Raw genomic sequence first — 141,219 nt, forward strand, 5'->3', positions numbered from 1 at the left:
ATGGGGGGAGGGGAAATCTCTTTAGGGGCTAACACCCTCCCAACAGTCCCAGAGGCAACCCCTGGAGCAAGCAGTGAGGGCACCCTCAGGTGATGCGGGTTACAGGTACAGTGTTGCACCAACCTCACTGGGCCTCACCTGCCATTCCAACTTGGGGCTCTAACACAGGTTGAGGGCCCAGTGGATCTGAACAAACATTTCAGCAAGAAAATGAGTTTGGGGATAGCAGACGCATTTGGGCAGAGGCCGGAGGGAGGGCTAGGTGTCACAGTCTAGGGCGTCAGACAAGGGCTCAGGGCCGGGTCCCAGGGCAGCCCCCCCCCACCCCGAAATTTAGGACATCCATTTCAGTGAGCCTAAGGAAGCTGACGAGAGAGCAGAGGAGGACAGGGGAGGTCCTGAATCCCAGCGCAAAGGGTTTTGTAGAAGCGGGTGTGGTGGTCCTCCGTGCCAAAGTAGGGCCCATCTTTTTCCATCTCCCTTTTTCCATCTTCAGCAGGAGGGCCCGGCGGGGGCGAGTCAGTGCTCCCAAAGGCCTTAGAGGAGCAATCGTGCGTCAGGGAGGTGCGGGAAGGGGTGACCTTGGGAAGTCCCGGGGCGCGGCCCACAGGAGTGTGTCCTCCGCCCCCCTCCCCCATCCCCAACACCCCGGGGCCGGGGCAGACGCGGCCTTAGCCCGGCGTGGAGCAGGGCTGGCGGCGGCCGGCGGAGGCTGGGCCGGGTGGGAGCGGGACCGCCCACTGCGGCGTCCGGACCTCTGGGGCGCGCGGAGGCGGCGCGCGGGGCTCCTCCCCCGGGGCGGGGGTCGCGGCGCCGGCAGCTGGCGGGCCCGCAGCTGCAGCCTCAGCACCTGCCGCGGCCAGACGGCGCGGGCGGGCCGGGCCTGCGCCCCCTCCGGCGGCCGCCGCGGCGCGGGAGGCGGAGCCCGAGCCCGAGCCCGAGCCCGAGCCGTGCCCGCGTCGGTGCGGGGCGCGTCAGCCCGCCAGGTCCGCGTCGGCGCGGGCGGCGCCTCCTCTGCAGGTAAGGGCGAGGTCCCGGCGCCGCGAAGTTTCGGGGGACCCCCCCCCCGGGCGCCCACACCGGGGTACCTGCCCGCACCCCGGGCATCCCCCGCCGCGGCCGACGCCGCCTGCTGGTGCTCCGGGGTGGGGTGGGGGAACCCGGGGTCCCGGAGGTGGCGGCGCAGGGGGCGCGCCCGCCGCCCGTGTCGTCTCTGCACCTGGGCGAGGTGTTGCTCAAGTTTGGCGCCGGGGGCGGGTGTGGCGCGCGCGGAGCGGCGGATTGGGGACGCGCGACACCTCGGCTCCCAACTTTCCCAAGGACCCGCGCCCCGCGCTCCCCGCCCGTCCCCACCGCCACTGCGGGTCCCCGGAGTCGGGAGGGTGCCACGCCGCGCAGCTCCGCTCCAGGACCCCCGGGCTGGAGGAATCCCCGGAGTCCCAGCCTCGGGGGTCACGTCGCTGGTGTGCAGCGGCTGAGCTGTAGGAGTGTTGAGTCAGCCTTTGGGAACCGGGGTGCGCCCGGAGCGGGGGGGTAGGGGGTCCTTCCTGGCACCGCCTGTCACATACCCGCCGACTCTGTGACCTTGGGCAAGTGCCCCCCTGAGGTTTTGACTCCCGTAAAAGTGTGTGGGTGTGGCGGGGGAAGGTGGTGCGGGTGGCAGGGGAGTGTGCGTTAGGTGATGGCTTTCAAACCCTGGAAGAGTGGCATCCCCAAGTCTCTGTTTAGGGCTAGTTTCAGTGGAGGCCGTTTTCCCACCAAGAATCCACCCGGCATTTGCTCTCCCTCGCCCCCCTCCCCCCAGCGTCTAGAAAAGAGCCTTTTTGCAGCTCGCACCGGGAGTCCTGAAATAGACATGGCAAGGCTTGGTAAGCACTCGCCTTCCCTCCTTCAGTGCTTTGGACCGTCATGAAATATTCAATGGCATAATGATTTGTTTTCAAAGTGGCTTATAGATCAAGAAGTGTTTCTGTTTGTGAGTCGGTTATTTTTGTAAAAAGCCCCGAAATAAGTTTTTTTTTTTTTGGGGGGGTGGATAATGCTCTGTTCCAGGGATGCCCCTGATGGAGACCATCACACACTTGCTTCTAGTCTGTAGCAATAGTTGAGATAGTTTCCAGTCTGGAGGATAGGAAATCACTCCCCAGGGGGCTCTCTTTGGGGGGCACCATTGAATTCAGGGAGCCTCCTGATTCAAAGGTGAATTCTAGTGTCCTCGCTGCAGACAAGCCTCCCGGAGAAGGTACTTTGTTCTTTAGCCCAATCTCTTCCCCCTTGTGATGCATTTAGTATCTCCCCAGGTAGGGGTGAAATCCATTACTATGAAAGGATTCGTATGCAAGTGATTTTATTCTCCTATTTCCTTCCTAGGCTTCCTGGGTTACAGTTTCAGGCCCTAAGGAAATCACAGAACTTGCAATCCTGTGCTTTGCCACAGCTGGAACACATAGGGCAGCAGTCCCTAAGTTCGCCTTTCTCAGTGATGCTGTGGCTGGAGTGAATTTGTGCAGTCTGTCTCTCCCTGTCTTGGCGTACTTCCACTCTCTCCTGACTCCGTTCTTCAGGGCTCCAGGACTCAGGAGAAAACAAACAGGAAAGATACAGACAGTCTATAGGAAGGATGCCCTCTTCCCCCGGAGTTAGGAGTCTAGGGAGGAAGGATGGAGGGAATGGTGTCTTGGGGTGTCTTTGGATCTGTCCCCTGGGACTCAGGGTGATGTCTCACTGGGGAGGAGAGGGGAGTCCTGAACCATGGGAGGTGAAAGAGGAAGGAGGATGTTGGCAGAACGTGAAAGGAACTGTTGAGAGCAAAGACACAGAGGCAGGAAGAGCAGAGCAAGCAGGGTCCAGGACGGGAGTCTGGGGAGATGAGTCAGAGCAGAGAGGATAGGGGAAAGAAATTTGGTAGCTCTGAGCCTGACCTTGAAGCCACACTGGCCTTGGGGTATTTGGCCTGGCCTTGGGGTATTTGGCCTGGCCTTGGGGTATTTGGCCTCTGAGCTTTCCTTTTCTCACTTGTACCAGGGGAACTGGCCATAATTCAGACTTGCAGGGTTCCATGAGGTCCTGGGTAAAATAAAGTGCCTGATAAAGTGTTGGCATACAATAGGTCATGAGAATAGCCCCTTTTTTGAGCATGTTCGTGGTTGAGTTTCATGGCTGTTGCTCTTTCTGTTGGAGTACATGAACAGTGCCTTTTGTTGTAGCTGGTGCTTTGCCTCCCTACCTAGATGCAGTTCTTTGGACGATGCGTTTTTGAGTTTAGGGAGCCTCCTGATTCAAAGGGCGGGGGCTTCTCAGTTGTGTGACTGGGAGGGTGCTCCGATCAGACATGACATCATGGGCAGTTGGTGTCTTGTAAATAAGGTTCTCTGGTGGGAAGCCACAGAGGGGTTAACTGGAAGCTGCAAGCAGTACTTGCTTCCCACAAGCTTATCGCCACCGTGCTCAAGGACCCAGGTGGGGAGATTTAGCAGGCAGCCGCCGTGATACAAATACCCACATTGTCCATAGAGATGGGGAGCTGGGGTCTGGCTCTCATCTGCCTCCCTGTAGGTTGCCAGGGACTTGCAGTCGCCCAGGAAAGAGAATCCAGAAGGCAGCTGGAGGACCATGTTGCTGGACCTTGTGAGGCCGGGCATGATACTGTCTTTTGTTCATGTCAAGCCAAGAACCTCAGTGTGTGCCAGAGAATCATTCTAGATGTCCCAGGAATACACTGGGCCAAAAGACAACCCCCACCCTCCCACCCCCCCATCCCCCGTCTTCCAGGAGTTAGTAGGAAACAAGTAAATATGCCAAGAGGGAACGGAGACATGGAACCAGCTGGTGGTGGTGGCCTGAGTCGGAAGGAGCAGGGCAGCTCTGAAGGGGCTCAGCTGTGGCTGAGAATGTGGGCACTGTGGCCACACGATCCGAGCTGGAACCCTGGCCCCTGTGCCAACGGAACACATTCTACGGTCAGGCCGTGTCATCTTTGTGCTTCCCATTCTTCATCTGGAGCCTGGGCTGAAGAGCAGCACCCACCTGACTGGGTTGCTCAGAGGCTTATGTCGGTTGGTTGATAAACATAAAGTACTTAGAATAGTGCTGGGAATAGAGCCAGCCCCCGATAAGAGCTAGATCAAGGGGGCCCTGTCTGGGGTGGAAGTGGGGGAGAGAGAGTCCTTTTCATTAGGAGAACCAGTCAAAGTCCGGATATTCAGAAGTCTGGACACCTGAAAGGTGCCTTCTAGGACCAGACGGACTATTTGCGTGGGAACTACACCCCCAGTTACTGGGGAGACGCCCAGCAGACTCTCTGCACCTTCAACACAAAGCTCTGATAGAGGAGATTTGAAAAGAGAAGCATCGGCTGTGGTGTCTGCAGGCCCTGGGGGTGAGCTGTGCTGCTGCTCTCTCACCTCTTGGACCTCCCTTCCTGACCCTTTGTCTCTCCGCCTGACCCTCCCTTGCCCCCCCCCCCCCCCATTCAGGCTCTGAGAAGAGGTGCCCCTGGGCTGCTCATTTGTGTTAAAAGTTTGGCCATATGCAAGGCAAATACCTTAATCCCTGTTACCATAAGTGAGTTTGGGCCCCAAGTACCAGCAAAGCTAGGCTTGCCCACTGGCCCAGGGGTTCCAGTGGCCAGTTGCGCCCTCCTCGCCCCAGAGCAGGGGTGCAGAGCTCACGCTGACTGCTCCACCGTTGCCTCCTTGCCTAGTTACTGCTTCCCCCCCATCATTTCTTTTTTTTTTTTTAACCTCCAGAAGCTCCTTCCACCCTGGCCCCATCTTTCCACTCACTGAATGTCTGGCTTCTATTTTCTCTGCCCTAAAGCATGGCTTGGAGACCTTTAGCGGGTCTCTTATGGACGAGCACTGAAGTCTAGAGACCTGCAACTTGGGGACACTTTCCATGCCTCTCCCAGATTCCCTCCTCTTTGTCCCTTTTCCACTGTCTCCCCTCCCACCTGCCGAGGCCTCCAGGCCTCGGTCCCTGCACGAGGCCCCTCTGCTTAGCTCGTGCCCACCTGGAGACTCTGTTCTGTTCTTTCCACTGCCCCTGGCCTGAGGTTTTCATCCTCCCCTGATCTCCCATTGCTCTCCGTATCCTGCATGGAGAAACCACCATCCACCTCTGAGGATTTTATACAGGGTCACTTGTGACTGTGGTCTGGGGAGAAGGCAGCCAGTGTGTCCCTCTGACCTCCACCCAGCTCAGAGCCTGCCGTAGCGCACATTTGACCTACACTCGCTCTATAGCATCGGCAAAGCCCATGATGCTCCCAACAGCTGAAATGGTTTGAGACAAGCCAGAAGCGGATGCTAGACGCTGGTGCTGAGCACCGGGTTCCTCGGCAGAGCTTCCCTACATGTCCCCAGGCCTCCCCCTGCCGTTCCTTCCTTTAGGGAGACTGAGTGCAACCTCATGTGAATCTGAATTTTGTGCTTTGCTTTTTTTTTTTTTTAGGGGTGAGGCACGATTGGCAGTGCTCATGGTTGGGGGGGGGCACTTCCAGATCTATAGGGGTCTCTACTCCCCTGTTCTTAGGGATAGCTCCTGGTGCTGCTCGAGGGTGCTGCCCTGTGGTCTCAGGGACCGAACCCTGGCCTTGGGCATGCAAAGCATGTACTGAGCTGTTTCTTCAGCCAGAACCTGAAATTTTTGTTGTTGTTCTGCTTTGTTTTGGGAGGATTTTTTGTTTAAAGTTTTGGTTTGTTTTTGGTATCATACCCTACAGTGCTTGATGGTTGCTTGCAGCACTCCAGGGGTGGGGGAGTATGGTGCTGGGATGAAACCAGAGTTGGCCATATGCAAGGCAAATACCTTAATCCCTGTACTATATATCTTTGACCCTGAATCTGAATTTAGTTGTTTCATGCAGCAATAAAAGTAATTTTCTTAAAGATAATCTGTAAAAAATTGAAACTTTGAGCTGGATGTATTTTGCAGCAATTGTTGATTTTTTGTGTGTGTGTGTGGGGGGGGGCGGGTCACAGCGTGGTGATGCACAGGGCTTACTCCTGGCTCTGCACTCAGGAATTACTCCTGAAAGTGCTCAGGGGACCATATGGGATGCTGGGAATCAAACCCAGGTCAGCTGCGTGCAAGGCAAACGCCCTACCCTCTGTACTACCGCTCCAGCCCCAGCAATTGTTGATTTATATAAGGATTCTTCATCTTCCCCAAAGATCTGACAAGCAAAGATTTTCCAGTACCACACAAGCCTGTGTACCTGTATATAAAACTTTCCAGTCACACACAGGTCTGTGAACTAGTATACACCATACAGTAAATAAAAAATTGATTTATGCACACACAGCTATTGTAGCTATGCTTCTGCTCTTTACATATACCAAAGTTAATTCATGGAAACAGATAACAAAATCTCAAATTTGTTTCGGCAACAATGAATTACTTTCTGCAAATACGAGGGTTGTCTTTTGGTTTGCTTATTTGATTGATTAACTCTCTGCCTGAAGTATGACCAAAAGCCCTCATTTATTTACTCATTTTGGTGGCCACACCTGGTGATGCTCAGGGATTAACTCCTGGTGGTGCGGGGAGGATCATATGGGGGTGCCGTGGATTGAACCTGGGTCCACTGCATGCAAGGCAAACATCTTGCCCACTGTGCTAGCTCTCTGACCCTGACCAGAAGGCCTTTTTAGTGCTTGGCCAGTCAATGAGAGGCCAGAGCCGTGATTTTAACTGACACTATATTGTCAGGGGCACCCCTGAGTTTGGAGGTCTTTTCACCAGTGGTTAGCAATGCCTTAGACTTAAGTCATTTACAAAGCTGGCTACTAAATGTGTGACCTTAACATGGATTCTTTTAGGAGAAATTCTTTTAGGGAGGGCAGGCACTAATGACAAGTTAGAGAAGATTCAGTGGTAAACTCAAAAGTATGAATATATATATTCTTTTGACCTCTCTTGAGGAATGATCTCAGAAGCTCCGCTATTTCAGTAAAAAAGGGGAACCTGGCAAAATTTCAAACTCCTAAATGGAGAGAGCTTCATAGGAATTCATCCAGATGCAGCAGAGCTTAGTTCTCGGAGGTTTTGACTTAAGAGAAGACAGATGTGCGGGCAGATGAGAAATGTGTCCTGCTCTGATGATCCAGAATGGGGGTGGAGGGGAGAGCTTGTTACCACCAGTGATATGCCCCCACCCCCAACAAAACAGATCAAAACCCCTCTCCGGAGCTAAACTTGTGTGCATGGTCATAATTTACTTCTGAGTTACTACCGGTATTATTTCTTTGCTCCAAATGTAGGCTTCAGAAGGATGCTAAAGAGAAGCAGTTGCTCAGATACAGAAGAGGATGCCATTTATTTGTTCTTATGGAAGTAATTCGGTTGATTACTGGAGTCTCTGTCCTCTGATTTTCCCTAGAGAAGGAGCTTGAGCCAGACTGTCCAGGGCTCCTCCGGGACTGGGGGTGTGCTGGGGGCTGCTGGTCAGGTTAGATGATGATGTTTCTGTGGAGCTCTATGTTTTGACTTTTTCCATTCTCAGGGGACAGGGGATATTGTATACATATGGACAGGAAGAATTGATTATTCCTTTCCTGGCTTATTCTTGGGTAGTTGTAGTACTCAGTTCCTCTCATAAGCTGTGTGATGAAGTCCTTAGTGAGAGCATGCCCTGTGTAAATGCTGAAAATTTAGATTCACACGGGGTATGTCACAGGATATTTAGCCAATAGTCATAGAGATTCAAACAGGGCCGCCAGCTCCAGAGACGATCAAGTACAGCCTTTGTCTGTCACAGGAATTCCCCTAGAACAGTGGGACCTGCCAGTCCCCAAGGTGCTTCTGTTCCTACTCTGATTTTTATAAAGTTCTTCCTGAACCAGACTCTTTTTTTCCCCCAGCTAATGGCTAGCCACCATTGGCCTTAATTCTGCCCTATTGCTGCCTCCCTCCCCACACCCAAATCTATTTCTTCTTCCCTATGATAACCACCTAAGACATTTGATCATTTGAAGTTAGAAATCAGGGCCCCAAATTTTACTTCTTTTGTCAGATCACCCCAGTTTATCGAGGGTCTGGGAAAGACAGAGGTGAGAACTGGACACGGTTGTAGGTGGTGAGGTTTGATGTGTCTAGAGGAAGGAAGATCAGGCAGCCTCACTGTAGAGCCTCTCCCTGGATTAGCACAACCAAAGACCCAGTTAGACTCCCAGAAAACTCTTCCCCTAGAGTTTTCCTCTTCTGGTTCCACACAGGGCTCAGGGAAGTGCATCCCGCTGGTCAGAGACTTCTGGTGGGCTATTGCGGGGAGGGCTTTGGACCAGTGGCTGTATGCATTGGCCTCTTTCGGGCAACTGAGATCCCTCATCTGATTCCTTCTAAGGCGTTATATAGGTGTCCAGTGGCTGCCGTAATGAATCATCTCCGTGGTTTAAAACAATAGCAATTGATTCTTTCACAGCACCAGCAGGCGACTCTCCAAGGTTGAGGTGTTGGCAGGACCGTGCTCTCTGGGAAGGTTGGTGGTGGTGGTGGGGGGGGGGGGGGCGGGGTAAGAAGTCCTTCTCTGCCTTTCCCAGCTCTCTCTGTCTTGGGACTCCATCCCTCCAGTCTTTTCCTTCTCCGCGTCCTTGGGTACCTCTCCTCCTTTGCTTCTGCCTGGTTCTGTTCTCCCTCTGACTCATTTTGTCATGGTTGAAGCCACCTTACTTGCTACCAGGTTCTAAGGTTCCAGTGAGCATCACTGAAAGTTCACACGTGAAGTTCTGGCCAGTCAGGCTCACTCATAAAAGGACATTTGGCTTCCGCTTTAGGGCCCACCTGCGTATTCCAGAATGAGCCCCCACATCTGAAGAGCTTCAATTGAATTACCTCTGCAAAGACCATTTCCCCAAGTCAGGTCACACTGACCTGCCCTGGGGTTGGGCTCTGTCCCTGTTGGTCTGGCCTGGGTTGGGAGGATGAGAGTCTCTATTTTCTCTGCTTCTATGACTGACTGGCTTTTCTCTGGAGCCACTCTTACTGGCCCCAGGCTTTCATTCTGCAAGTTTCACTTCTCCTTCTCCTCCTGACTCCTCTTGCCGTTAATCAGCCCTCATCAGCCCTGTTCCATGAGTGGGGTGGAGTGGGCTGGGCCTCTGGGACTAGGCTGCCCAGGACCACGCAGGCATGTCTTTCGGACCCCTTCCCTCCTGTTCACCAGCAAGCTCAAGCTGGTCGGGGGAGTTTTTATCAATGGGAAGTAGGAACTGTGCTCGTAAAATATTCATGAGCAGTACTTAGACCTCAGGGCCATCCTTCAGGGAAGGAACCTGCTCTGGAGAGGATGGAGAGGGGTGTGCGCAGGAGACTTCCTGCCCCAGCCTTGCCCCTCTCGTGGGCTCTCAAGTCTCTTTGCTCCTTCATGCCCACTCACAGGGCCCTTCCTGTGCAATGCTGGGGAATGCTATTTGCAGCCCGGAAAGCACATTGTGGTATGATCTTTTTGGCCTGTTGTCTGGCCAGCTTTGTTCTAAGATCATTTGTTTTATTTTTATTTATTTATTTGAGACTCCCAACTGTGCTCTGGGACTTGGAGGTCTGGGTTCTGGGGCACACTCTGAGAAATACTGTTCTGTTTGGGACTGGTGATCTGGGGGCGACTAGCCGTACTCCCAACCTACACACACAGATGCTGTGGGCTGGGATGTGTGTGTGTGTGTGTGTGTGTGTGTGTGTGTGTGTGTGTGTGTGTGTTATGGTGTGGGGAATCTAACTTAGGGCCTTGAGCAAGGCTCTAGTCCTTTTGCTCTTTCCTGGCCCCGTGGTACTCTCATTGGCATCTTCAGTCTGCTGTTAGCTCCTGGATTATTCAGCTGCATGAGAAAACTTTACTCAGAGTGTGCTGATGGCTGACACTGCTGTGTACCCAGAAGATCCAGGGTGAGTGCAGGAGTCGGTTGGTTTATTTTGTTTTGGGGCCACACCTGGTGATGCTCAGGGGTTAGTCCTGGCTCTGCACTCAGAAATTATTCCTGGCGGTGCTCAGGCGACCATATGGGGTGCCGGAGATCCAACCATGGCCAGCCACTTGCAAGGCAATCGCCCTACCCACTGGCCTGTGTATGAGAGTTGGGTCCAGGGAAGCCAGGGATGAGAGCTGAGGACAAGTAAAAGAGGACAGTGGCGGCGGGGGGGGGGGGTGCATGGACACTCTCAGCTCCTGATTGCCGTCCCACTCCTGCCCAGATTGTCACACCCCTCCCTCCCCCTCCTTCGCCCCCATACCAAGTCCGCAGAGGAGGCTGATCTGGGTTCACGCTGCTTTGCTAAGAAACGCCTGTGGTGCAGCAACGAGGGGAGCAGGAAGGGCTGAGGAGGAGGGGGATTTGCTGAATCAGAGTCCCTGCGGCTGGAGCAAGTTCGCGCAGGGCCGGGTGCTGCATACTCTGGAGACCCGTGGGAGCCCACAGAGAGGCGTGGCCGTGCCTTGGGTGACATCCAGGAAGGCTTCCAAGAGGGATCGGCATAGCACTGAACCTGAACAATGAGTAAGAGAGAGAAGGGGGGAGCACGATAGGTAGAGCAGCACCCACCAAGATGCCATACGCTGTGTCCCCTCCAGGCCCCAGAGTGTCCCCTTCCTGGTCATCCAACATGACCTGACCGGTGAGAGATGCAGGTTAGAACCTTCAGGAGTCTCTAGCGTTAGAGCAGCTGTTCCAGGCACGAAGCCCGGAGGGCGGGGAGGGCCGGCCCTTCTGCAGCTCTGGTGCTGAGTTTCAAGATCGCCGATCTCACATTTTGACTAGGCTTGTTGGATGGCAATATTCCTGTGTCGAAATGCCTTGCTTGATCTGAGAAGTCTTTTCCAGGCTGCAGGAGCCCCCATCCTTCCCCATCGCCCCTCTAGGGCAGCACAGTCATGGTCACAGGGTGTCTCCCTAGAAGCTCCCTGGAGCAGGGGCCTAGTTCAGCTGCCAAGAGAATCCCCTGGGCAGAGGCTGGGCCCATGGAACTCACTGAGGAATGAGGCGTGAACGCCCACGATGGCTTCCCCTGCTGCCCGTGTGGCTCATGGCCATCATGTCAACGGCGAACACCAACTCAGAGTTTCTCCTGCTTGTATCTGTCCTGCTGTGGATCTGCCCGTCGCCTTGCACAGGGGCAGCGGGTAGGGAGGCGGCCGACCTCACATCTGGTCCCTGGAGCTGCTGCCGGGTCCCGCACTGCAGCCAGGCCCACCTGAAAGTTGTTCACTTAGCCACGCTGCCTTTTCCCAGCTGCCTGAAGCTTCCGGACCGAGATCCAAGAGGGTACAGGAGAATGTGCCTGGGCTCGGAAGCCAGACTCAGTGTTCTTGCCTTAGTCTCATCACTTATTTCCTTTGGGGGTAGAGGGAGCATCTTTGGAACCACACTCAGCAGTGTTTGGAGGTTTCTCTCAGCTCTGTGCTCAAGTCTTCTCTCCCAGAGGTGCTCTGGGGACCATGCGGTTCTGGGAAAGGAAAAGCAAACAGCCTCCTTGATCTCTCCAGCTCCAACATTTGTGTATTTGGTGGATCATCTTTTAAATTTACAGGAAAGAAGACATGGGAGGGATAAAGGGTAAGGTGGGTTCCCCCACCCCTTCCCACCATCAGGCAGACTCAATAAGGGCCTTGGTCTTTTTTTTTTTCTTTTTGGGTCACACCCGCCGATGCTCAGGGGTTACTCCTGGCTCATACACTCAGGAATTACTCCTGGCGGTGCTCGGGGGACCATATGGGATGCTGGGAATCAAACCTGTGTTGGCCATGTTGGCTGCGTGCAAGGCAGATGCCCTACCGCTATGCTATCGCTCCAGCCCCTGGGGCCTCGTTCCTTTTTCTTCATTGTCATGAAGAGAATGAAGACTTCCTCCTGTGGGAGAGGACAGCCCCAATCCATTGCAACTTCCCGAGTCATCCTTCCCTTCCAGTCTCATCAGGCCCTCCAGCATGGCGGCTGACTTCATGTCCAGCCCTGTGGAGGGCTACTTTGCCTGCATGATTTTGGATCTTCTCCCTGTGGGCTGAATTCTTCCTAAGGTCTTTTATAACTCAGACATGCTGTTGAATTTCACAGTATAGATTGATCATCTGTCCACGTGCAGTGGGAAATGCTCTAGACCTTAGGGGACAGAGGTAGAACAATGGCCTGCAGCCTGGAAAGGTCACAGCTCATTGCTGGGACAGGCCTAGCAAAAACCATGTGCAGGACTCTGCCAAAGGGGTTGAACTTCCAGCGGAGGGGAATGGGAAAGGGTTGGCCCTTGCAATTTTTTTTTCCCTAAAAAGGAAGCTGTCTAGAGATGTTTGTGACTAGTCTGGAGGTTCAAGAGGGAGGTTCCTCACTGGTGGTGGTACTAGCATGTTTGCTTAGAATGAGCAGGCAAGGTGAAATTCTCATCTGGCAGGGTATGGGGTAGGATACTTCTTTCCTCTTTTATCTTTCCTGCCCTTCTGCACTGAGCAACAACAACAAAAAGACAACCCAGATCTCTAGAATATGTTGTCCTTTATGCCTAGAAGCACCGTTTTTACAAGTACCCTGCGTGCCAAACTGAAAAATGTCGTGGTAGGTGCATCAAGAGACAGTCCATCTCTCTTTTGCCACAGTTGTCTTCTGAAGCTAATTTTCAAAGACATTTTCAATTTTCCCAGCTGTCTGGATGACACCGAGTTGCATACATTCAGTGCCCTCTCAGCCCATCTCTTGTACTTATCCTGCCTGATTTAATTTGGCTAAATTCTCTAAGGTTCTGTTGATGGCCAATCATAAGTTACAGCCAGTGAGAGAGGATATATATCACTATCCAGAGGCTTCTTTCCTGGCCAAGCTCATAAGCCTCAGACCCAGGAATGCATGAGCAGAGCCATTCATTCATCAAGAGTTCCTGAACTGTCCACGTGCCAGGGTACCTGCCCCAGGAAGAGCCGTGTGGAGAGCTGGGGGTGGAAATGGTTTTCCAGAGTAGTCTCTGGAGGAATCTGCCTCGGAGATGGGCCAGAGATTGCGAGCCAGAGTTAAGCAGCCCGGGGACTGGAGCAGTTCTGCAGGTGAATTCAGACTGAGGTCATTTTTTCCGTCTCATTCCCAGCTCTCACTCTCATGCCTTAATGATGGAACTATTCCTTCAATACTTCATCCTTGTAGTAGACTTCAGGGGCTTGGCTTGGGATGCTCCCTGTGCTGCTTCTTCCCTTTCATCCATCAGTAAAACCCTCATTCTCTTTCAATCCAAGTGTGCCTTTTTTTTTTAAACTGGGACCTCATTGGCTCACCCTCTCTTCCATTCTCATTGGCTCCCCCTGTCTAGCTTCTCTTAGTGTAGTATGGTGTCTGGAGTGCGCCAAACTCCCACCCTTTAACAGCCAATCTGTGAAGAAATGACCATTGTGTGTATTTGTGTGTGTGTGTGTGTGTGTGTGTGTGTGTGTGTGTTCTGTGTCTAAGTTATGGACTGGAACTGTGAAATATTTGCTGAGAAAAGAATAACAGGCAGCCAAGTAGAAATGGGAGTGTTGGGATACTAAGCCAGGAGACCACCAGGCAGCCTTGAAGGCGAAATGGTGGGGCAGTGCCTTTTGGAGAAGGAACAGAATGTCAAATTTCTGATGAATAGAAGTACACAATTTTTAAAAAGTGCTCAGAAAAAAAAAACAATTTTCTGCACTGAACATTTAAAGAACAATCTGTCACTGGAGTAGTGAAAGGGCTGCACATAAAAGCCCTTACGCCCCCTTTATAAATCTACTGAGAGTTCAGTGAGCAATTAGGCGAAGTTGCTCTCTTACTGCGGGAGGAAGTTGAGACTAGGAGAACCTTTTGGAGGGCAATTTGGCTCTATCTGAAGCTTTAAAAATGTGCATAGTCTCAGGTCTGGGTGTATAGCTCAACAGTAGAACATATGTCTCACAGCTATGAGACCCCGACTTTGATCCTGGCATCGCAAACAAACAAACAAAAAAAGTGCATAATTTTTCAGTCCTTCTGTACTACTCCTAAGAACTTAGAATAACCAAAGATGTGTTATGCAAGAATGCTTATATCAACCTGTTCTGTAATATAGTCACTGATAAAATTAGCCAATTGTCCAGAATTAGGGGTAGACTTTTAAAATGGACTTTCTTGGCGGTGGGAAATGTACACTGGTAAACGGATGGGTGTTGGAAACCCAAATTGTGTGACTGAAACCCAATCATGAATAACTTGGTAACCATGTATCTCCCGGTGATTCAATTAAAAAGGAGAAGACAAACATCCAAAAATAAATAAGTAAAATGGACTTCCTATCCATAGGACATAAAAAAAAATAATGCTGTCAGGCCAGAGCAATAGTACAGCCAGCAGGTAGGACATATGCCTTCCTTGCATTTGGCCATTCCAAGTTTTGTCCCTGGCACTTGATATGGTCCCTGAACCCTCCAGGGGTGATCCCTGAGTACAGAGCCAGGAGTATGCCCTGAGGTGTACCCAGATGTGACCCCAAAACCAATAAATAAAGTAAAATAATTTTAAAAATTAGAAATAATGCTGTAGAATAACAAAGAAATAGGATATGTTTACCTCATGGGGTTCTAAGGAAAAAAAAATCAGGCTGTCAACCACTATATACAGTGAGTTTCCTATTAGTTTAGAAATGTGTCTTTACCACTGATAACCTCTCAGTGTCTGTATTGCAAACCATAATGCCCAAAAGTAGAGAGAGATTATGGGGAATATTATCTGCCATGGAGGCAGGGGGAGGGTGGGAAAGGGGGGTATACCGGGGATATTGGTGGTGAGGAATGTGCACTGGTGGAGGGATGGGTGTTTGATCATTGTGTGATTGTCACCCAAACATGAAAGCGTGTAACTATCCCATGGTGATTCAATAAAAATTAAAAAAAGAAAAAAGAAACATGTCTTTTCATCCAAATAGACTGGAGAGTACATAGTAATTTGTAGATTAGAGTGGATAGCTTTTCTTTTTCTTTTTTTTCCCCCCAAAGAGGAAAAAAATTTCAAAATTTCTGTAGGGCACATGCATTACTACTATAATCAGAGAGGAAAGTGACTGTTACTTAAGAAGCACTGAGCGGCTGGAGAGTACTATTTGAGCCACAGAGGGTTGAAAGTAAGATGGGCACATCATTTATCTCCCCAGTCCCAGCCAGGTAGTGTTTTCATAAGCAAGAGTGGTCTTCAGTCCATTTGTGTGAGTGTATTTATAGACGTGAAAGCTTTAGGGGAAGGAAATAGATTGATTTTTTTTCCCCTTGAACTTTTGAAATTATTTTTTCCACTCCATTTGTAATTGAACCCAGGGAGCTATTCTTATTTCTTCCTTTCTCGGGCACGGCGTTAGACCGAAAAAGGTTAAATGGCCTCGGATGTGGGTTTTGCTGAAATGAGTCCCCTTGACGTTATCACTGGACTCTCTTTCCTGCTGACAAAAATGGCGGGGCCAGGGAAAACTACTCTTGGAAATCAGCGTTTGCTTCCTCCCAGGTGCATTTTGCCCCTGCAATCCTGGGATAATCCTGGGATCACCCTGGATAATCACGTTGGAAACCTTCCCTGCCTTGTGGCTGTCTTGGGCGCCCTCGCCACATGTAAGGGACCCAGAGGATTACCTGCCCTGGTTCTGTCTGTCGGGAAGGTTTATTTAGAGGCCAATCCGGCATCACCTTATCCTGCAGACGTAACATTAGTCTGCAGAAAAAGAGATCAGAGCCGGGTAGAGTCTCTTTAAATATTAATTATAGTGATGCCTTTTGCCACACATCTCCAAAGAGCCCAGAGCATTTCACAGACGTTACCTCATCACTAATTTGCACCGTTCTCTTGGGTGAGAAACCGATGGCAAATGGTGTGGTCTCCATTTGGGATGGAACGTAGAAAATATTTGAGATGGTTGGAATAAACATGGGCAGTATCCTGACTAGATGCCAATTGATTCAGAGGTTTGGGGGCAGGGGAAGAGAGAGAAAGAGAGAGAGCGAGAATAAGAGAAAGTATAAGGGAGAATGTAGAGTATAAGAGAGATGTTTGCAGGTCCTGTATCTCCTGCACTAAATTGCCTTCCTGCATTTTACTCTACTTACCTTTACTGAGTATCTCTGCTCAGCAAGGCTTTGTGCTGAGCACTGTGGTGAAGAGTGAAATTTAACTTTCTTCACTCTATACTTAAGGCCTTTGGTGATATGGTTTCTACCAGTCATTCTTACCCCAAATCCCTCAACCCTATTTCATATATGCATAGTTCCCCACTCTCTTCTTTCTGAACTGGCCTTCAGCTGACCCTGAGCTGTCTCCCTACTAAGTTACCTTCTGTATCCTTCCCTGCTCTGCAGGCCCACCTCTCCTAGTCCTTCCAAGCTTGATCACCTCCTCGACCAAAACTGCCCTTCTGGGACCACCTCCCAACCCCCTGCTTCCCACCTCCCAATATTCACAACTGAATATGCTCTCACATCAGCCACTTCAGGCTTCTCTGCTTCTGCTAAGGACCATCCTAATTTGCACTTGTATTTTAGTGATTTATGTTTACTCCTGGATATCATTTCGAACTTCTTTTTTGTCTGTTGTTTTTTGTTTGTTTGTTTGTTTGTTTGTTTTTTGGGTCACACCCGGCAATGCAGAAATTACTCCTGGCTCTGAACTCAGGAATTACTCCTGGTGGTTCTCAGGGGACCATATGGGATGCTGAGAATTGAACCCAGGTCAGCTGCGTGCAAGGCAAATGACTTACCCGCTGTGCTGTCGCTGCAGCCCTTCTCCCTCCCTTATTTCTTTTTTATTTTTAATTTTTTCATGCAGTTGTTCACAATAATTGATTACATTAGATATTTCAACATCAATCTCACTGCCATTACACCTTCCCGCCACCATTATTATTTTGTATTGCTAGTTATGAGTAGTATGAGATGTCTTATAAGGGTCTATCTCACAGTGACTTAACAAAAAGTAAGAAAAAATAGTATACTCCTGGAATTCTAAAATTTTAATTAGTCGCCTCCCTTCTAGCTTGCTTTCTTGCTTTCTTTCGTCAGGGACTGAACACAGTGTCTCCCTTAGCCAGAGCTCCAGGACCTACCAAGAGTGGTTTTAAGGTTACCTCCATGTTGATTTCCTTTTCCATCTGTGTAGTACCAAGTCTCCTGCACTGCCCAGGACTCTAGAATGCGAAGGACTTTGTCTAGAGTCTTCTCTGCTCATCACGGGCTCGGGGCCTGGCCTGGTCTCGGGCTCCACCTGGGGCAGGCTCTCAAGGCTGGGCAGGTCATTTAATCTCCCTGTGCGTCATTTCCCCATCTGTTAAGGGGGGATAATGTGCTGGAGGGTGACCTACCTTCCTGGGATGCTGTCAGGCGGATCGACTTAATGCTGTTGCTTTGACCAAGAGGGCTGGACTCGACCAGCCGGAGAGGAGGTGCAGCCTAAACTCTACAGTTGAGAAATGGAGGGTTCTTTGTGAGAGACCTTGGGTCATGTCTTTAGGGTTACCCTGGAAGAAGCCAGTTTTCTAAGCGAAAGACAGACCTTAGAGTGGCTGAGGTCTCGAAGATGAGATTGGTACCAGGAGGGCTTCAGGGCTGAGCAGAGATTGGCCAAACTCACTCCCAGGGGGTTTGGGGCAGGGGGAGGTCCCTCTGCCTCACAGAGATGTGTGGTTTGTGTGCAGGGACTGTTTGGACCAAACCACATGGACGGGCCTTCATTGATGCACAAGGCAGGGTTCATTTGATATTTGCATTCTTGTGGCTACATTCTTGGGAATGTGGTGATTTATCTTTTCAAATAGCCACGTGTAGGGAGAGAGACTGGAAGAAGTATTCTGGGATGGAGGAGAGGTGGCCCCTTGAGGGAGGAAGACCTGGTTTTTGGTTCTTGGGATTACAGTCTTCACTTCAGCTTGACTGGTGAGTAGTTGCTTTTTCTGGTCTTTCTAACTTGCCCAACTTTCTCGACTCTCCTCAGGAAGGGATGATGCTTTTTGCTTTAGTTTTCACTGCAGAGGCTCTGCTGTGTTATCTGTCCTTGTGCACTTATCACTGTGAAACCTGTTCAAGAAAAGGCCCTTTGTCTTCGTAGTTGTGATTAGTTCTGCGTTCTTCTGAAATTGAACAGATCATTCTTTTTCACACTTGTGTTTTCCGACTGCATTAGCTTTAAAAATTTTGTTTATGGATGGGTTCATCCTTATTTAAGAAGATTTCGTTTGTTTTTGGAGCTTCACTTGCCAGCAGGCTTTCAAAATCATAGGATGTTAAGCTGGGGCTTTCGGGTGGAATGTCTCTGCATGTCTGGTGGTGTAGTGATGTAGTGGGGTAGTAATGAGTGGGACCTCTGGGTCTGCCCCAAACTGGGGACAGAATGAGGACTTGAACCCACATCTCCTGACTCCCTCATCTGTAACTCTCTGGTCCTTTCTATTGAGTTTAGTTTCTGAATTACTAGTGAAGAAGGGAAAAGACCTATTTTCTCATTTACGTTTCTAGTGTACCAGGATCTAATTAAAAAAGAAATCTTCAGCTTTTAAAAGGTCTGAAACACATCCTACAGTGATCCCTTCTTCCTGGAATGCTTGATTTTCATTTGCTTTTGGAAGATTGCTGAAGTATTCGAGAGCTGTTTAGAAATGCAAAATATCAGCCCCACCTAGACCTACAGAAGTAGAAATTCTGGGGGTGGGGCCCCCAGCTCTGTTGGAACAAGCCCTCTAGGTGATCTCTGCTGGGGACTGTGGGCACCGCACTGTCTGGCAGGTCCCAACTCGTACCCTCCCTATTTTGGCATCCAAAACAGAGGGGACATCTTGGCCCTTTTGTGCATTTTGAGTTTTCTTCCCTGAAGGAGCATCTTTGCTGCCAGCTTAATAATCTCTGTCATCCACTCTGCTTCTTCCCAACGCTCGCATGCACACACAGATACACAGACACACACACACCAACTGTATACTCATACGTTTCCATCTAGTGGGAATGAACTATCTGTGAGCAATTGGTGAGCATAAGTAAAAGAGTCCCATAGAAACGGGTGTGTCCATAGACGATAAAATGGCCCAACCCCTGAAATCCCTGATGTTTTGAGACTTGCTATCTCTCTAAGGGCCAATTACATTCGACAGTTGTCACTGTGTGCTACTATGTTTTCTAAGATCACTTACTTTATTCCTGCATTCAGGAAATATTTTAGTACCTTCCATTTGCATAACATATGTTAAAAGGGGGCGGGGTGGAAATGTTTTCAAGTTGGTAACTTCTCAGGAGATAGAAAACATGAGCAGAAAAGCAGTGGGAGAAGCCATCAGATGACGAATGCCCCAGACTCCTCTCTTACCAGAGGTTTATGGAAGTGAGAGCTGGGACAGGGTGAGTATTGTGTAGGAGGACATCACCGAAGGCTTCCCAGAGAAGGTAGCAATTGAGTGAGGCTTGAAAAAAAATTGGAGTTTGATTTGGGGCAGGGGGTGGATAAAGAACACGGTGTGGCAAAGCTGGGAAAAGATACAGGAATGGCAGGGTATCTTAAGCACGACTTGTTTGGACCAATGGTTATTTGGAAGTGATTAGAAGAGAAGGAGATTCCACAAGTAGGTCAGTTCCCTGAATAAGACAGTTTCGAAACACCCATTGAGGAGGTTATTTGCCATCCTGAAGGCCATGGGGAACCATGGAAGGGTTTGAAGGAGGGTGGGCATGGCCAGAGATGTGCTTTTATTAAGATGAATCTGTCATCAGTGAATGGAATAGATTGCTGTGTGTGAAAGGGAGTACAGAGATACTGCATTTGTTTGGTAACTGTTTCGCAGCCACATTGCTGGTCATATTGGAAAGAAACCTTAGTGTTTAATTAGGAAGTAATTGCTTTTCCTTGGATGGCCTTTGGAGTTTTGAACTAAGCATCTGGGTCATGGATCATTGTCTGTGGGGGCAGAGATCTCATTTTATGAGGGACCTGCAAGTGAGTAGAAATTGTTTGGCAGAATGGTCTTAAAAGAAACATCCAGAGTATTTCTTCCTTTATTTCTAACAATTTATTTTAAGCAAATAAACGGAAGTGTATTCATTTTGATTATAAATGACCTGGCAATACCAGCTCACATAAAATCTACAAATATCCAACACCTAAAGTATGGCTCTTTCTTGCTTGCTTTCTACTTAACCTTCCTCATTTAAGAGCTTTTTTAAAAATCAAACTGATTTTACCATGATGTGTCTTATTTAAAGGGTGGTTCCAGTGGAAATCATTGTGGGAAATTTGAACGTCATCCATTTTTAACATGCTGTTATTTCTAGTCTTTGTAGTACAAAGAAAAGACCCTATTCCTTTCTTTTCTGGTTTTTGTGGCCACACCCAGTGATACACAGTGGTTACTTTTGACTCTGTCTCTGGAATGAATACTGGTGGTGCTCGGGGGACCATATGGGAGGCTAGGATCAAACCCAGGTCAGCTCCAGGCAAGGCAAGCACCTGACCTGCTGTACTAACGCTCTGGCCCTTGAAATTTTTTTTTCAGTAGGGTAATCATTGTATGGCCTGAGCTTTGCCTAATTGTCCTTGTTGGCTCAGTAATCCAGTCAATATTTACTGAGCACTGATACATCCTACAACTGAAGACTTGGTGACAGGTCAAACATGAGATTTGTGTTCTAGCAAGAGACACATCTAACTGAACAGTCCCATTCAGTCCCTAGAGAGGAACTAGGGACTTGATGAAACCAGCTCACCCTGAGATCAAAGCCAGAGAAATATCATCAATGCACTAGAAACTGAGACCTAAACATCAGCTGGGATGGACTGATGGAGCTGGGGAGGGGTTGTTGAAAGAACAGACCAGGGAGAGACAGCTAGCGGGTATAGGGTTTCTTCGGAGTGGGGGATGAAATGCTTTAAAATTGATTATGATGGTGGTGGTTGTGCTGCTCTGTGAATATACTAAACACCAGATGGATGAACAACATGACACAGGGATTATATCTCAGTAAAAATGAGCAAAAAAAAAAAAAAAACACCAACTGGCCAAGCCAGGAGTGGGAAGTACATGATTGTCAGAGAAGGGTGTGTGCCAGGAGTGGAAAAGCAGGGGTTCCACAGGGCTGGAACTCACAAGGAGGTACAATCTCGATACAGGGGAAGCAGAGAGGCTGGAGGGATGAGTGGGGCCTGGAAGGTCTATACAGGTAAGAAATCTGGGGACTGGAGATATAGTACAGGGGTCAAGGCAATTGCCTTGCATGTGATTGACCCCTGTTCAACCCCAGGCCCTTCATATGGTCCCCTGAGCACAGACGAACCCAGGAGTAAAACCTGAGCACTGCTGCATGTGGCCCAAACTGTCTTTTTCCTCACCCCCAAATTAGAAATCTTTTAAATGAAAAAAGATAAAACAATGTTATAGAGGCCTGAACTAGGTGCCATTCTAAGCAGGCGATGGATGATACCTCACAGATTCTCCAACCACCTGTGAGGACACGGAAGAACCAAGTAGTTCAGGAACTTTCTCACGGACCCATCCCATGTGACAGGTTGTGATGGGCTCCCAGCAGGTCTGACTCTGAAGCTTACACTAGAGACCTTCATAAGGGATCCAAAGTTATCAGGGAGCATCATGGAGTTGTGGGCGGGGCACAGTGAACCCAGATTTACCTCTTGGGGACAGACAGGGAGTGGGCGGGAAGGGGAGCAGGACTCTCGCAGGGAGACCAGGGGCCACGTGGTCCGTGTCAACGGTGGTGCCAGCCTGAACATGTGCAGAGGTGGGGTGGAGACAAGTGGGCGCCTGAGCGATGGCAGGGAGGTCACATTCCCAGGCACCGGAGCGTGGCTGTGTCTGGAGGGTGGGGTACCACGACTCTCAGATGGATGCCAGCACTCCAAGGAGGGGTGATGAGTAGCTCCTCACGCTCCTGACGTCTGTGCCACAAATGTGCCTGGTGTGGGAACTCGTGTCTGTCACGTGAGTAATTAGACCTCTGACATCTTTGCTGGCCAGAATCATGGAGCCCGAGGTCCGAGGGGCCACAGAAGCCTTCTAGATAGAGAGGCAGAAAGGGAGATGTTGGAAGCAGAAAGGGCTTGGGTGGAGGTCCCTGGAGGCAAATGTGGGGTATCCCTGGCATGCTCAGCCTGGGGTGCCTATGCCAGAGACCTTTCTTGCATCACACATAGCTTTTTTTTTTTTACAGTTGTAGATTTACAATTTTTTGTGCTTGGGTTTTGATTATACAATGATCAAATACCCATCCCTCCACCAGTGCCCATTTTCCACCACCATGGATAATATCCCTCCCACCCCCATCCCCCCATCCCACCCTGCCTCTGTGGCAGGGCATTCCCTTTTGTTCTCTCTCTCCTTTTGGGTGTTGTGGTCTGCAAAAGAGGCATTGAGTGGCAAACATGTTCAGTTCATAGTCTACTTTCAACATGCATCTCCCCTCCTGGGAGGATCCTCCAAACACCCTTTATTTGGTGCTCCCTTCTCTATCTGAGCTGCCCTTTCCCCTAGAATGCCCGGCTGGCCTCTAAGCTATGGAGTAATCCTCCTGGTGATGATCACAGCTATTCTTGGGTATTAATCTCATATTTTGTTGCTTTATATCCCCCAGATGAATGCAGTCTTTCTATGTCTATCCCTCTCTTTCTGACTCATTTCGCTTAGCATGATACTTTCCATGTTGTACCACTTGTATGTAAATTTCATGACTTCATCTTTTCTAACAGCAACATAGTACTCCATTGTGTAGATGTACCAAAGTTTCTTTAACCAGTCATCTGTTCTTGGGCACTCAGGGCATCACTCATAGCTTTGGTTGTCCTCTCCAACATCATCTTGCTGATCCTTAAAGGCAGTACCATCCGTGCAACAAGCAAATGCGTGGGGATTCACAAGCTCTTGCTTGTCCGCCATCAGACCCTGCTCATTTGCTTTGTGCCCACTGCCCGCTGCCCTTCTGCCCAGCAACACTTTTATGGTTATAGCCAGAACACAGGCTGGGCTGGTTAGCCTTGGGTCCACTCCTGGCAGAATTAAATCCTGGGATGTTCAATAGATTCTGGGGGTGGTGGTGGTAGGAATAAAAGAGATGGTTCTGACTTCGTGTGACTATTCTGTTTTTCTTCCTAGAGTCCCTGCCTTCATAATCGTCTTGTGAGCCTCTTACTTCTTTCTTGAGGCAAAATATCCAGGCAGGACAGTCTCTGTCCTTGGGATTCGGGATGACCCAAACTGGCTACTGGCTGAGGTCAGGGACAGAAGGCAGCGTGCTTCCTGGGGGCAGCTGCACGGGGATTCTGAGCCCTGTGGTTTCCAGCCCCCTCTGACCAGCCTGAGCTCTCATTCACAGTTAGCCTCTGCCAGCTCAGCACAGCTGACCCATTTCCTGCGTCACTTGCTGTAAAGCGGCTGATCTACAGGGGCCGGGGGAGAAGAGGGATTCCGGGCAGAATGCTTAATTAGGGCTTAATGAAGACAGCCCGAGTGTCCCATTGGCCTGAACCCTGGCACAGGGTCCTGACTGACAGGCAGCACCTGGCATCCTTGGCTGGGTGGCAGCCGTCAGCTGTTCCCCAACCCCCGCCCCCCTCCCCCTCCAGCAGAGGGTAATCCTGCTGTCCTGCTGGCTGGTAGGACAGGCTTCCAGACTCCCCCACCCCAGCATTTTAGACACCCCTTTCACAGAGGCCCGCAAGCTATTGGCTGGGCGTTTCTTATCTCTGGAGTGCCTTATCTTCTCTGTACCTCAGTCAGCTCCCAAGGGCAGGGTTGCATCTGGTTAACCTCAGCCTCTCCACACCCCGCAAGGAGCCTGGTGGAAAGAGGACACACGACATGAGTTGAACAAAAGGCGCTGGTTTTTTTTTATGCTTTTTTCTTGCTCGAGCGGGCCCAGTAACGTCTCCATTGGAGACTTTGTTGTTACTGTGTCTGGCATATCGAACACGTCACGGGGAGCTTGCCAGGCTCTGCCGTGCGGGCGAGATACTCTCGGTAGCTTGCCGGGCTCTCCGAGAGGGGCGGAGGAATCGAACTCGGGTCGGCCATGTTGGCTGCGTGCAAGGCAAAAGCCCTACCGCTGTGCTATCGCTCCAGCCCTTTTTTTTAAATTTGCTCGAGCAGGCCCAGTAACGTCTCCTTCGTGAGATTTATTTTTTTATTAGTGAAACACCATGAGGTACAGTTATAGACTTACAAATTTTTGTTCTTGGGTTTCAGTTATACAATGATTGAGTACCCATCTCTCTACCAGGGAGCTAGGTTTTGAACCAAATCCCTGGAATGGGGTTGGCTGCAGACCCTTGAGGCTGGACTTGCTGGATCCAGAGATAAAGCTGGACCTTGGAGAGGCTGGGGGCCCACAAGTCCGTGGTCAGGATGGGTGAGGACTTGCTGTGAGCTCCAGAGCTCCCTGGCCAGGACAGAACCTTGGTGTCCTAGGGTCCTAGGGCCGGAGTTCTGGGAAACATATCTGGGATCCAGGCTGGAAGCCATTCACCATGGCTCTGGCAGCTGTGCTGCTGCTTTTTTTTTAGCCCGCTGAATTTGGATCTGGGCCATCCTTCCCCAGACTCTGACACATCCAGAGAGGCACAGCCCGGCGTGTCCTTGGTGTCTGAGTCCCAGCACCATGCTTGCTGTGGGTTTTGCTAGGGCTGTCTGTGATCCCCAGCATGTCCAGAGGTGTGTGGAAATTAATCGGTGTGTAATGGCATGTAATGAATCACTTAATCACTTAACTTCCCATTAGTTGTCGATTTGCTCGAGCGGGCGCCAGTAATGTCTCCATTTGTCCCTGTTGCCTGCTAGTGTAGCCCAATGGCATCTGTTCGCTCTGGGAAAATGAAGAGCCTCAAACCGATCATTCATGATCTTGATGAAGAGGTCTGACCATCTGGTAGGTGGGCGGCCACGCGGTCTTTTGACATCCTGTGGAATCCAGTCGGTAACAGCTCTAGTCCAGCGGTCGTCTTTAAATCTCATTACGTGACCAGCCCATCTGATTTTTGATACCTTGGCAAATGAGACAGCGTCCCTGATTCTTGATCATCGACGGATGTCGGAACTCCGGATTCTTTCTCTCATTTGAGTGAAACGTGATATTCCAAGCATAGCTCTTTCAATTCTTCTTTGGGAGACCTGAATAGCGTTCTCATCCTGTTTGCGTAGGGCCCAGGTCTCTGAGGCATATGTTAATGCAGGAAGAACAGTGGAATCAAAGAGATGTGCCCGGAGCTGGAGGCTCTTTGTCCTCTTAGCTATTTCTTCGACATTCTTGAAGGCGTTCCAAGCCGCTCTCTTCCTCCTGCGCAGCTCGGGTGCCAGGTCATTTGTCATGTTGACTTCTCGACCTAGGTACACATAGCTGTTGCATTCGGAGATGGTCGTTCCATTGAGAGCAAATGGGGCATCAGGAACGAGGCTGTTTCTCATAAACATTGTCTTCGTAAGATTCAGCTGTAGTCCTACCTTTCCACACTCACGGTCAAAGTTGGCCAGCATTTGTGCCGCTTGGCTAATGTTTGGTGTTATTAAAACAATGTCATCAGCAAAGCGGAGGTGGTGTGCCGACCATCTATCTTCACTCCCATTCCTTCCCATTCCAGTTGTCGCATGATGTTCTCAAGGGTGGCACTGAAGAGTTTCGGTGAAATGGTATCACCCTGCAGTACCCCTCTCTTGACATCAATGATTACTTCTTTGTAGAATGGTGAGATCCTGGTAGTGAATCCGCAATACAGCTCACGGAGGATCTTGATGTATTGGGCTTGAATGCCCTGATTGGCTAGGGCTTCAATGACTGCTTCCGTCTCAACAGAATCAAAGGCCTTCTTTAAATCAATGAACGTTAAACAGAGCGGCATCTTGAACTCCCGAGAAACCTCAATGAGCTTGGTTATCGTGTGGATATGGTCGATGGTGCTGAATCCTTTGCGGAACCCGGCTTGCTTGCATGGTTGTCCTTCGTCTAGTGTTCTGCCAATCCTATTTAGGATGACTCGAGTGAACAACTTGTAGATGACAGACAATAGGCAGATTGGGCGATAGTTGCCAATGTCATGGATGTCTCCCTTCTTGAACAGTAGTACGGTCCTGCTGGTTTTCCATTGGAACGGAACCTTGCATTCAGACAGGTAGCGTGTGAAGAGCCGAGCCAGTGTATTGATGAGTACTGACGGCAGGTTCTTCAGGTGTTCAGGTCTGAGTTTGTCTGGGCCGGGTGCTGTTTGTTTCTTTACCGATGAAATGGCGTGTCGGATTTCGGAAGGGAGGACGTTGGGAACGACATATCCATCCTGTGGAATTTGGTATGTCGGCAAGTGGACATGGCTATCGAAGAGATTTGAGTAGAAGTCATGGATAATCTTCTCCATTGCCGTTCTGGAGGATGTGATGGATCCATCAGGACGTCGGAGGGCAGTCATCTTGGTCTTGTAGTTGGCAAAGGACAGGCGGGCGTTATGAATACTTTTCCCGGCTTCTGCCGCATCTACCAGTACTTCTGCTCTTCTCTCTTTGAGGTCTTCCTTGATCGCATCTCTGCACTGCTTTGCGAGCTCGGAAGTTAGCTTGCGGTTGCCTGAGGCATGCTCCAAACCTCTCTGGCGAATAAGCTCAAGAGTTTTCGAAGACAGGCGTTTTTTTGTGGCTATCTCTCTCTTGGCGTTCCTCGCACATTCATGGAGGTGCTGTACCAGTCGATCGTATTCCTCATCAATGTTGTCAACAATGGCATCTTCCCATGTTGCCACAATAGTGCCAAAGAGCTCCCAGTTGGTGGTCGTTCTGGGAATCATTTGGTATTAAAACAAACAAGCAAACAAACCTAGCTGCTGAATTTATCTCCTGCAATTTTTAGTTATGCCCAGATGGTTGTCAACAGAAGTTTTAGTAACAGGTTCAGGACATTTGTAATAGCAAGTCTGAGGGATGTCATGGTGGGTGAGGCACTTGCCTTGCTCGTGGCCTCTGAAACTGTTTTTAAAGTGTCATTTAGCAGCATTAAGTATGTTCACAAGGTAGTGCAGCCACTATCACTATCTAGTGCCTGAACTTTTCATCACCCTAAAAGGAAACCTTATACCCACTAAACAGACTCCCGTCCCTTTCTGCTCCAAGTCCCTGGCAGCCACTAATCTGTTTCCTGTCTCAAGAGACTTACCTCTTATGAATACTTCAGATGAAATGGACTTGCACTAGATGTGGCATTTTTGTTTTTTGCTTCTTTCACTTAATGTGATGTTTTTGTTGAGCTGACTGGAGTTTATAAGACTTAAAGGTGTTGGTGTAGGGCGTTTGCCTTGCACACAGCTAACATGGCCGACCTGAGTTTGATTCCTCCGCCCCTCTCGGAGAACCCGGCAAGCTACCGAGAGTGTCTTGCCTGCAAGGCAGAGCCTGGCAAACTCCCTGTGACGTATTCGATATGCCAAACACAGTAACAACAAGTCTCATGATGGAGACGTTACTGGGCCTGCTCGAGCAAATCGATGATCAACGGAGGGCCTTTACTTTATTCCTAGCTCTGTGTTTTGGAATCACTTCTGGGGGTGCTTAGGGGTCCGTATGGTGTGCTGGGGGGAATTAAACCTGGGTTGGCAGCATGCAAGACAAATGATCTACCTGTTATACTCTCTCTGGCCTATTTCAGCACAAGTTCTTATTTAGATGATGCTTTCAACATTCTGGGATAGATACCCAGGAGTGGCATTGCTGGGCCAATGGTAATTCTAAGTTTAATTTATCAAAGAAAGAGCCACCACACTTCCTTGTAAACTTTCCTTTCCCCTGCGTTGCCCTGATTGCTCATAGATCCCTCTGACTATTTCTTCTGTGTTACCTTCTAGGTCCCCGGGAGTCTTCAGCCGTATAAGTGATTGTCTCATTGAGGGCTGGCTTGTGCCTTCCTTAGCTCTGCTCATTCTTCCCTCGTGGTGCTCAGTCCTCACTGCAGTCCAGGGTCTCAGTTACCAAACCCGGCGCCCCACTGGAGATTAGGAATTCAGCATTATTAGGCAGATGGGATCAGGATGATGGTGTTGTACAGAAGACCTCAGTGATTTGGGTATTCTTCTTTTCTCAGAATCACCACTCATTCTCTGATTTGTACCCAAGGAGTATCTATTTTGCCATTTCCAACTCCAACTTTCTACAGGATTTTTCTAGGAATGTCCCTCAGGCTCAGCTATTCCCAGCCAAACTCATCCTTCCTGACAAACTCTCTCTTCTTCCAGCGTTGGGGGGAAAGGGGCTGCCATTTCCAGCCTTTCTAATCAGAAATCTGAGCGTTATCTGTGATTTTTCCCTTTTTCTCATGTGATTATTGATTGATTCTCTAATTGCCTGGTAGTTGGGACCAAAATCATTTAGAGATAAATGAAATCTAAAAAATAATCAGAAGACGCACACCAAGAAAGTCAAATGAAACAGTTAAGTAACAGTATAGAGTTGGGGAGATGGTTCAGCATTGTCAGCGTTATGGTTGCCCTCTTCTCTCCCTCAGAAGGCCCTGATTCCGGTTTTCATTGATTCACCTATTCTGCAACTTTCACAGGAATGAGGGCTCCCATACAACAATAGCAGAGTGCTGCAGTATATGTTTTGCATATGGGTTCCCGGGTTCCATCCCTAGCACCACCTGCTACTTCAAGCATCACTGGGAGTGATCCCTGATATATGTGTATCAAGAAAAAAGAAAATATCAACACGTATAGGAATATAGTCATAAATCAATAACGTTATGATACTTTCCATCATTGAGGGCTTCCTTCTTTGAGTTCCTTGCATTCTGTTTGTATTTATTTACTCTGACTCCACAGAGGACAACAGCAGGTCATGGAGGTTAAAGTTCTTGTCCAAGGAGGTGTGGTTGGTACCCAGGTAGTGAGAAGTGCGACTGGAACCCAGGGCGGGTCTGTGCTTCTGACATGAAAGGTCCCTGTCAAAGGGCCTTGAGCCCTGCAGCACCGTCCAAGCTAGAAGGAAGTGCCCATGAAAATGAGGTCATTCATGCTCACGAAAGCGCTTTGAAAGCTGCAGAGCCGCTGCAGAACCTTGGTGACCCTCTGCTTATGCTGCTAGCAGATCGCCTCTTCCGTTCTGCCGTGAATTGCAATTAGAGATTTGTTTCTCCAGTTCCCCTAGTGATTTGTAGGCTCCTTCAGGGGGTTAACTGTGCTTGCTCGCCTCTGTGTTCCCCGCAGCCCTGTGCCTGGTATGCTGTGACTGATTGACAAGCATTTCTTAAATAGCTGCACAGAGGTTGGAGTTGACTTGGAGAGGAGGCCAGGGAAGCGGAAACCATGGTGATGTTTGCCCATGTGTGTCGTGGCAAGTGCTTAGCTGGAGACAAGACTCAGGGAACTGGAAGAATGGAGAGGAAGTCTGTGGCCCTCTGGAGAAATGAGTGGGAGAACCCATAACCCAGTTTCACAGTGAATGAACTCGAACCTCTCCCCTGCCTCCTGATCCAAGGTGTGACTGAGCTGGTTCTCTTTCCTTGATTATGTGTGTTGATTCTTCTGTGACTCGATTCACCACTGCAGTGTTCGTCCATGAGGGGTGTCAGCATTATCCGTATGGTTGCCCTCTTCTCTCCCTCAGTAGGCCCTGATTCCAGTTTCCATCGATTCACCTATTCTGCAACTTTCATAGGAATCTCCCCTGTGATGATGAATCCTGCATTCTCACATCATAGGGCATCTCGGGTGACAGGCTCCTTTCACTTTACGTCATTTTCTTTTCTTTTTTTCTCCCCCATTTTTTCTGTTTTTGTTTGTTGGGTTTCGGTTCACACACCTTGCCATGCTCAGAGCTTGCTCCTGGCTCTGTGTTCAAGGGTTGCTCCTGGAAGCGCTCAGGGAACTGTGCCAGACATTGAAGTTCCGTGGTCTTGCAAGACAAGCTCCTTAACTTCCATTCCGTGGCTCTGCTGCCCTTGCACCATTCTTGAGGTTCATTTATGTTCATAGGTGGGAGAACTCAGACTCAAGAGAGGAATGTGCTATGACTTGGACCGTGTATCCTGCAGTGTTTGGGTTATTGGCCTCCTCTGTAGGGCTCTGTGTCTGCCCAGGGTGCAGAGAAGAAGCTCTGCAGCTGTAGCTGAGTTAGTGTCATATTTCCTCTTCCTGAGAGGCTGATGCTGGTCCTTTAAACACAGCCAGGGTAAGTCCTCGAGGGCAGTGTCACTGTCAGTCCCAGCACTCTCCCAAAACCTTTGCAAGGCTCCCGGGTCTTCTGAAAAATGACGAACAATCTCTAATCTTCTATTGGATCCTCAAATCACTAGCATTAGAAATTTAGGGCCTACGCCCCTTCCCTGCCCCCCCCTCCCATGACTCTCTGTGGACCCTGCAAAGACCTGGACTGATCATAGTGTGAGAACGAGCCCTTCCTAGGAGAGGTCAAATCCTGTTTGACAGACGTGCAATCTGAGTGCATGACGACTCTCTGAACCTGTGTTTCCCAAGAGCTGGTCTGGATACTATTGGAACCCAACATGCTTTTAGGCAGGTACGTGAACGAGTGTGTTTTGTTTAAAAAGTTGTATATTTATTTCAATCAAAATATCCAGCACGGAGGCTGGAGTGATAGTACGGTGGGTAGGGCATTTGCCTTGTACGCGGCTGACCCGGGCTCGATTCCCAGCGTCCCATATGGTCCCCCGAGCACTGCCAAGAGTAATTCCTGAGTGTGAAGCCAGGAGTAACCCCTGTGCATCACCAGTTGTGACCCAAAAAGAAAAAAAAATCCAGCATGGTCCTAACCAGTGATAAGTGATCTCACGACAGAAGGAAGCTAAGGTGGAAGCCCCTGTACCTAAAATCCTTCTTATGCAGACTCAACTATGTAGGGTGGGGGGCAGATATCATTTGGGGACTGCCACTCTGGGATGATGATGATGAGCTTAAGTGTTTTCTCAGGTGCTACCTCCAGCATCTCCTTTACAACTGGCTCAGGGGTGAGAGGGCAGAGGATGCCCATGGCCAGAGCTCCTTTACAGTATTGAGGGTTTAGAAACCCAGGACAACCAGCTGTGAGACACTGGATTTTCTCTGGCTTGAGGTCAGTCAGTCTGCAGTAAGGCATCCAAGAGGACATTCAATTAAAAAGAGATTCTCATTGGAGTCAGAGCTAAAAAGAAAATGGTGAAGAAATGGCTGGTGCTATGCTAGAGTAAAAGAGAACAATTTCACTTAGGACAGTGGTAAAGATGTATGTCATTTTTAAAAAATTTTTATTAGTGAAACACCATGAGGTACAGTTGTCACGGTCATGGTCCTCCCGTTGTTCATTGATTTGCTCGAGCGGGCCCAGTAACGTCTCCATCATGAGACTTGTTACTGTGTTTGGCATATCAAGTATGTCACGGGTAGCTTGCCAGGCTCTGCCGTGTAGGTGAGATACTCTCAGTAGCTTGCCAGGCTCTCCGAGAGGGGCGGAGGAATTGAACTCGAGTCAGCCATGTTGGCTGCATGCAAGGCAAATGCCCTACCGCTGTGCTATCGCTCCAGCCCAAGGTACAGTTGTAGACTACAAATTTTTGTGCTTGGGTTTCAGTTATACAGTATTCAAGTACCCATCCCTCCACCAGTGCCCATTCTCCACCCCCACCAATCCCAGTATCCCTCCCACCTACCCATCCCCCCATCCCACCCTGCCTCTATGGCAGGGCATTCCCTTTTGTTCTCTCTCTCTCCTTTTGGGTGCTGTGGTTTGCAAAAGAGGCATTGAGTGGCAATCATGTTTGGTCTATAGTCTACTTTCAGCATGCTTCTCCCATCCTGGGAGGATCCTCCCAACACCCTTTATTTGGTGCTGCCTTCTCTATCTGAGCTCCCTTTTCCCCTAGCATGTGTGGCTGGCCTCCAAGCCATGAAGCAAAATTCCTGGTACTAATAACGGCCACTCTTGGGTGTTAGTCTCCTATTTTGTTACTTTATGTTCCCCAGATGAATTCAATCTTTCTATGTCTATCCCTCTCTTTCTGACTCATTTTGCTTAACATGATACTTTCCATGTAGTACCACTTGTATGTAAATTTCATGACTTCATCTTTTCTACAGCTAGTTGTGACGTGATAACATAGACTTTGAAGAGATGTGATATTTTACCTCTAAAACAGATACAGCCGTCTAAACTAATGCCTGGACTTCAAAAAAAGGCAAGGTAAAGGCCTAAGGTAAAGGCTCTCCCATTGATCGTCGATTTGCTCGAGCGGGCCCAGTAACGTCTCCATTGGAGACTTTGTTGTTACTGTGTCTGGCATATCGAATACTCTCGGTAGCTTGCCGGGCTCTCCGAGAGGGGCGGAGGAATCGAACTTGGGTCGGCCATGTTGGCCGCTTGTAAGGCGAACGCCCTACCCGCTGTGCTATTGCTCCAGCAAATAAAATAGGAAAAACTAGGGGGGAAAATCCATCCTATTGAGTTTTTCTGAGTCTTTTTTATATCTATGAATGAAGTCAAGATAAGGATACAGGGCTGGTGTGCAAGGTGAGACTTGCCAGGGATCCCAGTGCAGGGAAGAGAGATTTGAAACTCCTTGACGAGGTCCCAATTATCATTTCACTCAAGTGTAATTAGGTGGTGTTATAGGTAGGTCCCCTTCCTTTCCCAGTACTGTCAATATTCTTTCTAATTAAAGCATCATCACAAACTGAATTTCTTTTGGAATATTAATGCAGATATGTGACCCTGGCCTGTTATCTCTCAAGAAGCCCTGACCATGGTCATGAACCAAGGCAACCTCAAAATAATGGGCATTAGAAACATAAATATGAGTGTCTGAGGTTTTTGTTTAGGACATTCAAGACGTAAGGCCATTATTGCGTGTTTTAATCTTACCAGGGCATTCCAGACATGGATAAATTCATCATTGTTAATTCAACCCAAATTGACTGAGCTCAAACATTTTGCGAAGCTCTGCAGAGATTGTAAAGGAATAGAGCACCTTTATCCTGCCTTCAAGAAGTTGTCTGTTGAAGGAGTTGAAAATGAGATCACGTTATGTTTGGAAACATAAGATGAGGACATAGGTGGGGAGGTTACAGGTGAGTTGAGGGAGTAAGGGCTCGATCCTGCAGCATTAATGTTGGGGATCTGTGAGGATCTGGTGGAGATGGTATACCATCAGGCAGGAACCCATCCTGGGTCAGGTGAGACTTGAAGGGAGATAGAATTTGAAAAGTTTCAGAGTTGGGCGACCTTGAGCTGATACACAAGGAGGGCCTGTGGAGAAGTGTTTTGAGGATCAGAGAATCATTAAAACAAATAATTGTATGATGAGAGGTGAGAGCTTTGAGTTTCCCTTAACTGCTTTGGGGAAATTCGTCTGTGTTTTTGTTTTGTATTTTGGGGGCCATATTTGGCAGTGCTCAGGGGTTACTCCTGGGTCTGCACTCAGAAATTACTCCTGACAGTGCTTTGGGGACCACATGGGATGCTGAGAATCGAACCCGGATCAGTTGCGGGCAAGGCAAATGCTCTACCCACTGAACTTGCCCCTGTCTTGCTTGGTTTTGTTTTGTTTGTGCTCCGGGGCTGCTCTTGGCTCTGTGACCAGGAGACCATGTGCTGCCAGGGATTGAACCCAGGCCTTCTTCATGCAAAGCATCAGTTTCCTGTGGTGAGTTCTTTGAGCAGTTGCCCTGGCCCCACTTTGAGGGAGTTCTTTAACTTCTCCAGTCTCAGCTATTTTGCCTTCAGAATGGAGTTACCGATCCCATCCCTTGGGGGGGGGGGGGGGTGTTGTATGTGTGCAGTACTCTCCCCATAAGGTCAGGAGAGCAGCCTTAGGCGAACAAGTTGAACATCTGGGAAGAGCTTGGACCTTTGGGACAGGAGCTCTGGATGACTGGAGGAGGGAAGTGATGAGATAATGCAATTTTAGAATTGGTAGTTACTGAAGAGAAATTCAATATTTAGATAAAAGAGATCATTGGATATTTGGGGATTTGTGCGATTCTAGGCTTTAATGAGTAGTGAAGCCAAGAAGAGAATCTAGATCTCCTGATTCATGTTTTTCACAGAATTCCCTAGGTTTTTCTAGAGGGATGTTAGAAATGAAAATATCTGGGTCTGACTCTAGACTCGTGGAACCCCATAAACTCTAGGGCCCCAGAAATTTGTGTCTCAGCAATCCTTCAGATGTTTACTATGTTGTCTGAGAATCAGTGTTCTGAGTTTTACTAAGAAATAGTGAGGGTAGGACAGAGGAAAATGAAGTCTTACAGTATAATCAACAACAGTTTGTATAACAATTTTATCTCCATTTCTTTTTTTGGGGGGGGGTCACACCCAGCGATGCACAGGGGTTACTCCTGGCTCGTGCACTCAGGAATTACTCCTGATGGTGCTTGGGGGACCGTATGGGATGCTGGGAATCAAACCTGGGTCAGCTGTGTGCAAGGCAAACGCCCTACCCGCTGTGTTATCACTCCAGCCCCTTATCTCCACTTCTTGATTGATATATTATTCACGTACCATAAAGTCACTCTCTTGAAGTGTACACTTCAATTGCCTTTTCTATAGTAGCCATCACTGCTGTTTAATTCCAGGACATTTTTAATACCTCCAAAGAATATTCCTTTACCCATCAGTGGCTAGTTCTCATTTCTGCATGCCAAACCACATATCAGCTTTCTATCTGCATGAATTTGTCTACTCTGGACATTCTGGATAAATGCAATCATGCATCATGTGATCTTCAGTGTCTGGCTTCTTTCAAATAACAAAGTTTTCAAGATTCACCCATACTATGGGATGAATTGTCACTTTATTCCTTTTTATAGCTGAGAATAACTTCTCACTTTATCTCAGACAAATTTGGTCAAACAATTGAGCACACACCATCTCAGGAAAAAGGGTTCCTCTTAGGCCTATTGGCTTAGAACTTTATAGTTTCCAAGAGTTGTCACAACATAATAAAATGTAAGCTGTAGGCAATGGGGCAGGGTGTCATGGAGTTGCTTTCAAAGATGAGAAATCTTGTTGCATAAAATATCTTTTTTGCTGGCCTATTGTGCTGTTTCCATGGTGCCTGTTCATTGAAATGGGAGTAAGGATTTGAGGGGTGACATGTAGCAAGTATGGACTAGACAGAGGATACAATATCGGCTAAGGGACAAAAGTAGGAAAAACTAGGGTTTGTTTGGAAAGTAGTGGGAGAATTCTGTTCTGAGGGAGTGTATAGGGTTGAGGTGATGATACAGACAGGCACGTAAACACCAGATCCCAGAAGACATTGTGGGATTTTTCCTTTGTCCTACCCTCGCTATGTCCTACTGCTATGCCATAGATGGGAGGGACCAATGAGATGGGATGGTTGAGTCCCACTCCGGAGACAAGTATGTGAAAGATTCTGAATTCCAGTTCCACCACTTCCTTGCTATGTGCTCCTAGCCAAATGATTTAACTTCTTTGTGCCTCGTTGTCTGTTTTTTTGTAAGTGAGAATTATTGTAAGCTTGAATCAAGGCCATGCAAACTGGTTAGCCCAGCACCATGGCACATGGTAAATTGCTCATGTAAATCTGTTATTAATTTTGTAATCCTTAAACTCAGACTTCATGCTCAACATGAGGTGGAACCACTGAAAGCCTTTGAAAATAAAAGTGAAAACACGATGGAATGACATGGTATATATCACTTTGGCAGCCATGAGGGGATGGAGAAAAAAAAAAGTAGCATAGTGAGACTGGGTGGGGGATTATTATAGTATTTCAGGCAGAATCGAAGTTTGAACTATGACTGTACTAAAGAAAGGAGATGAATTGACAGATTAAGATAAGAGGATTGGTCCATGGTTGGAAGCCTGCCTCAAAGGTTGGGGGCGAGTGCAGCTGATACAGAGAAGGGACCAATATGATAATGATGGTTGGCTCTGGATGGAAGATGTGTGCTGAAAGTGGGTAAAGGACCAAACATGATGGCGTCTTAGTATCAGTATTGCACACCATAATGCCCCAAAAGTGGTGGGGGGGGTGGGAGGAGAGAGAGAGAGAGAGAGAGAGAGAGAGAGAGAGAGAGAGAGAGAGAGAGAGAGAGAGAAGTGCCATAGAGGCATGTTGGGAGAGGGGAGAGAGATATAGGGGATATTGGTGTGGGAAATGTACACTGAAGGTGGGTGTTGGAACATAGTATGACTGAAACCTCATCAGGAAAATTTTGTAACTGTATCTCAGTGATTCAATAAACACATTTTTTTTTTTTTAAGAAAAGAGATCATTGGAAACAGAGTCAGCAAAACTTGGCGACCAGCTCAATTTAGAGCAGAAAATGTGGGGGCTGGGCTGGGTGTGGCAGTAGGGAGAGTTGAGAATAATTCCCATTTGTTAAACTTGGGCAGTTTGAGAGTGAAATGTTCCTTCCCTTCAACAAGAGAAGAATTGAGTAGAACTAGGAGAGATGGCCCATTCTGTTTTAGATATTAACTGGCTCAAGTGCTTATGGGACTTCCTGGTAGACATCCTAAAGAGGCAGTTGGTTCTCAGCTGCGGAAACTGTGGGAGTAAATGGCATTGCCCATAGAGAATATTTCCAGCAGGGAGACTCAAACTTGGCTGTACTTTGGAATCATGGGGGTGAGGGGTGGGGGGCTGGCAGGGGAGGCTTTAAAAACGGCCTGTGTCTCACTGGTCCTGTCAGACATTCTGATTTAATTGGTCTAGGGTGCGACCTGGGATAGTGGAAAGCTCCCCTTGTGATTTTACATGCATTGAAGTTCGGGAACTACTGGCTCAAAAATAATGAGTACTATTTATTTAGATGAGAAGAAATCTGAGTTCCAGACCCAAATGAGAGGATAGAGGAAAGAAATTGCAAAGTAAACTCAGGGGCTGGAGAGAAAGAAGGAGGCAGGTCATGGGAGCCAAGAGAGAAGGGGAGGGGATTTTTGACACTTTCGCTTATGCTAATTTTAGGAAAAGATGCTAGTGTGGCCATTCATTTCTCTCGTTATTGGATATTTGCCATGTATTTTGGCTTCTTGTATTCTTCTCCCCATTGTGCCAACAGTTTGGACTTGTGTCTATTGAAGATTAAATGTGAAAGAAATTTTCTATTTTATGATTCTATCCTGCTTGTTACTGGTGTGTATAAATTCTCTGATTTCACTTTGTTTATATCCACTCAATTATTGGTTATTTCTTTAACAAATGTACTGAATTTATTGACTTGTCGGCTGGTTAGGAACTGGAGAGAACTAAGGGGGGAATAAATCTGTTTTCAGATTGTTTATTTGAAAAGTTAGCTCACTGAAACCAGTTTAGGACTAGCTTAAAAATCTGTTGTTTGTTTGTGTTTTTTGTTTTTTCCTTTGGTTTTTGGGTCACTCCCGGCAATGCTTAGGAATTACTCCAGGCTCTGCATTCAGGAATTATTCCTGGAGGTGTTCAGGAGACCATATGGATGCTGGGATTGAACCCGGTCGGGCTACATGCGAGGTGGGCGCCCTGCCCACTGTACTATTACTCTGGCTCTCAGGACTAACTCACAATCTGGAATCATCTTCCCTCCAAAGTCACACACACACACTTTTTCTTTTCTAAAATAATTTATTTAAAAACAAACTGCATATTCAGTTACATGAACTCATTTGAGATCAAAGCCCATGGTTTAAGACGCTAGGGCTTGTTAAACTGTGTGTAAAGTCACACACTCACTCTTGTGTGGAAGACACAGATCAGATTAGTTTCCCTCCAGTGTTGACTTTGACCCCTAAGATCCTCCACATAGATGGTGTCTTTCCACTATGTCCAGGGAATTGATTTAAGAAAATCCTTTGATGACGAGAACATACCTATACACCAGAGATTGATGTGGAAAGCCTGAGATATACCCCAGGCAGTCCTTGTTCCCTAGGAAGTGTTCCTTAGGATTATTGAAGGATTTGGCAGGAAGATTCTAGGAACATTCCTAACGTATCCTACAAAGTCGCCAAAATTACTTAGCTCATTGGAAGTATGAGTGTACAGCTTGCAAAACACACTGTGACATGCATGGTACTCTAATGTTTTACCCCTAATGTTTGTCAGCCTTTCCTCACTTCACTTGTTGTTAATAACTTGTAACAGTGGTGAATAGTATTTGTCAATCTTTTAAAACTCATATCAGATTTTTCTTTATTAAGTGAAATTTCATTTTAATTTACCAATTGACTGTTGGTTTTATTCTAATTTTGTTCATCTGTTCGTACTTTCGACATTTGTTGAGCCTTCTTATGAGATGAGACCTGAGAGAAAGTAAATAGGGATAAGATCGACTCTCTATGCTCAAGTTCCTGACAGTCACATAATAGGAAAGAAGAAATAGTGAAAGGAAAAATTAAGTTGATAGAAGACTTTCACTAGTAGGTTGATAAATCACAGATTGGATCCCAGGGATATCTTTCAAGAAAAGTCTCAGGAATCAGTGTAGAGCTTTTATATTTCCCAGAGAGAAAAATAAAGTACTTGAGCCTAAATAATTTACTGAACAACACAAGGAACCTGATCTTCCCTTTTTAAAATCACCATTCTCTTTTTCTCTTTTCAAACACGATTTAAGAGTTTCTTTAGTCTTTCAAGAAGTTGAGTAAATTTTTAAGGAAACTTTCTTAAAAAGAAGAGTTGCTTTTTATGCCTATTTGAGAGTTTCTGTGCATTTGGAGAATTGCTTTTATTGTGTTCTGAATATTTGAAATTGATTTTGCAGTTCAGAAAATTTACCTTTATTCTTTGATTACAATGTTATGCATTTTTCCCTGCTAACTCTTCTTACATGATAAATTGAATTACCCCAATTTGATTCATGGTCTGATGGTTTCACTTAAATTGCTATTCTGTTTTATTTTAACGTTTCAAGTGTCTTTAGTTTTTTAAAAAGTAATCTTTAGTTTTGCCTCCATTGATATTTCTCATTTCTCCATGTATATCTAGTTTCTTAAAATCCTTATCACCTTTTATGCCACTTTTGATGAGTTTATGTCCTTAATAGGCTAGTTGTTTTTTGTATGTATGTGGGTAGAGGGAGGTCACACTCAGATGTGCTCAGGACTTACTCTTGGCTCTGCACCCAGGGATCATTCCTGGCAGGATTCTTGGAACTACATGGGGTGCCAGGGACCAAGCCCAAATAGCTGTGTGCAAGGCAGGTGCCCTTCCACTGTACTATCACTCCAGCCCCAGGCTGTTTTTAAAATCGCTATCATCTTGATATATTTAGTTTTCTTTTCCACTTGCAAAATATTTTGAGAGATTTGCCTTTTTCGTATTTGTTCCAGACAACCAAAAGTGTTTATTTTGGAGATTCATCCTCTTTCAGGGATTTTTCCAGATGATGTGACCAGTGGAGGGTGATTTCAAGTGATCCTGTTATTGGAAGAACTGTCAAAAGAAATGAGAATATTTAGACTGAACAGAGGAGACATAAACGACAGGATTGCTACATTCAAGTTCACAGAGGCTGTTGTCTTAGAATAAGGTGCCAGTTTATTTTGGGTGGTGATTGGGATGAGGAGCAGCGAGGGACTGAAGCTGCCAAGTGTCTTAATGTAAGGACACTTTCTAGCAATGAGGGGTCCAAGAGTAAACAATTAAAGGCCAGATGGCTTCTTGGCAGTGAATTGTAGAGAAGATTCAACTGTTTGGGGGTTATTTGGCCTTTTATTTCCTTCCATTAGCTTGGCAATCTAGAGGCTAATATTAAAACCATTAGCAGGTCATTTTCTAGATTTTAAACTTTCCTGTGCAGACCTTGCTGAGTCAGGGAGCACTTTTAATGGTCTGGTTGATGTAATCATCTATTTGGTCTTTGGGGATCCCTGAAAGAAGGCTCATGCTTACCCACAGTTCAGATATATAATGCAAATTAATTCTTCTAATTAGAGCTATATATTTAAATCAATTAGCTAAATTGTATTTGGCAGCAGATTCCTAAGCAGCCCCTATAAGTAACCACTTATACCAAAGTAAGCACTTTCATCATCTTCAAAAGGAATGAGAAGGCCTGAGAATCTTCCTTCCTTATGTCTCCAGTGGAGATCCCTGATAAGCCAGATAGGTAGGGGAGGCCAGAGAGATTGTACAGTGGGGAGGGCAATTGCTTTGCATGCACTCAACCTCAATTCTATTCCCACAGCACTACATATGGTCCCCCAAGCCCAGTCAGGAGGGATCACTAAGCCCAGTCAGGTGTAGTCTCCAAACCTAAGTAGCTCTGTAGCACTGTCCTCCCATATTCATCGATTTGCGCAAGCGGGCACCAGTGACATCTCCATTGTGAGACTTGTTGTTACTGTTTTTGGCATATCGAATACCTAACCTAAGTAAATAAATAAATTAAATAAGACAGTGTGGGGTCAGATAGTTTTTATTTTCCAGTGCTCTAATTGCTTCAGGTTTTTCAGAAACTGCAGGTGATATGGGTCTTGGATTTCAAGACAGGGCACAGCAAATACCATCTTCTCTGGTTCCTAGAACTGGTTGAAACCCCTGGCTGTGTGACTGGCAGGAAGGGTTGATATCCTCCGAGTGCAGCAGCCTTCCACTTCCATTCAGAGTTACCCAGCCTCTGCCTCGATCACCTTCAGTAACCAGGAGCTTGCTCACTCTCGAGGAAACTCATTTCATTGTTGGGAAACTAAGCCGTGAGCCTGAGCTGGGGTCTCCCTCGCTGTGCATTGCTCCTTGCATTCCTAACTCTGTACCCCAGCGTCACACAAAATGTGTGTTATTCACCTTTTTGTGAAGTTTGACTGACTGTGTGAGTGTATAAGTCTGTGTTCTTCAACCCTTTGCCCACTGTGCACCCGTCAGACTTTGTTTCCTTCCTGTGATTCCCCCTGTCCTACTGGTTCACCCCCAGGCTCATGCTTTTGTCTCCCCGTCCCACACACACTTGATTTTAGTCTGTGGCCGCTTAAAAATATTCTGGGAACCCATAGTGATCCATATAGCTCTTGGTTGAGAAATGCTGACATAGGCCTTTCCAAATCTGAGTATGTTAATAGGCCTTCACATACTCTGATTTTTCAGCGAGTCTTCATTTGTCTTGGATTTAACATATCTTCCATACTAGACCCCTAGAGGAAGATGATGAAACTATGAGATTCAGACATGAAGACAAACCAAATTAATGTTCCTATTCAAGAATTGCCAGCTGATTCATTCCTATTGAAGTCCTTCCCAAGGCCATTGATATTTGCAAACACTGTCCTTGGGGCTTGCTGGACATTCATTCTTCTGTCCTTTGTGAATAACTTGTATTGTCAGAACATGAGAATGAAAATTCTTGATCCTCCATAATATATTTTATAGAAATGTCATGTGATTTTTATATCCTTGGTAAAGAGACATTAACTAATCACTGCTATAAAAGAGCTTTCACGGGGTCGGAATGATATAACAGTAGTTTGAACACCTGCCTTGCACAAAGCCAACCTGTTTTCAATCTCTGGCACCCCATAGGGTCCCCTGAGCCCCACCTTGAGTGGTCAGTCTGTGAGCACAGAGCCAGGAGTGAGCCCTGAGCACTGCCAGGTGTGGCCCAAAAGCAAAAAAAAAAAAAAACAACAAAAAAAAAAACCCAAAAACCATAAATAAATAAAAGCGTTTAACAATCAATAACAAAAAGGCTAAGATTCCAGTATTAAAATAAGAGAAAGTCAGAACCATGAAATTAGAGGGAGCATATATGTTATTAAGAAAAGTCATCCACCATGGACTGACATGCTTACAAAAATCCTGTGATATGTAAAACAAATTACTGAAGAATATGAAATTATACAAGTAGGTGAAAAGCTTAGGCAGTACTGACGCAGAAAGAAATATGCTCCTGACCTGTGTCCATTCTGCTGTTGGCCCTTGTGTAGTCAGGATACCCATTTCCTCCAGGAATCCACTGAGGACACTGTTGTTGGGAGGTTAGATCTTATGTCAGTCTGTTTCATTTTCCCCTGAACTTCCCTGGGGATTTTGAATTACTGATCAATTGTGTCCTCCACCTTTTTATGTAATTGTCTTTTTTATAAAAAAAAATCAGTTCTTCCTCAAATTTTTTTCTTTATTTTTTAGATTTTATTTTAGACATTGTGGTTCACATTACTGTTAATGACAGAGTTTTATGCATAACACAGTCCCTCATAACACCCTCCCCGAGAGTGTCCACTTCCCTCTGCCATTGCCCCAGTGTCCTCCTCTCAGCATAACCCCCCATTACTCTCCTGTAGTAAGTTTCCCGCTGAAGGCCAGTTCTATTTTGTTGCCTTTGGGCCTTTGTTTATTGCCTTACTATGTTTCATCATAGCTTATATGGGGGAGAAGCCTCAGTGGAAGAGGGTGGAGTTATTGGCGGGAGTGGGGAAGTAGGATTGCCAGTACAAAATGATAGAATGGGAACGGCTGTAAGCCACGTTATCTCAATTAAAATGGGGGGAGGATTCTATCTCTATAATTTGTGTTCTAAAAGTAAAAAAAGTATTTACTCTGTTAGTGTATTCAGATGTTGATTTATAATGATACATGCATGAAACTTATATGCTATAGTTCAATGTTATTTTAATTAAATGTTTTTAAAAATCAGAAACATGAAAGGAGCAAAAATAGTGATAATACATGAAAAAATATTCAGATATCCTACATCAAATAATTTGATATTAAAACTATAAAGAGCTCTGATATGAAAGAAAATATGTCAATGACATATTCACAGGCTAAAATACTTGAAGTACAGGACTGAGCGATAGTTCAGGGGTTAAGGTGCTTGGCACTGCATATAGTCCCCTGAACATAGAGCCGGGAGTAAGCCATGAGCACAATAAGGTGTGGTCTACTCCCTCCCATCACTAAATGCAACATACTGAGTAATTCTATTTTTGTGGACTGTATATTTTAGTATATGTATTATGGGTCTATAAATTTATGGTAAAGTTGATGTGAATACCTACCAAATAGTTAATGGTGATAAATTCTGGAAGGTTAAATTGAATTCTTGAAATAATGCATACACTGTATATGACTTTCTTTTTCTGGATGGAATTATGTGATATAATGCTTTTTTAGTAGCAAAAATTAGTCTGGGCACCTCGTAGTGAACCATTACCCAGCCCCTCACATGCAGGCTTGTGCAGTTGAAAACAATAGTGAAGAATTAGAAACAGAACAAATATTCAATCATAGATTTTATTGAATAAATTATGATATAGCCATATAAAAAAGTTACAGAGCCATTTAAAATAATTATGTAAATATTAAAACATTTATACAGAATAATGTTCATGAAATATTAAATGCCAAAGTATATTTTATTTTAATACAAATAGTATGTATAAACATAGAAAAAGAAAAATTACATTGGTAACTCTGGGAAGTAGGATTATAGTTTATTACACTTCCATTATATTTTTCTGTGTATTTTACTAAAAACATATTTAGTTTTAAAAGTTAAATTAAAATAAGTTAAAATAGTTAAATATGCATAATACTAAGGTCTCTTGATAGATGGTTCCTGCCCTAGTCATCGTCAAAATATTTCATTTCATTTCTTAGAGGCAATTTCTTTCAAATCTCCTAGTTGTTTCCTTTTCTTTCTTTGTACTTCTGAGAAATATGCTTGTATTACTGTTTCATGAATTATTAATGTTGACATATAATTACTCTGGTAGGTGAGGATTTTACTTTTATTTGTCATAGCTGCTTCTTTCACCATCTCCTTCCATCATTCTGTCGCCTGTGTTGAAGAAATCATTTTTCAGTGTTTACATTATTATCACAATATAAATATCCTTTCTTGTTAAACCAAGAAATAAACTATAACTTTGTTGCTTTTCTTGAAGAACTTGCGGGTTCCTGGGGGCTAGTGGGGGATTTGGGCCACGCCCAGCGGTGCTCAGGGGCTCTGTATTTAGCGGCTGCTCCCAGAGGTATTCCGGGTGGTTCATGAGGTTCTGGGAATCTGGCCAATCAGGTTGACCGCATACAAGGCAAGTGCCTTAGCTCCTGGACTATTTCTCTGACCCTTGTACAACTCTTGTTTTTCTGGGATTTAATTATTCGTGTAGTTTTTTCATTTGTGTAGTTTTTTTTTTATCTACTTATTGTTAATTCTTCCCATACTCCCCAGTAGGGAATTTTCTACACAAGCATGTCAGTGACTTGTTCATTGTTGTTTCTTTTCCCTAAGATCTTTGTCTTCACATCCTAGCCTCTTGTTTGCTTCTCTTCATAGTCATTCTTTGCCTCATCTGTTTCATCCCCAATTTTCTAGATCCCATTTCTTCTTTACTTTCTTCCTTATTTTGCTGGGACACTTCTCTTATAGCATTCTGAGAAAGGACATGAGAGATTAAAAAAAAATTGAGGACCGTGAATAGCTTTGGAACTGTGTATCTCATGGTGACTCAATTAAAATTAAAAAAGAATAAAAATTTATGAGTAAATAAAAATTAGATGGGTCTCATTCTCCTAAAGAGCCCTGAATATAATCTCAGGGCTAGGATGAAAGAGACGTTACTGGGGCCTGCTCGAGGCAATCGACGATTAACAGGATGATGAAATGAAATGAAATGAAATGAAATGAAAAATTAGAAATAAAAAGATAAAAACAAAATTGCGGCCCAGGGGCTGGAGAGTTTCCCAAAGCCTGCCAGAAATTATCCCTGAACACAGAGACAGATGTAAGCCTTGAGCTCTGCTGGTGTTTCCCCCGAACAGACAGAAAAAAAAAATAGACTGGCAGACCAGGGGCCAGAGAGATAGTACAGAGGATAAGGTGCTTGCCTTTTGCCTTGTATGTAGCCCATCTGGTTTGATCACTAGCACCAAATACCTGAACACACCAGGAGTAATCCCTGAGCACAGAGCCAAGAGTAAACCATGAACACAGCCAGATATGTACCCTCTCCTCCGTTTCTTGTGTTTTTGTTTTTGTTTTTTCAATCCAGACAATGATAATGTCTTTACTACTTGACTGATATTTTGACTGGCTGTAGAATTCTAAGTTGAAAACTATTTTCCTTCAGGAATTTGGTTTCTTTCTCTCATGAGTGCATTCCCTTTTTCACTTGCTATAATTTATACGTTTTAAGAAAAGGTTCAGGTTTGTCATGGTTTACTGGAATGAAACTCTGTTGCTTTTATAATGCTAAAAATTTGAGATTCCTGGGACTGAAGACAGTGTCAGGCCTGATGTCCCCAGTGGAAAAATCATATCCTTGACGCGAGCTGGATTTAATTTGGTTGCTTCACAGTTTTGAGAAAAGTATAATGATTATGTAAGGTGTTAACATTAGGGAAAATGGAATGAAGCATCTATGGAGCTCTCTGTTATCTCTGTATCCTTTCCCACATCTACAGTTATTCCAAAATAAAACATTAATGGGTGCACTACATTTTATAGATGTGAGAATTCACATTTCAGCTCTCTATATCTAGGACTTTGGGGCGTGCGTAGGTAGCACTTTAACGACTTCTCTTTTATGGCATTCTTCTTTTTAGATTTTCTGTCTCTTCTGGGTCATCTTATATCGTTTATATTTTCCTTGAAAAACATCCATATCATCAAGATCTTCAAACATGTTTGTGTAGTGGTAAGCAACATGATCTCTTATAATTTTTTTAAAAGTAGAATTGGCAGGGGCCAGAGCCATAGTGCAGTGGATGGGGAGTTTGCCTTGCATGCGGCCAACCCGAGTTTCATCTCCAGCATCCCACGTGGTCCCCAGCACCACTAGGAGTAATTCCTGAGTGCAGAGCCAGAAGTAATTCCAGAGCATTGCCAGGTGTGACCTAAAACAAAAGCAAAACCAAAATCAAACAAAAGAATTGTCATGTAAGATGATATTAATTTTAGGTATACCAAACAATGACTCAAAATCTGTATATATTGCAAAATTGTTGTTCCAATAAATCTAATCAATAAGTCACTAAGTCTAGTACCATCACATATGTAGTGCAGTGTTTTCTTGTGATGAAAACTTTAAGATCTATGCTCTTAGCAATTTTCAAACATGCCTATACAATATGATAAATTGTTGTTCCCAGCCTGTAAATTCGCACCTCTGACTTATTTATTTTATAATTGAACATTTGTACCTTTTGATTCCCTTTACCCATTTCTCCCACCTGTCCATCTTTTTCACAATTTCTGTGTCCATATTTCTTTCCTCATGTCAGGTTTTGTTTTGTGTCATCATATTTTAGGTTGTGAAACTGAATTGGTGAGTTGAGATCACAGCTGTTTTTTTATAGGCCTCCAAGCAATTCTTAGGGTCCCTGGAGCATCCCAGTGATGCTCAGCCCTGCAGGCCTGTTTCCTCAGCTGACCTGTTGTGCAATGTTCAGGGGCCTCTGGGATCACATCTGGTGGTGCAGCGCTGAGAATCAAACTCGGGTCTTTGCACATGCCAGCATATGCTCTACCACTGAGCTGTCTCCTTAGCCCTTAACCCCTAAGCCTGTATTTCTAAAAGCAAAGTAAACCGTCACTGTCACTGTCCTCCTATTGTTCATCAATTTGCTTGAGTGGGCACCAGTAACATCTACATTGTGAGACTTGTTATTGTTTTGGAACATCGAATACGTCACAGGTAGCTTACCAGGCTTTGCCATGCGGGCTGAATACTCTTGGTAGTTTGCTGGGCTCTCCGAGAGGGATGGAGAAATCAAACCTGGGTCAGCTGTGTGCAAGACAAATGCCCTACCCGCTAGAAAATTATCAATAATGTTGGTTTAGGAAACCTTTGTCTCAAGTACAGACTTCTACTTGGTAACCTGTAAATTGGTAATATCTATCAATACACAAATCTGATAACTTCTTTATTTGTTTGGGGCCACACCCAGCGGTGCTCAAGGCTTACTCCTGGATCTGTGCTCAGGGGTCACTCCTGGCAGGGATCAGGGGGACCTTATGGGGTGCTGGGGATCGAACCCCAGGTCAACCACATGCAAGGCAAGTGACCTACCTGCTGCGCTATCCCTCCAGCCCCCATATTTTTAAATGCATAGCGACTGTCTTTCTTACAGTCTGGTGTTTGAATTATACCAGTGAATGGCCCATTCGGAAATATAGAATGCAGTGCAAAGAAGCAGTACTGAGCCACACAGAGTAATGGCACGTGCCTAGTGCATGCCATGCCTGCGCTGTACTGTCCCAAGGTGCTTGCTGAGGTGGGCAGCACTGGCGAGTATGACACAGTAAGGTGTCTTTGGACTGTGCATCCCCATCCCCATTTGAGAAACCTCTTCTGTTTCCTTCCCTATTCCTTAGCCATATCAGATATTAAGCCAATCTGCTTACCACAAGACAGTCGACTTCTTAGGAGAGTGTTTCTCAATCTGTTTCCGTCCCTGGCTCCTTTTCAACCTGCTTTCTTTCCTTTGGCTTCCTCCCCATACTATCGGTTGGACCCCCTATCTCATGCCATGACCCCACCTTCTATGTGACTTCCACCTGTGACCCCCTGGGGTGTTGGTGGGGCATATGCCCGTGTTGAGAAGTGCTGCCTTAGGATGGAGGAGAGCTAATGCCGTTCACTCTGGCCGTGGGGCATGTGTTTATGTCCATTTCAGAACTAAAGTGAGTCTTAGGCATTTGATCAGCTTCTGGGCAAGTACAGAAAGCATCTGAGCAATTTTTCAGGGTCCTCTTCAAAATACTTTGGCTGTCTTCTTTTAAGAAGGAGGGAGGGAGGGAGGGAGGGAGGAAGGAAGGAAGGAAGGAAGGAAGGAAGGGAAGGGAAGGAAGGGAGGAAGGGGAAAGGGAAGGAAGGGAGGAAGGGAGGAAGGGGAAAGGAAAGGGAAGGAGGGAGGGAGGAAGGAAGGAAGAAAGGAAGGAAGGAAAGAAGAAAGAAAACCATTGTCTTCCTTTTAGGTAAATGGAAGAGCTGGAGAGCAGTTTACTACAGACACGAAAATCACACCGAATCGAACAAATGGTGGCGAGATGGCTTCGGCGTTCCCGGGACAGCTCGGCCAGGTAAGGCTCCTGGTTGGCAAAGATTTCTCTGGGTAAAGGTTTGGTGTCACCGTGTGAGGATATTTTACTAGTCTTGGCAGTGACTTAGGATCTCTGACTCCAGCTTGCTTTTTTCTTACACCATATGGTGAGAGGAGCATAAACAGACCAGCTACGTGGCTGGAGGTCTTTTCTCTTTGTCCCCCTTTCAACTCTTCCCCAACATGTAGATGCATTTGCATCAAACTACACTGGCAAAGACAAACACACCACATGGAGACTCAGACTCACATGCATGCGTGCGTGCACACACACACACACACACACACACACACACACACACACACACACATTCTTGGCTGAATATTTGATGTGAGGGTCAGACAATCTGCTGTTTATCACCCTTCTCTGTCTTTGTTTCCAGCAGCTGTTCCTTTCTTGCCATCCTATTTCATGCTAAACAAAATGAAATGAAATAAAATACAGATCTGATTTGACTGCTACAAGAGAATTTAAAATATGTTCTGTTTTGAAACGTTCATTTTGCATCTCAGATTTCCCATCTGGCCCCTGCCACAGAGATGAAATATCACATGTCAGGTGTTTACGGAGACACACATTCTTCTGAAGGAACCAGAAACAGCTGCTCTGTGTGCGAGCAGGAAGCCTTACTCAGGGTAACGCTGCCCCACAGCCAAGTGCCTGGACCTTGCACGCTACAGTGAGATAAGGCTGGTAGAACTAGTACCCTTTTGCAGAGGAAGCACCTAAGGCTCAGAAAATTATTTCTTTCTGACTGCCCCATCGCCTGCTCAGCGCTCTTTGACAGGTCCCTGTTTCTCTTTGGAGGAGGTGGAGAGAGCATCCAAAGAGGTGCTTGGATGTGATAAGGATGATAGGTTGGATGTGATGCCTCTTTGGCCGGGTAATGTTGGGCCCAACCTGGCAGTTCTGGGGGGTCAGATTCATGATGTGCAAGGCATGCTCTTCACCCTTTTGAGCAATCTTCCCAGGCCCCAAATATCCCCATTTCTTAGAAGGGGGGTTTAAAGCCTTTTTGGTTAGATATTTAAGACTCTCTGTTATCAGTTCTGAACGACTGTCTGCATTGACATCATACTCTAATTAGAGCCAGCCATTCATTATCCCCCTTCTATCAGCAGCCCCCCACCCCTTTTCACTTGAGACCCTGTGCCAGATCTGTCCACCCATCTTCACTGTGTCTCACAACCACCTGCAGTGTTGGGTCTGCCTGAAATGGTGGGTGTCCATGAAACGCCTGAAACATGAAACAATCAGAATTCATCTCTGCGTGGAGCGTGTTCAATGTAACTTAACATCGCCCTTCTCCTTCTTTCTCTCCTTTTATTTTTTATAATATATGTTTTGATTATAAACATCCCCATATTTATATGGAAATACACACAGGTTAAGTTGCATGGTTCAACTTTTATATGGAATTTTTTTGTTTTTTAATAAGTAAAATGGTTTTATGTAGGTAAAGATGAGAAGGGAGAGAGGGAGAGAGTAAAGAGAAAGAGACAGACGAACAGAGACAGCAGAGATAAAGCCCTTTTCTTTCTTCTAAATCACAGATTTCCAAATGCTGGTTCATAGTTCTGTTCTGGTCTTCAGGTATAAAAAGGTTGAAAACCACTATTTTGGAGTGGAGGGTAGATGCTGAGAGCTTACTCCTGGTTCTCAACTTTGGGATCACTCCTGTCAGGAATCAGTTCCAAGTCAGCTGTGTGCAAGACAAGCAACTCATCCTCTGTACTATCTCTCTGACCCTGAAAATCAGTTTTAGATCATCAGCTCTATGTGGGTTGGAAAACTAGCCGCTTCTATCCTATAGCCTAGAGGTGGCTGAGTTTCCACAGATTGCGAGTGATTGAAAAATTACCAGGCATGACACTTACTTAATATTTCAAATCCCAGTCCTGGGGATGCTGCTCCATAAAACAGGATCCCTGGAGCAGAGCAAATGGCACCAACAATGACCTCCCAGTTTCTTCATCGAGAAACCTGAGCACTATTCTGCATGTTTCTGCCTTCCTCACACTCTGCAGCCAACTGGCCAGTGGATCCCGTCAGATCGCCTTCCTACATATCCTATGTCTGTCTGTCAGTCTGTCTGTCTTTCTGTCTGACAAATCCACAGGAACATTTTCACACTCACCCTCCCTTGTTGCAGCCAACTCCTAACCCCAGTGCTAGACTGAACTTAGCAAAATTCAAGTTGCTCTTATCCCTCATGCTTAGCTCAGGCTGCACCCCGCCCCAGACTATTCCGGGGGTCACCCGCGATTGCATCACAGCCTGCAAGCCCCCCTGATTGACGGGCCCTGGCCTAAAGACCTACGTCACAACATTCTCTCCTTTCTCCTGATTTCTTCACACCATGGATTTCCTACTTTGTTTTCCTCCAGGGAACATAGTCCTTGTCACACTTCATAATAGTGAACCCATTTCTCCCCTGATTCCTCTCCTGCCTGATCAGCAGACAACTCTTCTCCTCCAACTCTCCCACCTTATATGAGACCAGTGACCCTGTTTTACCAGATAGCCTCAAGGCTGGAAGAAGGCCCTGCAGGTAGTAAATGTTCAATACATTGTTACTGATGGAAGGGCTTTCACAAGGGAACTATCTTACTTACTAAAATATATTTTAATTGTACCTCTAGCTTCCTCCCCCGCAAATGTTGAGGGCTGACAGTTTCAAAACATCTGGAAAATTAAACTAAGTTTAGAAGTGATACCAATAAATAGCAAAGCAATTACGCATAGGGATTTGCCAGTTGAGTGCTAGCATTATCTCTGAGTTATCTGATAACCAGGACAATAAATTAAAAAAATAAAAAGTTCATTGAATTGTTTTCTAAGATCAAAAAGGTAACCAGCAGACATGGAAGCTCATCTATAGTTATGTATCTTTAGATACATATATAAGCAACTCTATTGGTAGGCGGAGTGTTTAAAAACAACGGATCTTTGCTAGGCCAGAGATATTACAGGGATTTAGGCTCTTGCCTTGTGTCCTGCGGACCCCAGCTTGAATTCCTGGCACCACATGTGGTTCCCCCTGAGCACTGCCAGGGTCTCTTCTGAGCACAGACCAGAAAAATAACATCTGAATGTGCTGGGTGTGACCCCAAACCCAAAACATAAAACATAAAAATAAAAGCTTTGATTCATTTCAGCCATTCATACTCATTTGTAATTGTCATTTCTTTCATAAAAGTTCAACTCTGGCACAGGTGTGGTGTTAGAACTTTGTATGTATAAAACCCTATCATTAACAGTATTGTAAATCATGGTGCCTAAAATTTAAAATAAAAATTTTTTTGGACTTTGAAACACACCTGGTGTTGCTCCAGGCTCTGCACTCCTGGCAGGCTTGAGGGACCATATGGGATGTTGGGGATCAATTCCAGTTAGCTGCATGTGAGGTGACTGTCCTACCCACTCTTCTTTTGCTTCACCCCTCTTCCCCAATTTTTAATTTGAACTTTATCTCTGATAAATTCTAAGTGAATCATCTAGGAGGAAATCATTTTTTTTAAAAAAAAAAAGTAGTTTCTATTGCTTTGTAAAAAGAAATGTGGCTAAAATGATTTCTTTTATAAAGAAAGGTTTGCTTTTTAAAAAATCCAATTTAATTTCAAAATATTACTAAACAAATTGATAACTTTAATGATCCAGGGGCAGTGTTAGAGTTTTTTTTTTTGGGGGGGGGGCTTGTGGTTGAGCCACACCCAGCGATACTCAGGGGTTACTCTTGACTCTGCACTCAGGAATTACTCCTGGAGGTGCTTGGGGGACCATTTGGGATGCTGTAGATCAAACATTGGTTATTGCTCACAAACAAGGTAAGTGCCCTACCTAATGTACTGTCTCTCTGGCCCCAGTGATAGAGACATATAATGCCTTTTCTTTCTTTTCTTTTTTTGCTTTTTGTGTCATATCTGGTATTATACAGTGGTTACTCCTGGCTCATACACTTAATAATTACTCCTGGTGGTGCTCAGGGGATCATATGGAATGCTGGGAATTGAGCCCGGGTCAGCCTCATGCAAGGCAAACGCCCTTCCCACTGTGCTATCTCTCCAGCCCCTTTTTATTTTTTTTTAAAATCATACTTAGTATTATTATTTTTAATTGAACTTGTATAATGCATTTTCAAATAGACATTCTCTTGGAGAGGGGTGTCCATTTTCAGCATGTCTTTGATTTCTTAATTTTAAAAATAAGTTTCAGTGGTTACTACAGTTAGTCAAATATGGATAGCAGCACTCAGTCTGAATAAGCATCTGTGCTTGGGTAAGCTTAAGCTTAGTAGGGTGTGAGCATAAACTTAGTGAAACTGGTTTATAGGAATGCAGAAATATTCTGGAGTGTTGTAGGTAACTCCTCTCATGACTTGATACTACATTCCAATAAGAAAATAGCATTTGCAGTGCTAGTGCTCTTTCAGGAAGAATGAAATGACCTTTTAAACTATTATTAAGATTTTGTTTAAGTTCAAGCTCTTAGGATAAAACCAGGCACCAAATGGTCTCTGTGACATGTTTCGAGTTTCTGTGTAAAAAATATAAAGCACTTAATAAAACCTACATCTTAGTGACATTACATCATCCTAAGTTTTAATCTTTCTGCTCTGAAATAGCTGTCTTCTTAGCATATTTGGATAACTACAGAAGTGATAAACTGAGAAAAACTTATTCTAATATACTTTTCTACTTGATTATACAATTTTTTTTTCTCCTGAAAATATCTCCTGGTGTTTTATTTTTTTAAATGTAGTTAAATAGTATTCTTTTTAGTTTTTTTCTGCAGTTGAATGGCAAGTGATTTGGCTGCATCGAAGCTTAGAAAATTCCTCACTCAGTAGTCCAGGAAATAGCTCAAAGGCGTGGAGTGTCTGTGTGAGACCCTAAGTTCAATCCCTGGTATCGCATACCTCCCTACTAGTATTGCCACTGTGGACCTGGGACCCCTAAACCCTGCTGGGGAGCTTCTGCCCCCCAAATAAAAATCCTTACTCAATAATTTATTTAAGTCACTTAAATAATTTCAAATTCAATTTGAGAGTTTTTAAATATTAATAGTTATTTAATAGCTATTAAATAAATATGGAGTTTATTTTAGCAGAGGTTATGAAATGCAGATCTAGTTTGTTTTTTTTCCAAAATAGTAAGTAGTTGTTTGGAACCCTGTTAACAATCACCATTATGAGAGGTCTCTCCTGCTTAGCTTATTCTCTACCCCTCTTTTAAACATATATGAGATTCCTATGTCTTTGACACAGCTGTGCTTAGATTACTAACATTTATTATCTATGATTATTCCTTGTTTTCTGTTTTTATGGTTTTTTAAAAAATTCTTACCAAACCTTTCTTTCAGGTGAACTTTAGAATGATAATTCTGTTAAGACAGTTCAACATAAAATTTACTGACTTCTTTTATCCTTAATCAGGAAATGTTAATTGTATAGAGAAAGATTTCAAGAAACATGAGTTTAATCATGTACCACAATGACTTCTAGGTGTTTGCAATTTACCATCAGGGCTTAAAATTTTAATTTACCTTGAACCTTCTTACTATTATAAATACATGCTTCATGGCATCTAATCGTCAGAAGTCACTATGTTGCTTCTTCATGCTTTCCAAATTTGTTTGTTTACTACAACCATAAATTTATTAATTAAAGTGATGAGCCTATTTGACAAATCTAATACTAGATAGAATTTCTAGATCATTATGTTTCAATAATCTAGAAATATGGTTTTTAAAGTACCAAGTTTTGGATCTTTAAAAATCATATTTCTAAATATAAAAACAGATTTTCTTCCTTTAGCCCTTCATACTCATGGTATCTTCACTGAGTATGTCACCGTCACATTGTCCTGTGACTATGACCACTTGCTAAATTTCTTTGTGCTACTGCCTCCATTTCTGCTTTTTTTATAAAAGTGTTAGATTAAAAACCTAGCTTATACCAAACCTAGCTTATAAAATCACTCAAGCCGGAAATAATGGGGTGTTTAAACATGGAATCAAAAATAGTTTCTTCACATCCTACTGGAACTCAAAGGTGAATTCTTTATTGTTATAGGAGAAAGGTAAATTTAATTTCTCAACATGTCAGAGAACTTATTAAAAAAGAACCCAGAAATTTGAAGTAGAAGCTATTTTCATCTGGCATTTTTCCTTTTCAGTGTTATTGATCAGCTAAATGTGAATTTATTATCAATAAAATAAAGAACTATTTATACAGGACTATTTTCATAATGAGTGAAACTTTTTTTTTAATTAGAGGCTTTATCCAGTTATTTGATAGGAAGTATGTTAGCATAACCACAGGTCTTTACCAAAGTAAAGTCATAGGAATGACCTTAGATTTATGGTTCAGAAGCATTACAGAAGCAGCACATGCAGATTTTTAGATTATTGGGGCTCAGTTTGATATTTAGAAGATACTTCAAAGGAAGTTATGCCTCAGAGATGATTTTCGTCAAATCACTGTCAAATATTGAACATTCCTTGTGAGGAGAAGCCTCTGCATCCTCTTGTTCTTAAGCAATCCCTTTGAAAACAAAAGCTGTGTGTGGCCTTTGGTGAAAATGTCAAATCCAGACTTTGGAGCAAAGCTTCCAACACTGTGAGGGATTATTCACCTCAATGGGACTCACTGTCTCATTGTCAAGGCATGTATTCTTCCAACTAAAAAAGTCAGTAACCACAAAGCCTACCTGTCTGAAAAGTATCAAAACAAATTATTTTTGAAACTTGTGATACAGATTTCATTTTCTTTGGTTCCCCAAATATTTAGTCTTTCACTGGTTTTGCAGCAATACCCGGCTGTGCTCAGGCTTACTCCTAGCTCTGTGTTCAGGGCTCACTCCTGGAGGTGTTCAAGGGACAATATACAGTGCCAGGGATCAAACTGAGGACTGCCACATGCACGGCAAACACCTTATCCCCTTCAGTATCACTTCAGCCTCCCTCAATTCAGAGCCTAGCACTGTCTTTGGCACATGGAACAAGAGAGTGTATAGTTTTCGCTGTGAACTGTAAGTCAAGACAGGATAAAAGATTTCACACTGGTCATTACATATGGATTTTACATTTTTAAAGCATGGGAATGTTTGCTAGAGGAAGGGGGTATATTTCTGCTCAGATCAAAGGCAGAGTAGGAGTCAAGAAGATCTGGTCAGGTATGTAAGGGGAAATCTCCTACATGATGTGTTGGAGATAAGGGAAGGAGAGGATTTGTGAACAGGTCAGTGTACCTGAGAAACTTTGAAAAGATTAGTTTGGTTGAACAAAAATTTTGAGAGAATGAATGGTGTGATCATAGCGACTACAGTCATAGGCAAGGACCCTGTTAAGCCAAGTTAAGTTTTTTGGATTAGCCATGTACTCAGGGGAGTCCCCTAAGCAGGGTGATATTCATAAATTAACCTGGAATTTTGATAGAAACTCATTCAAGCAGGACAAGAATAAAAAATAGAGAGACTGGGGCTGGAGAGATAGCATAGTGGAAAGGGTGTTTGCCTTGTACATGACCAACCTGGATTCAATCTCCGTCACCCCATATAGTTCCAACCTTGTTGGAGTGATTCCTGAGCACAGATCTGGGATTAAGCCTGAAGCACTGTCAGGTGTAACTCTCCTCCCCCCTCCCCCACACACACAGATGTGACCTCCCCCACCACACACACACACACACACACACAATAGAGAGGTGGTGGAAGACTATTGATGAAATCTATCTGCCAGACAGGTATTGGGGGCCTGAAATAGAATGGTGGCCATAGGGACAGAGAGAAATAAACATCTATAGAGAGCCTTGGTCTTGTGACTGATGGTGTATTAGAGAGAGCAGCATAAAGTCAAGGTTCACTTGTAGGCATTGGAACACCATTCTCAGGATACCATTTCCCAAGCCCTGGTTCATGGAGCAAGATGAGTCCTAATCAGGATGGAAGTCTTTAGGGCTAAGCTTTGTATAAAATGAGGCACCTTAGAGGAAAATGACTAGGACTGGTGTCTGTATCCAAATAATATGCTACTTATTAGTAGTTTCATATATCTTTATATTCACCTCATGCTGTCATCTTAGAGATGCTCTCTTGCTGCATGCATTCTAGGTATTATATTTCACTCTGATATTCACTTAACAGCCAGAGATGTGGGCACAGATCTTTACTCGGTGCTGGGAGAAATGCAGCAGTGGACAGAAGGTGGTTCTTGTGTTCAGTGAATTTATAGCCTATTAGAGTAACTTGTTGAATTAGATCATTATCAATAAAGATTGAGGTGCTTGGGGCCAGAGAGGACCAGAACTCAGAGGTGAAGAATTTGCATCTTGCTAAAAATTCAGGAGGCTTTTTGAAAGAGTTGGCACTCGAGCTCAGTCTAGACTGGGCCTCCCATTTTTTCTGCTAGGTTAGCTGCCTGCAGGGAGGCCTGGTGGTCACGATAGTACAGCAAGTGAGAGTGTCTGACGTGAAGAGAAGTGGGTGTGCGTGTTGACCAGTGCCAGAGAGCAGAAAATTAAGAACATGAGGATAAGGATGAGAGTCTGACTTATCTTGTGTGTGTTGGGCAGGTGTGGGGAGTGGATATTCAAAGCTCACTCTTAGGAAGGGGGATTAGTTTTCTAAGCTGCATTTTCGTTTATGTCTCAAGTTTACAGACTGGTTATCCTTCATTGAAATACAGTCTTCGGTAATTCACCATGCTTGATTTACCTATTATCTGTTAGGTTGTTTCAGGTTTTTCTACTGTTCTAAATAAAGAATAAATAATATTTTGAATAAAATAAATATTTTTGAATTTTTACGAGCCAAAGCATTTTGAGCTTATACTTTGGTCTAGGACTTCAGGCCTAGACAATACAGAGATAGAGATAGGTAAATGGATAACAAATAATATTAGGTGTTTTGTTTGGATTTATTACTTAAAAGTCAAAGTGGGAACAGAAAGTTGAAGAAAAGCATTAAAGTTTAAATTCATAATCATTTCCCTGGGTTATTTTCTAGAGTAAAGTTTCTTAAACTTTTCCCACCCATTACCCCTTTTCATCGAAAACATTTTTACTTGACCTTGGGTATATAAACATGTAAACTAGGATTACAAAATTTACCAATTAAGTCATTAAAATGATTTAATTTTTTAAATTTAGATATGATGATTTACAATACCATTAATAGTAATGTTTTAGACAGAGGGCATTACTATTTGATGCTGCCACCAATGTTAATGTCATTCCACCTGTCCCTAGGCCCCTTCTTATAAGAAATTTATTTTATTTACTTATTTTTAAATAAGCCATTTTATTACGTATATTTAATTTTTAAAATTTATTGAGAGAGAGTAGATTGGGACACACCTGACAGTGCTCAGGGGCTTACTCCTGAATCAATGCTCAGGAGTGACCCCTGGTCTTGCTTGGAGGACCTTGCTTGCTGGGGATTGAACCCCTCAGGTGATCCTTGTGCAAGGCAAGTAAGTAGTACCTTAGCCTCAATACTATGAGATCCCACATGGAATAGTAACCCACAGTTTGTTTATGAAGCTACATTCCAGAGAGATTAAGTAGCCACTTTATATGGTCAGTCTTAATTGCCAGCCTTAAATCCCATCCATGTTGGACTTTCTTGTTTTATTTATAGTTGGTGCTTTAGTAGACATGTAACAACATTCTGTAGCCCTTACAATTGTGATTTTTTCAGACTGAAGCAATAGTACAAGGTGGAATGCTTGCCTTGGATAAGACCAACCTGGGTTCGATCCCTGGCAGCCCATATGGTCCCTGAGTCGGGCAGGAATGACCCTTTAGCACAAAGCCAGGAGTAAGCCCAGAGCACAGCCAGGTGTGGCCCAAAAACTAATAAGAAAAATGTGATTCTTCAGTTCACACAGGTGAATATTTTACCAATTTATTTCTTTATGCATAAATTTGCAGTTTACTTACTTACTTGGAGCATTAAAGCATGTTTTCTTCATATGTTTATTTGTATTGTAAGCTTTCATCCTCCCCTACCTAGAATATTTTTAATTGACTTATTTTCAGTCACTTTATTGAAATACAACATATCTCACATAATTCATCCACATCAAATATACAGTTCCTTGACTTTGACATTCACAAGATTTTCATCACCTCATAATGAAACTCCATAATGGTTAGAAATCTTTATTTCCTTTTCTTTTTACTGTGTAGCTATTAGGAAACTCTATTTGTGTATGTGTCTTGCCTTGCATGGAATTAGTATTCCTTTTATGCAGTACTGCTCATAGATTGTGTCCCAGAACCTACGGAAGAAAGTAGCATTAGTTGGAACCCTCACCTTCAGCTATGTGACTCACTTATTAAAGGCTCCAAGCAAGATCTGGACTTCTTGTCAGATAGGATAGGGCTAGCAATAGGGGTAATAACCACATTCACCTCCCAAGTTGGTCATGAGGGTTCAGTGAGCCAGCCATGAAAATAAGTTAGCTTACTCCTTGAGGCATAGCTGATGCTCAGTAAATACCATTAATGTAGTAATGTTATTACTGCTTCTATTCCCATAATCAACTTACCAGCATTTGTTTTTAACCTGAAGAATTTTTTTTTATCTAGATCACATTTATTTATATTTTTTCTTGGGTCTTTTTATTTTCAGTAAGTCTTCCAACCATGGTGTAAGTCTCACCTGATTATTGTATCTTCCTTAATTGTGTGAGCTAATTAAGAATGCCTAGCACCTAACATACACTCAACTAATCTTATTTTAATGAACTATTGAGTGCTTCAGGGAACCTGCTTTATGCTTTCCTTCCATCCCACAATATCACTAAACTTATTTTGTTAGCCCCAGAAATTTCCTTTATCATTTTTGGAGTATATCACCATTTTATTTTAAAATGGTACTTTTATTTTATTTTCAAAACAGTACTTTTCTGTTGCCTTTGCTTTTCCCTTGAACTAGTCTTCTCCCTCTGATAGCTCTCACAATGTTTCTCCTTCAGCATTAAAAGTCTAGAGTGTTGCTCTTTCAAAGCAACTCATAAGTTGATTTTCTTTTCTTTTCTTTTTTTTTTGCTATCAGTGTATTACACTGTTTATTCTATTTAGAGGAGGCCATTGTAACTTTAAAGATTTTGTGTTTGTTTGTTTTGGTTTGGGGATCACACCTATCAATGCTCAGGGGTTACTCCTGTCTCTGCATTCAGTCTTGACAGTGCTCAGAGGACCATATAGGATTCCAGGTACTGAACCCAGGTTGGCTGCATGCAAGGCAAGTACCCTACTCACTGGACCATCACTCTGGCCCTTAAAGGTTTTTATTTTTTTCTTGTTTGTTTTTGTTTTTTAAGTCAGAAGGGTCTATGGTATGGCTCAGTGGTAGAGTGCATGCTGTGTATGTGGGCCCTAGTGAGATTCAGTTCCTCACTCTATGAAATGAGTGTATTCATTAAAATAATCAGTTGTGGGTATGAGTTTTAACTCAGTTTAAGTTTTCAGTTTTTCTTATTTTTTTCCTTGTTAGAATTACCTGCTGAAAGTTCTTGGTATTACCTGTGTATTTACCTAAAAAAAGTCTTGGGCAGGAGCCATAGTACAGAGGGTAGGTAGGGCATTTGCCTTGCATGCGACCTTGCAAGGGTTCGATCCCCAGCATCTCATATGGTTCCCCAAGTACTGCCAGGAGTAATTCCTGAGTGCAGAGCCAGGAGTAACCCCTGAGCATCGCTGGGTGTGATGAAAAAAGATAAAAATAAACAACCCCCCCCCCCCAAAAAAAAAAACTAAAAGAAATGTATCTTCTAAGCTTGCGAGTGAGTGACTGTGCAGACATCCTGAACTGGCTCAAAGTCAGGGTCTAAGGAACTCCTTGCAGGATAATGTGTGTGAGACTTTGTTCTTGGACGTTTCACATGCATTTAGGCTCCAAGAGACAGTGTTTCATATTTCCTGATCTTTGTTGAAATTTGAGATCATCACAAATGACAGAGATGTGATTTTTAGATAAGTGAGATCCTATTGCATTAGGCAGAGTTCCTGACGGTGTTTGGTAAATGGATAAGAATAAATGATAGACTTTAACTGCAGAGCCCTGGGGAGCTGTTACTGCTCTGCATTTCTGTTGTTTGTAACAATACACACCTCATCCCTTCATGATTTCACCTTCCGCAGAAAGAACCGCTGACTCTTAGAGGGAAGAAAAAAAAATATCACTTGCCACTGGCAAATGATAAACAGCTTGTGCTTTGCTGATTTTGAGAGATAGAATATACAACTTTCATCTCACCTGCTTTTAGAAGATGCATTTAAAAATATATTTGATACGGAAGCTGTCCTTCTTATTTGGGATTTCACATTGAAACTGTCACAACTAGAAACTTGAAAGGAATGTGATATTCATCATAAATTCAGCAAAAATCTCACCAAAGAAACACTACCTTCATAAAATTGCTCATCATCTGACATTCAGAATGAACAACTTCCCCTTCTGTTCATAGTAATGTTTTTTTTCATCTACACCTCTGTTCAAGCAGTGCCTCCTGCCTGAAGTATCTGTCCATTCATCCATACACTTATATACTTATCTATCTCTCCATATACTCAAGCACCATTAGAGTCATCCATCCATCCATCCATCCACCCATCCATCCATCCTCATATTTATCCATTCATCCATCGATCCTTACTTCCTTTCTTCCATTCATTCATTCACCCATCCATCCATCTATCCACCCACCCACCTATGCATTTACCCATGCCTGCATCCATCTAAGCATGTGCCCACTCAGCAGTAGTGACTCTCTGTGTCTGATCCAGGCTGTGTTTATATACCATACTAATACTGCCCTTCCAGGGAGCAAATGCATTCGTGATGCACAAACTATTTCTGATTTAAAGATAAAAAAATCATTCCAATGGCTTATCCTCTACCCAACAAATTATAACTGCCCCCCCCCCGCACCTTCTTGCAATGTCCATCCCACTTCATTACTCCTCTTTTAGAACACTGTTTCTCAATCTTTGTGTTCTGTCATGCCCCACCCACGCACTCTTCTGACCTTGTTTCCCTCCTGGGCCTCCTGTCCCTGTCCTGCCCACTCATTTATGCTTTTTTTCACTTGTGGCCTCCATGGAATATCTTAGAGGCCTCTGGGGGTCCCAAGGCTAAAAATGCTGCTTTGAAAGAAAGTTCATAGAAATGCCATAGAGCTGCTCTCCTTGTTGCTTTCTTTACAGAAGTTTGTGCTTTGTTTTCCACAAGAGGACACCCAGCTCAGCTCTGCTTATTCTTTCTTCAGGATGCTATGGATAATCCAGATTGTGGCAACTAACTAGATTTCTTTTTCTTTTTCATATCCTCTTTCTCTTCCAGGGCTAAGGTTGCTGCAGCTGATGGGCCTCCCGGGATCCCAGTTCAGACTCTTGCTCCTGTGAAACACACAGTAAAAATAGACAAAGATGCTCTCCTTCAGGACTACGGATTCCACATTTCTGAGAGCCTTCCCCTCACAGTGCTGGCTGTCACCGCAGGTAGGGGCCACTTGGAAATCAAGAGAGGACTTGGCTTCTGTGTGTGTGTTGGGATGTGCGGGGAAGTAGCCCTGGTTCTCTTCCCATTGTTCTCTTCATATAATGCAGGAAAAAGCTACCCCCAGACATTAGAAAGGGATTCCTAATCCTAACGACATTCTGCCAAACTTTGCTCCTTCTTTAGGTGCTGGAAGGGAGGGATCCTCCAAGAGGCCTTGCGATTCTGCACCCAGGCTCCCACTCTCTCAGCACAGGCTCCCTGGCCAGTCTCAGAGGACAGTGTCAGAATCGGCAGATCCTCCTCTTTGTACCCCACTTACTCTGTGCCAGGGAGAATTTCTGATCAGACAGTAATAGGAACTATTGATTTGTTTTCACTTGAGTCTTTGAAAAAATATCAGGGTGAAGAGAAGCAGGCTAGGAACATTTTGTGTGTGTTTTCATACTTCACCTATCGACTGATGTTAGATCTGGGAATAGTTAAATATCTAATAATTTCACCTACACACACACAAAGTCTTTTTGAGACCCGTGTAGAAGACTGCTCTCATCGGGTAGTTATCTTGATTCAGGGATAACTGCAAGCCTCTCCCAGGACCATCTCCTGACAGCCTGTAGAGGGATTGGGTAAATACTGAGCAGATACTGAGCTAGCCTAAGCCCAATGCCATCCAGGGGCGAAAGTGAGCCAAGGTCTTGGAGACAGGGTCAGGCAGTCTCTCAGGCCTGCCTTGGTGACACGTGGGGTCTTCTCCCCACCACACCCCTCTGTGGGCACCAGAACCAGTTACTTCTTTTCTCTGCAATAGGAGGCTCCGCCCATGGCAAGCTTTTCCCTGGGGATCAGATCCTGCAGATGAATGATGAACCTGCTGAAGACCTCTCCTATGAACGAGCCGTCCATATCCTGAGGTACTGCACTAACACTGTCCTCTCCCCTCCTGAGTCTCCCAGGTTCTCCCAGAGCACAGACGGGCAACAGGAGTATCCTAACCCATCTCCCCATCGTTGTATTTAGGCCCAGACTTATCTAAAGCAGCAACAACCTCATTTTATTTTTTATTTAAAAAAATACTTTCTGTGGCAACAGGGTTCAAACCTAGGGCCTTCTGGTGAGACACACCCCCATTTCACAACAGCCCCATTTTACAGTTCTGGTTCTGTTGGGATGACTTCTTGGTGGTGGCTGTCCTCCTTGCCTCTCTTTTACTCACAACAGAAACGTGTGGGAGGCACCAGGACTTAAGTTGGTTACATCCCTGCTATACCCAAGCCTCTGTACTAGGCACAGTCCTCTTGTTGTTCATCGATTTGCTCAAGCGGGCCCAGTAACATCTCCATTTTGAGACTTTGTTGTTACTGTGTTTGGCATATTGAATACATAACGGGTAGCTTGCCAGGCTTTGCCATGCAGGTGAGATACTCTCGGTAGCTTGCCAGGCTCTCCGAGAGGGGGGAAGGAATCGAACTTGAGTCGGCCGTGTTGGCTGCGTGAAAGGCAAATGCCCCGCCCACTGTGCTATCGCTCCAGCCCACTAGGCACAGTAGAGAACGGAATTATGAATAATATAGAATCCCCTTGTCAGGTTGTCTGGACACATCCCAAAGATATCACTAAATCAAAGCTAAAGCTTCTTGTTCTTCTCTAAAGCTCTTCCTTTCTTTCTCTACTCATAGCTCACTTTCTGCTAGTTTACGAGCCTTGAGCCCAGGCACGTGGCAGGTGCTCGGCTGCCTGAGTGAATATGGTTAGCTAGGAGAATTGGTGACCCTGGTTCTGAGACAAAGGAATGTCTGTGGTTTGACTGTGTAGAGGCTAACAGGCATTTTATAAACATTTGTCTATTAAATCTTTCTGTTTTGTTTTAATGGCCATAATGAAATAAAGGGACATGAGAAATGGAGTTTGATAAAAAGACAACTTGAGATACTGAAACTTTGTACTTCATTTTCTGCCCTTTTGACCTGGTCTGGGGAGGTTTTCACTTCTGAGCACATATTCTCTGTGTATTGGATAGTAGGTGACCCTGACAAAGCCAGAGAAAAGGAAATTCAGACATAGTCTCCATCCTCAGCAAGCAGTCTCACTGCAGAGAGACTCACATAGCTTAAGATTTATGCAGACTCCATCAAATTAGAGAAGACACCATCCTTGCATCCAAGCCCAGAATTAGCTTTGGATCTCCAGGGAATCAGCTGGCTATCTGGGGAAGCCAGGAAAGGATTTGGTGATTTCACTTTTTATAAACTAAGTTTGGCTATGGAAATCATAGGATTTACTATCCCAGTTATTGTATGGTTTTACTAAAGATAATGTTTCAGGGCCGGGAAGATAATACATTGGTTATGGTGATGAGCCCCATGTTCGAATCCCAGTACCACCAGGCGTGACCCCTGAACAAAGTCAGTAGTGGCCCCTGAGCACTGCTAGGTGTGCCCCCCCCCCCAAAAAAAGATTATCAGTTTCAGCAAATAATTTTTTTTTTTTTTTTTGCATTTTGGGTCACACCCGGCAATGCACAGGAGTTACTCCTGGTTCATGCACTCAGGAATTTCTCCTGGCGGTGCTCAGGGGACTATATGGGATCCTGGAAATCGAACCTAGGTCAGCTGTGTGCAAGGCAAACGCCCTACCCGCTGTGCTATTGCTCCAGCCCCACAGCAAATAAATTTTATATTTTCTGGGCTAGTTATCTTTGTTCCCAGTTAAATCAAATGAATAAATGAAAGTAGCACTGTAGCACCGTCCCCCCGTTGTTTACTGGTTTGCTCGAGTGGGCACCAGTAACGTCTCCATTGTAAGACTTGTTATTGTTTCTGGCATATCAAATGCACCACGGGGAGCTTGCCAGGTTCTGCTGTGTGGGCAGAATACTCTCAGTAGCTTGCTGTGGTCTCCGAGAGGAATGGAGGAATCGAACCCAGGTCAGCCACATGCAAGGCAAATGCCCTACCCGCTGTGCTCTAGCTCTGTGGGTACTTGCTTTGCATGCAGTTGACCTGGGTGTGATCCCTAACACCACATTTCCCGTGATTCCCCATGAGTCCAGCCTGGAGTAATTCCTGAGTGCAGCACTAAGAATAAGTGCTGAGCACTGCTAGGTGTGGTCCAAAAGTAAATAAATAAGTAAAAATAAATAAAGCTTTGTTCCCCCTGTCGTTGACAAGAGAAAGAGAAACAAAATAACACAACTAAACTCCCTAAGTAAAAAATGATAACTGTTTTTAAAAATCCTCCCTAATTAAAATAAAACAAACAAAAGAAACATCCTAATTCTTCCAAATACTTCCAAAGGCCCAAAATGTCATTTTGAGAGTGTCTGGGCTTTGGTTTGTCATGAATTAGCACTGTAGCACTGTCGCACTGTCCTCCCGTTGTTCATCGGTTTGCTCAAGTGGGCACCAGTGACGTCTCCATTGTGAGACTTGTTGTTACTGTTTTTGGCATATCGAAAATGCCACGGGGAGCTTGCCAGGCTCTGCCGTGTGGGCGAGATACTCTCGGTATCTTGCCAGGCTCTCCGAGAGGGACAGAGTAATCGAACCCGGGTCGGCCGAATTGAACCCAGGTCGGTTGCGTGCAGAGCAAACACTTTTATTGCAAGGCAAATCGCTCCACTGGAACATCACAGCTGCTAAATTAAGTAACTAAGTAATTTAGCCCCAATTTAGTCTAGCAAATGGAAAACTCACCTATCTCTATGACCTAGGCTAAGTTTATGCTCCCCCCGCCAAAAAACCTTTTTAAGGGAAAGTTAGGGATGTGGCTCAGCAGAAGAGCACTTGCCTAGTATGTGTGAATCCCTGGGCGCAATCCCAGTACCAGAGAACAAAGAGATAACAATCCGGCATCATCGTGTTTGGGACAGGGAGATAGCTCCTAGGATTGGAGCACATGTTTTGCCTGCAGAAAGTCTGGGTGCTTTCCTTGGTTCCACATAGATTCTCAAGCACTGCTGGGAAATGACCTCTGAGCACCATACTGAGAGTAGCTCTTGAGCACTGCTGGGTGTAGCCCCAAAACACACCAAAAACTCTTAAGAGAAAACATGGCAATAACAGAAAACTTTGATTGTATGCTGTATCAGAACACTTAGGTGAACCATTTGACTAAATAGGATGAATAAATGCAGATAGCAAATGTCAGATAAAAAGCCAACTAGTTTGTGATGTTGGAGACTGGAGCAAACGAAGTGAGTGTAATGAGCCCAATCACATAATCAGCATGAGATTAGATTGTATTTTAAATTGTACATGTACAACTTAGATTCCAAAAGTAATCAAATCAGCCCCATATCTGCCAAATCTTCAGTCTGCATTAGTTGACAGGACTCAGAATTGATTAAATCATATTTTCCTTTTTCTTTACCACTGCTACATAGAGAAGCAGTTTATAAAAATAATTTCATTTTACCTCCTGCAATATGAAACTTTAAGCCAATTGCTGCTGATATTGATGCTCAAATGGATAAACTCAACTCAAGATTTCCAAGTGCCAGAAGTGTCTTTTCCATGTTACATGACAATTGGTATTTATATTATATGTCTATTGATAGGCAAAAAATATATATGAATTTTCCAAGGTTAGTTTATGACAGGGCTGGAGCAATAGCACAGCGGGTAGGGCATTTGCCTTGCACGCGGCTGATCTGGGTTCAATTCCTCCGTCCCTCTCGGAGAGCCACGCAAGCTACCAAGAGAATCCCACCCACACGGCAGAGCCTGGCAAGCTCCCTGTGGCATATTCAATATGCCCCCCCCCCCAAAAAAAAAACCCAGTAGCAACAAGGCTCACAATGGAGTCGTTACTGGTGCCCACTCTAGCAAATCAATGAACAATGGGAGGACAGTGCTACAGCAGCTGTCATGGTAAGGGGGAGTTACTAAAGTTTCCCTCGAGGTCTTTAGTAAAGGAGCACTTCAGAGTCCTTTGAAGGCCATAGTTTCCCTCAGTGTCCTCAGTTTTGTGAGCCAAGAAAGCTGAAGCAAGAAGGGTTGAAGGGTTTCTTTGTAATTCTCTCTCTCTCTCTCCCCCTCTCTCTCCCGCCTCCTCCGTCACACACACATACACACACACACACACACACACACACACACGCATGCATGCACGCACACACATGCCTGCATGCACACATGCACAAACTCACACACACACACACACACACACACACACACACACACACACTTACTCACACACAGTATCACCCAGAATGATGACATGTTTTTCTCTTTCTTCTTCCAGGGAAGCAGAAGATTCTCTCTCAATCACAGTTGTTCGCTGCACGTCGGTAAATCTTCTTCCATGTTCTGTGTGTTAGCATCCAAATTCTCAGCCAGGGGAAGCCTTAGTAGGGAGGGTGGAGGGAAGAAGAGACAGCAGCCAGGCAGCGAATGTGTGGTGTGGCCTGAAGATGGGTGTGGTGGGATGGTGGAGGAAACAGATGTGGTCACAGACTGCAAGACCTGCATGGTCCAGCCAAGGAAACATCCCTGATCCGTGAGTGAGACTGTGAAGGGAGCAACAAAGTGGGGGTTTCAAAACAAGTTAGAGTCGTCTGGCTTTGGTTTCAGTTTTTATATTTTTATACTGTATTTGATTAGTGAATCTATCACATACTACCAAGAAAACTCAATGAAGTCCCCAAATAAGAAAATGATGGATCTCTTTTCTGTACTATAGTAAAATAGAAAGTGATCTAACTACTATAGCTAACAGCCATTTGGAAGTAAAAAATGATCCCTTAAGTAAATATGGTATAAATAGAAACTCTAAATGTCCATTAGTTACAAAATAGGTCCTGTACTTCCTAAAACTTAATATGCTGAAACTATCCAGGGAATAATGTTTATAGATTAAACTTATTTTTTTTATTTAATAAGGATATAGGGACCAAAGAGATAGTACAGGGGGTGAGAGAGTTGCCTTTTACCAAGAGACCCTGGTTTGATTCCCTCACCACATATGGTTCCCCAAGCATTGCCAGGAATGACCCTTGAGCACAGAGACAGAAGTAAATGCTGAACAAAACTGAGGATGACACCAAAACCAAACAGACAAAACAAACACAAACAGACAAAAATTAATAAGTACATACATAGCTCAATAGTCAGTGCACAGTTTTATTCAGGGAAGTTTAATAAACACAAAGTAGAATAAAAATTATAAAACACTGATTGTTTTGGAATACAGAAAAAGTATTAAGTTGATAAATAAGTCTAGGTGTTACATATACTTTCCAAATAAATAAAATAAAATAGAAAAACCTGGAGGTAAAAAAAAAAAATGATGTGGCCCCTATGTGAAGAAACTAGAAAGTTGCTGAATTTTGATTGTGTTTCTTGATGACAAGACTATTCTTCATATATTTCTTATTCTCATATTGATGCTTCTGATGCTGGAAACCAGTCTTGCTGTGGACCTTTTATTTGGGTTTTTATGAAGAATATCAATGAGGGAATGATCAAGAAACCCTTAAGTGTCATGAGGATGATTTTGATGAACCAAATTTTAAAATAATAAAGCCGTAACCATTAAAATAGTATAAAATAGATGCAATGCTGAACATAACAGTGTAGAGGTAGAGAAAGACAGAAAGCTGAAGAATAAATGTGAATATAAGAATTTATTATGTAGTAAATAGGGCATCCCACAGTGGTAGATCAAATGATTCAAGAAACCATACCTAAACATTTTCTACATATTTTGAAAAAAATAGTCTTATCTCACAACATTTGATGTTTAAGATTAAATATTTTAAAAACTAAACCATAGAGCTAGAGATGTTGGTTAGCTGTATATTGCATGCCTTGCAAATGTGAGGCAAGCTCAAGTAAAGTAAAGTAAAGCCGCAAAATAGTGGCTAGCATAGCAGACATACACATGATCATGCACAAACATCTGTAATATAGTTATCAGGTATAGAAAGAATTTCTAAGCATATAGAGAATGGCAGGAAGCACTGTGGAATGATGGCTATTTTTGATTAGGTAAATGTACAAAATATTAAATATTAAATATTTCAATATTAAAGCACAAAGAAATTTGTATTTTAGTATTTCACTAAAATTTGTATTTTAGTATATCTACTCTCCTTGTTTGACAAGTATTATCTTTTGCTTTCGTTCTTGGAAGTAGAATAGTAAAAACTAAATTGGATTAAGATAGTTGCCAAAAATAGCACAGTAGCACTGTCCTCCCATTGTTCATCGATTTGCTCAAGTGGGCACCAGCAACATCTTCATTGTGAGACTTGTTGTTACTGTTTTTGGCATCTCGAATATGCCGTGGGTTTTGCCATGCAGGCGGAATACTATCAGTAGCATGCCGGGTTCTCCAAGAGGGGTGGAGGAATCGAACCTGGGTTGGCCACATGCAAGGCAAATGCCCTACCCACTGTGTTATGACAGACAAATTGCCTTTTACACAAATAAATGGGAGATTCCTAAACAGACCTTTTGAATTAAATAATGTGGATTCAATATATAAAAAGTATTAGACTGAAAGCAAAGTATTATAAATGGCCCTGTAGGTGTTAAAAGATTTCTTTATTTTTAATCTGATTATCTTCTCGACAGAGGACATCTATGAGATTAATTTCCAAGAAATGAAGGCAAAAGAGAACTTATTAAGTAAGGCAAGAAGGAAATATCCTAGAACTGCATCTTTTAATAATTAAAAACAGAGGAAAAAGAATAACTAACATGGTCTCTTGGCATCCCTGAGGGGCCTGCAAAGTTCTCACAGATGAGGATGCAGATTCTGTGCTCTGGAGGCCCCTCAGGGATACCTCAGAGAATTGCCTAAACTTTGACTAGATTTTCATCGAAAGATACATGGTTGTAAGACAAATGATCATTTATGTTTTGCGTTAGCAAGGATGCTCATCTTTGTCAGAATGGATTCTTTGGGTCCTCAAAGAACTTGAAATTGATCAGGAATTAGTTATAACTAGTCAGAACATCAGTTACTGTTCCTCTAGGATATGGAGAATTTAATTTTGGTTTACTTACATAGATCTGTAATTGTAACATTTGTATGGTTTATTGCTGTTAGTGGTACTAATATTTAATGTGTCTTTAATTTTTGCCAAAAGAAAACCCTACCCGGAAGATCTGTTTGTTATCCCCCTTTGATAGGTGAGGGCACACTGGCCTCACATGCAAAATCAGTTTCCAGGCAGCTGGACTCCAGAATTCCACTTGTCAGCATTATGCTGGTCTGGCTCCTCCAACCCTGCTGTCATCATAGACTTGCATTGGTCAGCTTGGGGCTGGGAAGTAGTAAACATCTCCAATGTGTCGTTTTGGGGTGCTTAGATTAAGCACTTTGTGCTCGACAAAATATCATGCAGTGTTTGTTTTTCGTTCAGTGTTGTTCTGTGATGTGCTAATTTAGAATCCAGGGAAAGTTGCAGCATCTGAGAATAATGGGTAGCTCATATCCTTCAAGCTGTCTCTTGTTAATATCAGATGGCTCAAATAAATGGTTTCCAATGTATTTTACACTCCGGAGTATACAGGTAGCAGTACATCCAGGTGTAAAATTGTCAGAGCCACAGGGAGGACTGTGGATGGAGCCTTTCTGAGACAGGGAATGTATTCTTTCTCAGGTCAGCTTGTCTCCTGGTTGAGTGGTTCCAAATGTAAGCAAGGCCTTCTGTCCTATAATCGTTACCAACTAGTTCTTGTTCAAACAAGTCTACCTTGTATGAAATGGTTATTAAGAGGCTGATATTTATTTCTTCAGACTAAACACTGTTCCATTCACTCTTTGTCATAAGATGCATTACTCTGAACTTTCATTTCTGTGATAGTTTTGGGGTCAGATTACAATTTCATGGTGATCCTCGCAAGTGGCGGCATCCAGAAAGAAAGGTAGTTCCAACTGTGGGCAGCCAGTGTGAGCACTGTGGGGAAAGAATGTACACGTCTGACATGCACAAGAGTTTGTGAACCCCAAGACTGAGGGTCAACATTTTAGCAGGCCAACCGCACCACAACAGACGTGAGTCATTTAATAATGGAGATACATTCTGAGAAAAGTGTTGTTAGGTGACTTATCACAGATGGGAATTCCACAAACCTAGATGATATACACTGCAATACACCTAGACTATGTGGTATGCTCTATTGAGACCACTGTCATGTCTGTAGCCCATTGCTGACCAAAATGATGTTAAGCAATGTCTGACTACTGGCTAGAGTCAAACTTGTAACTTACTGAAAACTGAGCTGCTTTTCAAATGAACAGCTTCTAGCCAGGTACACCCAGGACCATCACCTCCATCCCTTGCTTGAGCAATCAGTCATCAGTGCCACACTTTCTGTAGTGCCTGTCAAATCATGTTGCTTCACCCCAATGTTCTGTCATTCTGGGATTTTGCAGAGAATCGTGGGGCTCAAAGGCATGCTTGTACAATCATCAGTGGTAATCATTATTCTTTCTTTTCAGAGAGCCATTACTTCCCTATTCTTCCCCTCTTCCTTCATTACCTGGAATTGACTTGCTTAAGTATGAACCAGCTCTGCACCCCACTTTTGCAGGACAGTTTGTGTTGGGCTGAGAGACAACAGCATTTGTCTCTGCAGATTCCTCTATTCTCTGCGTCTCTTCTTCACTCTGCCTCTAATTTTCCTGCCTTTGAGTCCTGAAGGTGATAATGCTTTACCTGTGGACTTGCCCTCTCACTTTGCAATACTGCCTTCCACTCTTGACCCCCCCTACTCTTCCTTCTAAATCTCTGCTACCTTAAATCTAGTGACACTTGATAGATCTGTGTCATCCATGTGTTTAGTAAGTCTACTTCCTCCTACTCCATCTAAGACATAATGTCATTGATGAGGACTGAGCCAAATGGAGCCTGAGTTATGTAGTCACAAATGAAAGTGAGCTTGAGTTTTGAATTTACCTAATGGCTCTGCATCATCTGGCCTTCTTCACAGGAGGATTATAGGACACCTTATCAAATACTTTGCAAGAATGAAGGAATGCTACTATGTCCACAGGACCCTGGCCTACCAATGTGGAATCCTATCTTCAAAAGAAAAATGAACTTGGTTGACTCTGACTTGTTCTTGGTAACTCCATATTGGTTATTAGTAGTCAATGTCTAAAAGCTCTCTGACCATCTTTTGTCTTGGATGTTGCCAAGAGTTACTGTAAATTTACTAATAGGTGTTTTCCTTAATCTTCCATATTCTTTCATTTCTAGGAAACTTGATACTTAACCATCTTGAGTCTCCTAATATTTCTTCTACTCTTTGTTCTGTGAGTGATGCCAGTTGTTGCATATAATAGGATCCTTAGCCTTGTAGATTTCTTTGTATCAGAGCTTAAACTAATTCAAAGCTGTCTCATCACTAATTTTTGTGTTACAGTTTCTCTCTTTCTTAAGCCTGTCATTTCTGGTTGAAAGGTCATTCTGCTTGAAGAAGAAAACAAATTAATTTCTCCAGTTGAGGGTTTACCCCATAGGTGTACCTCTACTCTGGGAACATTGCTATTTTCCTGACTCCAACTTTTAAAAAAAATTAAAGCAAGCTGTATATTTGAGATATTGGATCATAGTCATAAAATCTGTCATACCAAGAATACTGTGATACTAGAAATCACAATTATCTTCTTGCATTAAAGCTTCAGGATCCCTTGTTCATTTTATATACTTCAGGGCTTTGGTCTATTGCTGAATCTATAAGCATTATTTTCAGCATTTTCCTTAACACTGTGATGTATCTTTTCTCTCAGCCACACAGAAAGTGGTACAGAGAACCATCTTTGGTCACTTGTTGAACTCAAACATCTAGACCCTAAAGGACTGCTCAGACCAAAAAATCATAGAATATCATAAGGGAATATAGAATATTGGGATTTCAACCAGAATGATCACATCCCCTTGGTCTTGCTCATGCAAAATATAATTCATTAAGTTTCACAATTTGTCCAGATTCTGTCTAGGCCCAGGGCTTTACCATGTATTCCTACCAACCTACTATAACTTTCTTACCTCTGGAAAAAAGAGGATACTGCCCCAAAGCTGAGAATGGCAATAAGGAGTCAATCAAGAATAAATCAGGGTTCCAGAGTCCAGAGAGCCCTGGGCCAGAGCCATAATACAGCACCATAGCTAAGGCACTTGCCTTGCATGTGGCCAACCTGGGTTCAATTTCCGACACCTCATAGGTCCCCCAAGCCCACCAGGAGTGATCCCTGAGCACAGAATCAGGAGGAAATCTTGAGCATGGTGGGTTATGTTCCCCCCAAAAAACAAAAACAGCCCTGAAGGTATTTTAGTACAACTCCCACACAGCATAGCTAGAAAATCTAAAGGCCAAAGAGAGGCAATGTCTTAGCCACAGTTACACCTAGTTATTTTGTTTTCACACACACACATACACTTACGCACTCACACAAAACTAGTTTTCATCCAACAGAGTTTAAGTTTGAGATATTTCCCACAAATTTTGAGTAATGGAACTTGTATTAGAATTCAGCTTTCCTTGTTCAGAGACCAGTACTCTTTGTCTTAATACCTCAGTCATTTTAAATCTTTGGCTGTTCTCAGACACGTACAACTATGTCTTGGCTAGGTTTTATGAAAGAACATCTTTCATGATGAAGAGATTTTAAGCTGGTAAGGCACTTGCATGCAGCTGACCAGATTCTGTCCTCAGCTCCACATATAGCTGGTCGCCTGAGCCCCTCCAGGCTTGATCTCTGAGTGCAGAGCCAGGAGTAAGCCCTGAGGTGGATGTGACCCCGAAAACAAAACAAAAAACCTTTAATGGGAGTTGTGCTTGTGTGAGTTTTTAGTTAAGTCTGCAATTGTTCTAGTTTTTGCTGGGAAATGAGAAGATACTCCTGATGGTTTTTTTTTTTTTAAGTCTTGTTATAAATGTGTCTCATTAATGTCTTGCAGGGAATCCCTAAGTCATCCTTCCTGACAGAGGAGAAGAGAGCCAGGCTGAAGACCAATCCTGTGAAGGTTCACTTTGCTGAGGAAGTGCTTGTCAGTGGACACAGTCAGGTATGTCACTCGTCAGGGGCTTGAAGTGGCTCTTCATGAAGCTGGCTGGCTGCCTCCAGGCATGTAACTTCCTGAGACTGGGGAATCCCACAGATGGAGAGAATGCAGAAGGAGTGCAGTGGCTTTGCTAGAGTCTGAGTGTGCTCCCAGCAAGACACCTGCCTACCATGGATAGAGCAGATGGAACCCGGGAGAGAGGTGCCGGGTGTAGCTCTCTGTTACTCTGTGATTCTCATCTCCCCGAAAATGTCAACGGATTCAAATTGCTCATTTCTCATTTTGAATCTTGGAATTCAGTACTTCTTCTAAGGGTGATCTGTTGATAGTAGTGATGGTTGTGTTGGAGATAGATTTTTTTTTAAGGAGTCATAACTTGTATTGGACCTCTATTATTTGAAACTTAAATTTGGGGGTTCATAGTCCCTAGTCATCACCAACACCCTGCTAGGAGATGTTTTAGTAAGAGAGAAAATAGAGTCTTAATGCAGTGAAGGGAAAACCTCTTTGATCGGATAATATGAAAATGCGAATGCAGGCTAGAGTGACTCACTCCTTTTGTTTCCCACTAGGAAATGCTATCTGATCTTTTCAGTTTTGGGATACCTGGGTTTGGGGATTCAGAAGATAAAATTGTCAAGGGACAATGTTGGTTATAGTTTGATATTTTCAGTATGGACTATTGAATAAATAGGATTATTTCCCCCCCAATAATTTACACATTTGCCACTGCCCCCAATGGTCTGTCCCTGTTGATTGCCATTCCAAATTCAGGAATCAACATTAGACCTTTAACTTCCGAGTTCATGTCCTTATTTGGTCTTCGCACCATAGAGACTGGCAAATGGGGAGTGTGGACATTTCAACACAGGATCCAGGTGATCCAGTTTTTGTCCACTGGGCCTTCGGCTCAGACTTGTCCTGCTTCTTGGCAGACTATGCATTCAGTGTGACCTGAGCTTGGAAGGAGGATTTTTTTTTTAATGTAGAAGTACAGCTATTTATTCAGCCACTGATTAGCTGATTAAATTGGGCATGAACTCCATCTTACTTTTTTTTCATAATTTATTTTTTTTCTTCTGATATTTATGTATTGAATCACTATGGGAAAAGTTACTAAGCTTTCAGGTTTAAGTCTCGGTCACACAATGATCAAACACCTCTCCCTTTACCAGTACTCATTTTTCACCACCAAGAACCCCAATATACCCCCCCTCCCACCTGAGGGAAGCCTAACATCAGAGAAGACCTGAGCTCCTGTCAGCAGCACTTGAGTCCCCATGTCTTTGATTGGGAAAATGGTTTGCACCTTTTTTGTTTGTTTGTTTTTTATTAGTGAAACACCAAGAGGTACAGTTGTAGACTTACAAACTTTCATGCTTGGGTTTCAGTTATACAATGATCGAGTACCCGTCCCTCCACCAGTGCCCATTCTCCACCACCAGTGATCCCAGACGCCCTCCCACCCCATCCCTTCCCAACCCACTCCACCTCTGTGGCAAGGCATTCCCTTTTGCTCTCTCTTTCCTTTAGGGTGTTGTGGTTTGCAATAGAGGTATGAGTGGCCATTGTATTCAGTCTATAGTCTACTTTCAGCACTCATTTCACACCCTGAGCAAATCCTCCAAACATCCTTTACTTGGTGTTCCCTTCTCTCTCTGAGCTGCCTTTTCCCCCAGTATGTGTTGCCGGCTTCCAAGCCATGGAGCAGACTTCCTGGTTCTTTTAGCAAATTGAATTTAGGTGTGACATGAGCTCTCAAGTGCTGTACACCTTAGCAAGAAGTCAGGCTAAAATGAGCCAGCATGCTCGTTGAAAGTAGGGGCTCTGCAGAGGTGAACTAGAGCACTTGGATCTCAAGCTGAAATGGTCATGAGTCCCCACTGCAGTTATCCATGCTGAAAAGATCAAATAAGGATGCTTTTGACTGAGTCAGCTGCAAAAATGGATCCAAATTGGGATGGGGTGGGAGACCCAGAGCTATGGTTTCTAAGAAAGAGTCTCTTTCTTGGAGAGACTCTAAGATGCTGAGACTGCCATACCTGAGTCAGCAATGTGAGAGAGACCATGAAACCGAGGGAGCCCATTGCTGAGACCTCAGCCTTCATCCATCAGGATAATGTTTCAGGATTGGAGAGATAATACAGAAGTCAAGATGCTTGCCTTGCACCCTGCCAATCCTGGTTCAAATCTCTGCGTCACATATGGTTCTCCAAGCACTCTCAGGGGGCCCTCCAGAGCGCAGAACCAAGAATGGCCTCTGAGTACCACCCAACCCTTCCTCCCCCCTGAAAGATAATGTTTCAGTGATGATGAAATTTGTTTTTAAACTTTTCCCTGTGGAATATAATAAGACCACATTTAGAATGCACAGGTAAATAGTAAATCAATACTTGAAATATGCTTAATTTTGTTAACCATTAAAGAAACTACAATGGGAAATAGTAAGAAATAACACATGATACTTAGGAAATAGGCACAAGTAAAGAAAAAATACATAAACTCTAATGCTGACGAAGTTACCTACACGAACTAGAAGTTACCTAGTAACCTCCAGCACTGCTAGACCCAAGCAATGAAGCATCAGTCTCCCCTGTGTCACCTGTGGCCCCCTGCACACTGCTTGGGAGTCACTTTCCCCCCCCAAAGAAAGTTGTAAAAGTGATTGGTCCTAGTCTTCTCAGAATGTCCTAGTATACTATATATATTTTTTTCTTTTGAGATTTATTTATTTATTTAATTTTTATTAGTGAAACACCATGAGGTACAGTTGTAGACTTAAAAATTTTTGTACTTGGGTTTTGATTATACAGTGATCGAGTACCCATCCCTCCACCAGTGCCCATTTTCCACCACCAATATATTTATTTTTTATTAGCTTATTAAAAAGTTTGTGTCACATGTTCACACTACTGTTGGATTTTTTTTTTTTTTTGGTTTGGGGGCCACATCTGGCAATGCTCAAGAGTTACTCCTGGCTCTGCCCAAGAATTCCTCCTGACTGTGCTCAGGGACCATATGGGATGCTTTGGACTGAACCTGGGTTGGATGTGTGCAAGGCAAGCACCCTACCCACTGTACTATTGCTCCTGACTCTTACGGTTTTGATGTACCTGGTTACTACTGAAATGTCCAAGGCCCTTTTCTAATGTCATTATGTTATTGTCAATCCAGCTCATTCCCAAGTCCTCCTTCTTCTCCTTCTTTCTAAAGCCCCTACATTAAGCAAGGGTCTTACCTGAGAAAGACCATCTGTTTTGGTTGGTTATTTTTTTAAGTTAAATTTCTTTCTTTTTTTTTATTTGTTCGGCATTTTTGTTTTGTTTTGGTTTCCTGCCCCCTAAAGTTTCCTGCCCCAGATAGTTTAAAACCTACGCCTTGAGCTTTATTATCCCCAAACTCTTAAGAGTTTCATTGGAGCTGGAGAGATTATACAGTGAGTAAGGCATTTGCTTTTTCACTCAGTTAACCTGGGTTTGATCCCTGCCACCTCACATGGTCCCCTAAGCCCACCAGATGTGATCCCTGAACACAGAGCCAGGAGTAAGTTCTGAGCATTTCCCAATTTGACCAAAAACAGAAAAGGAGTTTCATGTCAGGGACAATTCATCTTGAAATCCCCTTGAACAGCAGTTTTCAACACTTTCACACCTACACCACCCCCCTCCACCCCTCCACCCCATTTGTCCCACCCCCCAACCACCTCCCTAACTGGAGGTTGTACTGTTCTGTAACCTAACCTCTCACACGGTCTGGGAGAAACTGGCCCCAAGGCCTTTAAATTTTTTATTTTTTATGTAGGAGTACTATTTATTCAGCCACTGAGTAGCTAAAAGAATTTTTTTTAAATTGAATCACTGTGAGCTACAATTACAAAACTTTCACGTTTGAGTTTCAGTCATACACCGATTGAACACCCATCCTTCCACCAGTGTGCATTTTCCACCACCAATGTCTCTAGTATCCCTCCCCCGGCCCTATCCCACCTCTCCCCCTGCCTCTATAGCAGACAATTTCCTGTTTACTCTCTCTCTACTTTGGGTATTGTGGTTTGCAATATAGGTACTGAGAGGCCATCGTGTTTGCTCGTTTATCTCCTTCTAGCACACATCTCCCATCCCAAGCGATCCCTCCAACCATCGTTGACTCAATGATCCCTTCTCTGTACCAGCTGCCTTCCACCCCAGCTTATAAGGCAGGATTCCAACCATGAAGCAGTCTTCCTGACTGAAGGGTCTCTTTTATTCACAGTTAAGTACTCAGAGCGTCTTTTTGAGATCTGGTGCCGGGACCCAGATTCTCCAAAGGAAGTCATTCCCCTGTTCAGCTCCACCCCTGGGATGCTGACCAAGCTTAGACCAGTCCTGTGCTTCCTTCCCAAAAGGCCCCCCAAGAGTGAGATCCCGCAGGCTCAAGGTGATAGCTGAGATGACTGGATGCACAGAGCATCTTACTCCCCTCACAGTGTGGCCAGTTTCAACACTCCCCTTTGTTTCCAGGGTAATTCTCTGCTGTGTATGCCCAACGTGCTCAAGCTGTACCTGGAGAATGGACAGACCAAAGCTTTTAAGTTTGAGCCGAACACAACAGTAAAGGTATGAGGAGTCTACTTCCTTCTCTTTCCCACTGAGAACATGCTGCCTTTCAGAACACTGTGTGCCCTGCAGCTCTTCCTGGGGAATCTCATTGAGCCCATTGAATTGCACGACCCCGGAGACCTTTTCCCTCTTTCAAGGAGGAAATGGGTGCTTGGAGAGCTAACATACTTAAGGTCCTATTGCATCTTCTAAATTCTTGAGCGCTGGTCTTCCCTGCCTCTCCTTGGTGACATCTGTTCCCCCAAAGACCCTAGCAGCCAACAACCCACAAATGGTGTCAGGAAAAGCCCAGCCCTCTGCCTGGTCTTATCTGGGCTGAATTAGTCTAGCTTGCATTTACAAGCTATGAGCTATGAGATATTCAAGGGGGGAAGAGTATAGAGCTAGGGAAGAAGGTGGTCCTTATCTTCCAGAAGCATCCCTGACACCCGCAGAGCTCCTGATAGATCAGGGCAATCAAGGCAGGCAAAGTGAGGGCTATTGAGAGGGGAAGGAGAAGGTATTGTGAGTCTGTGGGACTGTGAGTCTGTGTAGGGGGCTGAGCACAGGCTTTGCATGCTGGAAGCCTAGGCTCCATATCCAGCACCCCATGTTCCCTCAACCCAGTACCACAGGAAGTGATGCCTGAGCACTCACAGTGTGTGTGTTCCCCCCACCCACCACCACCAAGAAGAGGGTCTCAAGCAGAAGGTCCAATAGATGCTACATGGAAACTGGAGGGCCTCTCATCCCCTCCCATCAGCTGCTCATGAAGAAGCCCTTCCTCTGACTTATTGCCCAAGGTTCGGGAAAGTCTGAGTGATTTTCCCATGGATGCATCGCACATGGGAGTGGGATCCTCTTTGTTCAGCGATAGAAGATGCAGCATCCGGGGGGCAGGGGGATGAATCCAGAGACCTTGTGGAGAGACATGAGCCCCTCACCCCCACCCCAAAAGGCTTCCACCTGGCCTTTAGAGTAAAGCAAGAGAGAGAAAGAGGGGTTGTCTGGGAGTTACTGGAGCCCTGACGTGTGGGGAGTGGTGGGTACAGGGTGCTGCGGGCCCTGGCTAAATCCCACCCCGCCCTGTCAGGGTGCAGCTGTTAGACTTGGGGCATTGGGGGGCGGGGGACTCAGTCTGCAGAGGTGCTTGTCCGCCGGCTGCCCAGGGAGACGAGCCCTCCTCTTTGCTTGGCTGCTCGCCTCACCCCCTCTGCCGCACCCGCCCACCAGGACATCATCCTCACCGTGAAGGAGAAGCTCTCCATCCGCAGCACCGACTACTTCGCGCTGGTGCTGGAGGAGCAGTACAACATCTCCCGCCTACACCTGCTGCACGAGGAGGAGCTCATCCAGCAGGTGGGGGACCGTCGCCCGGCTGCGGGGTTGCGATGCTTCTCTCCCACCCCACTGCAAAGGCTCAGCATCACCCGGCCTGGGGCTTGCTGGGACACTGATCTGATTTGCAGGAGCTCCTCAAGGGGCAGATATACCTTTCCCACCACCAGTGTCTTCACTTTGACCTTGATGACCTTCCTCCTGAACTTGCTGCCTTGGAGATGTTAGTGGGGCTTTTTCTGCGGTGTCTACATCCTTCCTGAGCTGATTCCTAGGGTCAGGATGCCCCTCTCCTGCCCCCCAATATGTCCATGTGCATCATTGAATCCTGCGGACACTCATGATATGGTTTGTGTTGAGTTAGCTCGTTATTTTCTTTCTTTCTTTCTTTCTTTCTTTCTTTCTTTCTTTCTTTCTTTCTTCTTTCTTTTTTCTTCCTTCCTTCCTTCCTTTCTATCTTTCTTTCTTCTTTCTCCCTTCCTTCCTTCCTTCCTTTCTTTCTTTCTTTCTTTCTTTCTTTCTTTCTTTCTTTCTTTCTTTCTTTCCAGACTTATGTACTTTTGTGATCATGTTTCAGTCATACAGTGTTCGAGTACCCATTCCTCCACCACTGCCCATTCTCCACCACCAATGTTCCCAGTATCCCTCCTGCCTCCCATCCCCATCCCCCCCACTACCTCTGTGGCAGGCACATTCCCTTTTACTCTCTCTCTCTCCTTTGGGGTGTTACGGTTTGCAATGCAGGTAGTAAGTGGCCATCATTTTTGGTCTATAGTCTACTTTCAGCACAGATCTTCCATCACGAGCGAGCCCTTCAAACATCATTCACTTAGTGGTACCTTCTCTATCCCCAGCTGCCTTTTCCCCCAGTATGTGAGACCAGCTTCCAAGCTGTGGACCAATTCTCCTGGAGCTTGTTTTTTCTTAGGGGCCTCCCAAGCAGTGCTCAGGGGCACAGGGAGCCACTCCTGGGAGCCCAGGCCTGACTGTGCCATCCTGAAGTACTCAGGCCCAGCACTGGCTGCTGCTCAGTCCGAGAGTTGGGGATGACCAGCACCCAGCAGTGCTCAGGGAACCATGCAGCACCAGCGGTCCATCCAGGGCCTCTTCAGGCCAGGCTTGTATTCTACACCTTTGAGTTACTGCTCCAGCCCTGGCTCACCCTTTAAAAGCCAAGCACAGATGGGTTCAGCCCATCCTGGTTGAGTGTGTGCTATCAGAATGTGGCCCAAGTGGCAGAGGCATGGGTTCAGTTCCCAGAACAGCATGTCCTGCCCCATGGTCTCACCTTGGCAACCCTGAGCAATAGGAGAGTGGCCTTGGGTCCTGGAGCACCACCAAGTGTGTCCCTCACAACTAACAATAACAAAGACAAAGAGGAGTACGTCTCAAAAACCAGGGTCGGGTGTTTGCCTCACATGTGGCCAACCAAAGTTTGATCCCCAGCATCCCATATGGTCCCCCGAGCACTATCAGATGTGGCAAAAAAAAAAAAACCCAGAACAAAATAAGGGGGCTGGAGAGATAGCACAGGGGGTAGGGCGTTTGCCTTGCATGCAGCCAACCCGGGTTCTATTCCCAGCATCCCATATGGTCCCTTGAGCACCGCCAGGAGAAACTCCTGAGTGCAGAGCCAGGAGTAACCCCTGTGCATCGCCAGGTGTGACCCAAAAAGCAAAAAAAAAAAAAAAAAAAAAAAGGAACAAAATAAGAACCAATAGAGAAGAGCTTTTATGGGGGGGGGGTTATTTTGGGGTCACCTGGCTATGCTCAGGGCTTGCTCCTGACTCTGCATTCAGGGATCCTCCTGGTGGTGCTTGGAGGATCAGATGTGGTACTGGGAATTGATCCAGGTCAGCTGTGTGCGAGACAAGCACTTTACCTGCTATCCTGCTATCGCCCCAGCCCCTCAGAGAAGAGCTTTTTTTTTTTTTAAGCTAGAGAACACCATAGGTGAGCATCATGAAACTACTCAGCAGTCACTGATGAATTTTGGGGGGTGGGTAGTTAGGTGGGGAGCCACACACCTGCTGATGCTCAGGGACCACTCCTGGCTCTGCTCAGGGGACCATATGTGGAATCAAGCCAAGAGCAGCCACCACACACACACACAGCAAGTGCCTTAACCCCGCTACTGTCTCTCCAGCCCCTGCAGATGACTTCTTACTCTAATCATGCACCTTCTAACCCCACTGGTAAATTGTTTACCCATCCCCCCACCCCCAGTCCCTTCTATATTGGGGCCAGGGAGGTGCACTTGCTTCCCATGTATGAATGAAGCCCAGGACTTGACTTCCACACCACCATCCCAAACAAAATAAAGCAGTAAGATCATTTTTATTTCACAAGTACTGGAAAATTGAAAAAAAATATTTCTAAGAGAGTTAAGTGGGAGGTGAGGTGGAGTGAGGTGCAGACTGGCTGTATTCCATTTGGGGAAGAACAGACCTGACAGAAGCTGGATGTCGGTGGACAGGCTCTGTAAGGGTGTTTGAGAAGCAGAGATCAGGGTTGGAGAGATAGAGCAGAGTCTTAAGGCACTTGCCTTGCTTGAGTGCTGGGTTTGTTCCCAACATACAGCATGGCTGGGTGTGGCACCGAGATACAAACTAATGAACAAACAAACCAGGAAGCAGCATTCAGTGGGAAACTTTGTTTTTTTTTGTTTGTTTGTTTTGTTTTGTTTTGTTTTGTTTGCTTTTTGGGTCACACCCGTCGATGCACAGGGGTTACTCCTGGCTCTGCACTCAGGGATTACCCCTGGCGGTGCTCAGGGGACCATAAGGGATGCTGGGAATCGAACCCAGGTCAGCCACTTGCAAGGCACACGCCCTACCCACTGTGCTATCTCTCCAGCCCAAAAACTTTGCATTTTTGTGCCTTTACTTGTATATGCATGGAAAAAAGAGTCTAAGCAAAAGTTGATGGCTATCCTGGAAGCAAGAAAAATGGAAATCAGGGGCTGGAGCCATAGTACAGTGGGTAGGGCATTTGCCTTGTACATGGTCAACCCAGGTTTGATCCCTGTCATCCCCTATGATCCCCTGAGAACAGCCAAGAATAATTCCTGAGTGCAGAGCTAGGACTAACCCCTGAGCATTGCTGGATGTTACTCAAAAAAGAAAAAAATTAAAATGGAAATATCTTGTCTTTTTTTATTTTTTTAAGTTGTGTTTGGAATACAACTGCAGAGGCAAAGGCAATGAGATTAACGGGCTCTTCTCTTGTTGCAGGTGGTAGAAAGGGAGGAGTCACATGACTACCGCTGCCTCTTCAGGGTGTGCTTTGTTCCCAAGGACCCGCTGGACCTTCTGAAAGAAGACCCCGTGGCCTTTGAATACCTCTACCTGCAGGTGACCGAGTCCACACTGCCTGAGACAGCCAGGGAAGCTCTCCTCACAGCTGCTACAGCCTCGGTTGTGAACTTGAGCTTAAGTCAGCAGAGCAGCTCAGAGCTGGAGGTGCTCTTTCTCAGGAGAAGGGGCCCGAGGAGCCCCCCATGGTTCCCTTGTTCGTCACTGAGTTGCTAGGATAGGAGATTTGCAATATGCTGCTGAAATGCAGGCTTAATCCTCCACGTAGAGGACGAAGACTCGTGGCATTGTTCAAAGAGAGGCCTGGTACTTCAGCAGATGCTTTAGCGGTTTTAAAACCGAGACTTAGGAAAGTCATGTGGTTTGCCTGGGTGGCCCATTTTACTGTGGTTGAGCTAAAATGGGGTTCTTTGTACCCTAGGCTGGTGCTCCTTCAACACTACTACTTAGGTGAGATTAATGATGTCATCTGTACTCTGAGGCAAAAGAGCCATGTTAGAGGCTGGTAGAGCATGTGCTTTGCACATTTGAGGTCCTGGGTTTGATCTCTGGAACCAAAAGACGGGCATTTTTTTTTTTATTGAATCACCATGAGACACAGTTACAAGCTTCCATGTTTGAGTTTCAATCATACAATGATCAAACACCCATCCCTCCACCAGTGCTTTCTCTACCACCAATGTCCCCAATATACTTCCCCTTTCCAGCCTTCCCCCTGCCTCCATGGCAAACAATTTTCCCCATACTCTCTCTACTTTGGGGCATTATGCTTTGCAATACAGATACTGAGAGGTTATCATGTTTGGTCCTTTATCTACTTTCAGCACACATCTCCCATCCTGAAGGATTCCTCCAACCATCATTGTCTTAGTGGTCCCTTCTCTATTCCAGCTGCCTTCTCCCCCAGCTCATGAGATAGGCTTCCAACTATGGGGCAGTCTTCCCGGCCCTTGTGTCCACTGTCCTTGGGTGTCAGTCTCATGTTATTTTATATTTCACAAATGAGTGCAGTCCTTCTATGTCTGTCCCTCTCTTTCTGACTCATTTCACTTAGCATAATACTCTCCATGTCCATCCACTTATAAACAAATTTCACGACTTCATCTCTCCTAACAGCTGCATAGTATTCCATTGCAAAACACAAGCATTTTATAGTCGAGAGAACACAAACATGGTGGGTTGCCTTGCCCCAAGTCTTAACAGTTATCACATTAGCAAATAACAAGAAGAACATTGCTTTGACTTTGCATGACTGCCTCTGCCCCACACCTGCTTTTATCTGCATTGTCTGATCTAAATCTCCGGGAAACTCTGCCTAGTGGGACTGACTGTCCTCACTCAGCAGGGGGAGGGTAGCAGTGGTCAGGGGGTCTTCGTAAGGTTACCAAGGCTACTTAGCCATGAGTCGGCAAAGCCAGTTCCCAGCCCCGAGTGCTGGGCTGACTGCCGGTCCCCTGGGGGAGAACCAGGACAGGCAGCTCATCTCCTTCCTCTCCCGCAGAGCTGCAGTGATGTGCTCCAGGAGCGCTTTGCTGTGGAAATGAAATGCAGCTCCGCACTCCGCCTGGCAGCCTTGCACATCCAGGAGCGGATCTATGCATGTGCCCAGCCCCAGAAGATCTCTCTGAAGTACATAGAGTGAGTGGCGGGATTCTAGGGGGTTAGGATGGGGGGGTCCCACTCACAGCAGCTGTGTGGCATTCACAACTTGGCTGGCCCCTGGCCAAGACGACTGAGTCAACCCCCCCTTTGCCCATCTGTTCGTCTTCCTGTCCCTTTCCCTCCCCACCCTCTCCCACCCAGCCTGGCTCCCTGAGAACCTGGCCCTGGACCCAGCTGCTCCCTCCAGGGCAGATGCCAACTCCAGATGGAAGGACAGGCTCCTTTTGTAAAGTCCCAGCTCCTGGGAGGATGTCCTGGGAAATCGGTTGACAGCTTCATTCCAGAGTTCTTCTAAGGACAGGAAGGCCTTGGAAATGAACTACCCCTAAGGGGAGGGTGTGGGGCGAGCCAATTTGTACTGATTCTATTCTTACCAAGACAGTTTTTGGTCCTGGGATTCTGGCACTTTCTGATTCTTGGCTGAAAATGGCACTTTGCTCTGGGAGGTATTGTAACTGGTGTGCGGGAGTAGCTAAGTTTGGGGCCTGTCTCTTACTAGATGAATGAGAAGGAGGACTGCTACTGAGGTAAGAATCAGTAGTTCATTCAAGGATTGGCAACAGGCTGAACCTCACACAAAGCTCGAGGTGAGCAATAGACGTCCACGTAGTAGGGGGTTTGAGTCAGGGTTGAAGCAAGAGAGGTGATAGCAGGTCTCTGTCCGTCCACAATTCCCAGGCTCTGCAGTATTTTCAAGAATGAAAATATGGAGTAATAACGAAGCTCAGATTCAGAGTTGGAAGGTAGAAAAGTTTATTGGAAAGTAGAAAAGGAAAAGGAACTCCTCATGTGAGGAGGATAGAACTAAGTTAAAGCATCCCATATGGCCCCCCAAGCCCAACAGGAATGATCCCTGAGTGCAGAGCAAGGAGCAAGTCCTGAGCACCACCAGGTGTGGCCCCCAAACTAAACTAAAATATAAAATAAAAAGTTAAAACATCACAGCCCTGGGGCTGGAGTGATAGCACAGCGAGTAGGGCATTTGCCTTGCACGCAGCCTACCCAGGTTCAATTCCCAGCATCCCATATGGTCCCCTGAGCACCGCCAGGAATAATTCCTGAGTGCAGAGCCAGGAGTAACCCCTGTGTATCACCAGGTGTAACCCAAAAAGAAAAAAAAAAACCCTATCACAGCCCTGTTTAGGTGGGGGTGGGAGGACTGGAGCGATAGTACAGCAGATAGGCCGCTTGCCTTGCATGTGGCCAATCTGAGTGCAATCCCTGGCTTCTTTTATGGTCCCCAAGTACTGTCAGGAATAATTCCTGAGTACAGATACAGGAGTAGAGGCAGGAGTAACCCCTACCCATTGCTGGATATGGCCCAAAAACAAAAACTGAAGGAAGGGAGGGAGGGAGGGAGGGAGGGAGGGAGGGAGGGAGGGAGGGAGGGAGGGAAGGAAGAAGGAAAGGAAGGAAGGAAGGAAGGAAGGAAGGAAGGAAGGAAGGAAGGAAGGAAGGGGTACTGGAGGGAGCTCAATGGGCTGAATGCAGAAGGCCCCGGTTCAGCCCTCAACACTGTCTGGCCCCTAGAGTACCTCCACGAACATCCCCTGAGTCCTGCGTTTGAAGTAGTGCCCAGAAACTTACCCCACACAAAACACATTAAAAATAAAATGAGGTCAGAGGTATGGCTTACTCCATAGAGCTGATGCTTGGCCTGTGTAAAGCCCTGGGTTTGACCCCTGGCACTGCATATTTTCCCAGTACCTCCTGGTGGACTTGGGTGCCCTTCCTCCCCCCCCCCCAAGCAGTGCCCCCTGAAAACCATCAAAATAATAATATTAAATAAAAATAAATCCTTGACACTTGTCCTGATATATAGTCAAGTAGCTGAAGAATGGGTCTTGAGAACCTGTATTTTGTTGGTTTGTTTGTTGTTGTTGTTTTTTTCATTTTTATTTACTTTTTTTATTGAATCACTGTGAGATAGAGCATTACAGAACTGTTCGTGAGAATCTGTATTTTTTAACAAGTTTACTGGGGGAGTTTGAGGCTTCTGGCCAGCTCCATGGTGCAGCCAGGAGAGATCACAGGCACTATGATACTGTAGGAAGCATGTGCCATGTGCAGTGTGATTATGGGCTAAAGTTCCTGAAGGAGGTATGTGTGTCTGTACATTTATTTACACACTCCTCAAAACCTCTTCATCTATTTGGGGATGCCCAGAGCTCAGGGGTCCTAGTCAGCAGTACTTAGAGGAATTGGACTGCTCAGGGATAGAACTCAGAACCCATGCAGGGTGACTCTTGGAGCTACCTCCTCCCTGCCCCCTTATTTATTTTTTAAACCATGTACTTAGAAAAAGGTTCATATTTGCAGTTCTCCAGGCATACGAAGCACTGAATCAATTTGCTCTTCACTTGAGCCAAATCCTCTAAAACTGGGCCTCCTTGTCCCCAATGTCTCGTGGCAGGAAAGATTGGGGAATCGAGAACTTTATATCTCCGACTTTACTCCGAAACATGAAGGGCAAAGACATCAAGAAAGCCATCAGCTTCCACATGAAGAGGAACCAGAATCTCTTGGAGCCCCGACAGAAGGTGTGTGTCCCTGGGCCCTCCCATGCTCCCAGTAGGACATTAAGTTTCTCTTGTAAAAACCGGAGGGAGAATTTTGACATCTTCTGGGTTTTAAGTGAACAACTCTGACCTTCTTTTCTTTTCTTTTTTTTTTTTTCCCCCTTTTGAAGCAACTGATTTCTGCTGCCCAGCTACGTTTGAACTATTTACAGATCCTTGGGGAACTCAAAACGTATGGTGGTAAAATCTTCAATGCTACTTTAATGGTACGTGTAAGAGAACTGGATCATCCTTTTCTTATAAGTATTTTTTTCTGAAGAGCGGTACATCTTTTATGCTCACATTTCAGAGAACTCTGTCTTGTATTGAGAATTGGCTGGGGAAACTAAATATAATATCACTGGGGAATGTTTATCATTCTACTGCATGATAGAAACCGGGGTATGGAGGGACAGAGCTGAATAAGACATGATTTCCCCCATTGAATGATGGTATGAGGTTCCCATCAAGACAAGGCAGTCAGGAGAGAAGCGCAGGGCTGTTGTATGGAGTCTGAGGTGAACATTGCTGGCTTCAGGGGAAGAGAAGGCAGGAGAAGGGCATCAGGTAAGACATGAAGGTTGAGTCTGACCAGATTTTCCAGCAGAGAACAGGTATTCTGAGAGAGGAGGCTGTCAACCCTGGAGCATTTAAAGGGGAAGAGAAAAACTGAGAAATTCTGAAAGAAAGAAAATAATGTCATCTTGACTGTCAGAGGCTCTGCCTGTTCAGAATAAGGGGAGGTCTTGAGCAGTGTTGGGATGGGGGTGGGGATGCTGAGAAGGCCAAAGAGAAGCAGAGGAGAAGCCCTCTGTGCTCTTACTCACCCCCCTCTGGTTTTGATCTGGGCGAGTCAGTCTAGTTATATCATTTCCTTGGCAGTTAGGGAAGAAGGTGGGATGAAGGAGGAGTTGGCTTAGGGCCTCTCCCCTCATATTCATTCCCAGAACACATAAGCACAAAACCTGACAGTAGACAAATTGGAGGTTATTATTGTTGCTATTATTTTGCTATTATGTTGCTATTACTTTGGAGGCCACACCCATTAGTGCTCAGGATTCACTCCTGGCTATGAACTCAGAGATCTCTCTGGTGGAAGGAAGGCTGCCTCAAGGGGAACGAGACTAGATCACAGGAAGACATAAAAATACAAGAAGGGGCTGGAGAGATAGTACAGAGGTTAGGGCACTTGTCTTGCATGCGGGCGACCTAGGTTTGATCCCCGGCATCCCATAGGGTCCCCCAAGTCCCACAAGCAGTAATTTCCTGAATGCAGAGCCAGAAGCCAGGAGTAACCCCTGAGCATTGTAGGGAGCGACCCAGAAACAAACAAATTAAAAAATGTACAAGAAAAACTTTTCCAATTTTTCCAAGGGCCAGTGCTTCCACTGTTCCTAGCCTGGCTCCAGACCCTGTTAATTTTCTACATCAGGAAAGAGCTGAGAGTGGGAGAAGAAGCCAACCATAGTGAATGGGCCCAGGGTGCTGGTGGTGCACAGGGAGGTGCCAATACAGGTTAAAACTGACCCTGTCATCAGGAAGTTTAACATGAATATGAGACTCAAATGCAGATAAGTGCAATAATATAAATGTCATAGTTCAGTCCTGCCCACAAAGTACAGAAAATGTGGTACGGGAAGACTGTTCTGAATGGAAGAGCAGAGATCAATCGGAAGCTTCCTGCAGGTGGTTGGCTTAATGAAAATGAACTTCATTAGAGAAAGGTCACAATTTCCATGGTATTGATGGCAAGGAAGAAATACCAGGACTGGGGTGTGTGGGACATGTGTGAAAAATGCATGGCTGTGAAAGACAGATTATCTGTGGGACAGATTACCATCCTGTGGTTTGCCTATCTATCAAAACAGATCTTTCTATAAAAAAAAGGAATTACTTCCTTTTGAAGGGCTGGAGTACAGTGGGTAAGGTGCTTGCCTTGCGTGTGGCTGATTGTGTTCAATACCCAGCACCCCACAGAGTACCCCAAGCCCACCAGGAGTGATCCCTGAATGCAGAGCCAGAAGTAAGCCCTGAGCCTAGCCAGGTGTGGTGCCCAAAAACAAAACAAAACATTATTTTAATTTGAGCGGGGGGCCTCAAATAAAAGTTGGGCCACATCCACGATGCTCCAGGATTATTCCTGACGTTGGGCTCAGGAGTGAACCCTGGAGGTGCTCAGGGATCATGTATGGTGCCAGGGATTGAACCAAGATCCGCCACATGCAGAGCAAGTGCCTTAACTTCTGCACTCCCTCTCTGGCCCTATTGTGAAGTTAGGTGAGATAAAGTCGTACTCAAGTCAGCTGTGCATAGAGTCTCTCTCTAGGAAAGTGGGAGTGAGAACATGAAGTCAGAATCCAGGTTTGCAGAGAAAAACTTCATATCTCACATGGGCACCTACTCTTACAGGCTTACAGAGACAAATTCCTCTCACACTCTTTTGCAGTTACAGGATAGAGAGTCTTACATCGCCCTTCTAGTGGGAGCCAAGTATGGGATTAGTCAAATTATCAATAGCAAACTCAACATCATGTCCACGCTGGCGGAGTTTGCGAGCATCAGCCGAGTGGAGCTGACAGAGGAGTCGGAGAAAGTGAGCATGGTCAAAGTGTATCTCCAAGACGTCAAGGTAACGCTGGGGAAATCCAGCTTCTGGAATTAGGGGCTAAATTATTTCCAGGGCACTTTATATGGGTTTGGATCTGATGTCTAATGTCCAATTTTTTGCTTAAAAGCATGAATCCTCCATCTTTTTTCTATCAAAGGGAGTAGTAAACAGGCTGCATATTCCTCAGAGCTTTTGTTTGTTGTAAACTGAGCTAGAGCCTATAGTCTGACAACAGGGGGTCAGAAACTTAGCAGGGAGCACTCAAGAATACTGTTTTCTTAGTATTAAAGACTGTAGTAGCTCTGTCTGTAGCACTGTCTTCCCCTTGTTCATCGATTTGCTCGAGCAGGCACCAGTAACGTCTCCATTGTGAGACTTGTTACTGTTTTTGGTATGTCATATACACCACGGGGAGCTTGCCAGGCTCTGCTTTACGGGCAGGATACTCTCGCAAGCCTGCCAGGCTCACCGAGAGGGACATAGGAATCGAATTCTGGTCGGCTGCATGCAAGGCAAACGCCCTACCCGCTGTGCTAGGTGTCTTTAGTTCTGTCATGTGTGTGAGACCAGAGTGGCTGCCCAAGAGTTTTGAGTGGCAGCAGTTAGAATGGGTAAACGATGCAGGACCCTTTGAGTCATCTGAAAGGTCTCGCATTTATCCTGCCTTTCTTTGCCTCGATCTCAACATAAGCCACGGTAGTGCCTCATTGCTTCCTATCATCCTTTCCCTTCTTCACTCAGTTTTGAAAGGGCTCAGTGTCTGGATAAACAGCATCACCTGAGGAGGTTGGAGTGGAAGAAGGTCAGAGTCAGGAGGCCTTTGTAGAGATGGGATGGGAGGAGCCTACTGCATGCAACTATAAGCGTACATGTGAGAATTCATTTCACGTCTTAGTGGTGAAAGGATGGGGGTCCTGTCTAGGAACCATGACTGGACCTGCTTGGAAACCTACCAGTGGCCCCATCGTGGCTCCTCACCCATCTCAGACTCTCCCTTCGCCCTTCATAAGCTAAGAGCTCTCGTTGCCTCCCAAGGTTCTCTCCTTGCTGCTGGAGTGCAACAGTGCAAAGGACCTGGCCTGCCTGATTGCCGGCTACTACAGGCTGTTTGTTGACCCAGTCACCACCATTTTCCTCTGGCCTGGAAACAAACAACAAGTGCACCGGGTATCTGCTGAAGAAGGTGAGGCCCTGGCTCTCGAACTCGCCCACCCCCCAGGAAGAACAGGCCTGTTTCCCTGGCTCCTTCGGTTGGGACGTCTAAAGGGAGGCATAGGATTGAATGGAGTTGAGATGTTGACTTAAGTGCGTGACAGCTGTTTCTTCATCTACTTCCTGCTAAACATTTGGTCTTTCTGGAAGCTAAGAGGAGCTTTCCTGCTACTTGACAGTCTCCTAAAGCCAAGGAATATCGGTACAGGTCTCTGATTCCTTGTTCTGTTTCCAAAGATCATCTCTTTGATCTCCTGCTGTATTCTGGTTTTGTCAGCAAAAAAGAAACATCACTTGTTTGTCCAGAAAGTAACAATGTCGTGGCTTCCCATTCGACACCTAGTCACAACTTGGCATGCTCCTGAATTCTAACAGAAATATCAGTCTTACATGTTCACAAGAAGGGGATGCTTGGAGATAGAAGAAACTTAAAATCATACCAGGAAAGAAATGGGGGTCAGAGAAACATTCTAGGGGTTAAAGCTTTTGCTTTGCATGCAGCAGACCCCAGTTCAACCCCTAACTCCACATATATTCCCCCTGGACATGGTGACCTCTGAACAGAACCAGATGCTGCCCCTGAGTGCTGCTGGGTAAGGCCTAACCTACCCTGCCCCCAAAGGAATGAAGGTGTAAAGGCCCATTAAGATTTAAAAAAAAAAAATTCTCAGTTTCTCTCTAGCTTTGTTTTAGCCCAACAGCTGCCACATTTTCCCACTGGTTTGCTGATCAATGTTTTACAACTGTCTCTGCTGAGGACAAAACCAAAACAAAGTTTTGCTTTCTGATTGGAAGCAATGGTTTAGTTCCATGGTATGAACTCTCCCCGTGGCTAATACCAGGCTTCTGGTGTGATATCACTGAACATGGAGATGGTGAAAAAAAAAAAAGGCACCCCATTACATCGTATCTTCTCCACAGGGATAGTGAGATCAAGTTAAGTCACTCAGGAGTAAGGGGTTCAGTGCATGTGTGACCTTGGTCTTTAGCCCAGTGTGTGAATGCATGGCCTTCTGGACAGAGAGGCCATGGAAAGGGAAAGCCCACTGCCAGGGAGGTCTGGTGGCCAGGGGACACTGCTTCTGCCAGGAAGATGACAGTGGTCAACATGGGAAATAGACCTTGAAGGACTAGAACACACATCTCAGCTTGCTTGCTTCCATTTCTTAGCATGCCAGTTTCTCCCCTGGAGAAGCCTGTGTTCTCTCTCGAACACATACTTTTTTCTCTCTCCCCTCACATCTTTATAAATGAGTTTTAATAAAAACTCTTTTGCTTCAGTGAAATCAATCTACATGAAAGCTTCTGCAGTTCAGCAAAGAAGAATGGCGAGCGTAGAGGGGACTCCTGGGAGGCAGGTCACAAGGGCCAGGTCATGCAACCTGGGGAGAAGGCCACAGTGTAAGGCTGAAGCTTGGGAAGGCTGCCCAGAGTGGTCAGGCCCGCAAGCAGGGAAGCCTGGCCCTGAGTGCAGCCTCTTCCCGCTGTACTGAGGAAGCCAACAGTGGCAGGAAGTCCCGATCAGATCAAGGAGAACTGTAAGAGTGTGCTCCAGAAGCTAAGGTGGGGGAGAGATGAGAAACCTGGATCGACATTTTCTGCTTTCTGGCCAGGAACCCTTCCCCCCGCCCAGTGCCTGCAGTTGGATGAGGGTCCTGTTCATGAAGTCCAGCAGCGCCCAAGGGTCCCTTGCACCAGGCTTCAGAGTGAGCGCCCATGCAGCGGCCTCAGAATCACCTCCCCAGGAAGTCAACCTGAGTTGATTTGCCCATCAGGAAAAGGGACCAGCTCTGTTTGGTTTTGTGCTATTCCCTCTCTGGTCTTTCTGTGCACATGGGGCTGACTGAGGCACTCAGCAGCAATGGGGAGGCTGCCCACTGCACACCCACCTCAGTTCCAGGAATGGAAAGTCTTGGGCAGGATGCGGGGTGCGGGGAGGGGGGCACTGGGGAGAAAGTGCAGCAGGGAGAGCATCTGACTTGCAAGTGACCCATCAGGATTTGATCCCTGGCACCCCATAGAGTCCCCTGGTCCCCACCAGGAGTAATTTCTGAGAGCAGAGCCAGGAGTAAGCCCTGAGCACTGCTGTTGGGTGTGGCCCAACCCACCCCTCCCCAAAAGAAAGTATCTTCAGCAATGGGAGGGAGGGAATCCTGATTCCTTCAGGGGGTTCACAGACTGGTGTTAGGGTGACAACCTGGAGTCCTGAGTCCCAGAGCTGGGATGGGGGGCGAGTGGCTGCGGTCCCCACACACTGTCCCATCAGCTTTTTGTGTTCCCGGCATCGCAGGCTACGAGTCTCGGGCGTGCAGTGACTCAGAGGAGTCCTCGGAACTGGACTGCGTGCTGGACGCTCTCTCCGACCGGCGCCTGCTGAAGCCGGGCCGGTGCAGGACGCTGTCACCCACCGGGAACAGTGCCACTCCCGACGGGGCCAGGAGACGCCCGAGCACGGCGGCCAATAGCACCACCGACAGTGCCGAGTCTGAGGCGTCCGACTCAGCCAACACCGAGAGCCGCGGCTGCCGGACCAGCGGGTCGAGCGAATCCATGGACGCCCTGGAGGAGGACGACCTGGATGCCTGCTCCTCCAGCCGCTCCGGCTTCTTCCACTTCAGCTCCAGAAGCTTCCCTGACCACACGAACCCCCAGGGCCCGGAGGAGCAAGGCCAGCTGGACACCAGCGGCTTCCTCTGCCTCCTGGACCTGACCCAGAGGACCAGCCCCCAGCGCTCCCGGCGGGAGCTGCCCGAGGGGTCCTCTCCTGAGATGTTCGGTTGGGGTGCGGAGCTCAGCGTGGTCAGGCTGGACCCCCAGCTGTACGAGGGCAGCCGGAGCGACTACTACAGCCTGTGCTCCAGCGTCTCCCCCGCCAGCCAGCTGAGTGACAGCTCGGACAGCGCGGCCTCTCGCCAGGGCTCCGGGCTCCCCGCCAGGGCTCAGCAGGGTTGGGTGGAGGCCCGGCCCAGGTCCACGCTGGGAGCCCTGGCCCCACACCTACCGCTGGCCTTCGAGGAGGGCAGCTCGGATGAGGAGTATTATGATGCTGCCGACAAGCTCACCCCACCCGACCCCCTCTCAGGTGAGGCCCCCACCCCATTCCAGCCATCCTTCCAGCTTGTGGGGCAGCTCTTGAGCCCCCCTCCCCCCTCCCCCGCTGGAAGCAGGGACCACATTTGATGGGGGAGGCAGAGGAGAGACCCTTTCCTCTTTGAGGACTGCCTGGTGGGTTCAGTGGAAAAATCACCTAGGTGCTCGACCTCAAGCCTGGGCAGCCAGGGAGATGCAGGGAACAGTAGCAGCAGAATAAGCATAAATTCAATGCCAGGGTATCAGGGAATGCTTCCTGTAAGAAGGGGCACGTGGATGGGGCCTTGCCAGGTGACAGAATTGAGGAGGAGAGGGTCAGACAGACTGTTCCACGGAGGGAAGTGTTGGAATCATAACTGACCCCCCCATGTTAAATGTGGCCTTGAAGCACAAAGAGCCTGGGGGCTGGATTGGCAGGTGGTCCCCAAAGGGGCTTTGGCATCTGAGGTAGAATCTGCACCAGGGAGATGTGAGAAACCAGGCTTTGACCCCTGGAGCACTGCCAGAGCGGGTCTCGAGCACCGTGCTGGTGCTCTGAAGCCTGCTGTTCTCCCCATCCCCACCCCACCCCCCAGTGTTTAAATATGACAGCTCCCTCTCACCATCTCCTTTGGTTTCTCAAGCACCACCAGGGGTGACTCCTGAGCACAGAGCCAGGACTAGCCCCCGGATACCACTGGACTTGGCTCCCTCAAAAAAAAAAAATAGGGAGGCCAGTACAGCAGGGAGGGCATTTGCCTTGCATGTGACCGACCCGGGTTCAATCCCCAGCATTCCATATGGTCCGCTGAGCACAGCCAGGAGTGATTCCTGAGTGCAGAGCCAGGAGTAACACCTGAGCATTGCCGGGTGTGACACAAAACAAAAACCAAACAAACAACAGCAACAATGAAGTCAGGGATCCTCTCTCTCTCCCTCTCTCTCTTTCTCTCCCCCTTTCTCCATCTACCTCTCCTCTCCATTTTCCTCTCTCCCTCTTTCTCTCCCTCTCTCTTCCTCTCTCTTTATACATATATACATATATACATATATGTGTGTATAATATAATATTATATATAATATCACAGCCAACATGGCCGACCCAAGTTCGATTCCTCCGCCCCTCTCGGAGAGCCTGGCAAGCTACCCGTGACGTATTCGATATGCCAAACACAGTAACAACAAGTCTCACGAAGGAGACGTTACTGGGCCCGCTCAAGTAAATCGATGAACAATGGGAGGACCGTGACTATATATAATATAAATTTGTTTTCATTTCTTCAGTCCTGGGCCTCTCATTTGCAAGGCAAATGCTCTACAGTTAAGCTACACCCCCAGTATTAAAAAATAAGCCTAGAATTTGTTTCTGAGCAATGTGCTTGAGTTTGAAATTGTGAAAGTCCATGGCTGATGGTGCCCACATCGTACATCTTTCTGCTTGTACATAAACAGGGTAGCATAAACAGATCACCTTCCTCAACAGCCCCCACAAAACTAGTCTTGGTTAGGATAACACTGTTCCCTGAAAGGAAGTTGAGGTTCTGAGCACCCAAATCCATAAGTCCCACCTTTATGGGCCTCTTCCTGCTGAGTCCACTGGGGGGATGAGATCTTCACTGACCCCCGGCTACACAACCCAACCAGGATCCGAACCCAGGGAACCGGTTCTGTTAAGCCTCTGCGTGTCGTTGTGTGTGTGTGTGTGTGTGTGTGTGTGTGTGTGTGTGTGTGTTTTAATGTACTTTCCCACTTCTTGATTCTCAGGGTCCAGCACTATTTCTCTCGCTGAGCCCAGCACTGCCGGCTTGCAGAGGAAGGTCTGCCCCGAGGAGAGCCTGCAGCCTGGGCCGGATGGGAGGGAGCCCAGCCGCAGGGGCGCAGGGAAGAAGTATGCCAAGAGCCTGAGGAAAAGAAGGTCCTTCCTGCAGACAGACTATACCTGCCAGGTGTCATTCCCCCTGCTGCCATCCGTGTCCCTGGAGACGGTGGACGATGTCTGCTACTACGAGCGGGAGCCCTACCTGGCCCTGGGCACGCCCTCCCCAACCGTGTCCTCTCTGCAGGACATGCATGGGGAGCCCGGGCTCCTGGAGACCAAGGCACTGGGGCTGCTGGCCCCGCTGAGGGAGGCTGAGCGCAAAAACCCCGCCTCCCGGGCCATGGAGATGGAGCCCGAGACCATGGAGACCAAATCGGTGGTAGACTCGCGGGTGTCTTCCATCTCAGCCGTTCGCCTCCGGATTGACCCCAGCCATAGGGAGAAGGAGGCGGCTGCACCTCTGGCTGTCACTGTGCCCACCTTCCCAGCAGGCACCCCACCCCCTTCCCGGGCCGGTTCCCCAGGCCCTGCTGCTGCTCCGGCTGGGCTCGTCCAAGCCTTACCTGCCTTGTGTCAGCACTCAGATGTCTGTGTCACCCCAGAACTCGCTGCGGAGCTCGGGGACAGCACGTCCTCTCTCTCTAGTGTTGACCCAGACCCAGATGGAGTCTGCGCAGTCCTCAGTCCGGGGCCAAACCCCACCTCTGCAGGGAGCAGGTCCGAGCAGGGAGAGGTCCCCCTGGAAACGGCTTTGAGATCTTCGTTGACAGATCAGATGCCAGAAGCTGCCCCCCCGACCACAGAGTCTACCCCCGTCAGTCCTGAAAGGGGTGAACAGGAAACAGGTGCACGAGAGGAGCTGGCCTGTGGCCCTACCAATGAGAAACGGGGGCCACTCTTTGGGGGAAGTGACGGAGACACCGCAGATGCGAATGGCACCCATGTAGGTGAGGATGGGTCTGGGGAGGATCCGAGTGACCCCACAGGTGAGGTGGGCAATGTGTCCGATGCGGTGCCACCGACATTTGGTGTGAGTACCCCGGCGGGGGGCATGACAGGCGCTCTCTCCTCGGAGCATCCTGGAGCAGGAACTGAGCAAATCTCGCCGCCTTCCCCCGGGGGCCCCCAAAGACTCGGCAGAGAACCCCCAGGCCACACCGGTGAGGCCCCAGAGCAAAAGCGATTGACTGAGCTGGATCTCCATCCGGGTTTCTTACTCGGGGACCAGACCACTGTGCCAGAACTTCCCGTGGAGAGGGCCCAGATGGAGCCACTAAACCACGTGGGAGGGGAAGCCCCCCAACCTGGGGACAGTCTCCTGCAGATCACAAATCAGAGACCTTCTTTGCCAAAGTTACTCCCACATTCCCCCGAGCAGCCCCCCTCCGAGAGTCCGCAGCCCTATCTGAGGCCAGAGAACCCTGGCACCTGCCTTCCTGCCGAGAATTCTTACCTGTGCTTTGCTGCTAAAGACCCCCGGGAGATTTCTGCGGGTCTCCGCGTGGCCACGTCCCTGGGCTTTGTGGGCATGAATGAGTCGGCGGCCCCCCGGGCTGGGCTGGAACAGTGCAGCTGCCAGTTGTCCTATGCCACGTGCTTCCGGGGCCTGCAGCTCGACCCGGAGGAGGAAGAGAGGGACCCAGAGGCGCACCCCACAGTCCCCCTCACCGCGCCACCCGCTGCGGGCAGCCCACTGGCTCCCCCCTGGAGGCCATCCCAGCCCCTGCCCAGAAACAGCCACATCTGGCCCGAGTACTGCTCCAGGACGCTGAGCCAGCTGCAGGCCAGGCCCGCCAGCACCCACGAGGGCTTCGTCCACCTCACCGACAGCTTGCAGGAGCTCCGGCACATTTTAGAAGCTTCTGAGGCGAATAGCCACCAACACCCTCCCGAGAATTGCATGTGGCACTTCTCCGAGAGCCGGAGCCGCCTCTGCCTGGGCTCCCAGAAGCTCCTGTCCAGCTGCCAGCACGTGATCCGGATGGACCAGTCCCCCGATGAGATGCAGGGCGCACTTCGCGACACCTTCCAGCACCTAGTCCAGCTGGCCGGCCTGTGCCTGCAGCTCACGGACTGCAGCCGCTGCTCGGCCCGGCATCGGGAGGCGGCGAGCCACCTGAGGGACGTGGTCCACAACTACCACCAGTTTGTGGAGGCAGCTAAGATGACCTGCGAGAGAGGCTACCAGGACCTGAGCGTGAAGCTCCTGGCCCGCCAGTGCACAGCCCTCACGGGCGCCGTCTTCTGTTTGAACCAGAAGTTCCGGGCATCCCCGGCCCTGTGACCTCCCAGCCAAACCCATGCCCCAGACTCTTCCCCAGCCAGCCTCTTCCATCACCCTCCCCTTCCAGCCCTCACATGTTTACTACTTAGTATTCAAATAAATTGCTGCTTCATCGTGGTCTCAGTCCAACCGAGTCATCAGCCCGGGGGCGAGGTGTACACTCTTTCTTTCAGAGTCCTGGCATAGTTCAGTTACGTTGGTCCGCACTAGTACCTTAGGCCCTCAAGAGGAGTAACCTGGGGAGTGACAAGCCCTGCCCCTGGTCAGGATGCTCACAAACTCTTTGGGGCTTCCAGCTAAGATTGCTGCCAATCACGGGGAAGCCCTATTAGGAGGGCAGTAGCGAGAGGAAGGCACAAATGATCTCAAGGAAGCAGGGTCGAAAGGAGCGAGGCACCGGAAGTATGCGGTTTTGAATTCACTTACCATGTGAATTTGGCAGTAATCTCCCAAAGTTGGAGATAGGGCCTACACTAGACTATGGTCACCAGCTTTTGCCTATTGCTCTTGGCTGCTCACTGTCATAAACATAAATTGCCACTAGGTGGCATTATGCCCCCATGGTTGCAGAGTATGCTGCTGGATTTGAAATTCACCGCACACCTGAATTTTTTGCACCCCACTTCAGTCATAAATACCTAAATGGTGAACATGAAAACCTTGAGTTTTATTAGCCTTAAAGAATAATGTGAGAACAGGAGTTGGAGACAGAGTGCAGGAATTAAGGTGCACGCCTTGCCTGCAGCCAACCTTGATTGGATCCCAACTCTACATGGTCCCCCGACCATCTCTGGGAGCAGCCCTGGAAGCCTCCAAGCATCACCATATCTGAGTATGGAGACCCCCAAACGCCACCAGGGTGTCCCCAAGAGTTCCTGCACTGCAGGACCTCAGCAGCACCGTGTTCTCAGACCTCACATTGAGCCACTGGCCTGGTTGTCCGAGATCACCTGGAAGGTCCCCAAGATCTGAGCATTTCTTAGAACTCCCCCTGCCTCCCTCCACTGCCCCGCAAGTAAAGACTAATATTAGAGTTAAAGAAACAGGGGGTTGGAGCGATAGCAAAGCGGGTAGGGCGTTTGCCTTGCATGCAGCCAACATGGCCGACACAGGTTAGATTCCCAGCATCCCATATGGTCCCCCGAGCACCGTCAGGAATAATTCCTGAATGCATGAGCCAGGAGTAACCCCTGAGCATCGCCAGGTATGACCCAAAACGCAAAAAAAAAAAAAAAAATAGAGTTAAAGAAACATACAGAGGGACTGGAGAGATAGTACAGCAGGCTGGGTGCTTGCCCTGGGCCCCTGCCAGGAGTGATCTTTGAGTGCAGAGATTCGAGGAAGGCCTGAGCACCACCAGCTGTAGCTGAAGAAAACAAACAAATGTACTCAGTATCTTTGTGGTTAATTAAGGTTGAGTCAGATAGTCCTTGTTCATCTTGGTGGGATTTTAGACAAAACCACTAATGATTGCGGGTAGGGTGTTTGCCTTGCACGCGGCCTACCCAGGTTTGATTCCTCCATCCATCTCAGAGAGCCCAGCAAGCTACTGAGAGTATCGCGCCCACACGGCAGAGCCTAGCAATCTACCCATGGCGTATTCGATATGCCAAAAACAGTAACAAGAAGTTTCACAATGGAGACGTTACTGATGCCCACTTGAGCAAATCTATGACCAGTGGTAGGACAGTGCTACAGTGCTGCCACTAATGATTTAGATTTATCTTATGCAAATAGGAAACACAAATATTGCTCACATTGTTACATAGAAGTCTAGGAATTTCTCAATGTTAATAATTCCCCCCCCAAATACACATGTTAATAATTCCTCCCCCCCCCCCAAAGTATAAGGAAGTCTCTCATACTCTGATCCCTTCCCTTCATTCTGTTTCAAGATGTCAGGAAAACAGATAGCAAGATACTCCTGAAATGCCTCTCGCCAGCTTCCATGTTCAAAAGGGTTTATTTATCTTATTACCATTTTTTTTTTAATTTTGAGGAGAGACTCACTGGTGGTACCCAGGGCTTACTCCAGGTTCCGTGCTCAGGGATCTCTCCTGGTGGGGTTTGGGGGACCATATGCAGTGCCAGAGATGCAACCCAGGTCAGCTGCATGTAAGGCACACGTCCTACCTGCTGTCCTGTCACTCCAGCCCTGAGCTGAGAGGGTTTAAACACATACCTGGAACTACTCAAGTTCATTCAAGGGCCCCCCCCCACCCTTGCTTCTCCAGTGCGCCTTCTGTGCTGCCCCCTAATTCCTCTTCCCTTCCCCTCAGCTGAAGTAGGGGCCGCACAGAGCTTGTTCAGTCCCCTGTTGAGTCCCCCGCCTGGCAGGACTCAAGGGACCACATGGGGTGCTGGGGATTGAACTCAGAAGTTGTTTCATGCAATGAAAAATAGTAACAATAGCAACAACACTTTGTTTAAATGTGTGGTATTAAAAAGGACTTGACTATTTTATTTTTAGTAGAAAAAAGATGAAGAGGCACATCATTTATTTACAGAAACACAAGCTCTACACAACCTTTACTCATGTAGGGAAGGAGCTCAGGCCTTCAGTCAGGGCAGTTGCCTGTGTTAGAATGCAGCATTTCTCAACAGGGGGTCACAGGGCACAGTATATTCACAGTATATTCACCATATATTCCAGGGAGGAGGGCACACATGAAAATCACATAAATGGGAACCAGGACATGAGATGAGGGAGCCACCAGTAGGACAGGAGGCCACAGGAGGGAAAGAAGGTCAGAAGGAAGCACAGTGGGGAAAGGGGAGAAAAACAGCGTTCTAAGATTCTGCTCTGCACTTCTGTTCCGGATGCCAGTGGGCCATAATGCTAGTCACCTCCACTTAACCAGGGTCTTATGTGCTGACTAGCTTGCTGTTTTCTTTCTGTCACATCCGTTGGTGCTCAGGGATTTATTCCTGGTTCTGCCTCAACAGTCACTTCTGGCAGGACTCAAGGGACCAACCATAGGGGATGCTGGGGATTGAGGCCAAGTTGGCCACATGCAAGAGAAATGCATGTGGCCAACTTCCTTCCCTCTGTCCTGTCGCTCCGGCCCTTCTTCCTATTTTCTGATCAATATGACAACACCTCAAAGTAGAGGTTGTTCAGCATTATTGTGGTCAATCAATAATCATGGAAGACTGAAGCCCCCATCACATGCCCTCCAACATCTGTTTCCTTCTTTCTTTGATTTCTCTCCCCTCAAAGCCATTAACTACCTTGGGTCACTATGGTATGGAGCTGATATTTTCCTCTGTGGTTCCAGGAGGAGTACTAAGTCCCAGCAGGTCTGGGAACCCCCTCGCTGCTTGTTGAAAAGCTCAAATGAGGACTTGCCCTGTTCAGCATTTTCTTTGAAGTACACACTCCTTTCATGAGAAGAAATAGGTCCACCCACCACACCGGGCAAGAGTTATGCTTGCCTGTTTGCTTTTAAGTTTGGGTTTTGTTGGGATTTGCGGTCATGCCTGGTGGTGCTCAGGGCTTACTCCTGGATTTCCACTCAGGAATCACTCCTGGAAAGGCTTTGGGGAACACAGGGGGTGTCAGATATCAAATCTGGTTGTGCACCGTTAAGCCAAGTGCCTTACCCACTATCTGATCCCAAGGGTTAGTGGTTTAATAACTAAGAAACCATTGGACATTTACACTTCTGTCTTTGGAAATCGATCAGTCCACCATCCCATGCACTATTTATTTCTTTCAACATTTCTGCATCTATGACATATGATGCCTGATGCAAGATTATGTAGGCAAATAACTGTTGGAAAATCTTATCTTCAAGAGCTCCTGGTCTAGACCTGAGATCAGGATCTTTTGATAATGCACAGAGCTAGAAACCGTCAAGGAAGGTGTGCTGTGCTCTAACTTTCACTGGCAGGTGGGTGAGGGGTTGTGAATTCTTGTAATTGCCACTGAAGTTTCAGAGATAGTAGAAGGCATGGCGTGACTGATCTCACAGTGAAGCATTTTTTGGAGGCAGGGGCAAGAAAGACAGGAAGAAATCTCCCAAGTAGGATAGGAGGGGTTTGTAGTGCCCCTAATTCCTCTTCCCTTCCCCTACCGCCGTCCTCCCCTCACCCACCCCCCAGCTGAAGCAGGAGCTGAGCCTGTTAAGTCCCTAGAATTGGGGGTTAGCAATCTCAAATAAGAAGGAAATCTCATACTGAGAGCACACATCCACCCCTCCCCCATCAGGAATAGTTGCCCTCCCCTTTTGTACTTCTCTAGTGAGGTGGACAGATGCTAGTTTTTTCACGGAGGTTAGATTCAGGTTATTTAGATAGGCAGAAATGGGCTCATCTTTACAACTGGTTCTGACCCTGAGACTAGCATCTGTGTTGTATATTCCAGCCTCCCTATTCTCAGGGACCTTTCCTCTGGTTTACCCTATCAAGGCCGTCATAGGGAACAGATCTGGAGCTTTAAGAGGTCAAAGAAGAGAAGTTATTTTGGGTGAGAGGGCTGGAAGGAAAGTTTCTTGATGAGAGCAGCACTGATTCAAACTAATACATTAGAAGATGTGTTGAGGGAGAGAAGAGTTAGTACAAAACAAAAACCAAAAAGGTCTGAGTTTCTGCTGTGTGTGTCAGACCTGCATTTGAGAGATAGGAAAGTAGGATTTAAGGGGCTGGAGAGATGTACAGCAGGTAGGGCACTGGCCTTGCACACAGCTGACCTGGCTTCAATCACTGGCACCCCAGATGGTCCCCCAAGCCCTGCCAGGAGTAATTCCCGAAAGAAGAGCCAAGAGTGACCCCTGACCATCCCTAGGTGTGGTCCAAAAACAAAACACAAAATGCAGCAAAAAGTAGGATTTGACTGTAAAAAAATGAGGAAAAAACACTTCTTTGGTCAACAAACTGGGCAGTAACATGGGAATATAGCATAAATATGATCAGTGTGGTTCTCTTGAGTAGCTTAACAGTTAATAGGAAAGACACTGATAGTTTAAAGAAAATCAAGAGGAACTGGATGAGCCAGTATAGGACTCTCTGAAGAGGAATAATGTTTTTGTGGGGGTGTTGTAGGTGGGGGGGCACACCCAATGATGCTCAGGAGTTACTTTTGGCTCTGCACTCAAGAATTACTCCCAACGGTGTTGGGGGACCATATGTGGTGCCAGAGGTCAAACCCAGGTCACCCTCCTGCAAGGCAAATGCCCTACCTGCTGTACTATCACTCTGGCTTCCGAAGAGGAAATGTTTTAGCAGAAGCCTGAGTATTCAGAGGATCCAACTGTGGAAAATGTGACCGGAAAGGGAACATAGCTGCAGAGACCTTTATCTGAAGCACTTCGGGAAGTCATGGGGCTCAGACACGCAAGCTGGAGGAAGGGTGAGAGAAGGGAAGCCAGGCAAGGCCTTGAGAAGGTGACCTCTTCCATCAGGTAGAGGGGCCAGAGAGAGTCCAGGGGAAGACACTTTCCTGGCATGTGGTACCTGAGCACAGAGACAGGAGTAAGTCTTGAGCATCAACAGATGTGGCCCTTAAAGAAAACAAAACAAAAATGCATCCAAATACAGGGTGCTTTTGGGTTTTGCTACTTTTCGTTTCTGTAGAAAAGTAGCAAAGAACAGTAGGGCCAGTGTGTGTGTGTGTGTGTGTGTGTGTGTGTGTGTGTGTGTGTGTGTGTGCACGCCTGCACACCATTTCAGCCCTTTGCAAGCCAGGCCCAGTTTCTGAACAATGAAGAGAGGTAGGTGGGGCTGGGTTTTTAGAAAAAGCCTGTCAGCAGCTAGAGAGAGAGAGGGAAAACATTTTGGTTTCAGAATTTAAATTGTGCTCTGGTATCTAACTCCACGAGAGGAAGTTGTGTGAAGTAAGGTTAGGAGTTAGGGGGTGTGGTGGTGGGGTGGGGAGGAATAAACTGGGATCCCTCAGGGCTGAGCAAAAAAGAAGGGGGCTGTGTCTTAGTGAGTGGTAGATATTTCCAGCTTATTCATGGTGGGGCCTCTGACAGGTTGAGCATCCCAGGACTGAGGGAATCTGTGTGGATGAGAGTTTTACTGGAGTAAGATTGGGACAGAGACTCTGAGCCTCACTTTTTCCCTGTATATGGAAGGCAAGGTGGATGCCAGAGAGTGGCCAGAGATTAGACTCACTTGTTGCCTTCCCAAGAGCTTAAACGACTGAGTCCGTTCATGGACCTTTCTTGAGGGCACGGGAGGGCCAGGTCTCCCAGACAGCAAGATGTGGGATGATTTAATTCTGGTTTCAGCCCCCCCCATATCCAGCTGTTTTGTTTTGTTTTTTGTTTTTTGGCTCATGGAATTACCGCTGTGCTATTGCTCCAGCCCCTATATTCACGTATTGAAGGTAATCAAAGTTGTTCCTAACAGCAGCATTAAGCGGAGGGGGGGAGGGGCGTGGAAGGCAGGAAGGTGGAGCTATACACCGGATAGGGCATATGCCTTTGCACGCCACCGACCCGTGTTCAATCCCGGGTATCCCATATGGTCCCTCAAGCACCACCAGGAGTAATTTCTGAGTGCAAAGCCAGGAGTAATCCCTGAAGCATCTCCAGGTGTGGTCCAAAGCCAAACAAGAAAAAAAGAGAGAGAGACAGAGAGACAGCTGAGATTGGAATCGCTATATAACCCGGGGAAACCCAGGCTCAGAGTTCGTGAAGCAACATTCGCGGCGGAAGAAACTCCCTATAGCCAAGGTGGGGCACTGAAGTCCCTGGAGGCCTCTCCCACGCGGAGCGACCAGGCGAAAACTACAATTCCCAGGATGCTGTTCGCACAGAGGCCGGAACCGGAAGTGGCACGAAGGCTGGGTCTGCTGTGCACAGGCGTGGCTGCTGGAGGTGGCTCAGGTATGTTGGGCTCCTTCACCGGATGGGCTAGGGCTGGGGGGTCGGGAGCCAGGCGGGGTTACCCCCGGCTCCTGGCGTCTCCCTTGCAGCCTGCGGGCCCGGCACTCAGGACCTGGGCGTGGAGCTGCAGGAGCTCGCGTGCGGCCCGCGTGCTGACCCCGCGCCCAGGCCGCGATGTCACGGGAAAGTGCGGAGGCGGCTGGAGTGGAGGCGGGGTAGCCGCGCTCTTGCAGGGGGCTCCGAGCTCCGCACCTGCAGCCTGACGGGAGCGCGCCGAGCTCGCGCTGACGGCACCGGGGCGCCAAGTGCAGGCGGGAAATGGAGGCCGTATTGGGGCGTGACAGTGCCCGCAGCTGAGTGTGGTGGAAGGCAAGAGAGCAGCGGCGCGCGCCCCCCGGGGGTCGCCGGCTGCAGAGGACAGGAGAGGGGACATAGGTGTTCCTGACGTGACCAGCGTAGAAGTAGTTCCGCTGTCAGGATCCGGGCTTTTGCGGGGGGATGGGGAGTCTGCAGGTGCCGAGCCGAAGGACTGATGTGATTTAGGATGTTCTGGGGAGAGGGTGCCGGAGTGTTTGAACCACACGCTGCGGTGCTCGGGGGTCTGTGCTCAAGGGGTCCCTCCTGGTGGTACTGGGCGACCATAGGTGGTGCCGGGAATCAACAGGGTCAGGCTACGTGCAAAGCGAGTACCTTGACCTCCGTTCCCTCACGGAAAATGCTCTTATTCACGTGGCTTAGCTCTGAATTCCGGGTGTGTACAAGTGAATTGTTTCGAGGGCAGATGCGCGCTCTCTCTCTCTCTCTCTCTCTCTCTCTCTCTCTCTCTCTGTCTTTCTCCTCCCCCCTCCCTCCCTCCCTCCCTTCCTCTTTTCCTCTCTCCCTCTCCCCTTTTAGGCATTGTGGTTTGCAATACAAACACTAAAAGGCTATCAGGAATATACCTTTACCAATTTTTTGAGGGGGTCACACCTGGCGATGCTCAGGGTTTACTCCTGGCTCATGCACTCAGGAATTACTCTGGCGGTGCTCGGGGGACCATATGGGATGCTGGGAATCAAACCTGGGTTAGCCGCTTGCGAGATAAAGCCCTACCCACTGTGCTATTGCTCCAACCCCCCTATACCTATTTTTAACACTCAGTTCTTGTCCAGCGTGATCATTCCCAACTATTATTGTCATACTGTTCTTTTCTCTATCTTACCTACCCTCCACCTGACACACTTGTAGTTGATTGTTGATTCCGATCATTGGCCAGTCCTCCTACCCCGTTTTCCCTGGTCATGGATATTAGTCTTCTACTATATATATTTTTATATCCCACAAATGAGTGCATTCATTCTATATCTCGCCGCCTTCTTCTGACTCATTTCACTCAGTAGATACTCTTCATGTCCATCAATTTTTATAAGCAAATTTCATGACTTCATTCATCCTAACAGCTGTGTAGTATTCCATTGTGTAGATATGCCATGGTTTCTTTATCCATTCTGGCTATAGTGAATAGTGCTGTAATGAACATAGAAGTGCAGATGGTATTTCTGCTATGTGTTTTTGGCCCCCCAGGGTATATTCCCAGAAGTGGTTATTGCTGGGTCAAATGGGAGCCCAATTTCTAGATTTTTAAGGAATGTCCATATTTATGTCTTACAAGTTTCTATGCCGATTCATTTTTCTGAAGGACTTTGCTCAGTTCAGTAAATCTGCTTGTATTTTATTCACTTTCCCAGTAAGTTCACAAAACTGCCTGCCATTTGTACCTAGGAAAATAACTCTGTAAGTCCAATACTGTCGTGTCTCATATAATTGTGCCTTTTTCTAATCTGGGTGAAAAAGAGGACTAAGCACATGGACTGCAAACTGGAAGACCTTGCCGCTAAGACAGAGCCCCACGTCCTGCAGGAACCAGATGGCCTCGTCTGGGACCTGGACGAGGAGGGCATCTCAGAAAGCTTTGGGCTCCTGCAGATTGATGTGGAGTGTGACCTGCAGAAGGGAGAGGCCCTGCCCACAGACAGTGCACCCTGGTGTTCGGTGAGTGCTGTGAGTTGCCTGGGCTCCCGGGTGTTGGGATGTTGCTGGGACCCCAGTGCTAAGGACAGGTGTGGATAGCAAAATGGTTGGGAATGGATTTCGTGTATTCCAAGGTATGCGTTTCCTGTTCATGAGTTTAAAGTTTCAGGGTTGAGTTTATTTTGGGGGGGGGGGGGGGTTATTGTTGTTGTTGTTTGAGCTATAGGAAAAGTAAATAAAGCTCAAGAGGAATTTTTTGTTTTATCTTGTATTTTTGTTTCTGGGCCACAACTGAGAGTGCTTAGGAGCTATTTCTGGCTCTGTAACCAAGGATCCTCCTGGTGGTATTCAGGAAACTGTAAGCTGTGCCCAGCAGCTAGTTGGGATTGGCCACATGCAAGGCAAGAGCCTTACCCCTTCCTATCTCTAGCCATTGAGAGAATTCCCCCCCCCCACCCCCCCACAGAAAATTCTGCTTTAATGGTACAATGTGGCGGTCAAGATGGTTCCTTCAAGAGTTTTCACAGCTGTTCTTCTTTCCAATTTTAAATTTCAGCAATATATCTCCCATAGAATCTTTTCTGCCTTCTTGTTGAATTTGGCATTCCTTTATGTAGCCAATATAAAGCCTTCTCCAGCTATATTTGTCTTGTTTTTCAGTTTGCTTTTCTTTCTATCTCTCACACGTTTTCATGTCAGGTTTGACCTATCTGGTCAACTGACGACACTGGCATAACTGGGCCCCATCAGCATAATCTCAAAATCCCAGGTCAGGGTTTTCCTCTTTAGTTTCCTCTCCCATCTTTCTGCATCTTCTGCACTGATCTCTAGCATTTTCACTTTCTGTCTTCTCCTCTTGCTGAACATACTTTTTTCTTTTCTTCTTGCAGTTCTCATTCCAAACAAGCTTTTTAGCGTCCCAGTTTGTTGATAATTGAAGTCTTACCTTCCTCCACAACTTCTTGGTGATTTAACTTTTGAGTTTCTTCTCGGTCTTTGCCTCCTCTGCTGTCATCCAGCAATAATTCTCAGGCCCTTTCCCCCAAGAGATTTTTTTTTTAATGTACCTCAGAAGAGTGAGAAGTCTAAATTGCTTCAGACACTGTCTCTAAAGAATTAGTGGCCTTGGGCACATCCTATATTTTTGCTCGGGCTGTGTTCTTGAAACACAATTTAGTCCATTTCTGTTTTTAAAGCTAATATAAGTTTTCTCTCCTGAGTTTGTATCGAAATGAAAAACAAATTAAGTAACTGTTTCTAATGTTCATTTTCCTTTTTGGTGCTTATGAAGTTCTCAAACAATTTTGTTTTCTGGATAACATAAGAAAAATGTCCAGAGAAAACAGAGACACTGGGAAAAGGTACTGGCAGCAAAGAAGAGCAAAAGGAAGCAAGAAAAGGAAAGGAGAAAAGCCGGTCGTAGAGAAAATCCAGGTAGCGATAAATTGGATTGCTGGGGTCATACTGATTTCTTACAAAGGGGTGCCTGCATGTTCCTAGGGGAGTGGGAGTATCGTTTAGGTAAAAACAAACATATGGGAGATAGGATCTATTGTCCTGTTTCGGGGGAACCAAAGTGTCAGAGAAAACAGACTTTATGGCGATCTTTCAAATATAACCTACCTAGTGCACATTTACTTATAAGCTCAGAAGTAGAAAGACCAGTATCATAAGCATTTATTTAGTGCCTTGTACTAAATTCAAGGCTAAGAGTTTTACAGGGATTACTGGAAGTGTAGGTACTTTGACTGTTCTTAATTTGCAGGTGAAGAGGAGGAGGCTCAAAAAAATAAATGGGGCTGGAGCGATAGCACAACGGGTAGGGCATTTGCCTTGCACACGGCCAACCCGGGTTTAATTCCCAGCATTCCATATTGTCCCCCAAGCACCGCCAGAAGTAATTCCTGAGTGTATGAGCCAGGAGTAACCCCTGTGCATCGCCGGTGTGACCCGAAAAGCAAAATAAGTAAATAAACTTGCTCAAGATCCCAAAGAAAGTAGATGAACTCTGGTTTAGACCCCACAAAACGCTTTCAGGCACTCAGTCCTCAGCACTCTGCTATACTTTGATATCTTAATGAGCAAATACTATACATGAGTTTCTGTTTTCTCTTTGTATAAAAAAAGCCACTCACCTTGCTGGAGGCATTTTTTTCCTGAATGGTGGTATTCCCATTTCCTCCCTTTGATTGTTTTTGTTTGTTTTCTTTCATTTTTCAACGTTTCTGCTCTAGGCATCTGCCCCCAGCACAGCAAACGTTTTCTGAGAGCTTTAGCCAAGGAGAGACTTTTGGAAGCTAAACTTTCAGGACCAAGACTCTGTATTGATTTGAGTATGACCCACCACATGTCACAGAAGGTAAGTCATCCGCTGAGCTCTGAATTCCTGCCCCTTCAGCAGAGCCCGATCTCATGTGTGTGATTCTGTCAGAAACTAGCAGTATGTGTACACATGGTTGCCGAGTTATGAGGAGGCTGCAGTAGAGATAAAGGAAGAGAACAGATACTCTCTGACTCTCTGGTTTAGTTTGTAGTTTTACCTTCTCTTCAGTTTTGAACTCAACTAAATTTGCTCAAGTTCCCATGGAGTAGATGAACTCTGATTTGGACCTCAAGAGCTCACAGTCCTCTGTGGTCTGTTGATGAGATCCCAGCCTACATGGTATCGTTTGACTTCAGTTCCTCTGAGATGAAATCTTGGACCTTCTTTGGGGAGGAATATTTGCCCAGTTGCATGTTACAAGCTCATGGGAGTTCTTGTAGTGTGGTATTTCAGTGTTCTCCTGTTCATAGTTTTGGTGAAAGGGGGGGGATTTCTACTTCAGCATTCTGGAGATGAATGAATTCAGGACACTCCATACTAGATGACAGCTCATTTGTCACCTCTACTTGTCCCAGGGAACAGTGCCCCTGCTTAACTTGCAGGGACCTATGGATGATGCGACCAGGGACAGAATGGACAACCAGGGGCTGCGGGAAGCCAGCTCTGTGCTATCAGAAGAGTCAAGTAACACACAGTTCTTGCAGAAGCCTGTCTTTGACTGTTGGGAATAATTCTCCGGGCTCCCAAAGATTTGAAATCAGCTGCTTGGGGATAAACAAGAACTAGGCCTGGTCCCCTTGATAAAAAGGATTAAATAGGGGGGCTGGAGAAATGGTACAGCAGGTGAGGCACTTGCCTTGCATGAAGCTGACTCGGGTTTGATCTCTGGCATCCCATACGGTCCCCTGAGCACTGCCAGGATTGACTCCTGAGTTCAGAGCCAGGAATAATCCTGAGCATCATCAAGTGCGGCCCCAAACCAATTTATTTTATTTTATTTAGAATTTTAAAAGATTAAATATTTAGTTTTTAATTTAACTTTTAGTTTTAATTTAAGAACCTTATCCGTGGGATCAGAATCAGGAGAAAGATTCGCAGTTCCACCATTCAAGGTTGTCTGGTTTCGTGGTATGCCAAGGTGGCACATACTATTGGGCCTTCAGTTTTAGGCATTTTGCCTGAAATTTTCATTGTTTATGGCCCCACCCAGCAGTGCGCAGGGCTTATTCTTGGCTCTGTGCTCAGGGTGCCAGGGATGAAATAAACCCTTATTAGTCATGTGCAAGGCACACGCCTTACCTACTGTACTATCACTCCAGCCCCTCGACTAATAATTTTGTGCTGTTCAAACTAATTATATCAAACCCACAGCTTTTTCTGTATCTAACCAAATGAAATCAAATTGTGTTTCTTTCTGCAAGGTAGAATCAGGGAGGAAAGTCAAAACTTCCAACCCTGTTACAGCTCCTGAAATTAGGGAGAAGTTTTATCTGACAGAGAATAAAAAATTTCTGTAACCTAGCTTCTTTTAATGAGTTAGACAGTAAACACATAGATTTTAGATAAAAATTAAAATTTCATTTTATAATTTACTAAACATATGATGGCAGGTCCAGAAGGAAGGAGGGTTCTCAGTTTTCCCAACTTTTACCTATAAAGTGCCTCACGCATTTATCCCAGAGAAACAGCATCTTACTTTGAGCCAAGAAAATGATTTAAAGAGCCGGAGTGTATGCCTTACATGCTAGAGACTCGAATTCAATCCCTGTCACCCCATCTTCCCCCAAGCACCACCAGGAGTGACTCCTGAACCCAGAGCCAAGACTAGCCCTTGAGTATCCCCAGGTATGTGCTTCCTGGGAGAGAGGAGGAAGGTGTGCAGATGGGTTGTAACTTGCTCACCCTTGCATGTCACATCCTCATCCTGGAGTAATAGGGTTCATCTTAGTTCATGAGGTTTTCCAGAGCAGTGTTAATAAACAGATTCAGTAGTTATTTGTTGACAAAAAATTATCGTGGGCAGTTCCTACCCTGACTTCTTTTTATTTCTTTGAAGGAACTAAGCAGACTTGCTGGCCAGATCCGAAGGGTGTACGGTTCAAATAAGAAAGCTGATAAACCATTTTGGATCTGCCTCACAGGATTCACAACAGACAGTCCCCTGTATGAAGAGTGTCTGAGGATGAATGATGGCTTTTCTAGTTACCTGGTAAGTCTCATTTTGTGTATTTGAATGGTCATCTGAAAAGTAGGTTGTGGCATATATTGTTCAGTCTGAAAATACTCAGAACCTCTCATATTCCTTACATTTTTAATTTTTGATCCTTGGAACTCTGGAGGGAGTCATGCAAAGTGAAACGTCAGACTAAGGAAGACAAGTATCAGATGCAGGGTGCTGAAGTAACAGTACAGTGGTTAAAGCATTTGCCTTGCACGCGGCCAACCCAGGTTCAATCCCTTAAGCCCCATATGGTCCTTTGAGCACAGAGCCAGAAGTAAGAAGTAAGCACTAAACACAGCGTGGTATGCATCCCTCTCTTCCTCCTCTGCTCCACCACCCCAACCCCCCCCAAAAAAATCAGTGTAGGATCCAGAGAAGCAAAGCAAAGGAACAACAAAAGAAAACAAACCCATCAACACAAGTTACTGAACTACAGAACTAAGATTATCAGAGGTAGAGGAGGGAGGTCAGGGCAAGGTGGTTCTGTGGACTGGCCGAGGGATATTGGTACTTTGGTGGTAGGTGTGGTCTAACATTTTGAAGGTGTGAAAGTGTCCCCCTAAAACATAGTCTTGTAAATCATTGTTATCTGAATTCATGTATAAAGAAAAATAATTTAATTTTCAAGCTGGTGCCACATTGTCAAATACATTACCAGTATCTAGAACTGCATTTCTTTACTGTATCTTGTATACTATAGTGCATATTCCATGACGATGATGTGGAGGAAAGGCCAAGGCCCATTTCTCATTAGAGCAGAATTAGGTTTGTGAGGGTGAAGTGTGGAAGATGGAAAGCTTCTAAAAATTTTAATTTAGGCATTGATTTATAATGTTGATAATGGAAGGGTTTTATGCAGAAAACGTTGCAACACCAGACACCCTCCACAATCCCTACAATCCTATTCCCCCATTCCCCCCCCCACACACACAGTGATATGCTTCTACTAAAGACCAGATCTTTGTTTTCTATTGCTTTTGAATATTTGTTTTCTTACTATTTTTATTTATATCCCAAAAAATGTCATTGATATCTGTCCCTCTCCTAACTTAACTCAACATGATATTCTCAGATTCATCCACATAGCAGCAAATTACATTTCATCTTATAGCCAAGTAGTATTCCATTCTGTATATGAACCACAGTTTCTTTACCCAGTCATCTATTCTTGGATAACTGGGCTGTTCTCATATTTTGGTTATTGTGAATAATGCCACAATTTACATAAAAGTGCCAATGTCTTTTTTGAATAGTTTTGGGGCCCTTGGGGTAAATGCCAAGAAGTGGAATTGCTGGATCATATGGGAGATCAATTTGTAGGTTTGTTTCTGGGCCACATCTGGTCAGAGGTTACTCTTGACTCTGTACACAGAAATAATTCCTGGTCACGCTCAAGGGACCATATGGGATACCAGGGATTGAACCTGGGCTGGCCACGTGAAAGGTAAACATCCTACCTACTGTAGTATCACTCCGGCCCCTCATTTGTAGTTTTTGGTCCAGACTGTTTACCCAAAAAGGCTGAACATTCCCACCAGCAGTGGTTCAGAAGAAAAACCTATGTAAGTTCTGTGGACTTTTTAAGATGAATTTCAGGGAATCCTGAGGCAGTTTTCAGCTCATTCCCTATGGTCTCATAAATTTAGTGCTCGATACACAAGAGCGAGAATCCAGATCTGTTCCTTGGAAGGGTCACCGTGTTGTCCATTATGTAGCGGAGACTGGGTAGTGTGGCCTTCCCTGGAGGTGACAGTTGTGGTGAAGAGTGCGCTGGGCCATATCATAGTTAGGCTACGTCTCTGTCCTAAGTAGGTCAGTTTTGCCTCTTTTCAGGCACCCCATTCCAGTCTTTTTTCAAGGTTGCCCCTGGCATTGTCACTCCCTCCCTGTAGTCTATTGTGTCTGTAGGTCAAGGTACTTTATCTCATTTTATAGGATTGAGTGTCTGCCTTGCTATTGCACCTCCCCAGCTGTCTTTTGTAAATAGGCTGTCAGCCTTGTAGCCCCATAAATGCACCAGGAGCCATGCCTGAGCACTACTAGGTGCTGCAGTATGGGCCACGTCAGCCCAGCTCCCACTACATTGGGCTTATCTGCTTCTTCCAGCTGGACAGAACAGAAGAAGACTGCTTTAGTGTATTTCCGCTGGACACCCTGGTATACCTGACTTCTGACTCCGAACACGGTATGTATACTTCAGTAGCACGTTCTTTGCCCTTCATTTTTGTTATTCCCTGTGGCGAATTTATTAGTGCCACCCAAGGAGTATGAAGACAAGCAGCGCACCTCATATAGGCAATGTCACCTTGGACACATGGCACATGTCCTACCAGGTTCTGCTCTCATCCCTTCTGGAACCCCCTGTTCATTCATTCCCAGCATCCCTGGTCAGCTCCCCCGCAGTAGGCCCTCCTTAAGCGCAACGTTAGATACACTTTTCCGCAGAAAATCATTCATGTCACATAATTCTCAAACGAATTGGTGTTGAGTGGTTCTTGGTATTTATTGTCTTCTAATTATTTCACTTCCTTTATACTTTTGTCTCCTTTCTAACTATGGTTAGATTTGTCAATGATTTGTCTAATTAAATGTTTTTCCCTCCCAAGAATTAACATGTCTATATTTTATTTTCTAGCTATTAAACTCCTGCCTTTTGTCATTAACAAATCTTTACTTTTACTTTCTTTGGATTTAGAAATTATAAAACAGAATTAATCTCAATGGCCTTCATTTTTTCACTAGCTCTTGAAGATGTTGATCCAAATAAAGTTTACATCCTTGGTGGACTTGTGGATGAAAGCATTCAGAAGGTATGTGTACATTTTAGGCCAGTAACTGTATTTCAAAAAGTGATGAAGGCTTCTTTTAGAGGTGCTTGTTCAGTCATCATCATGCCCAAAGGACCTAAAAACTAAGAGGGAACCAGAAGGAGCCCATTCTTGGGGCTGCAGTGATAGTACAGCAGGTACGGCACTTGCCTTGCACAAGACCAACTCAGATTCAGTCCCCAGTACCCAGGAGTGATCCCTAAGCACCACTAGTTGTGGCCCAAAAATAAAACAAAAAGAAGCCCATTCTAGATAGTGACAGAATTCAGTCAGGAATTAGAATGGAGAGTGTTGAGTCATTACTTGGTGTGACTCCTTTCTTCTCTTCATTTAGTTGGGCAAGGGTAATTCTCATCCTGATTGGGGAGGCACTGACTCAGCATTTTTTCTTTGGTGGGGGAGGGGGGGAGAGGTAAGTGGCATACCTAAGTGGTGCTGAGGGATCACTCCTGGCAGGGTTTGAGGCATCATACAGGTTGCCAGGATGGAACCCAGGTCAGCCTCCTGCAATGCAAAAAGGCCATACCAACTATACTATTAACCCAGTCCCTGACAACATTTTAATAACTCTTTGTTCTCTATGAGTAGCTTGCTTCTTCTTAGACCATCTTCCCCACACTGACACAAATCTTTCATAATGGCAACTTTAGTGTCCTTGTTTCTTTCATTGAATTTGGCCTTTTAATACAAATTGTAGGTTTTAAATATCCAAACAGTTAATAATTTACTTATCAATATCCAGATATTAATAATTATTAATATGAATATACTGCACCCTTATAACACATTAATGAAATAATGATTAAAGTTAATGGTACATTAAAGAGGACAGTGAGATGTCATCTAGCACTGTCCTCTACACGAGGTAACAATTACTGTGTGTATCCATCATGACACATTGTGACCATGCACGTATTTGTGGATGCTCATGTTTTTTTTTAAAGTGTATTTTATTTATATGTACATATAGATACATATACACAAGATACACACGATTACTGCCTTCAAGTATCTGAATGGCTTCAGATACTCACAATTTAGTTTGTTTGGTGTGGCCCAAAGAGAGAACTACAGCAAAAATAGTAAATGTGGCTTAATATCAAGGGTTTCCTATTAACGTAGTACTATCAAAATTGAAACTGTGAAAGGGTTATCCATCAAAAAGTTGATGGCTACTTGGGACTCAGAGGATGAACAAACACTGGCTGGATACAAGGCTTGGACTACTAACTTTGAAGACTCTTTCAAACCCAACTGTGTTAATTACTTCTGTAATCTGAACCTTTCTCTAATCCTGAAGTCTAAAATTTATAAGGTAGTGAATATAAACTTCCATTTAAATTTCAAGCTGATTTAGGACATCATAAAAGTAATGTCAGTTTATAAACTGCGATCCTAAGTGGATTCTTACACATCTGAAAATTTCAGAAACCTTTTTTATTTACCTCTTACTGTAAAAACATATTTATTGCTGCTGGTCTACCTTAATTGAAAGTGGTCCTCCTAATCAATAATCTGTCAATAGGCTCTGAAGTGAAAATGCCACATGTCCAAAATTGGATCTTACTGAGTTAGGCTAGGAGTGTTCTCAGTGATACAACTAACTTTTGTGGCTATTTGCTTCTTTTTACATATTTTCTTGTTTAAGTATTAGTGAGTGGAGGTTAGTAGACAGTGACCCCAAATAAGTGAAGTATTGTTGCACAAGCTAGTTCTTACTTGCAACTAGTAACTACTCTTCATTCTGTAATACTGTTCACATTCTGCAGGTTTTCATGGTCATAGAATTTTTTTTTTAAATGGGGTCACCCCAAGTGGTGGGCAATGTTTAGTGATGCAAACTGTTGGCTGAATGCTGGGGAGCTTCTTAAAGCCACACCAAGTGGTGCTGGTTCATGGGGAGAGGGCATGCTGTGCTGGGGATGAAAACCGGGGAATCGCACGAGGCACATGCTACTTGAGCTGTCTCCCTGACCCCACTACTTTTAATATAGGATTACAAAGTGGAAATGAGAGTGATGGTAAGTGGGGTTTCTCACAATTTGTTATGCATGTTACTAGAGTATATGCGTGTGTTGATATGGAAAATATTTATAATTTACAGAAAGTGACATTTCAAAAAGCCCAAGAACACTCGGTCAAAACTGCTCGCTTGCCAATCCAGGAATACATGGTCAGATGCCAGAATGAGAAAAACTATCATTCAGAAATACTGGCAATCAATCAAGGTACTGCTCATGCCCCACACCCAACATGTTAAAGCTCAGGACCACTGCTTTGCACTGTTTAGTAGTATGTATAAATGGTCCTTGTATTAGTCTTGTCTCTGACTACTGTACTTACCATGTGCACTTTTGTGTTCTGGCCACTCAGTAGTTTTTGGTTTGGGGGGCTACATCCCATCGTTCTCAGTTGCTAATAATTTCCAGCATGGTACCCAGGGGGCCTTGTGATGCTAGGGGTTCAAATACAGGCCCCTGGCATGGAAAGCATGCACTCCCACCTATTTTGGCTATTTCTCTGGCCTCCAGCACTTTAGTTTTCTTTCCACTTCCCACATAGGTCAACAGTTGGGTTGAGAATGTCACCATGGCCTAGAACACCCTGCCTTCAGTAGCCTGCTGTCCTTCACATTAAAGTTTAGAGGCATCTCAGACAGCTCCCTTGCTCTTCCCAGGTTGTGTCACAGCCCCTCTCCTTTATAACCAGTGTTCTGTGTTCCTCTGTATTTTAGCATTTGTCCATTCTCAGCCCTTTGTTCCTCAATGTGAACACTTTCCACATAGGCCCTGTGTCTGTGCTTATCTTCCCAGAATCACGTATAGTGCAAAGGTTTGCATAACATATTCCAAAAAATCCTTTTCTTCTATAATCACTTTTACTAATTCTTTTTCCTGTGAACCTATTTTCTGTTTATCCTTTTAACAGTATTTGACATCCTGTCCACATACTTTGAGACTCAAAACTGGCCTGAAGCATTGAAGAAAGGCGTTTCTCCCCGTAAAGGCTATGTTCTTCAAAACGCAACGGAATGATAGGCAGCAAAGATCACAGCTGTAGATGGAAAGGTGCCAGAGGAGCCTTGACCAAAGAGCCCAGCAGAGAGTGACAATGGCTCGTACCTGCCTTTACATGGTATTCTGGCTCTCCACTAGGCTGTAAATTACAAATAACAGGGATCACATTTATGTTCTTTTGTATCTTCCATAGTGCCTAGCTCACAGGAAGTGCCCAGATATATGATGACAAAGTAAAAAGTTTACAGAACAAGGAATGATTCTCTATGTGTTAATCTTTTGTACACCTATTTATGAATAATCTACTACTCCTTATAAAAAGATGATTTAAATGATATAAGAAATAAAATTTTCACTAACTATCCTGAAATTGTATGACTTTCTCAACCTCCTTTGATCATGGCACCTTCCCTAACTTAGTAATATGAAGTACAGTCTTCTCAGGATCAAACTATCCTAACTGCTTAATACTCTGTTGCTGCCAATCTCTCTGCCTTTTATGCACTTGTTTAGTGTATGGATGTGGAGGGCTTTTCTCTTCCTAATGGTAGCTGCACAGGACATTTTGCTAAGCATCTTTGTAGACATAGGAGATAAAACTGAAAAAGCAAATACAATATTAGGTCTAATTTGAACGTAGCTGGAAAATACACTGCAGGCGATGCAAGAAAGATACCTCTTAGAACACAAACTTATTGATACCTTTGCTCCTGTGCTAGATAGAATTGCTTCAGTTACTCTGGAAGTATTAAAAATTGATAACTAAAGATGCTACCTAGCTTCAGAAAGAGTATTCCTGGTTTCTAAAAAAATGTGTCCTCATCATAATTTAATATTTCAGGATTGTGGATATTTGCAGGGGGAGGATTAAATTGTCTTTTTGTTAACTTAAAAACAACCATTCTTCAAGAAACCCCTTTAAGGAATATTTTTTGATCCTTACAAGCATGTGGAACAAGTCCTACAATCCTGTCAACTCCTGTGTGCCGTCTCCAGCAGTCTGCAGCCCTTACTCGCTGGGAGTGTTTTATCTAATCCTATGACTGGAGATCTCTCAGGCTTCTCTTCACTCTAAGGGACTTATAAGAATTTCTTCTCCAATTTTATCACAAACCTTAAAAACCATTTTTGAAAAAAGTCTAGGCAGGTTAAAAGCTACAATTCTAAAATATTGTACAAAATAACACAAATAATTCGGTTTCTAGGAGATGATTTTAGCAAATAAAATGTCAGGATTTGGATTCAGACATCCTCATCTTGGTGTTGATAGAAAAACAAAAACCAGACATACCCAAAATAGCCCTGTAACATGGAACTATTATACAACTACTGAATTTTCAATAGCAATAATAATAATTATTAAATGTTATTTGAGCTGGGTATAGTATATAAAGTATAATCCTGTAATTACAATTTTAATGAGCGATAGCACAGCGGGTAGGGCGTTCGCCTTACAAGCGGCCAACATGGCTGACCCGAGTTCGATTCCTCCGCCCCTCTCGGAGAGCCCGGCAAGCTACCGAGAGTATTCGATATGCCAGACACAGTTAACAACAAAGTCTCCAATGGAGACGTTACTGGGCCCGCTCGAGCAAATCGATGATCAACGGGATGGCCTTTACCTTTACCTTTTACTCTTGTATGTAGATGTTGAGAATGGAAGCCAAGTTACCGAGTTTGGTTTTAACTAATTGTGTCTTCTGCAGTTACTAAGAATGACAGAATGCATGAAAAAACAAGCCTAGACTATATATAGCAGACCCCTACAATTAACTGTTGCCCTCTAAATAATGGGATTACAGTGAGTCTGTTTGCTTTCTTATACTTTTATATACAAATTGCTTTGGTGAACCTTTTAGTATCAGAATGTAATTAGCCACTTCCAGATTATAGAATATTTCCTCTAGAGCAACACTAAGGACATTAACACAAAATAAATAATAACTTCTAACTTTATTGTAAAAAAATTATAATTTTTCTCACCAGCAACATGGGAGGCAACCAAGTAACTTTTTACAGATTTAAGAATCCTATTAAGATAACATGTATATTCATAAATAGAATACTAATGGAAAAGCTCACCTGAAAAAAACATTGCCCAGGAAACCCAGTCTCTTGGCTCAGTTGACCCATCAAAAGACTATAGAAATCAACTTTCGGCCAATCTGGAGAAAATCTGTTTTCTTTGGTCTGTTGTCATGTGTTCACAAGCTTCTAAGATATTTGCCAAAATTAAAGTCTGCTGAATGGTTTTTGCCTTAACCCATATTCTTCCATTCATTCCAAATACAATTTCCAGTGGGTACAGTTTTCCTAGTTCCTGTATTATTTCACAGTCCGGAGCTAACAACCTGGCAAGAAAGAAGAAAATTAAATTTAATATGGTAGGGGATGACCTGATTTTCCTTTAGAAAAACTTCTTTTTGAGTCAGTCTCCAGTCACTCAAGCCCTCTTCTTCCCCCATCATTTCAGGAACAAGTATTTGCTGCCCTTTTTAATTGGGGAGTGAAGGGAGTAGAGGTACCACACTCGGTGGTACTCTGGGCTTTCTCCTGGCTGTACTCAGGAACCATTCCTACAGTGCTCAGGTGACCTTGTATGGTCTGGGGATGGATCCTGGGTCAGCTGCACACAGGCCAGCACCTTAATCCCTGTACACTCTCCAGTCCCGCTATCTCCTTCCTTAAAGCTGGGTCACCACTGGGGGCTAGGTTCTAAAGAGAGCAAACCCCTGTCACCGATTTTTAAGTTCTTCCCCTATGTTGGGAGAGCCCCTTCAATATTTTAGAATTGTAGCTTTTAAAAATTACCTATAGGGGCCAAAAAGATAGTACAGAGGACAGGGCACTTGCCTTACATGAGGCCCACCCAGATTTGATCCCTGGCACCCCATATGGTCCCCTTAACCCTCCATAAGAGATCCCCGAGTGCACGGGATTAAGCCCTGAATACCACTGGGTGTGACCCCAACCTCCACCGTAAAATTGTTTATCTGTATAATGCTAACAAAACATTTTTCTAACAAGTCAGTGTTTGATGAGTGTACACTCTAAAACCACAAAGGTGCTGTATGCTTCTCTTGAGCAAGGGAGAGCTGTATAGCATAAGCCTTGCAAGCAATATGCCTGGATTCTATCCTTGACATGGCATGGGGTGGAGTAGCCCCTGAGCACTGCTGGGTGTGGTTCCAAAACAAAAACACTCCTGGACTCACTCTCCAGATTCACGCAATAAGTAGCAAAAAGAGACCAATCAGAAAGCTTTGCATCTCAGCAGTGCCCAGAATAACTCCTTTAATACAGCACAGCTGGTGTAGTAAGGATCTACAGACTTAAACTCTGGAAACTCTTCTACAAGAAGAGATCTGTTAACTTCTGTGATTGGTTGGCAGCACTGATTTGAGAGCACATCTGCCAAGCAACATGTGGGCCCCATAACCAAATTTGGCAATTTTATACAACAGTAAACTCTGTCTTTAAGTAACTCAGAAATGTTTTCACATTTGAGCTTACTTTATCACCTGTAAGAAACAGCGCAGATTTTCCCTGTTTCTCAGGGAAAATGAGGATAGCTCAGATTCTATCAACACACAAACTAAATCATCAAATACAAATGAATTCCATTTAGAAGACTGAACTAAATACATAAATTTAAATCTGTGCTACAGGCATGCTCTTGAAGCCCATGTTCTCCCTTGAAATGTCTCTCGCTTATGTTTCTTTGTTTATTTCCACTGTGCAGAAACCTGTGTTCTCTTACACACATATTTCTCTCCATCACATCTTTCTAAATAATTTTCAATAAAAACGACCTTGCTTCACAAAATAAATAAAACTGTGCTATAAAGGACACCGATAAACTTGGAGGAAAGAATCAGAGTCTCCAAATGAATCAACTTTGCAAGAAGACACAACTTATACAAGACAAGCAAGAAATTCTCAGAACTTACTTTCTAATTAAGCCCAAAGTTACTTTAAAGAGCAGACCATCCTGTCCAATAACACCCATCCCGTTGGCTCTTCCACAGCCGTCAATACAGACCATCTCTGGTTCCATATCTTTATTAGCAACCACAAACTGGCCATAGATGAGATCTCCAACCTACAATGATAATCACAAAAATTCATTTCCTCTCAGCAAACCATTCTATAGGAGTAGCTGCTGTTTCCACAGGCAGCAATGCTAGCCATTTAGTTCTGTGGCTAAGGGACCAACTAGATTTCAGGAATCCCGATTCCTGCTAACTCTCAGTCTTAAGTGGGCAAAATTAACACATGTACCCCTCCCCTTTACTCATCAGGAAACCCCAAACTAGTATTCATCGCAAAGCCAGAGAATACCCTCAAGGGTTAAACTTCAATACAGCAGCCACATGTGTTTATTTTAACTGGCACTTAACTAAAACTAGTCATATTTCAAGTTTGTTGGGCTGCATTAGTCAAATCTGAAACAGCCACATGTGACTGACTGGTGACTACCATACTATTTATTCAGCACCTATGTAAAAACGCAGCATCATTATAGAACGCACTGCTCTAGTGAATTACCAGTAATTGATAGTGGTAACCAACTCTTAGAATGCATATTATTCAAAATAAAGGTCGAAGTAAAGACATGTGAAAGGTGAGTGAAAAAGGGCAAAAAACAGAAAAGGAAGGAAGGCCCAAATTGGAAATTTGAGGGAACAAGTGACTTCCCTTTGCGAGACCAAGAAAAACGAAAATTATGTGACTTAAGTTGCAATGCAAGTTGTAGAACCCAAAACCAGAATTATGAATGGATGGGTGAAGAAAATTTATGTAAAATTACTTTTTCCTCCTCCCTGTCTAAGGTTATGGCGTACTTTGTTGTCTAGGATTACTGGGCATTAACAAGTGAAAATGTGAGAAGAGATGTAAATTTACAACTCAAAACACAAAAATCATCCCTCAGTGCAGAAATGTACAGAATACAAATAAAAAGAGTATATTTAAGGGCTGACAGTTATTCCTAAATAATTGGAATTCTTCAACCTAGAATTGTTACACAGATGCTTGAAGATGCTGAACTACAAAACAGGTCATGCTTTTGGGGACAATTTAGGCAGCTTTCTGGTACTGTTTCTGGTTATTAGGGATTTTTCTTTTTTAAATATCTCTTTAAACCAAAGGTTTCTTTTATCCTTACTTGGACGTTTGGTCTGTTTCTTTTCGTGGCGCCTTCAAATGCTAAGTAAGAGAGAGAGGCAGGCTCACTCCCTCCAACATCGACCTTGAACGTGTCTCCAGATTTAGCGGTCACTATGCCAATTACATGGTCCCCTTTCACTGGGACATACTGCAAAGGAAAACAAACAAAACAGAACCACCATGATAGACGGTCATTTCCAGATCATCCCTCAGCAAGTCCCCAGTGAGGGTTTGGAAACTATTTTGAGGACAGTCCGGCGGGAGTCGGACGTCAATCCCCAGCACTTCGTGAAGCCCTTGAACACTCGGGTCGACTCCCAACCCCGGCCAGGCGTGTCCAAGCAAGAAAGAAACTAGAACTACACCCACCCCTCCACATCTTGAAGTCCAACGGTTACAAACAGGTATCTCACAATAAGGCCGGCCGCACCCCCCTCTTTAGGTAAGGGTCCCGAGCCTCTGCGGGCACAAGCGCTCGGGACGAGGACCACCAAGAAAACCCTTTTATTTCCTCTCTGGGCCAAGTCTGCGCTCCTAAGAAAAAAATTCTGCTTCCTGGGGGTGGCGGGGAAGGCTTGAGCTCGATCCCTGGCTTCCCATACGGTCCCCCTGAGCACCGCCAAGAGTGCAGAGCCAGGAGTGACCCCTGAGCATTGCCGGGTGTGACGCCCCCCCCAAAAAAAAGTTAAAAAAGGAAAAAAATCCTCTTCCTGAGGCCTCGATCAATGACCTACGCCTGGTTCTTGGCATCTGGGACCCCCCAACTGACTTGGCCGGCCGCTCGCTCGCTCACCCGCTTCTGCTGTGAGTCCACCCAGTACACGCCGCCCGCGCCGCCGCCGCCGCCGGGCTCCTTGTGGCGGAGGCGCCCGCACTTGGTGACCAGCAGGCGGTCGCCGCAGCGCCGCAGGCCCGGCCCGCACACCACGCGCACCCGCGAGCGCGTCCAGTTCGTCAGGCGCAGCGGCCGCTCGCCCGCGCCCCCGGGGCCGTCCGCGTCCTCCTGCTCCGGGAGGAGCAGCTCCTCGCCCGGGAGCACCACCTGGTCGAGCAGCGTGCGCGCCGCCCGCGCCCGGCCCCCCGACGGGTACTCGGCGGCCACAGCCCCGGACTCAGCCATGCGGACGCCCCGCTACCGGACCCCAGATCTCGGTCCCGCTCCCTCTCGCACTAACGCTTCCGCTTCCGCCGCGGGCCCGCCCAGGAACTTCCGTCTCCGCTGGCTCCGGGAGTTCCGTTTCCGGCGGCGAAGGCGGGGCCTCGGCCCTGTCGCGGCTCCCGCAGCTGCGGTTTCGGGATGACGTCTGCGAACCGTGCAGGGAAACCCGGGATGCGCCCTCCGCCCACCTGCCACCACCACTCATGCACCTGCCTTTCTCTGGCCCCCTCTTGGGGGGCACATACCGCAGCCCACGTGGTGTCCACCGCACTCACTACAAAGCTCATTTAGAAATCCTCAAGTGTCACCGCACGGTGGGCTTCCCTTCGTGGATGAATCCAGGCTGCGCTTGCTAGCCCCTTTCGGTCCACGACGCCAGTTAGTGGTTTGCTGGGAGCCGGAGATTGGGCTAGGAAGTTAACCTTGAATCTTGAGCCCCACCCTAGTGTGATCACCACGTAAAAACAACCTGGTTTTACAGCCTGGAGGGAACAGAAGATGCAAGTCTTGGGGAGAAGGGTTGGGGGGTCACGATAGTTGTTTCCAAAGGAGGTAATATTAGAGCTAAACTTTCAAAGTCCTTTGGCTACTTTGTAAAAAAAACTGCCGTAGGTCAAGTGCTGGGTGTCTGTGTTTGTTTGTATTATATTTGTTTTGTCTGAGCCAGGCATTGAACCGAGTGCCTCAGACATGATAGCATACCTCTGAGCTGTGTCCCCAGTTCAAATGCTTATTTTTATACCAAAATTAACAGTGAAAATTTTGATTGAGATGTTGCTGATATCTTTATTTGTGTAAAGGATTCAACATGCATACAATTAAGATCACAGATGAGTATCTACTGTATACTTGTGACTCGAGTATTACAAAGTTAATGACAAAGAGAACTTGACTGTAAAAGAATAGGGGTTCCAGGAATAGCTCAGTAGTTGAGTGATGATTTTATAGGCTAGCCTTGCAATCTTAGGCTCCCTTCTACCCTACGTGCCAAATGCATCTTTCAGACACCAGTTCAAACTGAGTGACCTTGGGCAAGCACTGCAACCAAGTGTGCAAGGTATAGGCAAAGCAGCAGCAGCAAAAAAAAAGAAGGGGGGGAAATTTTTTAAGGTAATTTAAAACATTTAACAAAATACTAATACAAGAATTGTATGAGTACATGAGTATAGCTATGAGGATAGAGAGAGAACACAGCAGTAATAAACTTCTCTTGCTGCTGCTGCTGCTGCAGCTGCTGCTGCAAGCTCAGTCCCTGAAACCCCATACACACCTGGAAGAACCACCAGGAATCATTCTTGAGCACAGAGCCAGGAACAAGCCTTGCACACCTCTGGGCAGCCCAGAGACAAAGACATCAGACCCAGGTTCAATTCCCAGCAACCCCTCTAATCTCTGAGCTCCCCCAGGAATAAGCCCTGAGCAATATCAGGTGTGGCCCAACACCAAAATGACAATCAAAGACTTTTAATTGGGGTCAGAGAGATAGTACAATGAGTAAGGCACTTGCCCTGCACCAGTTCACCTGGGTTTGATCTCTGGCACCCCCAAGACCACCAGAAGTGATCTCTAAATTCAGACCTAGGATCAAATCCTCAGCACCATAGCTTATGGCAAACAACAACAAAAATAACCTATGGCTAAAGACTAATGAGACAGAGCTCTTTTTCCATGCTTGTGAAACCCACATCAAGTCTCACTATAAAGTGAAATATGTTTTACTTCTATCTATACATGTATTTCAAAAACTTCTTCATTGATGTGTAATTTGTGTACTATAAATTCAACATTTTTCTTTCTGGGTCACACCCTGAGATGCACAGGGGTTACTCCTGGCTCTACACTCAGGAATTACTCCTGGCAGTACTCGGGGGACCATATGGGATGCTGGGAATCGAATCTGGTTTGGCCACGTGCAAAGCAAATGCCCTCCCTGCTGTGCTATTGCTCCAGCCCCCAAAGTCACCAACTTTTAATAAATTTATCAAAATACAATTTAGAACATTTCAATCCCCCTTGAAAAAATCACTCATACCCATTTGTTATCAATTTCCCATTCCTGCCCAGCTCTATGTAAACACCAACTGGTTCTATCCTCTAGTGGGCTTTTAATGGATTGCTAGATAGAGAAAATCAGATAGTATAGGAGTTGTTTGGCTTCTTCCACTTAACATGACGTTTTTGATGTTTGTTCATGTTGACAGACTCTAGTATACTATTCTAGAGAGGGCTAAGCCAAAGTTTGTCTTATCATTTACCAATCCGTGGTCACATGGTTCTAGGCTGTCATGACTGATGTTCTGTATATTTGCATACAAGATTTGCTATCAATGTATGTTTTAATTTCTCTTTGGTGGGGCTGGAGCAATAGCACAGCGGTAGGGCGTTTGCCTTGCACGCAGCCAACATGGCTGACCCAAGTTCGATACCTCTGCCCCTCTCGGAGAGCCCGGCAAGCTACCGAGAGTATCTCGCCCGCACGGCAGAGCCTGGCAAGCTCCCCGTGACGTATTCGATATGCCAAACACAGTAACAACAAAGTCTCCAATGGAGATGTTACTGGGTCCGCTCGAGCAAATCGATGATCAAAGGGAGGGCCTTTACTTTTACTTTTACTTACCTGTGAGTTAGACTGTAGCACTGTCCTCCCATTGTTCATCGATTTGCTCGCTCTAGCAGGCACCAGTAACATCTCACAACAAATTGTGAGACTTGTTGTTACTGTTCGTTACTGTTTACCATTTCGTCGGTAAAGAAACAAACAGCACCCGGCCCAGACAAGGTCAGATCTGAACACCTGAAGAACCTGCCGTCAGTACTCATCAATACACTGGCTCGGCTCTTCACTTGCTACCTGTCTGAATGAAAGGTTCCGTCCCAATGGAAAACCAGCAGGACCGTACTACTGTTCAAGAAGGGAGACATCCATGACATTGGCAACTATCGCCCGATCTGCCTATTGTCTGTCATCTACAAGTTGTTCACTCGAGTCATCCTAAATAGGATTGGCAGAACACTAGATGAAGGACAACCATGCGAGCAAGCCGGGTTCTGCAAAGGATTCAGCACCATCGACCATATCCACACGATAACCAAGCTCATTGAGGTTTCTCAGGAGTTTAAGATGCCGCTCTGTTTAACGTTCATTGATTTAAAGAAGGCCTTTGATTCTGTTGAGACGGAAGCGGTCATTGAAGTCCTAGCCAATCAGGGCATTCAAGCCCTATACATCAGGATCCTCCGTGAGCTGTATTGCGGATTCACTACCAGGATCTCACCATTCTACAAAGAAGTGATCGTTGATGTCAAGAGAGGGGTGCGGCAGGGTGATACCATTTCACCGAAACTCTTCAGTGCCACCCTCGAGAACATCATGCGACGACTGGAATGGGAAGGAATGGGAGTGAAGATAGATGGTCGGCAACTACACCACCTCCACTTTGCTGATGACATTGTTTTAATAACACCAAACATCAGCCAAGCTGCACAAATGCTGGCCGACTTTGACCGTGAGTGTGGAAAGGTAGAACTACAGCTGAATCTTACGAAGACAATGTTTATGAGAAACAGCCTTGTTCCTGACGCCCCATTCGCTCTCAATGGAACGACCATCTCCGAATGCAACAGCTATGTGTACCTAGGTCGAGAGGTCAACATGACAAATGACCTGGCACCCGAGCTGCGCAGGAGGAAGAGAGCAGCTTGGAACACCTTCAAGAACATAGAAGAAATAGCTAAGAGGACGAAGAACTTCCGGCTCCGGGCACATCTCTTTGATTCCACTGTTCTTCCTGCATTAACATATGCCTCAGAGACCTGGGCCCTAGGCAAACAGGATGAGAACGCTATTCAGGTCTCCCAAAGAAGAATAGAAAGAGCTATGCTTGGAATATCACGTTTCACTCAAATGAGAGAAAGAATCCGGAGTTCTGACATCCGTTGATGATCAAGAATCAAGGATGCTGTCTCATTTGCCAAGGTGTCAAAAATCATATGGGCTGGTCACATAATGAGATTTAAAGACGGCCGCTGGACTAGAGCTGTTACTGACTGGATTCCACAGGATGTCAAAAGACCGGGTGGTCGCCCACCTACTAGATGGTCAGACTTCTTCGTGAAGATCAAGAACGATCGGTTTGAGGCTCTTCATGTTTCCAGAGCGAACAGATGCCATTGGGCTACACTAGCACGCGACAGGGACAAATGGAGAAGTTAATGGCGCCTGCGCGAGCAAATCGACGACTAACGGGAAGTTAAGTGATTAAGTGATTCACATCCTCACCATATTGATTGTCTTTTTAAAAATTGTCTTTTTTGATTAAAGCAATATCGTGAATATAAAGTATTACGTCATTATGGTTTGAATATTTTCCCTACTGAAAGCATATTGAACATCTTTTCAGCTGTTGAGGAGCGATCTGTATATAACCTTTGGTAAAATTTCTATTCAACTCTACCCATTTTAGGAGGTATACTGTTGAGACTTGTATAGTAGATACACTACAGGGGTTACAGCATGAGCTTTTTATGCTGTTGATTAAGTTCATTCCCTGGCACTGTATATGATGCCAGGCACCACCACAAGTGACCACTGAGTACAGATCCATAAGAAACCCTTGCCAGGTGTGGCCCCCAACCCACAAAATTAAACTAAAAATTAAAACCCAACAAAAGAAAAGAAAAGGCTAGAGATGGAATCTATAGACTGAGTTTGGACTAAGGAGTTTTAGAAAAGCAGTGTTGAGCTGCCATTCTTGGGAAGGAATATGTGTAGATAGCATTGCACAAGGCATTGACGATCTGGAGATTCAGTACAAGGGACTGAATCTTGGCTCTGCCACTTGTAGAGTATAACATCTATTTCCTGTTCCTATGTTTTGTTGTTTCACAAATGAAAATTGCAGCACTAATAGAACTTTGAGTTTTCAACGACTATGAGTGCATACGTACTTTGCCAAAATTTTCACCTAAAGCTAACTAAAAACCAAGCAGCAGGGACTGGAGTGATAGCACAGTGAGTAGGGTGTTTGCCTTGCACGCTGCTGACCTGGATTTGATTCCCAGAATCCCATATGGTTCCCTGAGCACCACCAGGAGTAATTCCTGAGTGCATGAGCCAGGAGTAACCCCTGTGCATCGCTGGGTGTGACCCAGAAAGGAAAAAAAAGCACATTTTGGCAAGTGGGAGAACATGATGAGATAATAGTGCTAATGGAATGAACAGCTCCAAAGTCTGAACACCGCACAAGGCGAGAGATCAGTTTTACAGCAGATCTGATGGGCGACTGGGTATTAGCAAGCAGCTGACAGGAGAGTATGGAACAAGAAATGACCAAGCTTTCTTGGTGCAGAGAAGATCTGGAGCATTATCAATAACGTAGGAAAATTCGGGGGATTGTTGCAGGTTTCTAAGTTGAACAGTGTGACAGACCATATCTGGGACATTCCCAGGTGATTTCCGTGGCTGTCTCGTCTCTCCCAGACCCTGTGCCTCATGGCAGCTCCTGCTCTCCAGGGTAGCCTGTCTGAAGTTAGCCTGCGGGAAATGTGGGCAGAGGTCCCCTCTCCTCTTCAGCAGGGCTCAGGAGATCCTAGTATCAGGACTTGAACAGGGCTGGGCCGCATCATGGCAAGCACCTTAACCCCTGCAATATCCCTGGGGCCCATTCTTGATAAGTCTGAATGTGCTTGGGAGTGGAAGCTTCGGGTTCCACGGGGCTGTCTCCCTGGGCACTGTGCCGTACAGAAGGGGGAGTGAGGCATCTTTAAGGGAGCCCAACTCTACAGGAAGGAGAGTTAGGTGGGAAGCAGCTGAAAGAAAAGTACTGCTTGGAGCAGGGCATTAGTCCAGCAGATAAAGTGATCGTCTTGCACACTGCTGATATTGGGTCAATGGGCCCCCGTTGTTCCACTAGGTATGGCCCCTGAGCTAAGTCAGGAGTAAAGCCTGAGCATGTCTGGGTGTGGTGCCAACACCCAAAGAAAACTACTACAAGCAGACAGTGCCAGACTTTTCCCAGTGCCCTAAGGAAGGATTGCTCAAGTTCTTAGAGGCCATAAGAGAGATTTCCCTGGAAGGGGTGAGAAAGGGGAAGGGGATGACAGCACTGGCCCTCCACTTGTGACTCTGCCTGAGCAGTATCAGTCCACTTGGACAGTCCACAGTGGCCCGACTCAGGCCAGGACTTGGCTGCTTCTTTTATACAAAAGTATCCTGAAAATGTGTCAGGATCCTCAGGAGGGAGAAGCCCAGAATGGGGGTCAGGAGGCAGGACACCCAGAGAGGCAGAACCAGGCGGACCCTGCCCCGGAGCCCTCCACCTCCCTTGGTTGGCTGAGAGCCTGGGGCTGCCCCTCAGTCTATCCAGTTTCAGTCAATCCAAGGGCACTGAAGTGGAGACGAACACAGTGGAGATCATAAAGCCTGAGGAGCTGGAGGTGATAACAGTCAAGAAGGACAAGCTGGTGGTGTGGGGAAGACTGTGCATCTGGAGGCAGAAATGTCCCCCAACACTGGGCACCGGGGATGTGGGGGGCAGAAATGTCCCCTAATAATAGACACTAGTGGCCTGGGAGGCAATAAAAGGTCCCAGCAGTAGGCACCAGTGACATGGGGTGCAGAGGTTTCCCCTAACAATAGACAGCAGGGTTCCGGGGACAGAACTGTTCACAATTACTCAGCACCAGGGATGAGCAGAGCTGAAGTTTCTTCCAGAAAAAAAAACCTAGGGATGTTGGGGAAAATTGTTTTCCAATACTAGACACAAGAGCTCTGGGGAGAGAAATATCCCACAACAGAGAACAGAGCTCAGATGGGAGACATGTCCTCCAACACTACACAATAAGGAGTCCCCAGAGCAGAAAAACTCACCCCCATAAAAATAGTCCAAAGAGTAGCAATAAGAAATTACCACCTCCCCACCCCCACCTTAGACTATATCCCAGGAGAGAGGAGTGGAGAATGCCTCTCACCCCTGCTTTCCCACCTAAATGTTGAGATATTTCCGGATTGTGGGTTGTCCTTGCATGGTCCAGGGCATTTTCCACTTTTTGAGTTAAAATTCTGCCCAGAAGGCCAGAGAGAAGTCTCAGGAGACTCAGTACAGGCTTGGGGTGCATGAGGTCAAGAATGTTCCCTGGCACCACAGGGTCTCCTGATCACAAAGACTGGAGCAAATAGAGATCCCCACAAACCCCAAACCTCTCAGGTATGTACACAGGCCATGAGGGTCAATAAAGCAGTACTTGGAAGGATCTCAGTGCTTAGAGGAAACACTCATTTAGAGCATCAAATTTTCAAAACGGCACTTGGGTACAACCATCTACCCCTCCTTGGCCCAGGTAGAATGAGGCAACATTCAAACCTTCGGTTCATGGGCTACAGACCAAGCAAAAGTCTGAGCCGAGAGCTCCCCCTCCTCCAGTGCACTTTTTCTATTCTGGGAAAGGAAGTCCTGAAAAGGATGAAGGCTGGAACAGTCAGCAACTGAGTTCTAGGCACTACCTGGGACAGTTTAGGGGATCATAAATTGGTGGCAGAGGAGAGAGAGGGGAGAGGGCTGAATCAGTCTCCCTGACAGCCACTGTCCTGTTTCCAAGATTGTTTCTACAAATGGATGCATCCCAGCCTGTGTGGGTGTGTGGCATTGGGCGGGGCGGGTCCTGCCCGGGAACGGCTCATGCTTCTTGATGAAGCATGAGCTATCCTCTGGGGGTCTCCCCATGGATCAGAACCTGACATGACATGCCCATGCCCATGGTGCCTGTTGCGTCTACACCCCCTCTGCAGTGCCCACCGGGAAGAGCCCCCACCTTGCCCCCAATGCTTCGTGGGTGCCAGGCCCCCTAGTGGCCAGATCATTCCTCAGGTAAAGGACCTGCAAACCTCCAGGTATTTCCCAAACCTCTCAAGGACTGGATGGACTTTCTCTGCCCAGAGCCTCACCCCAGTGTGGAACCCTTCACTGCCCACAGGCTCCCCAGGCAGCACAAGCCCACAGTGACCCTGTGCCCCACCATCAGAGATGGATTTGATTCTCAGCCCAGCGAAAGTGAGAGGGGGAGATGTCAGAGCTACAGGAGACAGCCGCAGACCATTGAGGCCTGAATGTGCTCAGGGCAGGGAGGACAGAGGCACTCGGGGGTGCCGTAGTGGGCACGGGCGATATGGGGCAGTTGGGGTTCCTTTCAGGCCGCAGGACCCGTGAGGGCAGCATGGCCAGGCTGAGTGGCCCTAGTTGGGAGTTTGTGTATTGAGAGGGATTTCCAGAACAGGCCGGGAGCAACACCAGAGAAGCATCCAGCTCCCCCAAGGCCAAGTCTGGTGTCCAGCTCCCAGTAGGATGGATTAAGTCTCAGAGAAAGGGGCAGAGCTGGGATGGGGAGATTCTTTGGGGTCATTAAGAGCCCTCCAGGGCTCAGAAAGGGAAGTCTCTGTGCAACACGGGGAACTGGTCAGGGACTGACTGGATCAGGGGGCTCAAAGGCCTCACAGACTGGCTGCTGCCAGTCTGGGAGGAAGCAGAGACAGAAGGACAGAGAGAACGTGGACACCGGATAAGGCGGGAGCAAGAACTCTACGGGCCTGAGGAGAGGAGAGGGGAAGGGCAGGGAGGGCAGGGGCTCCAAGGACAGAAAGGAGAGAGAGAGGCCTGGGGAGGGAGGGGCGGTGGGGACAGCGACCACGACAGCCCCTCTGCCAGGCTCGCTGGGCTCCCACAGAAGCAGCCAGGCCAGACCTAGGGGTGCTCAGGGGCTAATCCTGGCAGCTGCAGCCCAGCCTGGTCATGGGGTGACGTGATCTTTGGGAATGAGAAAGTCGTGGACTGAGCTACGGGAGACCGAAAGGGTCAGTGCTCCTGGCCCACCGTGGGGCCCACAGAGTTCCAAGCCACCATCGTCGGTAGGGGGCAGTGCCCGAGGGTCCGGGTGGGGGTGGGGAGGCCCGTCAGGCCCACCAGGGCAGAGGCTGGTGCAGCCTTCATTGTGAGGTTACCCCTGGGAGCTCTAGATTTCTCCCTGGCCAATGGGGTTGCAGCCCCGAGGCCACGCCCCCTTCCCTGCCTATAAAAAAAGCTCGTGGCCCCGCCCCTCGGGGCACCCTCTCTCAAGGATGCTTGAGGGAGAAGTGGCCCCATCACACCTTCCCCCTGTTGACTCTTCGAGGGGTCATGTAGGGGTCACCTCCAGATGGTGACCCTTCTACGGGTCATCTACGGGTCACCTCTAGGGGTCATCTCTAGGGGATCTTTGGAAATTGGCAGAGCGCAACGGACGGTAAGAAAAGGCCCTGCGTTGGCCCTGCACTGGTCAGTGTATGGTACCGAGGCCACCGGATAAAGCCCGGGCTCATTTCCAGCAAGTCTTCCGGCAGTTTTGTCCCCAGCAGCCTCTGTCCTCGTCAGGTTCTCGCGGGACTCTTGGATGGGAGTCCCCAGAGAGCCCCTCTCCAGGACCTGTCCGTTCCTGTCCCCAGAATAGGACCTCCTGGGCTCCTGCTGTCCAAACACCTGGGTGACTGGACACTGGCTCCCCAGCTCAGGAAAGAACGGGGGTGGGAGCTCAGGGCAATGCTGAGGAGCTGCCCCAGTGGCGCTGGGGAGTCAAAGCAGGGTCCCCGGTTGTGCAGACCCCTCACCACAGACCCTCCTGCCAAAAAAGTCTTACTGTGGGACACACCCTTCCCGTCTAATTTAGGACAGAAAGAGATGGAAGAACAGCATTTTAAAACATCAGATCTATCTTGTAAAGGCGGAGAGTCACGTGGCAGACCGTCATCCTTTAGGGGAGAGTGATTTGGGCTGGTGCTTGGCACCAGGAGTTTGAAGCCTGTGATGTCTGAGGAGGGCAAGGCGGGGAGGAATCACTCAGAGTGTCCCGAGGCCACGGCCACATCCCTGCCAATAGAAATGCTCGTGGCCCCGCCCCGCGGGACACCCTCTCTCAAGGAGGCTTAAGGGAGAATTGGCCCCAATGCACCTTCCACATGTTGACCCTTTCCCTAGGGGATCATCGGAAATTGGCAGAGCATGAAAAGATGGGAAGAAAAAGTGCTAGGTCGGTGCTAACCCGCCAACACTGGGCCATGCGCTGGTTCTGCACTGGTCAGTGTGTGGCCAGGAGGCCCAGGATAAAGCCTCCGTCCATTTCCAGCCACATTTTCAGGCAGTCTTGTCCTCCAGCAACTTCTGTCCTCGCCAGGGTCTCCCGGGACTCTGGGATGGGAGTCCCCAGTTCTCTCTCCAGGCCCTGTTTCCTCCTGCCACCAGAATAGGATCTCCTGGGCTCCCGCTGACCAAAGACCTGGGTGGCTGGACACTGGCCCACCCAGCTCAGGAAACAATGGGGGTGGGAGCTCAGGGCAGCACTGAGGAGCTGGGGAGTCAAAGCAGGGTCCCCGACTCCCAGACCCCTCATCACAGACCCTCCTGGCAGTGGGTCTAACTGTGCGAAAACACCCCTCCCCTCTTGTTTGCGACAGAAAGAGCTGAAAGAACAGAATTTTAAAACATCAAGTGTATCTTATAAAGGCGGAAGATTGCTTGGCAGAGCGTCATCCTTTAGGGGTGAATGATTTGGGCTGGTGCACAGCACCAGGAGCTTGAAGCCTGTGATGTCTGATGAGGGCAAGGCGGGGAGAAGTGACTTCGAGTGTCCAGGAGGGGCCCTGTGAATGGGGCACTGTGACAGGGGAGACAGGCTGGGAGCAGGAGCTAGGCGAGTCTCCCCGTCCCTCTGCACCTGTGTCCTGCTCTGCGGGCAGCCAGAGGAAATGGGGTCGGCTGTCCAGTCCCCAGAATGTTACGACCATGAAAATGCAGAGAGCTCTAGGGCCGGGACATAGAACGCTTGTTTCTAGTTGTCCCTCGTGTCCCTGCCAGCTCTGCCAGGAGGGCTCCAGTGGGTCCAAAGCAGGAAAGAATCCACTTTGTAAGGGGCCCGGAGCAGCAGATGGCGGTGAGAAATGAGCAGCCCCCGAGATGAGCAGGAGGAACCAAGAGTCGGGGCTGTGGACCATGAAGTTTGGGTGGGGTTGAAGGTCTGGGGTCCTTGACTGTCTGCTTCCTCTCAGGTTTACCGGCCTCTGTTGCCCCCGAAACAGCCACATCGTTGACAACATTTCCAAGGACAGGTGGAGGCAGGAGGTTCCAGGAACAACGGGTGAACCCAGAGAACAACTGCGGATGCGAGTGGGGGCCGAGGGGACTGAGCTGGGGTGAGAGAAGCGGGCACAGCGCCGCCTGGAGTCTGAGGGCTGAGGGGTGGCCAGCCGGGAGTCCGGCCAGGAATTAGTTGTGTCTCACCAACAGTGGAAGGGGTCTGGGTAACATTCCCCAGTCTTGGAGCTGGGCGAGTCTCCTATCATCTCCAATTTTCACCTATCATTCCAACATGTCTTCATTGTGGGCCCACGAAAAGTTGCTGTACACCAAGAGGTTTGTGAGAGGGTGCAGGGTTTGCTGGCCATCAGCTCCCCTCCACGCTTGGGGATTCTTGGGGCATAACACTTCAGCCTTCTGGATTGTGACTTTCCTAGTCTGTGAAATGGGCTGGTGAGACCCCCTGTGAGGCCAAGAGCTTGCCTTGGGTGATGGCAGGAAGGACAGGTCAGAATGCCCTGAGGGCTGTGGTGGCACTGACTGGCCCACACTACACAGAGGGGTCTGGAGTTGGCAGTTGCCAGGTAGGAGTCAGGGTCCGAGGCAGAGGGAGACCCAACTCCTAGGCTCTGGGACAAAGACGCCATGGGGGCCTGTGGCTGAGGGTCTGAGCCCTGCATCTCCTGGCTGGGATGTAGTCGGTCCTCCTGCCTGTCCTCACAGACACTGTCCTACCTCCCACAGATGCCAGGGCAGGACGAAAAGGTGCAGTGCCAGTGGCCTCCCTGGGGCCGATTCTGCTGGTACCTGGAAATGCACATAGCTGCCGACAAGAGCACCTGGATGCCCGCTGTCACCTGGGCTCCAAGGAGGAGCAGCTGAACCAGCGGATGCTGCGGCAGAAGCAGCCCATAGACCAGCTGCTGCAGGTGCCACCAAGGCAGCAGGCCCTGCTGGAGGCCACCATCAGGGAGCTGAGGGAGACCAGGTGAGAGAGGGGCCACGGGCTCTGGGGCAGGAAGGCCCTAGACCTGCCTCCTCACCTAGTGCCTTCACCCCAGGTGCTCTTCTGTGGGACTCAGCAGCAGAAACAGCAGCTGCAGAACCTGGTAAAGTGAAAAGGAGTCCCGGAAAAGGGTGAGTGACAGGGAGAAGCCCCTGTGGGTCAGAGGGCGGGGCTACTGGGGAGGGGAGCCAGGCGGCCCCACCCCCAGCCCCCCACCTCCCCTGCTTGGCTGAGACCCTTATGCTGCCCCACATCCCATTCACTCCAAAGGGATTGGCGTGGAGACGAACAACATACAGGCGCTCCTGGGCACAAAACGTGAGGAGCTGGAGGCCACAGACAAGGAGGAGGCGCAGGGGGCCAGGCAGGAGGAGTGCCAGAGTCCAGGAGCTGGAGGAGTCAGTCAAGTCCCAGGGGGCAGGGACCATGGCCTGTGTGAGATCCAGAGACGCTCCTGTTGCTGTCCTTAAGGAAGAGGAGTCCACCGTCATCGGACCCAGGTCCTGTAATGACCCGCCGAAAATCCAGAAAACGCAGCTGGTCAGCAAGAGCTCCCCTGGCAGCCTGACACCCCGCTGATACCTCGATTTTACTGCACCTAAGCACCCTGCCTCTCTCACCCAATTGATCTAGCCCAGCCCCGTCCTCCCCACGCCACCCGAGTTCTGCCTTCCGCCTTGGCCCTTTGCTCTTCTCCCTCCACTAGAACCAGGGATATCCCTCCCTGCAAGACCAGGGATCAGGGCAAAGGCACAACTATTCTCCATCTCAATACACAGGATATCAGGGGGACAGTAAAGTCTCCCTCCACTAGACCCAGAGATGTGGGGGAAGAAATGTCCCCACCCCTGGGTCCCCCAGGTATCAGGGGGCACATTTTCCCCCTCCACTAGACCGCGGGATCAGGGGGGCAGAAATGTCTCCCCCCCTAGACCCCAGGGATTGGGGGGGCCAAAGATGCCCCCCCACTAGACACCAGGGATGGGGGGCCAGAGATGTCCCCCCCAAAACTCGATGCCAGGGATCGGGGGGGCCAGAGATATCTCCCCACCACTGGACGCCAGGGATCGGGAGGGGCAGAGAGGCCCCCCCACGGGACACCAGGGATTGGGGGGGCCAGAGAGGCCCCCTCACCACTGGACGCCAGGTATCGGGGGGGCCAGAGAGAGGGGCCCCCCCTACCACTGGACGCCAGGGATCTGGGGGGGCCAGAGAGAGAGGCCCCCCCCCACTGGACGCCAGGGACCGGGGGGGGCCAGAGAGAGAGGACCCCCCACCACTGGACGCCAGGGAATGGGGGGGGCCAGAGAGAGAGGCCCCCCCACCACTGGACGCCAGGGACCGGGGGGGCCAGACAGAGAGGCCCCCCACCACTGTACGCCAGGGATCGGGGGGGCCAGAGAGAGAGGACCCCCCAGCACTGGACGCCAGGGATCGGGGGGCCAGAGAGAGAGGACCCCCCACCACTGGACGCCAGGGATCGGGGGGCCAGAGAGAGAGGACCCCCCACCACTGGACGCCAGGGATCGGGGGGCTAGAGAGAGAGGGCCCACCCCACTGTACGCCAGTGATCGGGGGGGGCAGAGAGAGAGGCCCCCCACCACTGGACGCCAGGGATCTGGGGGGGCCAGAGAGAGAGGCCCCCCCCACTGGATGCCAGGGATCTGGGGGGGGCCAGAGAGAGAGGCCCCCCCACTGGACGCCAGGGACCGGGGGGGCCAGAGAGAGAGGCCCCCCCCACTGGACGCCAGGGATCTGGGGGGGGCCAGAGAGAGAGGCCCCCCCACTGGACGCCAGGGACCGGGGGGGGCCAGAGAGAGAGGACCCCCCACCACTGGACGCCAGGGAATGGGGGGGGGGCCAGAGAGAGAGGCCCCCCACCACTGGACGCCAGGGATCTGGGGGGGCCAGAGAGAGAGGCCCCCCCACTGTACGCCAGTGATCGGGAGGGGCAGAGAGAGAGGCCCCCCACCACTGGACGCCAAGGATCGGGGGGCCAGAGAGAGAGGCCCCCCCTACCACTGGACGCCAGGGATCTGGGGGGGCCAGACAGAGAGGCCCCCCACCACTGTACGCCAGGGATCGGGGGGCAGAGAGAGAGGCCCCCCACCACTGGACGCCAGGGATTGGGGGGGCCAGACAGAGAGGTCCCCCACCACTGTACGCCAGGGATCGGGGGGGCAGAGAGAGAGGCCACCCCACCACTGGACGCCAGGGATCGGGGGGGCCAGAGAGAGAGGCCCCCCACACTGGACGCCAGGGATCTGGTGGGGGGCCAGAGAGAGAGGCCCCCCCCACTGGACGCCAGGGACCGGGGGGGCCAGAGAGAGAGGACCCCCCACCACTGGACGCCGGGGAATGGGGGGGCCAGAGAGAGAGGCCCCCCCACCACTGGATGCCAGGGATCGGGGGGGCCAGAGAGAGAGGCCCCCCACCACTGGACGCCAGGGATCTGTGGGGGCCAGAGAGAGAGGCCCCCCCACTGTACGCCAGTGATCGGGGGGGGGCAGAGAGAGAGGCCCCCCCACCACTGGACGCCAGGGATCGGGGGGGCCAGAGAGAGAGGCCCCCCACCACTGGACGCCAGGGATCGGGGGGCCAGAGAGACAGGACCCCCCACCACTGGACGCCAGGGATCGGGGGGCCAGAGGAGAGGCCCCCCCACCACTGGACGCCAGGGATCTGGGGGGGGCCAGAGAGAGAAGCCCCCCCCACTGGACGCCAGGGATCGGGGGGGGCCGGAGAGAGAGGCCCCCCCACTGGACGCCAGGGATCTGGGGGGGGCCAGAGAGAGAGGCCCCCCCACTGGACGCCACGGACCGGGGGGGCCAGAGAGAGATGGCCCCCCACCACTGGACACCAGGGAATGGGGGGGGCCAGAGAGAGAGGCCCCCCCCCCCACTGGATGCCAGGGATCGGGGGGAGCCAGAGAGAGAGGCCCCCACCACGGGACGCCAGGGATCGGGGGGGGGGGCCGAGATGTCGCCCCCACTAGGCCCCAGGGATCGGAAGGGCCGAGATGTCCCCCCCCCAACTAGGCCCCAGGAAACAGTGGGGAAGAAATGTCCCTCTCCACAAGATCAGAGGGATCAGAATGGCAGATATATCCCCCCAGCACTAGCAAACAATGATTTGGAGGTCAAAAGTTACAATTCAGCCCTCCCCTCCCCATTGTGGGGTCCTGTTTCTAAGCATGACAGTCCTGAAGCTTGGGAACTGGTACCATACAGTGACCGGATTCTACACACTCTTCGGGGCTGTTTGGGGACTTTGTATTGCTGGCTGAGAAGAGGGGAAGGAGGAAGGCGGGCTTTCTCCCTGACTGCCACTGTCTGATTTTCACGATTGTTGCAATAAATGGATCTATCCCAGGCCTGTGTGGGTGTGTGTGTCACTGGGCGGGGCAGGTCTGGCCAGTAGTTGACAATTGCTTCCAGATTGTGGGAAGCCTTGGCCATGTCACCATGCCAAGACACTTCACCTGCCTGCCCCTGTGTGAAGCCTGTCAATGACCCCAGGAGAGTCCACCCCAAGGGTTGAAGGTCTCAATCACGGATGCGTCCCCAGGAGGGAGGGCAGGATGCAGCACCCAGAGCCCTGCCTTCCACTGCAGCACCTCCATGGCCTCCCCTGCACCTGGTGCCTGTTCCCCCATTCCCCTCTGCAGTGGCACCAAGGACAGACCCCACTTTGCCCCCTAGTGGCCACATCAGGTTTCTCAGGATGAGCACTTGAAAGTGCTCCTGCAGCAGGTGGGTCCAAGGTGCTGTCCCCTCAGCCAGGCTCCCCCTGGATGGCACCCACCCCAGCAGGAAGACAGTGTGTTATCAGTGGAGCAGGATGGGGCCGTGAATGGAACATGTTTCTAGTGTCCCCGAGTCCGTACGGAGCTGATCCCTGATAATAGCGCCCCACTTCTTTGTGGACCATCATGTTCCCTAATACAAGTCCCACTGCCACCATCACAGCACGGTCAGACCCCATGAAATAGAGAACCAGGCCCTGACTCCTCTTTGCTCCTGCACGCCTGGACCTGTTGGGACAGCCTTGGCTGAGTGACACGCTACTGGTGACAAGAAGTGTGTCCAGATCTATGTGTCAGATCAGATGGCAAAGCCTCAGAAGGAAGAGCCATCCTATTCCAGTCATTTCCAGGAATTTGGTCAGCCATGCCCCTTCCTGCCAGTCACACTGCTACTGGGAGTCACACTCCTGGTAAGGCTGGCCAGGGCAGGCACAGGCAGCTCCTGGTTTACCCCTCGGTGCCCAGTTCATAGCCCTGCCCCTCTACCTGCACCATGGGCCTGGGGCCGCCCATTCACTCTCACGTTTCTGTACACCTCACACATGTCCTGCATACCCTCTCGCAGCCTCTACTGGGGCTCTGGGCTTAGCTCCCCGTGTCCTGCCTCTGGGTCCCTGGGCTCTGGAAACACCAAGTCCAGGTTTGCCTTGAGGTTTGGGGAGCTGAGAGACTGTGGGGATCAGCTGCTCACCCCTATCCACCCTTGCCGGTGGGGAGAGCTGTTCTCCCTGGACATTGAAAGACTGTCTTGGGAGTTTTTCCTCTTAGGACCTTACAGAGTCTCACCAAGATGTAGGTGGCACCCAAGAGTTTGCCAGAAGCACCCCAGTGTATTCCATGTGTGCAGGCTCTATCCAGCTACCCCCAAACGGGCATTAGCAGGTCACAGCATAATTATGTAGGTTGTTTACAGGCTACCTCGATTCTGCGGTAAGAACTTTCATCTAACATGCAGTGGTGCCTACTGCTCTCAGGTGCTCCCACAGTGGTGACTCCAGTTTCTAAGCTCCATTGTTTGAGCGTTCCCGTGAGCCTCTTCCATCCCTGCTCAGGCAAACTGCTCTCACTCTCTTGCTCGGTGAGAGATTTGGGAACCCCATCTAGGTCGTACAGAGGGACAGAGACATATAAATAAAGTTAAGGAAATAGGAGTAGATTACTGGGGGCGCTCCCGGGCGGCCTCTCCGAACCTCAGGTGAGGCAATGGTACACCCATGCCCTGGGTTAGACGAAGGGGGCTTTGAAGTTGTCTTGGTCTAGTCCTAGTCATCTGTTCGTGGGTCAATGATAAGGAACCTGGAATGAAGCCTGGTGGCTTCCTGTCACCACATGGGCGATAAGTCTTGTCTTCCTCACCTGGGACAAGGTGATCTCTGACTCCAGGATTGTTGCTGTCCACTCAGCCAGTTGCCATTTGGTTCTGGTCACCATGTTGTCAGAGCAAACCTCACATTTGATTCTTGTCAAATTTGGTGATTCCTGACCTATCTATCTTGTCCACCTCCTAGAGTGGGTCTCTCAGAGGTCCTGCCTAGTTTTTCGCTTCTGCCTCTTGTTGCCTCCTTGGTTCCCTCCCCTGAGGCTTGGCAGACAGAATCATTTGCGAGCCCCCCTTAGCTCACCCCGCTGCGGCTGATCCTGACAAACTATCACCTGCAGGTTAATCTTCTGGCGATGCTTAGTGATGAGTGACTCTCTGGGATTGTTTCTCATTTCTGACCTGACTCTGAGAGATGTCCATTCTACAGTGAGGCCCTCCGGAGTAGCCAAATTTGACCAAAGTTGTGCCTGACCAGCCTCCAGCTCCCTCCCTATCTTGAATTCATTCTTTCAACTGGCTCAACCCCCCTCCCCCATGACTGATTG

General features: G+C 46.9%; 3 protein-coding genes across 5 annotated transcripts; 2 read left to right on the forward strand and 1 right to left on the reverse strand.

Moving 5' to 3' along the window:
* The first annotated feature begins 860 nt into the window (after nt 1-860).
* FRMPD1 (FERM and PDZ domain containing 1) lies at nt 861-97,978 on the forward strand. Of its 2 annotated transcripts, XM_056117117.1 has the most exons (17): nt 866-1,020; nt 45,419-45,510; nt 47,793-47,897; nt 61,268-61,425; nt 62,235-62,337; nt 66,668-66,713; nt 73,341-73,448; nt 77,945-78,040; nt 79,256-79,381; nt 82,594-82,713; nt 84,176-84,312; nt 86,750-86,876; nt 87,026-87,121; nt 89,341-89,523; nt 90,538-90,685; nt 93,005-93,796; nt 95,548-97,978. In XM_056117117.1, the coding sequence occupies exons 3-17, from the start codon at nt 47,797-47,799 to the stop codon at nt 97,884-97,886; spliced, it is 4,680 nt and encodes a 1,559-aa protein (XP_055973092.1). In that variant the 5' UTR covers nt 866-1,020; nt 45,419-45,510; nt 47,793-47,796; the 3' UTR covers nt 97,887-97,978. The 2 variants fall into 2 exon arrangements, with proteins under 2 accessions (XP_055973091.1, XP_055973092.1); XM_056117116.1 differs by lacking the exon at nt 45,419-45,510 and having other exon boundaries at nt 861-1,020.
* An 8,578-nt stretch (nt 97,979-106,556) lies between these two features.
* On the forward strand, nt 106,557-117,482 carry TRMT10B (tRNA methyltransferase 10B). Its single transcript, XM_056117227.1, has 8 exons — nt 106,557-106,750; nt 108,055-108,163; nt 108,964-109,088; nt 111,109-111,261; nt 113,380-113,458; nt 114,016-114,083; nt 116,206-116,329; nt 117,030-117,482. Exons 1-8 carry the CDS (start codon nt 106,565-106,567, stop codon nt 117,134-117,136), a joined length of 951 nt encoding a protein of 316 aa, XP_055973202.1. The 5' UTR covers nt 106,557-106,564; the 3' UTR covers nt 117,137-117,482.
* A 1,619-nt stretch (nt 117,483-119,101) lies between these two features.
* EXOSC3 (exosome component 3) lies at nt 119,102-123,434 on the reverse strand. 2 transcript variants are annotated; one of them, XM_056117206.1, is made up of 4 exons: nt 123,081-123,434; nt 122,286-122,435; nt 121,069-121,220; nt 119,102-119,469 (listed from the first exon to the last, which is right to left on the reverse strand). In XM_056117206.1, exons 1-4 carry the CDS (start codon nt 123,405-123,407, stop codon nt 119,268-119,270), a joined length of 831 nt encoding a protein of 276 aa, XP_055973181.1. In that variant the 5' UTR covers nt 123,408-123,434; the 3' UTR covers nt 119,102-119,267. The 2 variants fall into 2 exon arrangements, with proteins under 2 accessions (XP_055973181.1, XP_055973182.1); XM_056117207.1 differs by lacking the exon at nt 121,069-121,220 and having other exon boundaries at nt 119,309-119,469.
* Between the last annotated feature and the right edge of the window lie 17,785 nt (nt 123,435-141,219).

This window comes from Sorex fumeus, unplaced genomic scaffold (assembly GCF_029834395.1).
Source record: "Sorex fumeus unplaced genomic scaffold, SorFum_2.1 ptg000034l, whole genome shotgun sequence".
Lineage (NCBI taxonomy): Eukaryota > Metazoa > Chordata > Mammalia > Eulipotyphla > Soricidae > Sorex > Sorex fumeus.

Coding starts and splice junctions, on each gene's coding strand:
- FRMPD1 (XM_056117116.1), top strand. CDS start 47,797: ATGGAAGAGCTGGAGAGCAGTTTACTACAGACACGAAAATCACACCGA. Junction 84,313..86,749: donor ATCTCTCTGAAGTACATAGA/GTGAGTGGCGGG, acceptor GTCTCGTGGCAG/GAAAGATTGGGGAATCGAGA. Junction 89,524..90,537: donor TGTATCTCCAAGACGTCAAG/GTAACGCTGGGG, acceptor TTGCCTCCCAAG/GTTCTCTCCTTGCTGCTGGA.
- TRMT10B (XM_056117227.1), top strand. CDS start 106,565: ATGGACTGCAAACTGGAAGACCTTGCCGCTAAGACAGAGCCCCACGTC. Junction 108,164..108,963: donor CGGTCGTAGAGAAAATCCAG/GTAGCGATAAAT, acceptor TTTCTGCTCTAG/GCATCTGCCCCCAGCACAGC. Junction 114,084..116,205: donor TGGATGAAAGCATTCAGAAG/GTATGTGTACAT, acceptor TATAATTTACAG/AAAGTGACATTTCAAAAAGC.
- EXOSC3 (XM_056117206.1), bottom strand. CDS start 123,407: ATGGCTGAGTCCGGGGCTGTGGCCGCCGAGTACCCGTCGGGGGGCCGG. Junction 122,436..123,080: donor TGGACTCACAGCAGAAGCGG/GTGAGCGAGCGA, acceptor TTTCCTTTGCAG/TATGTCCCAGTGAAAGGGGA. Junction 119,470..121,068: donor ACTTTGGGCTTAATTAGAAA/GTAAGTTCTGAG, acceptor CTTTCTTGCCAG/GTTGTTAGCTCCGGACTGTG.